Genomic DNA, 144,179 nt, shown 5'->3' with positions numbered 1-144,179 from the left:
GAGAATTGCTATAACCACATTTAGTTTATTATTATGTCTTCACAATTTATGTTCATATATATATAGGGAGTTTTAATATTTCGCTGTTTCCATTATATTTTTATTCGCAAATAATAAAAGTTATTTTTTAACATTTATACTACTAATGTATTGTGCGCCCCAAACAAGACAACTCCTTTTTCTCTTCTCCATTTTCTGAATATTGTTGCTAGTTGTCCAAAGGGCTGCACCCCTGCAGAATAACACTTATGTGTGACATAAAATCAATATATACATGAGTTGAAATCAGGGTTTTTTTTCTGGTTTTTATACCAGATTTATAAATAATATAAGTACTGGTGCAGTGGATATTTCGGTTTTTGAGTGCATAATTAGTAAAGGAGCGTCATCAACCACGTCACTTGGCTGTCTTTTAGCCTGAACTGCTCGCAGTGATTGCGGTAGGAAAATCCTACCACAACCACTGCGAGCAGTTCAGATGCCTTTCGATGTTCCCGATTAATCTAATAAATACTGGAGATGACGTGTGATGCGAACGGCAAAGGGGCGTCTTTACAAAATAGCGAGCGCATTTTTCATTCGTTCGCTCAGACGCAGAGGATTCAACAAACCGCAAAGAGCGAGCGCTCAATTTAAATAGCTGGCCCCTTTTTTGGAACGACCGTCCGCAAATAGCGGCCGGCTCTGAATCAGGTCCTCAATGCGGGAAAGGTACTCCCACACTTCCACACCCCGAAACCAAAACACACCACCCCCGGTCAACGAGAGCACAGTTCTACCGCCCATCTTCACAGGTTTCTGTGAGTGCTGGGCCTGTATATGTCTTACATATACTGCAATTCATATAATGCAGGCTATAGTTTACTAAGTGCTAATTATGCCCTCCTCATGTGCTGGCCACAATTGCTCTAAAATCAAGTATTAGGAAACCTTACTCTAAAAGTTATGTGTTTGCCCCTAATAGCATATGATAATATTCATGCATTCATTCATCCTGAAGTGCTCAAGAAACACAAAACCTATGTTGTTACCTGTATGGTATAGGCCAGGCTTTAATGACCTGTACTGTGCAGGGCTCTAAGTGCAGATTACCCCTTCTACTTGGTGACCCATTATGGTAACACTGGCACCTGCTGTCATGGCTTGGCGTGCACCTGGACCCGGAGTGGAGTCGGATGGCGAGTGAGGGTTCATTTGCTGGTACGTGAAAGCAGCCTGTCTTAGGGGGGTATGACTCATGAAGGAATGGTACACACGAAGTGGTGAGACAAAGCTGGGAGACGCTGGCGGTACTCAGAGAACAAATAGCGATTAGACGGTGTCAGGAGACATGTAGTAACAGGAGCAGAACCGCACCAAGGCTGAGATGTGAATCTGCAGGAACACACTGGAGCGATGACACTTTAAGGAGTAAGGGAGCACAGAGAACTAGCTCACAGCATAAGCTGTGAAAGACGTTGCACTGGCAAGTAAGGAGCCTCTTGACATCCCTTTAGTACCCTCAGGTAGTGCAGGATTGGCTGCTAGCCTCCCTAGCCCAGGCTGTTACCTGATTGGCCCAAATCAACATGTGACCCAAATCCAAGATGGCCGCACCCAATGGTCACCGTGCAGAAGCGCTGTCAGTCTCTTCCCCTCTCACCTGCCTCCAGATGGAAGCCCTTAGTCTGCGGAGGCTCACACTACCCAGCGCTGCTCTCCAGGACCCTGCACCCCCGCCAGAGACGCCGCGCCAGAGCGCCCGGAGCGGTAAGGACCACGATCTCGGCAGCCTGTCAGTCCTGATCGTGACACCTGCTATGCATTACAGAACAGCTGCCAAGTGTATCAGAGGTTCCTACTAGGTTATGTTACCTCATACTTACCTACTCTCCTGTAATGGTCAGGAGCCTCCTGAAAATCGGGTGGCGCTTCCCACCACTCGGAAGACTAAGCAAGTCTCCCGGAACCGCCCACCGCTGGCCCGCACCCCCCATGACCACCCACTTACTGTGCAAAAGTGGTCAGTCCTGGAGGCCGATTACGCGATTTTGCTGAATTGCGTATTCGTAGCCACGTACCTGTATTATCGGCTCTATACAGCAGGGGGCGGGGCCACAATGAGGCGATTGAGCCTCCCATACCGCCCACCTGCTGTGATGAGAGAGCCGACCTGGCTACCCCCTCCCGGAGGAGGCAGCCTAAAAGTTGTGTTACCTATGTATGTCTTTCTAATTGTAAAGCATTATAAATGACTGTATAATTCTCTGACTCCTATTGTTACAGTTCACCTAAACAAGTTTAGTAGCGCTACAACTTTAATTGTTATCCGTGTTATCTACAATTCCTGTGGTTGAAACTATTAACAGATGTCACTTCTTCCTTCCCCCTAACAGATGTTTAATCTCTCAGCTGATAGACAGAGCCAGGTTTAAGCCCTCATGTAGCAGGAGTTTAAACTATAAGTAGACATAGACATACAGTGTATTTATCTACTTTGGAAATGTGTAGTACATACGTATGGCAATGTTTATTTTATATACATGCATGAATAAAAAAAACAGCTTTTACAGTATTTTGCACTATTAAAGTTTTTTCTAAATAAATACTTCTAGAATAATGGGAAGGAAAAATGAAATCTGGCAGCAATGCGAAGGCAAGTGGTATTAACAGAGGAGGGGGTCTGTGTTCAGTCTGCCTTCGGGCTCCCCCCTCTTTACCTGGCGGCGCACATAGTAGACTCTGGTGCTGTGCCAGAGTATACTGCGCATGCTCAGGTCTCCGTGTAGCACTGTAGCTGGACTCCGGAGAGGTAAGTATTAGAGAACATGGGTGCAGGATGTGGGGCCCTCTTAAACCCAGGGGCCCATGCAAACCCTGCACCCATCATAGATAAGTCACTGGCGAAGTCCTTTTGGGACACATTGTGTCACCATCTAATAAGACCCATGTCATTTCTGGCTGGCCTAGAGTTAGAACTTTTCAAACTAATTGAATATTTAAATTTATGCAAATGTCCTGCAGAGGTCTCTTCATGGCATTATACACAAGGGTTGTTATTATTATAAGCATTTAGGGGCTGTTTCAAGGGAATCGGTATGAAATACTGACAGTCGGGATCATGGGGGTCAGAATCCCGACGCCGGGATCCCAACAGGGTTAACATACCAACACTTGTTGGTCGGTATGCTAACCCTCCCCCTCTCCCTACCCTAACCCTCCCTCTTTGGTGCCTAACCCTAACCTCCCCCTCCCCGCACCCTAAACCTAACCCTCCCCCGTAAGTGCCTAAGCCTCCCCCTAGTGCCTAACCCCTAAACCTAACCCTCCACCCCACCCCGCTACTTACCTCCGGCATCCCGGCAGTCGGGATGTTGGCACCGGGATTATGAGCGGCATCGGCATTCTGGCTCCGGTAATGTATGCATCGGCATTCTGACCGCCGGTATGCCGAACGCATACCGTTTCAAAGCTGTACGCAATTTGTCCACATTGCGTGGGTGAAAATTTATGCATATACCGTTCTGTATTCAGAGTTGGCTGCATATTTATGGCCACAATACCCCTATGCACACGCTTGTGAGAGCAGCTGACATCATTATCTGAGCACATTTGCACCAGTCCTATCCGTGGCGCAAGAAATACATGTGACATCGTGTGACATCAGCTGGCTCTCTACGTGTGCTCACCGCGTAATAGCCTACACTTCCACACCCATGGCACTCATCCTATATGCACATCCCCCGCTGCTGCCCAGGTACACCCATGTAGCCACAAGTGGAGATACGGATCAGTTCTGTGTGGCTCTGTATAGACCACAGATCCACGTATTTACACCTCGGACATATGCTCAGTGCAAAACATTACAGATGGGCTCATTTTACATGCAGCTCTGAATCAGGCCATTAATGTGTATTCTGAAAGCCCATGAAAGCACTTTGATGGCAACAGTCTACACCAATGGCTCCCAAACTTTCCTGAATCGCAGCATCCTAGAGTATCCAGTTGATGTGACCCCAGGACATGATCCCATCATCCCTGGTTCCCGGAATGATGGGCTCCCGGCCAATCAAGCCCATGAGGAAGGGGGATCAAGCTGCAGTGCAAAGGGGGACAATGCGAATATTCCCCTCAGCAGTTTCCTCACCATGCTATGCCGCACATTGCAGCGCTATTGACGGGGACATATGTCCCCCTCAGCAGCTGACCTGGCCCCCCCGCCAGATCTTTGCAACAAGCCTAGGCCCCCGTTAAACAGTACCCACACCTCCTCTCTGCGCCCCTGCACATATAACACTCTTTTATCAGGAAAAACCTTGCTTTACCATACCACAGTTATAGTGTATTAGCTAATAGTGCAGCCTGTGGTGTTTCTATAATGTATTGATGTCTTTTGCTGACCTGTTAGAAAGTTGTACAGAGCACACATAGGCCCTGATTCAGAGCCGGACGCTCTGACAGAGCGCTCGCTCTGAATCAGGCCGGTCTTTTTTTTTTAGAACGGCCTCCTGGCTGCTCGCATAGCTGTGGGTGACCACCCACAGCTATAGCGAGCGGCCATGATGATGGTCGCGATGGTCAAGACCATCGCGACCATCGGGCTTGCGACAAGACCCTTGTGGTAGGGTCTCGTGGCCGCAAGCCCCAAACAGAGCCGAAAGCTCTCTCACTGACATCACTTGTGATGTCAGTGGGGCCGCCCCCAGACGGTAGGCGTTCTCATGGGAACGCCTCCGTCTGGGCAGCCACCCCCCGGCCCGCCCACCAAAGGGGGCGTGCTGTCACTCAACATCGACAGCACGCCCCCTTTGGTACAAGACGCGGAGCAACGGATTGCCCATCGCTATCCGGGTCTCGCGCATGCGCACAATGGAGTTGGCTCTGTCATGCGCATGCGCTCTGGGCCACCATCGACCCGGGTCTGAATCAGGGCCACCATCGACCGGGCCACCATCGACTGGGTCTGAATCAGGCCCACAGATAGCTTTCAAAACTTCTGGCTTATTATGAGCTAAGGATGGCCATCGACCATTGATAGTTAAGAACCATCGATGGGTAACTACCGATGGCCGAGGGTTTTGCCATTCATGGCAGAGATCCAATGGTACACTGCCATTGATGTCTGACTGGAAACCAATGTTTTTTCTAAACCCTGCTAGCACAGAGCTTAGCCCCACCACCGGTGGCCTGCTAAGCCCCACTCTCAATGCTGATTGTATCGCAGCCCGTCGTGTCTCCCAGCAGCAGTGGCCATCGAAGGGTGCAAACTATTGATGAATCACTGTAGATGGTTTTGTGGCATCGACAGTAATAACTATTGGAACCATGGATGGTGACCATTGATGGGCAGCCCACCGATGGCCATTCCTATTATGAGCCAGAAATGTCTAGAACATTCCACTATTGCTGCTCTGCTGCTCGCAGCGCCTTCTTTTGAATCCTCCACAACTGACAACAAATCTTTAGTAATGCATTACCACATACCATTATGGTACGAGAATGCCAACAAAATAATATGTAAGCGTGGCTTTTTTTTACTATTACTTTTTAACATTCTATTTTCAAGCCGATACACCCTCTCCTGTTATTTTAAATGTCTCCAGACATTAATATCTACTGTTATGGACTACAATACTGTCATCAAAGTGTTAGTGTTCATGACTAGTTTATCTGTAGATCCATACTACATGGTCTGAAGGTGGCAAAACAAATATCACTAAAACATTGATAGCCCATTACGCTTTCTGGAATAGCATAAGGCTGGTACGGTAAGACTGTGTTTATTGATGTTTCCCATGTTGTGTACTTTGATTGTCCAAGACTTTTTCTGTCATGATTTACTTTGATGTTACAGTTCAGCAAGATAGAATTTCAGTTTGGATCTCAGGGGTCTATTACTAATACCCCTTTTACACCGGAGCTAAAACCCGGGTTTTTGAAGGGTTAACCCGGGCAGCTCCCTGGTGTAAAAGGGGAGAGAGTTGGATCGCCGGGTCGAGTGACCCGGCAATCCAACCCAGGTAACTAGCAGGGTTTAACATGGGCGTAGCCCGTGAAACCCTGCTGTGAGAACAGCGCACTCCGGGTCACGATGACCTGGAGTGCGCTGCTAGCCAGCCGATTGGTCCAGCTTCAGTGGCGCTTGGAGATGACGTCATCTCCAAGCGACCACTTTCACTCCACAAAAGCCGGGTCTATGCAGACCCGACTGCGGTGTGAGCGGCGCTGACTCGGGAATATCCTGAGTCGGTGCCGACAAAATTCCGGGTCTGATATGGATAGGAACTTTGTTCCAACTCCGGGTCAGACCCGGAATTTAGGTGGAAAAGGGGTATTAGCCTTGGATGGAGGTAAAGAGAACATAGATAAAGTACCAGCCAGCCAGCTCCTAACTGTCATTTTTCAAACACAGCCTGTGACATGGCAGGAGCTGATTGGCTGGTTCTTTATCTCTGTTCACAGTGAAAGTAGGTGCATAATATAAATGATCCCTAAATCATTTACAAATTGCCCACTTCAATGCCAGAAATTGCAGTTTATCGGAGTGTAAATTATAATTTTTATGGAGTTAAAGTTCGGGATCTGTATGGCAATTACTCATAATTTTCCCTTTTTGACTTTGATAGAGCACCGCCCTGAGCCCATCATTGCGTGCAGTGTTCTCCCCAGGCTGTTTTCTGTGGGCGCATCGCCCGGCAAAACCAGCCTACCGCCCGGTACTTCCCCCCGCCGACCCCTGCTGTGGAACACTGGCCTCTGAAGTGACCGGAGGCTAAAGAAGCCTCCGACCGCTTCACAGGCCAGTCGTTCCCAGTGATGCAGTGCGCGGGTGATGTCATGACGTCACCCGCAACTGAGTAGCCTGCCCCGCGCGCCTGCTGGATCTAGTTAGATTCAGTCAGAGTGAGACAGCAGGAGTGGGAGCGCGAGCGGCCAGCAAGTAAAGGTAAGTGCTGGGCTGGGGCCAGTCTGGGGGCACTATTTAAGCCTGGGGGCACTGCATAAGGGACCAGCCTGGGGGCACTGATATAAGGGACACTATTTAAGCCTGGGGGCACTGCATAAGGGACCAGCATGGGGGCACTAATATAAGGGACACCACTATTTAAGCCTGAGGGTACTGCATAAGGACAGTGGCGTCCCTCCCCGCGGTGACACCCGGTGCGGGGAAGGATGCCTTGAGCGCGGCGGAGCCGCGCACTTCGCCGAAAAGGGGCGTGGCCTCGATGGAGGAGGCGTGGCCTTGGGAACAGGGCGTGGCTTCGCGTCCCGAGACCGCCGGTAGTTAGTTATCAATGGGGGGTGCCGGAGGTGCGGGCAGTGCAGGCTCCTTCTCTGTGACAGGAGCCGAGTGCTGCACATGATGTTACAGTGCAGCACCCGCCTCCTGTCACCGAGGGGGAGCCTGCACCTTGGTGTCACCCCTCGGCGGGTGACACCCAGGTGCGGCACGCACCCCCCGCACCCCCCTTCTGACGCCACTGCATAAGGACACTATTTAAGCCTGGGGACACTGCATAAGGGACCAGCCTGGGGGCACTGCATAAGGGACCAGCCTGGGGCACTGCATAAGGGACACTATTTAAGCCTGGGGGCACTGCATAAGGGACCTATTTAAGCCTGGGGCACTGCATAAGGGGCCAGTCTGGGGACACTATTTAAGCCTGGAGGCACTACATAGGGGCACTACTTCAGCCTGGGGGCACTGCATAAGGGCAAAGCAAAAGTACAGGGGACGATGCATAAAGGGGAAAACTACAGGGGGCACTGTATAAAAGGGAAAACTACAGGGGGCAATGTATAAAGGGGAAATCTACAGGGGGCATTGTATAAAGGGCACAAATACAGGGGGCACTGCATATGGGGATAACTACAGGGGGCACTGCATAATGGGCACTTTGGACTGAGAGCCATTGGGGGAGCAGCCTGAGACCTATCAGTCTGGAATGGTAAGGGAGATACCCCTTTTCCCAGCGCGCGCATAATTGCGAAGGACCCCATCCGGCTACTTCTTCATGCCACCCGGCTGGAAAAAAATTCTGGGGAGAACACTGGCATGCATCTGTATGAAGCACAAATGGTTTGTTGAAATCAGTATATGCTAGTACTGGTAGTTGATTTAACATGTCTATCACTTTGGCAAACTCTGCTTTATGGTCAGCTGTCCATTTTATTGGTGTTTTGGAGGGCAATGGCCCAATATTTTTATCCTTAACTCTGTTTCTGAGAGTTTTCTTTCAAAGTTTTTCCTTTACATTCCCTTCACTTGTCTTAACCTTGGTTTGAAGGAGCTCATAGAGAGGCTTGGCAACTCTGGAAAAATCTTGTATAAAAGAGCGGTAATAGCTTAGAAAGCCTAAACTTTCCTGACCTCTCCTACAGTGCATGGTCCTTTCTCTTTTAAATGAAGTACTAATTCTAAAGGTGCCCACACACATACCGACTTTTCATCCAAGTTGGCCGATTTCGACGAATCGTGACGACAGATCATGTAAAAAATGTTCAAATCGTGGCTTTCTACTCTTGATCACGATGCTCGTCCCCGCTTGTCGTACCTCGCATCTTCAGATCTGCCATGCTGTAGGGCAGATTAGCCAATCTGGGATACAATGCACTGGCTGCAAGATAGATCTTAAGTCAGATTGGACATTTTTAACTCCAAATCGTGACCACGACTGCCAGGGAGAGTTCAGGGGAAATTGTGTACGGCTGATTGGGAGCAAGTCGGTATGTGTGTGAGCACCTTAAGTTCTCTGGATCAATCCTTATTCCCTCGCTGGAAACTAGACGACCCACATATCTGACTTCCTGCTTAAACAGTTCACATTTCCTTGGACTTAACTCTATGCCGTACTCATGCAAGAACAAGGAGTCCTTGAAGTGATGATATGGCCCCCACAGAGCCCTGATCTCAACATTATCGAGTCTCTCTGGGATTACAAGAAGAGACAGAAGGATTTGAGCAAGCCTACATCTACAGAGGATCTGTGGTTAGTTCTCCAAGATGTTTGGAACTCCTTGCTGAGTTCCTTCAAAAACTGTGTGCAAGTGTACCTAGAAGAATTGAATAATTGATGCTGTTTTGAAAGCAAATAGTGGTCACACTAAACATTGATTTGAATTAGATTTCTCTTCTGTTCATTCACTTTGCAATTTGTTAATTGATAAAAATAAACTAACACTTCTATTTTTGAAAGCATTCTTACTTTTCATCATTTTTCCACACCTGCCTAAAACTTTTGCATTACGGGCCCGCTGGTACCTGTAGTTCCACAGCACAAAAACATAATGGCATCAGGGATACTAGGTGGGTATGTGTGATAGTGAGTGTGATGTATGTTATAATAAACTTTTTCTGTCACGGTGTGTGTGTTCTGTAATTATTTTGCTGTGTAACTAAAGATACCAGCGGGCCCATAATGCCCCGCATGCTTGTACTTGTGGTTCTCCAAGTACCAGCATGCGGAGGATGCTTGCTGGGACTTGTAGTTCCACAGCTAAAGACAATATTTTCACATCTAATTTTTACAACACACTACACTATCAACCTGGCACCCACCAGTCAGGGGCGCCGGGGATAGCCCCGGGCTATCAGCCTAGGCTTGGGGTGACCTGGAGAGGGAAACGCCTTTATTTGGGGGTCCCCACCTCCCCAGGGATCCCTGGCCTGGGCTGACTAGCGGTCAAGGGTAATGCTTTGGCCAGGGAACCCGGTGAAAGGGTTTCCCTGGCTGTGGTATTACCCTCACTAGAAAGAGTCCGGTGCTGGTTAGGAAAATTCTAGGGGACCCCTACTTATTTTGTCCCCTATATTTCCACAACCAGGACCGGAGCAGAAAAGCCCTGTGCTGGTACTTATAAATACGGGGGGGGACCCCTATGCATTTTTAATACCAGGACAGACATTAAATAGCCTGGTGCTGGTTCTTAAAATAAAGGGCCCCCCTACACATTTTGGCCCCTCTATTTTAAAAACCAGCACAGGCTGTACAGAAATAAAGTATTTTCATATATACACACAGAAACATGCACGCATCTCATGGATATGTGCATGTTTCTGTGTTACTCTGACCTGCTTAGGATAAACTTGCTATCCTTAAGCTGGTCTATTGTTTCTGTGAGTTCTCAGGCAGTAATATGTGCAAGTAAAGCACTTGCACTCTATTATATTGCCTGAGTTCTAACTAGAAAAAGGAAAAACATCTGGATGCAAGATTTTTTTTGCGAGTTATAGTAAAGCCCAAAAATGACGAGTTTTACTACAGTCAGAGTTGGCTACCCTCCCGCATTTTGCGGGAGTCTCCCGAATTAAGGTGGGAGCTCCCACCACCACGCAAAGTAGGCTGATTCCCCCGCATTCCCACAGCCCTGTATAAAAATCCAGACTGCGCATACACGAGTCTGGGGGCAAAGGGGGCGGGGCCTGAGCTTCACTGTGTCAAGATACAGGAGCGTACTCACTGGGTGCAGGGAGTCAGAAGTGTGGCTGCTACTGGCCCGGAGGTCTCCTGGGCATGCCTTCCCCTGCACACAGACTGCTGGGAGAGACTGATGCTCCCAGCATTCCCTGGCCAGCCTGTGATAACAGAGAATGGAGGGGGAGGAGCCAACACCAGAGGACTGAAGACAGCGATGGAAGAGCTGCTTGAGACTGAGTGTTAGAGCTCAATGTAGCTCCTGCAAAATCTATTCACGTCAGTGCCGTGGGGGAGAAGAGGCGGTGGGAGGGAGATCTATTAATGTGTGTGTGTGTGGGTATGGGCATCTATTAATGTGTGTGTGAATCTGTGTGTGTGACTGTGTGAGCATCTATTAATGTGTGTGTGTGAATGTGTGGGCATCTATTAATGTGTGTGTGACTGTGTGGGCATCTATTAATGTGTGTGTGACTGTGTGGGCATCTATTAATGTGTGTGTGACTGTGTGGGCATCTATTAATGTGTGTGTGTGAATGTGTGGGCATCTATTAATGTGTGTGAGTGTGTGAATCTATTCATGTGATGTGTGTGTGTGGGGGAATCTATTCATGTGATGTGTGTGTGTGTGTGAATTTATTCATGTGATGTGTGTGAATCTATTCATGTGATGTGTGTGCGTGAGACTGTGTGTGTGTATCTATTAATGTGATGTGTGTGAGAATCTATTAAAGTAATGTGTGTGTGTGACTGTGTGTGGGAATCTATTCATGTGATGTGTGTGAGACTGTGTGTGTTTGTGAATCTATTAATATGATGTGTGTGGGAATCTATTCATGTGATGTGTGTGTGTGTGTGGGGGGGGGGAGAATCTATTCATGTGATGTGTGTGTGTGTGGGAATCTATTCATGTGATGTGTGTGTGGAAATCTATTCATGTGATGTGTGTGAGAGAGAATCTATTAATGTGATGTATGTGTGTGACTGTGTGTGTGGGAATCTATTCATGTGTTGTGTGTATGACTGTGTGTGTGGGAAACTATTCATGTGATGTGTGTGTGACTGTGTGTGTGAATCTATTCATGTGATGTGTGTGTTTGCGAATCTATTAATGTGATGTGTGTGGGAATCTATTCATGTATGTGTGTGTGTGTGTGTGTGTGTGTGTGTGTGTGTGTGAGACTGTGTGTGAATCTATTCATGTGATGTGGTGTGTGTGTGAATCTATTCATGTTATGTGTGTGTTTGTGAATCTATTAATGTGATGTGTGTGGGAATCTATTCATGTGATGTGTGTGTGGAAATCTATTCATGTGATGTGTGTGAGAGAGAATCTATTAATGTGATGTATGTGTGTGACTGTGTGTGTGGGAATCTATTCATGTGTTGTGTGTATGACTGTGTGTGTGGGAATCTATTCATGTGATGTGTGTGTGACTGTGTGTGTGAATCTATTCATGTGATGTGTGTGTTTGCGAATCTATTAATGTGATGTGTGTGGGAATCTATTCATGTATGTGTGTGTGTGTGTGTGAGACTGTGTGTGAATCTATTCATGTGATGTGCGTGTGTGTGTGAATCTATTCATGTTATGTGTGTGTTTGTGAATCTATTAATGTGATGTGTGTGGGAATCTATTCATGTGTGTGTGTGTGTGTGTGTGTGTGAGACTGTGTGTGAATCTATTCATGTGATGTGTGTGTGTGTGAATCTTTTCATGTGATGTGTGTGTGTGTATGTGAATCTTTTCATGTGATGTGTGTGTGGGAATCTATTCATGTGATGTGTGTGTGGCAATCTATTCATGTGATGTGTGTGAGAGAGAATCTATTAATGTGATGTATGTGTGTGACTGTGTGTGGGAATCTATTCATGTGTTGTGTGTGTGACTGTGTGTGTGGGAAACTATTCATGTGATGTGTGTGTGACTGTGTGTTTGGGAATCTATCCATGTGATGTGTGTGTGACTGTGTGTGTGAATCTATTCATGTGATGTGTGTGTGAGACTGCGTGTGTGCGAATCTATTACTGTGATGTGTGTGTGAGACTGTGTGTGTGGGAATCTATTCATGTGATGTGTGTGTGAGAATCTATTCATGTAATGTGTGTGTGTGGGAATCTATTCATGTGACGTGTGCGTGAGACTGTGTGTGGGAATCTATTCATGTAATGTGTGTGTGTGAATGTGTGTGATTCTATTCATGTGATGTGTGTGTGTGACTGTGTGGGCATCTATTCATGTGATGTGTGTGTGTAAGAATCTATTAATGTGATGTGTGAGACTGTGTGTGGGAATCTATTCATGTGATGTGTGTGTGTGTGTGTGATTCTATTCATGTGATGTGTGTGTGTGACTGTGTGGGAATCTATTCATGTGATATGTGTGTGTGTAAGAATCTATTAATGTGATGTGTGAGACTGTGTGTGGGAATCTATTCATGTGATGTGTGTGGGTGAGACTGTGTGTGTGTATCTATTAATGTGATGTGTGTGAGAATCTATTAAAGTAATGTGTGTGTGTGACTGTGTGTGGGAATCTATTCATGTGATGTGTGTGAGACTGTGTGTGTTTGTGAATCTATTAATATGATGTGTGTGGGAATCTATTCATGTGATGTGTGTGTGTGTGTGGGGGGGGGGAAGAATCTATTCATGTGATGTGTGTGTGTGTGGGAATCTATTCATGTGATGTGTGTGTGGAAATCTATTCATGTGATGTGTGTGAGAGAGAATCTATTAATGTGATGTATGTGTGTGACTGTGTGTGTGGGAATCTATTCATGTGTTGTGTGTATGACTGTGTGTGTGGGAAACTATTCATGTGATGTGTGTGTGACTGTGTGTGTGAATCTATTCATGTGATGTGTGTGTTTGCGAATCTATTAATGTGATGTGTGTGGGAATCTATTCATGTATGTGTGTGTGTGTGTGTGTGTGTGTGTGTGAGACTGTGTGTGAATCTATTCATGTGATGTGGTGTGTGTGTGAATCTATTCATGTTATGTGTGTGTTTGTGAATCTATTAATGTGATGTGTGTGGGAATCTATTCATGTGATGTGTGTGTGGAAATCTATTCATGTGATGTGTGTGAGAGAGAATCTATTAATGTGATGTATGTGTGTGACTGTGTGTGTGGGAATCTATTCATGTGTTGTGTGTATGACTGTGTGTGTGGGAGTCTATTCATGTGATGTGTGTGTGACTGTGTGTGTGAATCTATTCATGTGATGTGTGTGTTTGCGAATCTATTAATGTGATGTGTGTGGGAATCTATTCATGTATGTGTGTGTGTGTGTGTGAGACTGTGTGTGAATCTATTCATGTGATGTGCGTGTGTGTGTGAATCTATTCATGTTATGTGTGTGTTTGTGAATCTATTAATGTGATGTGTGTGGGAATCTATTCATGTGTGTGTGTGTGTGTGTGTGTGTGTGTGTGTGAGACTGTGTGTGAATCTATTCATGTGATGTGTGTGTGTGTGAATCTTTTCATGTGATGTGTGTGTGTGTATGTGAATCTTTTCATGTGATGTGTGTGTGGGAATCTATTCATGTGATGTGTGTGTGGCAATCTATTCATGTGATGTGTGTGAGAGAGAATCTATTAATGTGATGTATGTGTGTGACTGTGTGTGGGAATCTATTCATGTGTTGTGTGTGTGACTGTGTGTGTGGGAAACTATTCATGTGATGTGTGTGTGACTGTGTGTTTGGGAATCTATCCATGTGATGTGTGTGTGACTGTGTGTGTGAATCTATTCATGTGATGTGTGTGTGAGACTGCGTGTGTGCGAATCTATTACTGTGATGTGTGTGTGAGACTGTGTGTGTGGGAATCTATTCATGTGATGTGTGTGTGAGAATCTATTCATGTAATGTGTGTGTGTGGGAATCTATTCATGTGACGTGTGCGTGAGACTGTGTGTGGGAATCTATTCATGTAATGTGTGTGTGTGAATGTGTGTGATTCTATTCATGTGATGTGTGTGTGTGACTGTGTGGGCATCTATTCATGTGATGTGTGTGTGTAAGAATCTATTAATGTGATGTGTGAGACTGTGTGTGGGAATCTATTCATGTGATGTGTGTGTGTGTGTGTGATTCTATTCATGTGATGTGTGTGTGTGACTGTGGGAATCTATTCATGTGATATGTGTGTGTGTAAGAATCTATTAATGTGATGTGTGAGACTGTGTGTGGGAATGTATTCATGTGATGTGTGTGGGTGAGACTGTGTGTGTGAATCTATTAATCTGATGTGTGTGTGAATCTATTCATGGGATGTGTGTGTGTGGGAATCTATTCATGTGACGTGTGCGTGAGACTGTGTGTGTGTATCTATAAATGTGATGTGTGTGGGAATCTATTCATGTGAAGTGTGTTTGTGACTGTGAATCTATTCATGTGATGTGTGTGTGACTGTGTGTGTGCAAATCTATTCATGTGATGTGTGTGTGACTGTGTGTGCAAATCTATTTATGTGATGTGTGTGTGTGTGACTGTGTGTGTGGGAATCTATTCATGAGATGTGTGACTATGTGTGTGAATCTATTAATGTGATGTGTGACTGTGTGTGTTTGTGAATCTATTCTTGTAAATGTGTGTGTGTGTGTGTGGAGGGAATCTATTAATATGAATGTGTGTGGAAATCTATTAATGTGAATGTGTGTGTGGAGGGAATCTATTAATGTGATGTGTGACTGTGTGTGTTTGTGAATCTATTCATGTAAATGTGTGTGTGTGTGTGGAGGGAATCTATTAATGTGAATGTGTGTGTGGGGGGAGTCTATTAATGTAAATGTGTGTGTGGGGATCTATTAATGTCAGTGTGGCAGGGCAGAGATATATTAATGTAAGTGGGGGAGCTATGGTGTCAACTTATATGAATATAAATGCAAATAGGTAGAGCTAGACACGCCCTTTGGGTGGAGCAGACCACGCCCCCATAACTGCACACGATGCATTCTGCAGCCGTCTGCAATCTCCCTCAAAGTCATTTTCAAAAGTAGGCAAGTATGACTATAGTTGCACCCTATTACATTTGCGAGTGAGTAAAAAATGCGAGTTTAGCGCATAAACTCGCATTTTTTACAAATTTGCAACCTATTACATTTGTCCCACTATATGATTTGTCATGGATCACAAGATCGGCCAATATATCGTATGCTGTGTACCCAGCTTTAGGCTTACATGCAGTGTAAAAACCAACCTACAAATTTCTCAGCCACCAATAATATGATTTGGGACTGGACCACCTGCAGGACCCCTCAGACTGTGCTGCAGTTAACAATTTATGAACCACTGGTCTAACGTAATAAGTTTCTCTACCCTCTTCACACAAAGCAGTGCTGATCAGATGACCCCATCCCTGTGTTCCCAAGTCAGGGCAGTAAAGGGCCAAAGGGCTATTTATTTAACACCTATCCCTGTTTCTAAACCATTCTTTCTGTAAAGGTCGGTACATACCTGAAAGTTATATCTGCAGATCGAGTGATATATCTTTAGATGATGGTCATTCTTACACACTGAATGGCCATCATCTATCTGGCAGCTGCGGGTCCCGCTTGCAGGGAGGAGGGTCAGTGGCGGGGGCCGTCCCCTTCCTGCGGCTGCCGCTGTGTTGATCGGCCAATATATCGGCCAGTGTGTACCCAGCAATACTTTAAATCAATATTATAAGTAAGATCATTGTTCAGGCTAATTCATTTGTAAAATAGGTGAATCAAACTGGATGGGTTAAAAGGACAGAGGACTGGATTAAGGCCCTGATTCAGAGCTGGACGCAATTAGCGCTCGCTCGTCCTGAAAATAGGGGTGGCTATTCAAATGAACCGTTCGCTGTTTGCGGTCTGTTCACGCCTCTAGGTCTGAATGAGCGTACAAAACTTGCGGTAGTTTTTTGGGAAACTACGCCCCCTGGCCACTCGCATCCTACGTCATGTCCGCTATTTATTAGATTAATCGAGTACATCGACCAGGGTATGAACTGCTCGCTATTCTTGTGGTTGGTTTTTGCTACCACAATTTTGCGAGCAGTTCTGGCTTAAAAAAAACCCAGTGACGTGGTCAATGACGCTGCTGTTTTAAATATGCACACCCATAAAACGCCCATTTTGACCTTTAAGCACGCCTGCGATCGGATCTCCACTCCCCGTTTTCAAGCACCTTCCCCTGTTACCACCCACATACACCTCATTCTGTCACTCAAATTAGCAGGCATTCGCTATTTTGCGAGCACATGGATTTCGGCCGCACTGACTGGTTCGTGCATGCATATAACGATCCGTACGCATGCGCAGTTGGGCAAACATCGCTCGGAGCGAACGAGCTGCCGCTTACGAGTGGCTCTGAATCAGGCCCTAAGTCTGTGTGTATACATACCCGGGCTGGCAGGCAAATTTTAAAAGCGCACACTGCACCATAAGCAGAGGTCCATCTTTAAAATGTAGAGAATGTGGGAGTTGATTTAGTAAATGACAAAAATACTTGTTTGCTTGACAATATGGACATGTAAAACAGAAAGGACATATTTCTGCTTCAATTTATAAATTAATGGGTCTACCAGCGTTGATAACCCTCTTTTGGAGGATTCTATTTTTCAAGTATATAGGTGGTACTCCCTGTTCTGCAATGCCTTCTTTAAATGGCAACTGTGAATTAACCTTTATTGTGAAATTTAGGAAAAAGGAAGTAAATGAGGATTAAGCAGCAGGTGTCTTTAACATAAATCTCAACCTTAGCCAGCAGGTGGCATTTCACTTTAGAATTTCAAGTTTTTAAAGTTAACAGCAAGATGTTATAGATTAATGATAGCAGGGCTTTAATGGTGAATATATATTAGGGGCGTATCTATAATGGGAGCAGGGTGTGCCCTGGTTCCAGGGGGGGCCACACCGCACACTCTGCACCCATACTTCCTAATACTAACCTATCTGAAGTCCCATGTCGACTGGAGAGGCGCTGCACAGAACGCCTGACAGAGTCCGCAATGGCCACTTTCCTGTCACTTTCTTGCATGCGCAGTAGGGAAATCGCTGGGAAAATGGCTGCCGCACCATTTTCCCGCTGTCCTGCGTATGCGCAGTAGACTCCGGGCACAGACTAGTGCCTGGAGTTTACTAAACCTGTCAGTATAGCACGGCAAACGGAGAGAGAGGAGGGGGCCCGGGATGGTGAGTGAACACGGGCCCCCTTCTCTCTAAATACGCCCCTGATATATATATAGGAATCTTTGGTTCATCTTACATTCATCTGCTGATTTGATCTCCCTCAAGCCTTCCCTCTGTATTTGTATCATGTTTGTTTCCTGTTTGTTGTATTGATTCAGAAGCGATCGCAACTGTGAATATGCACACAATCGGGCGATTGTTGTGTACTATGCATGCATCGCAGTGCACGTACTCGAAGACTTCACTGCGACCGTGACTGCGATCACAGTGCAGAGTGATTGACGGGAAGTACCATTTGGGGGTGGTGATGGAGGGGTCGGTGAAATGCAGGCATATCAGTTAGAGATGTGTGCCGACCCCTGTGTTTTGGTTTTGGATCTGTATCTCCTCTTGTTTTTGATCTGGATTAATTTTGCCAAAAACGCCCTTGCGTTTTTTTTGTTTTTGGATCTGTATTTTTTTTTAAAAATCATAAAAACAGCTAAAATCACATAATTTGGGCCTGTTTTTGTTCCTACCTAAATAACATTTATTTCCACTTGTTTCCAGTCAATTTTGACCACCTCACAATATTGTTTTCATCCAGTTTAGGCCCAAAAGTTGCACCAAGCTAGCTGGCTAACTAAGCTAAGTGGCAGCAGTGGGTGGCCCAAATATGTGGCAGTTCAACTTCCAACATGACACATCAGGAAACAAATGTTTTTATTATTCAAGAGGCCTGAGGGAGTTGGAGTATGTATGTATTTGAAGGCATTGACAGGAAGGGTTGATTGGTAGTAAATTTAATTAAATTTTTTGATTCCGAAGTAAATTTATGAGGGAGAAGGGGAGGGGAAGAGGGGAGGCATTTACAAAAAATATTTTACTCATTCACATCAGTTCTTGCCCCAGAAGAATCATTGAGTGCCATGCCTGCTGCTACTGGGAGTGGATTTTCATCCCAGAAGGGGACCAGGAAGACTTTTAGTAGTGCTTTCCAAAACAATTGACTGATAAATAATCCTTTGCAAAGATTCAACTTTAAAAGCATTTGCCAACCTGTACAGGGACATTATAAAAAACATAGTTAATGTCCTCCAAACTGCCATTGTACCCACTGTCCACTTAACCAGCACAGATGGACAAGCGGAACAGAGCAAGTGCAAGATTTCAGATTTAAGGTCTTACGTTGTGTCTTTCTTGAGAATCCTGCACCTGCTTCTGCTGCTAGGAGTGGATTTTCATCCCAGAAGGGGACTAGGAAGAGTGCTTTCCAAAAGAAATGACTGTTAAATAATCCAACCTGTACAGGTACATTAAAAAAAAACATAGGGCACGATTCTATTCAACGCGAAGTGAATAGTGCTGGGAATAAGCTCCCGGAGCTATTCAATACATTTGCGCTGCTATGCCTGACTAAGGATTTCTTTTTGCATCCCTCCAGGGATGCAAGCAGAAATCCAACAAAAGTCCAGGCACGATGCTGTTTTCTGCCCTTAGCACCAGGAAAACAGCATCGCACCGGGAAGTTTAGTCGGAGAATGCCCATTCTCATGTCTAAACACCCTGTTTAAGGTGCGAGAATGAGCCTTCCCTGACCTAACTATGCGCAGCATTGAATAGCTCCGGGAGCTCATTCCCGGCGCTATTCACTTTGCGTTTAAGTGAATCGTGCCCATAGTTAGTCAGTGACCTTCAAACTGTCATTGTACCCACTGCCCACTTAACCAGCACAGATGGACAAGCGGAACAGAGCAAATGCAAGATTTTAGATTTAAGGTTTAAGTCTTATGTTGTCTTTCTTGAGAATCCTTGAGCACTATGCCTGCTGCTGTGAGTGGATTTTCATCCCAGAAGGGATGAAGACGTTGTTTCTTCTTCCCAATGGACACAGATCTGAAGAGATGTAAAGAGCTGTTGATAAGCAAATTGTCAGCTCAAGTGCGATGTGATGCAGCGATGGCTTCTTCAGTTTCTCCAGCAAGTGCATCTGCTGAGAAAAAACGAAACTTTCAAAACACTATTGCTAACTTTGTGTTATTAAATTGTAAAATTGTGAAGTTTCCACTTACAGTGTCACAAGATCTTTTTATGAATAAGAAAAGAATAACACACTGCACTACCACTTACAGTATGACAATTTTTTTTACGAATACACTGCGTCTTCCACTTACAGTGTGACAATATTTTTTATGAATACACTGCATTTTGCACTTACAGTGTGACAATATTTTTTACGAATACGCTGCGTTTTGCACTAACAGTGTGACAATATTTTTTACGAATCCGCTACATTTTGCACTTACAGTGTGACAATATTTTTTACGAATACGCTGCGTTTTGCACTTACAGTGTGACAATATTTTTTACGAATACGCTGCGTTTTGCACTAACAGTGTGACAATATTTTTTACGAATCCGCTACATTTTGCACTTACAGTGTGACAATATTTTTTACGAATACACTGCGTTTTGCACTTACAGTGTGACAATATTTTTTACGAATACGCTGCGTTTTGCACTAACAGTGTGACAATATTTTTTACGAATACGCTGCGTTTTACACTTACAGTGTGACAATATTTTTTACGAAGACACTGTGTTCTGCACTTACAGAGTGACAATATTTTTTACGAATACGCTGCGTTTTGCACTTACAGTGTGACAATATTTTTTACGAATACGCTGCGTTTTGCACTTACAGTGTGACAATATTTTTTATGAATACGCTGCGTTTTGCACTTACAGTGTGATAATATTTTTTACGAATACGCTGCGTTTTGCACTAACAGTGTGACAATATTTTTTATGAATACGCTGCATTTTGCACTTACAGTGTGACAATATTTTTTACGAATACGCTGCGTTTTGCACTTACAGTGTGACAATATTTTTTACGAATACGCTGCGTTTTGCACTTACAGTGTGACAATATTTTTTACGAATACCCTGCATTTTGCACTTACAGTGTGACAATAGTTTTTACGAATACGCTGCACTTTGCACTTACAGTGTGACAATATTTTTTACAAATACGCTGCGTTTTGCACTAACAGTGTGACAATATTTTTTACGAATACCCTGCGTTTTGCACTTACAGTGTGACAATATTTTTTACGAATATGCTGCGTTTTGCACTAACAGTGTGACAATATTTTTTACGAATACACTGCGTTTTGCACTTACAGAGTGACAATATTTTTTCCGAATACGCTACGTTTTGCACTTACAGTGTGACAATATTTTTTACGAATACGCTGCGTTTTGCACTTACAGTGTGACAATATTTTTTATGAATACACTGCGTTTTGCACTTACAGTGTGATAATATTTTTTACGAATACACTGCATTTTGCACTTACAGTGTGACAATATTTTTTACGAATACACTGCATTTTGCACTTACAGTGTGACAATATTTTTTACGAATACGCTGCGTTTTGTACTTACAGTGTGATAATATTTTTTACGAATACGCTGCGTTTTGCACTTACAGTGTGACAATATTTTTTACGAATACGCTGTATTTTGCACTTACAGTGTGATAATATTTTTTACGAATACGCTGCATTTTGCACTTACAGTGTGACAATATTTTTTACGAATACCCTGCATTTTGCACTTACAGTGTGACAATATTTTTTACTAATACGCTGCGTTTTGCACTAACAGTGTGACAATATTTTTTACGAATACACTGCGTTTTGCACTTACAGTGTGACAATATTTTTTACGAATACGCTGCGTTTTGCACTAACAGTGTGACAATATTTTTTATGAATAGTAATACTGTTACACCCCTGCAGCCCCTGCCCCTGCATCTACACAGCAGCTCCTGCCCTAGATGAACACAACAACCCCTTTATGGACACAGCAGCCCCTGCCTTAGATGAACACAACAACCCCTATATGGACACAGCAGCCCCTGGATGGAGACAGCAGCCACTGCCCCTGGATGGTTAGAGCAACCCCTTGATAATAGACACAGGTAGCACCCCTGTGCATCTACATTGCAGATATGCTTTTCTGCCCTTAGCACCAGGAAAACAGCATCTCACCGGGAAGTTTAGTCGGAGAATGCCCATTCTCATGTCTAAACACCCTTTTTAAGGTGCGAGAATGAGTCTTCCCTGACCTAACTATGCGCAGCATTGAATAGCTCCGGGAGCTCATTCCCGGCGCTATTCACTTTGCGTTTAAGTGAATCGTGCCCATAGTTAGTCAGTGACCTTCAAACCGACTTGGATCTCGGCTCTCATCACTAAGTTCAGGTGGGTACGGATCTCTGATATCCGAACCCGCTCATCTCTAATTACCACTAGGACGGTGAAGGGGTAATGCCACTGGGGATCTGTTGCCTCTGGTGGGAGTTCATGTTACAATAAGGGCCTTTAGAGAGGGAGTGGTGGATGTGGTATCACCCCCAGGCATTCTAAACTTAATTACATTAAAAAATAAATAAATTCTGAGCTGATTTTTGGGCAACAAAAATTAGCCAGTTAAGTGAATAAAGGCATTGCTAGTGCACAGGACACTCTTAAGTGAATAAAGGCATTGCTAGTGCACAGGACACTCTTAAGTGAATAAAGGCATTGCTAGTGCACAGGACACTCTTTGCTAAGGTAACCTCTCATTCTTTAACTGCAGTTTTAGTTGCTTTGATGTTCAATGCTGGGTGTACTGATAGAAAGTTGTAACTGTTGTTTTTAAGAATGACCACTAGGTGGCATTGAAATACAAGTAAAAGAGCAGCATAGTATTCAAATATATCATCACAGAGAATAAAACAAGCAAACCGTTTAACACAGTGTTTCCCAACCTCGGTCCTCAAGGCACACTAGCAATCCAGGTTTTAGTGATATCCATGCTTGAACACAGATGGGCAAATCAAAATAACTGCAGTACTAATTAAAACACTTGTGCTCAAGTATGGCTATCCTTAAAACCTGGACTGTTGGTGTGCCTTGAGGACCGTGGTTGGGAACCCCTGCTTTAACACATGCCAGACTTGAGGCACACTCAGATGTATATAACTGACAGGGACATTTTCCCAAAGCCTGCAGTTTTATGGTACTGTCTGAATAAGCCTAAATATGATACAAACCTTGTGTATAAGCTTAGTCGTGTTCAACTCTGGGCCTGATTCATTACGGATCGCAATTGCGATTACGCACACTATCAGCCAATTGTTGCGAACTGCGTATGCGTTTGTATCGCAGTGCGTGAACTAGCCACTGTGGTCGGGGCTGCACAGACCCATTGCAGAGTGATTGACAGAAAGTCTGTTGGGGGTGGGGGTTAGCAAAACGCAGGCGTGCCAGTGTGTTCGAACGCCATTTCAGGGGCGTGCATAGATTATCCACTGCGATGCCCTACGCAGCTTGTGTACTCATAGCGCGCAATGAAGTTAGCAATTTATGAGTAAGGTCAGAGCTTGTGCAAGTGTGCGTGAGGCTGCGATGGTACTCGGTATTATAGATGTGAGTAAAGGGAAGTGGGCGTCCTTATGTTTTGCTAAGACTGCATTGCGATCGCTGAGATTAGCATACCTTCGCTGTCGAACTGTGTGCGTAATCGCAGTCGCGATCGCAGTTGCAATCCGTAGTGAATCAGGCCCTCTATTCGCTAAGAAGGATGCAACTGGAATTGGTTTGGTCAGTTATAAAACAGCTGGAGAACTATGTTGTGCTTATGAGTCTATAGTAATGCTTCATTTATATATATTTTTTAATTGTGATAGTAAATAATAGAAACAATTTTCCATATGGGTAGATTTAGTAAATGAAACAAAGGGGTCAATATAATTAAGCTGGTGATGTGCGGCTATGGGTGCGAAGACAAATAAGCTATGTGTTTCTATTTGGATAACTCACATTGCATTGACGCGCAAGGTTAATACGGAGCCTCACAACCAGGGGCACCACACCGTTGTTAGGTTGGAGGGTGCAAAACATAATTTAATTTTGGTGCATCTAGATACATTTATATGTGCTGTGAAGGGAGGGCAGAGGTGACATGAAGGGGGGGGGGGACGGGGTGCCGTGGTGTCGGGGGTTCTGGGGTGCCACGTGGGGAAGTCAGGGGTGCTGCGAGTCGACTGGGGGTGCCACGAGGGGGCAGAGGTACCATGAATTGGGGGGGTTGGGTACAAGGGGAGAGAGAGAAAGTATGAAGGGGGAGCTGAGGGGGAAGAGGGGAGCAATATATGAAGTGGGAGGGGAGAAGGGTGCAGGGCTGGTCCCAGAGGAGGGGCCAGCATGCAGTTACTAGCCACTCTAGGGGTTGGAGCTAGGTAGAGGCGGGCAGAGAAGGGCTGTGGGGAGGGAGGAGGTGGAGCAGATGAAAAGGGGAATATCTCTGTGCCCGGCCCTGAAGTAACCCTGCTCTATATGACCCAGTACATATACTGGCGCCTCTCAAATATTTGGGGGGTTGGAGTCACCTCCTTGACCCCCCTTTCCGGCGCTTATGCCCACAACTAATTAAATCGTACCTAATATGTCCGCAGCAGAGGACTGGCGATGGGGAACTGGTCTGAGCGCAATGGCTGGCCTGCGCAGGCAGCGGTGTCACAGTGACACAGTCTGCCCGAGGCCATTGAGTATTTTCTAATTTGTATGCCGCTGGCGCAGCTGAACCAGGGTGCCCTCCTCTGTGTAGCACCCTACTTGGCCGCGTAACCAGCGTACAGGTAAAACCAGCCTACCCAAAATCATTCTTTATTGGTACAACACACAGTGATAAGAAATGATATTTTTTTGGAGCCCTTACTGCCTCCAATGATAAATAGGACCCGTAGTTATGTGTCTGGGGTTCATGTTATTTTTGCATATCTGAGACTTGTAACTACTGTAATAGAAGACCAGTTCTATCATAGTTCACAAGTAGGTGAGGCTTGAGGGCTGCATAATGAGGCCACATGGTGAACAGGAGAATATCCGGCCTGAGCAGCAGGGGGCACCCTTTATAGAAACTGGTGGCGGTGGGGATGTTCACTGCATTTACTAGAGAAAACAGCTGCTGGAGGGCTTGGCTCACCCCCTGTGTGGCGAGCCTTATTACGCATTTTTACATATTGGCGCCACAGTGCAAAATGGTGACATTGAAGAGGAACGTAAGCATTTTATCACCAGAACTTTGTAGGTTTATGGAACAGCCTGGTCCACTGTGGAACTCGATTTGCATGAAATCCGGACACTATTTTGCCCATCTCTAACAGCAGTATAATTTTTGTTTAGGATGACATTTGCTGCATACATGTACCACTTGGAGAGTTCCAGCCTGATAGATTCATGCACAGTCATCAAACAATGAGAGAGAGGAGGGTTTGTTGTTTATGGCTCTCTAAGGAGTATATTTACTAAAGAGAGAGTTTTTAGAAATGGAGATGTTGCCCATAGCAACCAATCAGGTTGGGTATGAGTCCCCGGCGGTCGGGATGCCACTTGTCAGAATACCCACAGCGGCTTCCTGACAGCGAAAATCCAGACAGCGGTAGGTGAGTATAGTACCACCAACTCTTACCCCTATCCTAACCCTAACTCTTCCTCCCCGGTGCCCAACCCTAAGCTCCCCCTCTAGTGCCGAAACCTAACCTTCCCCTCCCTGCAGCCTAAACCTAACCCTTCCCCCTTAGTGCCTACCCCAAACCTTAAACCTAACCCCCGATACCTTCAGGATGCCGGCGGTCGGGATACTGGAGCCGGCATTTCGACGTTGTCGGGATTCTGGCGCTGGTATTTAGACCGTTGGCATCCCACACGCCAGGATGCTGACTACACCCCCAACCAATCAGATTCTACTTAACATTTAACTAGCATCTTCTAGAAGATAATAGCTAGAATCTGATTGGCCGCTGTGGGCAATATCTCCACTTCTAAAAACTCTCACTTTAGTAAATATACCCCTAAGAGTAGTTTTTGCTTCTATATCAGTGTGCTCAGCAGTTACGTTTGTAAATGCTAATGCCCCCCTTTCTCACAAATGTTCTACCTTTGTCTTTGGATTGATGAAGAGGATCATTAAAGGCAGCTTCCTCGAGTAACATGTCTCCATGAAAAAGGTATCAATTGACTTCCTGTCCGTGTTGTAACACGTGCCTGGATTATTTATTCTACCATTCATGTTGTGTGTAGTCTAGACAACGTATGATGGGGAGTAACAGCCATGGCAGACATAAATCCAAGTGACCTGCGTATAGACAGAATTTCTGTTTCTCATATAGTAGCCTAATCCAGCAACGACAAGGATACAGAATGATATGTCAGAGCGCAGAAGACGGGGACCTCTAGGCACATACACTATAAAACAACACAAATAAAATATCTGATTTGCACTATATAAGCCTTTCCAGGCAGATCTGTGAATATTTTCAGTATTCGCCAAATAGTTCTAGTTTTAATTCTCGAATCCTTCACGACTGGTTTAAGAAAAAGTTATCTGTAAAATGTTTGGAATTTTAATTTAGCAACATTTTTTTTTAAAAATTGCCTATTAACCCCTTCATATCTGGTGGGTTTTTGTCTCCTTATGACCAGACTCTTTTATGTTCAATCTACCAGTTCACCAGCAACAAACTTATTTATTACCAGTACATTCTATACTGTTTTTTTATCATGTGATACAAATTTCTCTTTTGGTTTTATATATATACCACTTAAGACTGGGTCTTTGTGTTATTTCATGATTGCGGTGACTGAGTGCCACCCACTTCTCTGTATTATATCTTACTCTGGGATGCGCACCGGGGAAAGTTGCACACACTTTTTCTGAGTGCAGGGGCGCTGAGAGGGAGGGAGTGGGTACTAATTAACTAGGCCCAGGTTTGCTGGAGCCCCCCCTCCCCAGCAAGCAGAGCTGCAAAAACTATTTTTATTTTTTTATTACCTAAGGGGGAGTGGTAACATCTCTCACACCTCTCACAATTAGGCCATGCCCCCTTTCCCCAGACTTGGCTCTTTACGCCCCTGCATGAGTGTACATTTTCCTGCAGGATATGCTGCCTTCACACACAGTTACAGTGTACCAATGTGCCTAGACTCTAAGTCTAGGCAAGGGCAAAACAGTGTTGTAGCATGGTGCCTCTGCACCCTGAGCAGCACTCCCCTGCGTACATGGCATCATACAACAAGCAGCGGGGAAGCATTGGGTGTCTTTCAATGCAGAGATTTTCTATGCTGCAAGGCGACTTCCCAGGCATGCTGCAAGGTGGAAAAGAATGGCAGACTCCTTATCCAGGGTACCGTCAGGGCAGTGCCCATATGTACAGTTCTATGTAACTCTGCGGCCAGACCATCACTATACATATACTCGGTTTTATAGCCATCATCTTCATCATCAGCCATATGATGCAAAATAATACAGTCATCGTGCAGTATGAATACATGCACAATGCTGCACAGCCAATTGTAGATATGTCTGAGTTACATCGGCATCAACCTATACGTAGTCGCTGCTTGGCTCCGGAGTATGTGCCGTGCGAAAACACACAATATACACTCCACAAAACCAGTCATTGTCCAACGCTGTGTCAGCTCATGTTATAGTATTTTATTCACATGCCTTGAAGGTCAGTATGTTTAGTTTGGTTCTATGACTTAGTTCATGTTTGCCAACTCTCCCAGAATATCCAGGAGAGGCACAGATTTTGGGAGCTCTGCTGGACTCCTGATAGAGTAAGCCAGTCTCCTGTATGCCGCCCACTTCCTGAGTGATGACGTAATTTGTATTAAATTACATTTGCGGTGAATTACATCAACATAGCCCCATCCCCGCTAAAAAATTCCATAATTCACTGTTTTGAACACAATGATGCAATGGCAGTGACCCCCATCTCGGACATGGCTAATCAAGGAGGGGGCTTTCAAAAAGTTGACAATTATAGTTTAGTTTAATAGTTTCTCTGTACAAGAAAAGACGCTGAAACAGTTTCTTTAAAAGTGTCCATAAAACTGAGAAATGCTGTCTGTAGATCAAGTGCATGAATGAGCAAGGATCGCTATTGCGATTGCAATGGCGATTACACACGCAGTCTCACTGCGTAGACATGCTAAAGATTGCAATCACAATGCCATACACAGTCTAACATAAGGACGCCCCCCCTACCTTACACACATCCGTAATACTAAGCAAGACTGCGAAACCTTCGTGAACATTCGGAGCCTCACGCACACTTGCAAGAGGTCTGACCTTACTCAAAAATTTCTAACCTCATCGCACGCAGTGGAAGCCCAAGCTGCGTATGGCATTGCAATGGCTAATTTATGCACACCTCTGTAATGGCGTTTTAACGCACTGGCACTCCTACGTTTTGCCGACCACCCCTCTGTCACCACCCCCAAATGGTACTTCCTGTCAATCACTCTGTGATGGGTCCGCGTAGTCACTGCAATCGCAGTACCGATTGCAGTGGAGGGTTCGCGCGTGCGCATTGCATATGCATGCGCAGAACGCAACAATCGGTCGATTGTGTGCGTAATCGCAATAGCGATCCTCGCTGAATCAGGCCCCAAGACCATTAGTAATTAGGGCAGTTTCAATTAAGGCGAGGCTCCCCGATGCAAGCGGTGTTATAAATGGCAATTACGGTACAAACAGCTTTGCTTATTTCTGCTCGTTCCCCAGTGAAAAAACCCTGCTTTAAGTCATGGGTACCCTCATTGAATTGCATTCAGCACTTACAGTAATGCTGGGAACACACATGAATGATATATCGTTCGATCTTTCGACAAACAATATATTGTTTCATCATCGACAGGTGTGTATAACCAACGTCATTCACAGATATATCTGATCGGCCCTGCAGCACAGCCGATGACGACATATATAGCAGATATATAATTTCATCTGGCAGTCTGGTTGACCACCTCATATGTCGCCAGCAGACGTAATTGAATATGACATCACAAGTGGGCGTGCACATTCAAATTACTCTGCTGGCCACACACATTATTATTATCCTTTAGTGATATTGAAACACAAGGGTTCCGCAGCGCCTTACAAAGTACATAAGTGAACAAGAAACCAGTGACTTACAGTACAATACAATGTAGGACAAGGACCAGTGTTGTCTTAACAGCAGTGTGGGCCCTGGGCAAAGCAATGCACTGGGGCCCCTACCCACCCATTCACGGGAAACAAATGTAAATGGTCAATAAAATTAAACCCTCCTGCATGCACATCAGACCTGCCACACATGCAGCGACTCTGCCTGAAGCTGGCAGATGAAGTTAAACTGGGAATGGGTGGGGTGGGGGGTTGCGGGGGGGATGGCATAGCTTAGATCAGAATACAGTGCACCGGCGGCTGGCTTATAAAAATATCACATATTTACCAACTGGCTGGGCTGCAGGGGGGCAGGTTGGTGGGCCCCTACAAGCTTGGGCAACTGCCTAACAAGCCCAATGGAAGAGATGGCCCTGACAAGGATATGGTTTATATACATTGCTGTAGCGATCATAACACTCAAATAAGCAACAGGGCGTCAGCAACCAAGTAATAGGTGCCCTAGTGGGGAGTGAGGAGTAAATGAAGGTATGAGTAAGGAGAAGCACAAGAGGGTAGAAGGCCCTGCTCATGAGAGCTTACATTTCTAATGGAGAAGAACAGACAAACAGGCGTGACATAGGAGGGTACATACGGTAGGTCATGGAGTCGCGTGTGTACCCAGCTTTAATGACATAATGAAAGCAGATAATTGTGGGCTGAATCAATATTCTGATCCTGACAAACAATCTTTGAAAGAGCATGGTGTACATGGTAAGTATAAACACTTATTTCATGTATATTTTTCAGATCAGTAATGCAGAGCCTTAGCTATATTTTAAACCAAATAGTAACGTTATTCGCTCTTTCAAGTTTTTATCAAGGGTGGAGCCGGACTACTCCTGTATCGCTGCCACCTTAAGCTCCCATAACATTTTAGAAAGTCTCTTCAATCTAACTAAACTAACAACATAATTTGGAGTCCACAATTCCTAAATTGCAAAGAGGACTGAATCATTTCCAGAAATCCAGCCTGCTCAAATAGTTCTATAACAAGCTTTTACCATTTCCGGAACATGGCCCCTGAGACACTTCACAGCCAGTGGTGGCTTAAAGGCACGGGCTAGCAGGGCCGTCGCCTGGAGCGCAATTGTCTGAAGGGCGCAACCCTGCGCCCTGCCTGAACACAGGTACTCCCCACCGGCCGGCTCCGGAAAATCCTGCCCTCCACCTACCCACTGGCATTATTGGTATACGTTCAGGGGGTGGGAGCGGGGGAGGGAAGGGACGCGACAGTGCAGCATAGAGAAGCCTGGTTCTGGCCCTGTTCCTGACAGGGGTCGTGTAAATATACTTTCCCTCCCCCTTTTTCACCCTAACTCTCCCTTTTTGTAGCCTAACCCTCCCTGTTAGTGCCTAAACCTAAATCTCCCCCCTTCGTGCCTAATCCTCCACCTTAGTGCCTAATCCTCCCAGTAGTGCCTAACCCTAACCCCCCCCCCCCTCCGTGACGCCCCGTACTTACCTCATTCGGGCTGGCACCCTTCTGTATTCCGGCACGGGATTAAGATAGGCGTCAGAATTTCGACGCCTATTTAAGTCCCTTGTCGGGCTTCCTCCATCTGGATTTAGACTGGCTGCATCGCGGCCGCTGGTCTCATAAATTAATCCCATTTAAATATTGAAACCTGCATATACCAAGAACCCGTAAAGAATAAACTACAATAAGTATGTATAAAATCATTAAAACAATGGAGATGACTTCAGTAAAACTTCTAGAAATCCGTGCCCTGGTACTTGTCAGATAGCTGAACACTGATAGATGTAATAGTCACTTAAATAAAACTTTAATAAATATATTTTATTTGTTGTGAGAAAATGCCTTCTCTCATAACCTTGTTACCAATACTCCATAAAAGCATTCATCTTTCTACCTATACAGCAGCTAATCCATTAGTGTGCTCAATTTTTCCAACTATGTATTATGTTCCAAACATTAAAGTCTCATTCTGTCATTATAAAAGTTAATAGTCCCCATTTATCTTGCGTATTAATATCTTGTGTGTTTAATAAATTAAAAAATCATTTTTAACTACAGTTAACACATCTATGATGATGCATTGAAGACCGGAAACTAATGCATATTAATGAATCTTCTTTTTTTGCTCCAACTGACTCTCTGTATCGCTGTGTTAATCACTCAGACAACACACAGAGAATTAGGCTCTGTTTTACCCAAAACCTATCAACATTTCATTATTTCAGTTACCTGATTGATGGATGCAATAATATATGTGGCGTGATATGATATGTTTGCATTAAATTTTAATCAAATATTACTATATTCAGAAAACATTAAGTAAATCATGACAGATGAGGCAATATTGTCTGCCTGTCATATTGATGGCTCAGAACAGTCACAGCTAAGAGTTACAGATCGTGTACCTAACACAGTGGAAGGAAGAGGGACTGTTCTTATTTGGCTGCATCCACCATGCAGGAAATATGAGAAAAACTTTTACTATCTCCATTCCGGATAATGGTTACAAAATCAAAGTAATCAAAGTAATCAATAAATATTCATTATATATATATATATATCAGAGATGAGCCGGTTCGGATCTCAGAGATCTGAACCCAACTGAATTTTGATATCAAACCGAGGCAAAACCATAGAGACGAAGTCTCGCGGCTCGCAAGCTTTTGTCTCTATGTATATAAGGGACCCAGCGGCGGCCGCCATTTCACTCCGGCTGTGGAGACTGAACAGGGAGGGTGGGTAGTGTAGGGCTGGGAGAGGTACTACTACTTACCTGTGCTGGTAGTACGACTTACCTGTGCTGGTGCTGTGCTGTCTCCTGTGTCCTCGGCTAGTGCACTGCTGATCCATCTGGTGCTATCACTGCTGTACTGTCTGCTGTGTCCATCTGGGCTGGTGGTGTTGCTGATCCATCTGGGCTGGTGCTGTGCTGTGCTGCGTCCATCTGAGCTGGTGCTGATCCATCTGGGCTGGTGCTGTGCTGCGTCCATCTGGGCCCAAGTTCTGGACCCGAAAAAAGAAAAAAATATAGTCTTTTTATTTTTTTTCTGTGTGCGTGTTAGGCTTAGCCGCACAAGATACAGCCACGCAACCTAGTGCTGCCCGACTCCAGTCGTCATCAATCTATGCTCTGGGCCCAAGTTCTGGACCCGAAAAAAAAAAAAAACAAATAGTGTCTTTTTTTGTAATTTTTTTTTCTGTGTGTGTGCATGTTAGGCTTAGCCGAACAAGATACAGCAACGCAACCTAGTGCTGCCCGACTCCAGTCATCAGTCTGTGCTCTGGGCCCAAGTTCTGGTCCCGAAAAAAAAATAAAACAAACAGTGTATTTTTTTGTCTAAATTTATTTCTGTGTGTGTGTGTGCATGTTAGGCTTAGCCGCAGAAGATACAGCAATGCAATCTAGTGCTGCCTAACTCCAGTCGTTATAAATCTGTGCTATGGGCCCAAGTTCTGGACCCGAAAAAAAAATAAAACAAATAGTGTCTTTTTTTGTCAAATTTTTTTTTTGTGTGTGTGCATGTTAGGCTTAGCCGCACAATAACAAGATACAGCCAGCAACGCAAATTGCAACCTAGTGCTGCCCGACTCCAGTCATCATCAATCTGTGCTCCGGGCCCAAGTTCTGGACCGGAAAAAAAACAAACAAAACAAATAGTGTCTTTTGTATATATTTTTTCTGTGTGTGCACGACTGCACGTGTGTGAATTTTGTAACTGCACCTTGGCTACACTATTGGTGCTTGTGACACTGCTTCAAGACCGCAGAAAATATGGAGGGCTGTCACATGACAGGAGAGCAAGGCCAAGAACCACATGTTGTAGCTGCCGCCAGTAGTCATCATGATAATGCAAGTCCGTCAGCTTCCTTGTCCTCTATGAAGGCCCATGCCCCAGGGCTTAAGTCACGCCATGGATATGGTAAAGCTACTTTTACTGTAGTAAAGAAAAAAAAATCAAAAGGCAAGTTGCACTTAGATAAACAAAAAATTGGCAATATGCCACTCACTACACGAAGTCACAAGGAAAGGATAAAGCCTTGGCCTTTATTTATGTTGACTGCTGGTTCTGATATCCCTTCTGCTTGTAGTAGTAGTGGTGGTGGTACCATTAAATAATGTAAAGTTGTTAAGAAGAGTAAGACAGCTCCGGAAAAACCATCTGTGTGCCCTGAAAAATCAAAATCACAAATCCCCGAGGAGAGTGCAAGTGTGTCCTTGGTTGCCATGTGTGAGAAAGACTTAAATAATAGTGTACTGGAGGATCCTCCAAGTTCCAGCATTTGTGTGCCCTCTGTAAATGTGAGGAAGGGCAGTCAACATCTTGCAGACATAGTCGGTGAGGATGCTTCTGTGGAATTGCACATGGAGGAGGATATTTTGGTAGTTGAAGGCGCTAAGGATGATGAGGATGTTGATGATGAAGATGTTGGTGATGAGAATGTTGATGCAGAGGATGTCCTTTGTGTAAGTAAGGCAACAGCTGTTGCCCATGGATTGAAAAAGCCAAAGCCCATTGCTGTCATGCCGGGGCAAAAGACAAAAAAATCCACTTCTCACGTGTGGAATTATTTCCATCCCAATCCGGACAACAGTTGTCAAGCCATATGTAACCATTGTCAAGCAAGAGTGAGTAGAGGGAGGGACCTAAACCACCTAGGAACCTCCTCCTTGTTACGTCAAATATCAAAGTGTATGTAGCCAAGTTCCAAAACTCAAAACGTAACAGGTCCAGTGTCACCTACCTGCTCCCTCTCTGTGAGATCCAAGTGCCTTCGATCTCCACCACCAACACCTGCATCATCAACATCCTCATTCGTCATCGGGAGTATTCCTGCTGCATCCAATGTTGTTATTTGAAGCATGATTGACGCCTCTCCTATCTGTGATTCCTTAGAAGGATCCTTGATGACTACGCCTGTTGCTGTGAGTGGATCTTCATCCCAGAAGGGGACCAGGAGGAAGACTACTTGTAGTGTAGTGTCCAATAAACAATTAACTGTCAAACAATCGTTTGCAAGGGCAAACAAGTATGAAAGCAATCACCCAGTTGCACAGCAGAGTACTAACGCCATAACAGCTATGCTGGTATTAGATGTGCATCCAGTATCCGCCATTACTGCAGTGGGTTTTCAATAGTTAATTGAGGTCCTGTGTCCTCGCTACCAGATCCCTTCTAGATTCCACTTCGCTAGAACAGCAATTCCAAGTCTATACAAGGACATTAAAAACAACCTTATTAATGTCCTCAGAAATGCCGTTGTACCCACTGTCCACTTGACCACTAATATGTGGACAAGTGGGACAGGGCAAACTAAGGATTACATGACTGTGACAGCCCACTGGGTAGGTGTATTACCTACAACAGCAACAGCTGCAGCACCATCTACCAAAAAACAGCTGATACAGAGGCAGGCTACTCTTTGTATAACTGGTTTCACTAAGAGGCATACCGCTGAGAACCTCTTAGAAAAACTCAGGAAAATCATTGCTGGGATTTGTGATTTCGGACAATGCCACCGATATTGTGGGAGCATTACATGTGGGTGAATTCCAACACGTCCCATGTTTTGCTCACACAATTAATTTGGTGGTGCAACATTTTTTTTTAAAAATGACAGGGGCATGCAGGAGATGCTCTCCTTGGCCCGCAAAATATCCAGACATTTTAGACATTTGGCAACCGCTTGTCGAAGATTGCATGACCAGCAGGTACTGTTAAATTTGTCCTGGCACCAGCTGAAGCAAGAGGTAGTAACTGTCACGACCAGGATTTCTCGGCATGGAGGTTGGCGGGTGATACCTCTGAGGACGCTATGGCGAGGGGCATCTGGTGGTGGCGCTGGTGCCTGGCGGGGTGCATTGGCTGTGTGTGGTCCTGTGTGGGCATACTGTCACTCTGGTCTGGTTAGGCCTGGTGGTGCTTCCGTTCTGCTCTGGCATGGGCGCCGCCATCTTGCCTCCGGACATGTGACCTAGTTGCCCTATCCTGGTGTGTCACGTGCTCCTCTCTGACCAGTCATGGCTGAGCACTGGGGATTTAAGGGAGTTCAGAGCTCCCTTGCATTGCCAGTGCAACGTGTTTCTCAGTGAGAGCTAAGAGAGAGAGTTACTGTGCTTTCATCTGTCTGTTGGATTCATTGCCTAAGCCTGCTTCACCTGACCTGCTCCAACCCTGCTGGATTCCCCTGCCTCCTCCAATTACCTTCCCTATTGCCTGAGCACCTGTGTCAGCTAGAGTTACCCTGCACCCTCCATATACCTTCTTACCTGCCTGAGTACCTGAACCTGCTGTTTCCCTGCACCTTGCTTCATTTCACTTCCAGCTGGACTTCACTACCTCTGCCTGCATCAGATACAGCTCACCAAACCTGCATTCAGTTACAGCTCATCAAACCTGCATTCAGTTACAGCTCATCAAACCTGCATTCTGTTATATAAAACACATAAGGTTCACATGAAAAAATAAACAAACACATATATAGACAGGGTTACATATAGCAACATACACACATATACAGGCAGGGTTATATATAGAGACATATACACACTCATACAGACCGGGATACATATAGATAAATACACACACATATATGGGCACGGTTACATATAGAGACATACATACACATACAGCGAGGGTTACATATAGATATATACACACATATATACAAGCAGGATTACATATAGAGATGCACAGAAGGGTTACATATACAGTTATACACATATATAAAGACAGGGCTACATATAGAGACATACAGCGTGTGCCCCCACGTATGCCAATATATATCTGGGTTGGTGGGAAGAGACAATGGTCTTCAATGAACAAAATGAACTTTACACTCAACATGTCTTGATTTGGATACGCTACATAGATGATCTATTAATCCTATGGGATGGGTCAGAAGATCTCCTTACTGAATTTATAGGTATTCTTAACAACAATGACTTGAATTTGAAACTTACCTGTGAAACTAATCACACAGAGGTCACTTTTCTTGATTTAAAAATACAGAAACAATCTGATGGTCGAATCCAAACTGACCTTTATAGAAAAGTTACGGCAACTAATAGTGTATTACACAACACTAGTGCGCACTTTCCACCTGTTTTGAGAGGGATTCCTAAAGGTGAATTTTTACGCCTAAGGAGGAATTGCTCTAACCTGGATATCTTTCATGTTAGATCGGATGAATTAAAAGAAAGACTAATTAATAGAGGATATAGTAGAATAGCAATTAAAAAAGCTAAACATCATGCCCTTTCTAAAGATAGGAACTCTTTATTATATCCCAACAAGACCAATACAGAGAAGAAAGACAACACTGTTCGTCTTGTTGGAGACTTCTGTGTGGAATGGCGTGAAATCCAGGAAATTATCTGGAAACACTGGTCAGTACTAATGGTAGATCAAGATCTGGAGAAAAATCTGGGATCTAAAGTACACATTAGTTGGAGACGCTCTCCAAATCTGAAAGACAAATTGGTTCATAGCCACTTTACAAACCTAAAGAAGAAAAAAAACAGTTGCAGAGGGATCATTTAAGTGTGGCAAATGCAAGGCCTGCACTTATATGAATAAAACTACGGAATTCAGAGACAAATATCAGAAAATCCATAGGATACTACAATTCATCAACTGTGACTCAGTGGGAGTCATTTATTGTATTACATGCCCATGTAATAAGAGATATATAGGGATGACAACTAGACCCCTCAAACAAAGAGTTTTGGAGCATGTAGGGACAATAAGAAATGGTGAGGCTGATATAAAGAAGTGTAAGAAGCTTACCACTGTTGCTAAACATTTCCTTGAATCACATCAAGGAAGTCCCTCTAATTTAAAGGTTTTTGGTATTGAACAACTGAAGCTGGGCATTAGAGGTGGCAATATTACACATGAATTATTAAAGAAGGAGAGTTTTTGGACTTTTTTGATGGGAGGTCTACAACCCTCTGGCCTCAATGAGCAGATTTACTATGGAGCCTTCTTATGAACAGATAGATGAATTTGTTTCTGTTAAAATATTTTATTTTTATACATCTTTCTGCTTTAGAGGTATTTAAATTGGATAGCCAATTAAGCTATTAATAAAACATTATTGGAACCAGTTATTTATTAATTTTTCTATATTATTTCATTTTGATTGGGTTTAGGATTATTTCACAATTCATTTATACTATTAATAAATCTATTTTTATTATTTTTTATTTTAATCTTATTATTTTTTTACACCATTACATATATATTTTATTAATAAATACTATAGTGATTACTTTTACACTAATTGTTTCACGTTTTCTTATTTTATTTTAATGATCTCTTTATAAACTATATATTTTTTCACTTTGTGGTTTCTTTTCACTAATTGCACTTTTTATCAATTTGGGCACTAAATGATTTATGTTATAATAATTTTGAGATGTTATACTGTAACATTGATTTATTGTATTGATAATAACACTAATTCACATACACTATATAATATGGGGATTAATAATAAGTGAACTGATATATATATATATATATATATATTTTTTATGATTTTTAAATTTATTTATGTATTTATTGTTATGACACTGCAGAGGTTCATCAGATTAGGAGAGACACAATAATTAATTTATATTTTATTCACTTATTTATGTAATGCTTCCTGGTCAGGTTGTTTTTTTTAATATATATTGGAGTTAATTTGGTTATATGATTATTGATTGGCTACATTTGGAACAATGGAGTATGATTTACTTACCTGTAGAACATATTCTTGGACCTTTAAGTGTGATCAGTGGGAGAACTGACAGGCACTTCCGTTTTAGGTACTATAAGTGACTATTGATTCATTTCATTACATGCAAATAACAGAGCATAATTCATTTATTCATAAAGCAAATTCTTGGATTCATATGTGTGATCAGTGGGAGAACGGACAAGTACTTTTTTCTGGATATCAGGAGGTAAACACGAGACCTGACCAATGGGGAAGCTGACAGTCTGCTCCTATTTGTCTAGACAATAGTCCCGTAGCATGAAGGACAATGATTGGCTATTGTACATATCTATCAAACCGAATGGGACTCTGATTGGCCATTGAACTGAATAAAAGAACTGTCATGCCGTACAACGGGTTGATCCTATGAATAAGCAGTTGTAGTGAAACGCGTGTCAGGAGACACGCGGTGCACGCGGTCCCGCGTGCATTAGTTTTACATTTGTTCATGTGATATATGTTAATGTTTGTGTTTGTGTAACCAAAATGGAGTATAGACACTGAGTATGAAGGGTGTCTGTTAGACAGGGGGATAATAGGATTGGGAGCAGAGGACGGAGTATACATATAATGCAACATTGTATTTGACATGTTGCAATATAAGACGAAGTGAGATACGCAGAACTCTGCTATTGTAATACAAACCCACCAATTATAATAGGACTTGCCCGAAGATTATCATAGATTAAGAATATTAGTCTGATAAATGTATTTATATTTAAGAAGATCTATGAAGAACCACTCTTGGCCCATAGGACTAAACACACCTAATGTATTGCAGTACAATTGTACCAGCTGGTGTTTCTCTAATTCAGGCACCTGTGTGTGATTTTACTCCGGAATATTAGGAGTAAACCTATGGATGTTTAAATAGCGGCAGTCTTCAATTACCATATACATGATCATTCAAATGTTGAGGGATTCACGACAACCATGATTATGAAGATATATGATATTCATGGACCCATGAGACATTGTCTTATTTGTCATGATGATTAGTGAATAATGGTTATGTCCCCATAAGTCACAGACACCTAGATATATGACCATTTAGAGGCAATACAATAAGTAATAAATACGCAATACAATTTGGTTACAACACAATTTTATTTATTTTTGTGTATATAATACTTCGCGAACTACTTTTTATTTATTAATAATACAATAAAAGTTATGTTTTAATAATCATATGACAATTCCACAATTTAACTAATGTTACTTATATAGATTGATATAACTTTTGAGTCCGTGAGTGCTCCATAAAGGAATTATCTTTATATCTCTTTTTTTCTTGGTATAGCTAGTTTGTGATATATATTCCTGGGTGCACCTCCTCTTATAATAGAAGTGAATGTTGTAAAATATTACACTCACTGTATAATATGATACTTTTTAAGATAAGGAAGGATTCAAAGCAGATACGTGTATAACAATATCTGTGCGGGTAAACCCTCTTTTTTCTCTGCAGCCCTAGTGGTGGCAGGTGGGCACCAAGCCCCCTAAGACCACTGGGCACTAGGTTCCCTCCGCAGTGTGGCTCTCTATGCGACCGCAGACCCGGCATAATGGTCGAGCCGGCCCTGCCACCCACTCTCTCCATCTACCTACTACAACACTCTCTGCCCTAATGGCATCCTTATGGCATTTATTATACACAGCCCACACTTGGCACCTGATCACGAGGGAGGGATTCATATATGCAATCCAAAACATACAAAATCTGACATTTCTGGGAAAATTACGTCTAGCCTTGTTCTGAGATTTGATTATGACGGGAAGAGCCGAGCTGGGACTCGGATTCATTCAGATCCCCTATGTTTCGGCGTGTTTGTTTTTCAGAAAAACCGAACCGCTCATCTCTAGTAATTATTTTTCACATTTTCTCAATTAACTTATACAGCAGTGGCATATCTATATTTAATTTTTTTATACGGGATGCAATGCACGTGGGCCCCTGGGTCCGGGGGAGCTCACACCCATGTTCTTTAATACTTGCCTCTCTGGAGTCCTGGGTCAGTAGGGCTGCACAAATCAGCAATAGAATAATGCAGCAGATATTTTCCTGGCTAGAAAGAAGGGAGTGTGGATGGAGACTGCACACGGACCCCCTCCTGTCAACTGTTGTTTTCCATAACATCGTATTTGACAATTTAGCAGCTAAGAATAAATATTTCAAAGGGACAACATGTAATATAGAATAATTAAAGAGTAACATGTATGTCGTTCCTTTGTTTAAGATAATAAAATCTTTAGTATTTTCAGGTCACCTCTGCCAAAAAGACTCCAGTGTAGGACAGAACTGACTTTTTTTTAAAAAAAAACACAAACCCATCCCCATCACATCTTTGGTATATGGTATAATGATGGATTTACAGATGTGTCCTTTTATACTGTTACTTCAGGTGCCAAATAGCCCCTCTCAGCGCGCTAGGTCACAGCATCGGCCAAGCATCTTTTTGTACTCAAAATGGGCTTCTTATTCATATAAATAAAACAGCTGGAAGCGACAAAACTGCATTGTTACCATACAGACAGACCACTGGCCCAGGGACTTGGACATTTGTATATCTATGTGCGACTGAGTCTGAGTCTGTGTAAGAAGAGATCCAATGCAGCGGATGCGGCTTTTCCTCAGGCCAAGTTGCGTTGTGCTCCATCTGCGACTTCGTATGTGTATATACAGTGCCTTGCAAAAGTATTCACAACCCTTTGCATTATTCATGTTTTGTTGCCTCACAACCTGTAATTAAAATGGATTGTTTGAAGGTGTGCATCATTTCATTCACAGAACATGCCTACAACTGTGAAGTTGTGTTTTTTTTTATATTGTGAATCAAACAATAGGACAACATAACAGAAAACTTCAGCGTCCATAACTATTGAACCCCCTAAAGTCAGTACTTTGTCTAGCCACCTTTTGCGGCATTTACAGCTGCAAGTCGCTTTGGATAAGTCTCAATGAGCTTGCCACATCTTGCCCCTGGGATTTTTGTCCATTCTTCAAGGCAAAACTGCTCCAGCTCCTTCATGTTGGATGGTTTCTGCTTGTGAACAGCAATCTTCAAGTCTTACCACAGATTCTCAATTGGATTGAGATCTGGGCTTTGACTAGGCCATTCCACCACATTTAAATGTTTTTCCCCTTAAACCACTCAAGTGTTGCTTTAGCAGTATGCTTCAGGTCATTGTCCTGCTGGAAGGTGAACCTCCATCCCAGTCTCAAATCACAGGCAGACTGAAACAGGTTTTGCTCAAGAATATCCCTGTATTTAGCACCATCCATCTTTCCCTCGACTCAAATCAGGTTCCCAGTCACTGCTGCTGAAAAACATCCCCACAGCATGATGCTGCCACCACTATGTTTCACTGTGGGGATGGTGTTGGGTTTGCGCCAGACATACCGTTTTCCTTGGTGGCCGAAAAGTTTGATTTTAGTCTCATCTGACCAGAGCACCTTCCTCCATACATTTGGGGAGTCGCCCACATGCCTTTTGGCAAACGCAAATCGTGTCTTCTTATTTTTATCACTAAGTAATGGCTTTTTTCTGTCCACTCTTCCATAAAGCCCAACTCTATGGAGTGTACGGCTTATTGTGGTCACATGCACAGATACACCAGTCTCTGCTGTGGAACTCTGCAGCTACTTCAGGGTTACCTTTGGTCTCTCTGCTGCCTTTCTAATAAATGCCCTCCTTGCCCGGTCTGTGAGTTTTGGTGGTGGCCCTCTCTTGGCAGGTTTGTTGTGGTACCATGTTCTTTCCATTTGATGATTATGGATTTGATGGTGCTCAGGGGGATCATCAAAGATTTGGATATTTTTTTATAACCCAACCCAGAATTGTACTTCTCAACAACTTTATTTCTGACTTGTTTGGAGAGCTCCTTGGTCTTCATGGTGTGAGGCCTCTTGCTTAGTGGTGTTGCAGCCTCTGGGGCCTTTCAGAAAAGTTGTGTTTACACTGACAGATCATGTGACACTTAGATTTCACACAGGTGGACTTCATATCACTAGTCACTGTACAACAAATTAATACTTTTAATTTGTTTCCTTTCTAAAAATAGTCATACATTACTAATTTGAGGTCAAGAAAAACTAAAATGATTTCAGAATGTTTTTACTAGCTCTATTTTTTGAGCTACACTACTTGCACTATACTGTATGTACATTAGTAATATAGTCATAGTGAAAAGCTATTTTAAAATAATCTGATATTTTCTCGATAGAAAATAAATAACAGTTGTTTTAATTCAATCAATCACAAATAAGAACACAAAACGAAACAAACATACAGCATACGATACAAACATACAGCATACGAAACAAACATACAGCATACGATACAAACATACAGCATATGAAACAAACATACAGCATACGAAAGTACTATCTAATATAGTGGCCTATTCATGGGGATGCTTTCTCTTTGCTTGTCACTTGTACTCCTCTTCTGGGGCATCTCTTGTCACTGTCCAACAGTAGTGATCACCTACCCTGATATCTTTGTTCCATTGCTGAAATGTCTTGGTGGAATCGCTCACTATGCTTGTCACTCAGTGCACCACAGTTATCTTGTGCGGGTAATCCCGTGAATCGCATATATTTGAATAGGGGAGGGGACAAATAACTGATTAATTTAATTGGGTCATTAGGCCCTGCCCCATCTGCATGGAACGCAGATTGCTTATAGGATTCTCTCCATTCTACCCACTTCACTAGGAATACCCCTACATCGTCATAAATGGGCTATATCTTGGAACTCAGAGCTGAGAGTTTTAAATGTCATATTCATTCTTTGCATGCTGAAATCAATTAGAAGTAAGTATTTTCACATCGGAAACATTTTCATTGTTGTGCAGTGTTATGTGACTGCTGAAGGTCATTGGTTGCACCAGAACTTTTGAGGGGCTTCATAGCAAAGGGGGTGATTACTTGCCAATTTTCAGAATTTTATTTATAAAGATTTTCTTTGTATATATTTTTCTCATTTCACTTCACCAAATTAGACTATTTTCTGCAGATCCATCACATAAAATTCAGATAAAAAAAACAAACAAACAATTACAGGTTGTAATAATGTAACATAAAAGGTAAAAAGCCAAGGGGGGTGAATACTTTTGCAAGGCACTGTAATTTTTTCCTGTGCGGTTAAAGTCGCAGCCTAGAGCTGGTTGGCCAGCATGTTTGGCCGATGAATGACAATGACCAACGACCTGCGGTAGCGCACAGCGTTGGTCGTTCGTCGTTATCGTTCATCGTTTTAGCGTACACACTGGCCGATATGGTGAACGACTGAACAATAACGATATTGTTATTGTTCAGTCGTTTAAAATATCGGCAAGTGTGTACGCACCATAAGACTTAAAGATGCTATGTGTATGAAGTCACATCTGTAGGACTTTGTATTTTAATATATCGCTCTTGCTGAAGCTGCAGTTATGCTGATGGACTGCACATTGTTTCCCGCTGTGTAACTTCTGTTATTCATTTTTCCTAGATGCAAAAAATGAAGGTAGTCCATCTATAATAACATTACTAAGGAGGGAAATCCCATATTCTGGAACTATTCCCGTATAGAATACATGATTAATCCCAGAGAAAGCAAGGTGATGAAAGTGTTTTGCCTGGATGAGAGCATGAGAATAGAAGAAGTTATAAATATCTGCAAGAGGTTATCTCCTCACTGTTCATACAAGATATTTTAGCTGCGATGAGGAATGGTTCACTAAATTAACCAATTGTGACACTATCACTATCAAAATAATGCCCATCAAGTCTTTACAGCTATTAAAGTTGGAATGCAGGGGCTGGGCTGCACATTCTAATTTAAACATAATAAGAGGTGCCACCATGCTGAGACCTGTAGTTCTAATGCAGAAACAATGGGAAAAATACAGATGCACACTCAGATGCACACTCTGTTGCTATGGGCAGCATCTCCATTTCTAAAAGCTCTCACTTTAGTAAATTTACCCCTGAGAATACGGATTATCAACATATATATAATAAACTAACAATTAACATGTTTTTATAATAAGGTTCTTAGTACATATTTGGCCAAAGTTGTTTGCCCATCTACCACGTCACAGTGAAACTCATCAGGTGGGTCCCTAACATCCCTAATACTGACACATTGTATACATTTATCTAGGACTTACCTGTAATAGCGCCCATTACATGTGTGTATTGCAATGCACAGGAACTATACTAATTAAAATCACTTGGGGCAGGTAGGAGAAGTGCCAACCCAGGAGAAGGGGGTCTCACCTTCAAGTGTACCTTAAATACACACATACATAGGAAAAAGGAGGGGCTGGGCTACACACTCTAATTTAAACATAATAAGAGGTACTACCATGCTGGGACCTGTAGTTCTAATGCAGAAAAAAAGGGGAAAAATGCAGATGCACACTCTAAGCACTAAGGGGTATATTTACTAAGATGAGAGTTTTTAGAAGTGGAGATGTTGCCCATGGCAACCAATCAGATTCTACTTAACATTTAACTAGCACCTTCAAGAAGATAATAGCTAGAATCTGATTGGTTGCTCTAGGCATCATCTCTTCTAAAAACTCTCACTTTAGTAAATTTACCCCTAAGAATACTGATTATCAAAATATATATAATAAACTCTAAAGCTGCATACACACACAGCGATTTTGTTACCAATGATTTTATGATTTTTTTAAAGTGTAATGAACGATTTTTTTGAACTACAAACGATTTTGCATATTCCCTTAATGAAAATCGTTCAGTTGGTCAGTCAGACTGAACTACAAACTGCAAACATGAACGCACATGAATGATAATCGTTCATCATTTTAACTCAGAAAGTAAATTATTTTTTCAATGATTGAACGATAAACGATATCGTTATCGATAATCATTCAAAAAATTGTTGTGTGTGTATGCACCTCTACAATTAACATGGTTTTATAATAAGGTTCTTAGTACATGTTAGCTATTAAAGTTGGGACAATTAAAGCGTGCTTAACAATTCTGACAAGAACAAAAGTCACAGAGATCCAAGATGTGCTTTATGTATAAGAAATGGGAACAAATCTTATCACCATCAGTGGCTTAGAGCAGAGAGGCTAAAGAGTTTAATCCACTAGAGGAAAGTGCATTGTGAGAAACAGAAGAGGGACCATCATAGCTACAGGCACAAGATGTCAGCAATTGTATATCCTTGATACACAGCACTGTTACGCAATGATGACAGCTGAGCCAGTCATTAGAATTTTGGCATAGAAGATTTGGTCACATTGGGTATGACAGTGTTCAAAAGCTACAAAGAAGGATAGTCACAGGAATCTCAGTGACTAACGCAGAAAAACCCATATGCGAGAGATGTATTGTAGGGAAACAAGGTCGTCAGCCATTTCCTTGATCAACAAACAGAGCTACAAAACCACTTGAAATAGTACATTCAGATGTATGTGGTCTAATGGAAGTAAAGTCTGCCAGTGGATACAGATACTATGTGAGGTTTATAGATGACTTCACAAGGATGAGACGTGTACTTCATCCGCCGAGCGAGCTCCCCTCCTCTCTGATGCCTGTAAAGTAGAGCAGCAGCAAGCAATTCAACATGGCTGCGGCTCCTGAAGATGTCGAACTCCTGCAGACTCCCGCTGTCTCCTCCTCACATGTTGCTGAGATGGACCTCACTACTCCTGTCTATAGGTACTGCTCACCACTTCATACATGCTAACGTAGTCTTTGCAATTAAGGATACCATGGGCCCACTGCTGAACAAGTCATTACACAGGCTGAATTAAAGGAAAAGATGCACCATTCATCTTCTAGTGTATAGGCTGCAGAGCACTTGTTGGACTAAACATTTTAGGAGGCGGCTAATCCTAAAACACATACAGCTAAACTGCAAAAATCTCAATTTCAAATCTGGTGCCTATGCATCGCAATGCTCGTGCGTGAACCGACCACTGCTATCGGGAATCGATCGCAGTAAGCACGCAGTCACAATACTCAGTGATTGACAGGAAGTGACCATTTGGTGATGAAAAGGGGGGGGTGCTCAGGCGAAAGCAGGCCTGTCTGTGCATTTGAACACCGTTGCAGGGACATGCATAATTAAGCCCCTGCGATTGTATACAGTATGTAGCCAGAGATCTAGTTGGCGACAGGAAGTTCAGCAGTTTGTGTGGCAGGTCATGATCAACCATAACTGTGCGTATGGGTTCGATGTTACTCGATGTTACCGATGTTTTTGCTGACTTGCGGTTTAATGTCATGGGAAGTGGGCGGCTTTATACAGTGGTAGACGTCTTGGTATAGTGCTGCGGATTCTGTGCGATTGCATTCATTAGCATATTTTCGCAGCGAGCAGATACGTGCGAACGCAGCCTTGCGAACCAACCTGAATCAGGCTCTAAGCTTGATGATCTAGAAAATAGGTCTACATGCAATAATCTTAGAATTGTCTGAATCTCTAAAGGTCCCAAGTCTTTTTAATTTTTTACGTACTAATTATTCTGTTGGTTGAACATCGCCTCTCCTACTTCGGTCTTGGACTGTTATGCTTTTGACCTCCTGTGAGTTCCTTCATGTGAGATCCAGATTTTTTTCATACGGTTTATAGCTATTTTATAGCTATTTTCAACATTCTATGGTTTTTCACTTGTATGTGATTTATGGTCTAGTACCTTTTCTACTGTAACTTAATTTGATCCCATGGACTTAGGGCCTGATTCAGTAAGGTTCGCAATTGCAAAGGTGCACGCATGCAGCTTTGCAATTGCGATCCTTGCTATTATGCAAATGCAGCACCCCCTACTGCATTTGCGATATCAGCACTGCGACGGAGGTTGCAGGCTGGGATCACCATCGTGACCATTGGTGGTCGATGGTCACGATGGTGGACGGTGCCAGGCTTCCAGCCAGTTGAGTAAGCCTCAGCTTACTCAGGCTGGCCGGCAGGACACTGTATTGATCAACGCAGGTCCTGGGCTGGCCACTCCCGGAAAATGGGGCGGACACCCCCCTGTTCCCGGGAACACCGGTCGACCCCGCCCCTGCACCACCCTTTAAATGCCTCTGCCTGTCAATCAGGATTCTGCGATCAGGAGTGCACTTGCGTGCACTGCTGAATCAGGGCCTTAGTTTTCAGCTCCAATTTTCACATTTTTACATTTAATTGCTATAAAACATTTATTTATTTTATGTTTTTAAAGTGATAGGTTCTATATTTTATAACTTCCTCTAAAGTGGGTTTTCTGATAAATACTTTTGCTGTTTGATGGTATTTAAATTTGATATGGTATTTTGGTCTCCTATTTTAGGATTCATCTTATGAGTTTGGCTGGGCTACTGTAGGTTTGCCGAACCTCGACTATTATATAACTTTTACACCAATTTTAGGAAATCAAGTTACTTATTTAAGGGCCTATTCATCATCACTTATTTTTTACAAAAACAGGTGGAAATTGGATGGGGCCAAACGGACACCTGGGGCGGGGGGGGGCACCATCGATTACCCACGGGGGGAAGGGGGTGGCCACATGGGACATCGGAGGATGGGGGGGAGGTGAGACAAAGCGGAGGAATAGAGAGTGGGGAGGGAGAGAGAGACATGCAGCAGTGAGGAAATCCTAATGGCAGCTTTTTGGCAGTGATACTTTTGTTAGTGAGGAATGATTAATGCCTCCAAAACATCTTTTAAACACGCAGCGAGTTTAAAACACTTTTCTCTCCCTTGAACCTTTTCCACGTGGTGGTGAAAGATTACGAACAAAAGATACCTTTATAGGAGGATAACTCTGGGTCACAGAGTGAGTATGGTACGATAATTCATACCATTTTATAGAGGTGAAGGGGATCACTTAACAGCCTTTGAGACTATGGGCCTGATTCAGAGCTGCTCGCTAGCAAGCGACCGCTTGTTGCAGATGATGTTCGCTAATGTGCGCATGCGTGTAGTTCGCAGTGCGTGTGCGCATACTAGTATGAGCGACCAGAATGTGCTCGCTCGCCTTGCCAAGACAGCCCAGTGGAATGAGTGACAGGAGAGGCCGTTTGTCGGTGGTAACAGGGGCAGGGCAGTAGTAACGGGGCAGTGGAGGTGCGGGCGCAGGCGTGCCAGAGTGTTTCAACGCCGTTTCAGAGGCATGCATAATTAACAGGCAGCGCCATAGTACACGTCACCTGGTTGATTTTTACACTGAGCTGCTCGCAGTGCTTGCAGTAGGGTACAGTCAACCGCAAGCGCTGCGGTCTGATCTGATGGTTCACGATGTACCAATGGTTGAATATACTTCCTGGAGATGACGTACACTAGTGGGCGGCTAAACACAGGCTGGTGGGCGTCTGCATACACAAAGTGATTGCACGCCAAGACATAGTGGGCGTGCTTATGCCTTGCCATGCGAGCGGTTGCCTTGATGTCACTTAGCTGATTTTCCATATGCTGGGAGCGAGCGGCCGCATCTAGTGAGCGTGTCTGAATTAGGCCCTATATCTGACATATATCTGATTCAAGACATACTACACTATTGGGTCCTTCCCATATGTTTTTTTGTCACCCCTTTCTGAGGAAATTGAATTGAATGAAAAGGAACTTTTCATCAGGAGACTAATAGACTAAGAATCTGTCCTATGGAGAGACTATACCTACCTTAACTACCTAAGGGTGGTTTTATTATCCGTATTTTATTGTACTTTTATTATTGTATATTGTTTTGTATGAGTTGAACGTGATTAGGGATCATCTCTATATTCATTGTCTAGATCAGGGGTTCCCAACCACGTTCTTCAAGGCACACTAACAGTACAGGTTTTAGGGATAGCCTTACTTGAGCACAAGTGACTTAATTAGTTCCTCAGTTATTTTGATTTAATCATCTGTGCTCAATCATGGATCTAGCTAAAACCAGGACTGTTGGTGTGCCTTGAGGACCGAGGTTGGGAATCACTGGTCTAGATTCTTCATAGTGGCTGATGACCCACTAGTTGATTTTCCCTTATTGCAGCCACTAGTGTGCACAGTGATTTTTCTTGATTCCCTTTTTCTCTGTGCTGCACTAGACCAGCTCCACAACCTAAACATGTGACATGACGCCGAAATGTCAGCACTAGGAAGTAGAGCACTGTCCTTAGAATGCTTCAGTTGACTTTACAGGTTGCAGTGTGGGCAACTCTGCAGCAGTCATTCCAAGCACCCTGCAAGCCAAATGCAGGTGCCACGGGGCAACGACAATGCCGTACCCAGGTCCCTGTGCCATGGGCGCTGACCCCACTCGCCCCACCCCTAGTTACGGCCCTCAACCAATTTATTAAACAGATATCTGCACCGACTGCAGTTGTACAAAAATCACATTTTAAAAAATACTTATGTAACAACTGAACAAAATGTGTATTGGTAGAATAGGTGCATATATTGAAGAGTCTTCGCATCTACCTAGTCCATCCACTATTAGAAATAAACCACCATATTGAGTCTTGAAAGGAAAGTGTATAGCAGCAAATACCTGTCACTATGCAAATCACTGAAGTACCTCCTCTGTGAAGTGAGCATGGTTATTAATGATTGAAGCTGCTGTAGTGTAAACTGGTGTCACAGATCAAAGCGGTTCCAGAGATGGATAGTGGCCACTGTGTAGTGAGGGCTGAGCTGTCAGGACAACCTACCAATGGGTACCCTGCAGATCCCAGGCTCAGAAATGAATAGTCGTTAAATGAGTACACCCAGATTCATCAGGTGTATCGTCTGTACTGAAGCTGTCCTGGGTATGAACAAGATCGATGTACAACACTATAAAAATGGATATGATTATAGTCCAGTCATATACTGTAGCAAAAAAAATTCCTAATGCGTTTCTCTTCGACTAGTGAGGTTTCTTTTATATATAGAAAGAGATGCGAGTGGATCACCAGGTTTTGGTTAAAATTTTCATTGTATTTTGAGGTTTGGCAAAAACACCCTGAAATGTTTTGGTTTTGTTTTTCTTAAAAAAAATATTAAAATAACTAAAATCATGTAATGTTGACCTGCTTTTGTCCCTACAGTATTATTAATATAAATTTTATTTATTTATTAACAGTTTCTTATATAGCGCACCATATTCCGTTGCACTTTACAACTGGAACATTAATAGAACAAACTGGATAATAACAGACAGATATATAGGTAGGAAGGCCCTGCTCGCAAGCTTACAATATATAAATAATCTTAATTTTCAGTCCTTTCCAGTCAATTTTGACCACCTCACAGCTCACAGTATTGTTTTCACCAATATTGGCCAAAGGCTACAGCGAACTAGCTAGCTAAACTAAGCGACAGAGCAGCGGCACAAACGCATGGCAGTTTAAAAGAATACAGCACATCTATGAAACATAGTGGCACTACAGTGGCAGACAAGATGGTAGTTTAATAAACTAGACAACCCTATAGAATGTTTTCATTAATCAAGAACTAGATCAAAGGCCCGGGGGCAGCACCGGTAAATGGAGGTTGAGTATTTATGTAATGGAGGCCAGGTAAAACATTGATTGATTACTAACAGTGGGCCTGATTAATTTCTGATCGCAACTGCGATTACACATGCAGATGGCCGATTGTTGTGCACTGCGCATGCGTATGCATCGCAGTGTTCAAAGGCTCCAACTGCGATCGCACTGCACTTGCAGTGACTACACAGACCCATTGCAGAGTGACTGACAGGAAGTGAGCGTTTTGTTAGTGGTGAGGGGGGGGTTGTTGGCGGAACGCATGCGTACTAGTGCGTTTGAATGCTATTACAGGAGCGTGCATAAATAATCCACTGCGATGCCACACGCAGCTTGCATTTTCACTGTGTGTGATGAGATTAGCAATTTCTGAGTAAGGTCAGACATTGTACAAGTGTGCCTGAGGCTCCAATGGTACTCAATATTACCGATGGTTTCGCAAACTTGCAAGTATTGCGGATGTGTGTAAGGTGAAGTGGGCGTCCATATGTTAGGCTTGCGACGGCATTGCGATAGCATTAATTAGCATATTTTTGCAGTGGGACTGCATGTGTTATAGACATAAGAAATTATTAAAAAATAATTTTCCAAAATCCCAATAAAATTTTGAAAATGGAAAGGAAACTGAATCCATTCCAAACATGAAACGTGAGATCCAACATTTCCAGGAAAATTACATTTTGCCTCATTCTGAGATCCGAGCTTGTCGTGAAGACCCGAATCAAGAATAGGTTCCACTTGGAAACTAAAGTTCAGGTATACACAAGATTATATATTTAAAAATAATGGTTAAAAATTATAAAGTAAGAAATTACTATAAAATAGATCAATATGTATTATTATTATTATTATTATTAGTATAGGCAATATAATTACTTTGACGTCTTATATATAAAATATCTATAATGTTTCTATTGGAGATGCTAGGCATTATACAAGGACAATGCAGTGCTAATGTTGGCAATTTTTTGTTTTGTATCAAAAACACATAACTATGTTTTAAACACAAATCATTTACCATCATAAACCTTTAACATGCTGTTCAGCCATTATTCATGTGAATATAAAATACTGTTTGTTTCAGTTATTGAGGCAATCATTAATTAACAACTTGCAGTATTAATGAGGCTTACTTAAGAATGTTTTCATTAGTGTAATTATTAATGATAACAATTTGTTTTTAATTATATCTCAATTTTTTATTTTGGACAGTTCAATTTGATCAGCATTTGTATATTGGTAATTATTATAAAGCTGTCTCTCGTCTCTATAAATTGTCAAAATGTTGTTTATAGACAATTATTGTAGACTGGTGTCATATTTGCGATGTCCATAAATTATCTTCAATATAGTCACCCCACCCCCTACCATATTAAATTACACAGTAATGCAATTAGATTGGAAGGGAAATTGACCTTAAACAAAAGCATTGTTGGCAATAACATATACTGCACATAATTTCATGGGACAAATTTGAAAGATTTAGGGCTCTATTCATTATCAATTTCTACAAAAGCAGGTGAAAATGAACATTTAGACCTGCTTTTGTAGAAATTAAGTTTTCGGACATTCATCAAAAAGGTAATGCAGGAGATATCACCATCGGTGTAACTACCATAGGTGCAAGGGGTGCAGCTGCTATGGGGCACACAGCTTAGGGGGGCCCATCTTCCTTTTCAAGTTACATGTGTTATTATTAATTATTATCATTATTATTATTATTCTTTATTTATATGGCGCCACAAGTGTTCTGCAGCACCTTACATATTACATAAACAAATAATTTGAAAAGTGACTTACAGTACAGTATAGGACAAGGACATGGATAATATACATTGCTACCTTAGTGACCATAACACCTAGATATGCAACACAGCATAAGCAACCAAGTGTTAGGTGCCCTGGTGGGGGGTAAGAAGTAGATGAAAGTAAAGTAAGGAGAAGCACAAGAGGGTAGAGGTTATGTTATATACATTTTTCACCATTGGTTGGTACATAGGGGCCCTTACAAAGTTTTGCTATGGGGCCTTCAAATACGTAGTTACACCCCAGGATATCACAGGATATCTCCTACTTACCTTTCTCTCCCGAAATGGCCCGCTGTTCCCATACACTAGTAAGGGGACAGGAATTCATCAAGCTCCAAAGATATAATATTTTTGGAGCTTGACTGCGGAAGCATTTGCCATCTCCAGATGGTGTTTGCGCCCACAACCCGCTCCTTCCCTATGGGAAGAAGTCCCGGGTTGTGAAGAGGGATCCTTTCGGATCCCGCATCCCCTAACCAGCTCCTTCTGCCGGACGCCGGGGCTTTTGTGTGCCTGCGTGAACTCTAGGTCATGTAGGCGCACTAGTTTCACTGCTCTGAAAGGAGCAGTGAAAAGATTCGGGGAGACAGCTGATTTTCGGATCAGCTGTCTCCATGTCGGAGCAATGATGAATTGCTCTAATTCAGGTATTCTCCCTGCTTTTCAGAATTTATCAACTTCAAAATAAAATTCCTCTGTCCTCTTCGGTCTTCCTCTTTGATGCAATTCTTGACAGAATTGCATGTGACATGCTTGTATGCTTCAGCTAGGGAGCTTGTGTCCTATAAACTATTTTATTATACAGACTACTATGCAAAATTAGAGATTTTTTTACCTAGAAATAATCAGTAAAGCAATTGTGTAGCATTTTTTAAAACATTCAGTAATATCATGACTATGCTTCTAGAATCCTTAAATATTCATTTATGCCAATACAACTGTGTAACTCTGTAGACACATTTTCCTAAAAACTAAGCTCCCCATATGTTGGGAAATGAGGTGTTAGTATGGGATTGAAAGGGGAAAATTGGTTGTGGTGGGCCATAAATGAGAACACCTCATATATGGAGTGAGAGGATCGCGATGGTATCTTTCATCTGAATGGTGAGCAAGGGGCCTCATAGAATGAGAGCTAGCCTCCCCAGGTATTGTACTGTTGGGTTTATTGGAACAATTGTGGCTAATACTGGTTATATGCTCCAAGCAATGTACTGGCCAGACTGTATATTGATAACCTTCATGAGCGTGGGTAGATCAGTCTTCTTCTGGCTAGTAGCTACTAGACATGCTGAATTCAGTTATTGTCTGATGAGCTTTGCATATAAGCTTAGGCAAGTCTGAATTTGTCAGTGAAAGGGGCAAGTATAAGGGGCAGGTAAGAAGCCAGATTGCTATTATTGAATGGATAACACTATGTACTTCTCGTCAAAATCTAGATAACTTAGATATCTTCACCAAACATGGACAGGTGCCCTCAAGAATGCAGTTTCAGTCAATTGAGTCTACAGTAATCTAGTACTAACAATGAGGAAACTCTGCTATTACAGATCCCTGTGATCGGAGCAAGATTAACTTGATAAGCACAAATGTAATACCCAAAATATTTGAGGTATTATGCCTGCTGCTCTACATTGTGTTTACCTATACATGCAGAAGTAGAGATGCCCTGTGATAGGTCAGCTGGATGGCTGGAGACAGTTGAGAGAATAGGAGTGGCAGTTGGAGAGCAATTGTTAGTCAGAAGGGAGCAGCTATGAGACAGGAACTACTGGTTGGGTTGAAGAGATCACTTGCCTCTCTACTGTTCAGAAGGAAGAATAGAAAAGAGCAAATCACCTTTAATCGATATTAAAGAAAGAACACTGAGTGACTATATTCCTGTGGTTATTTCTGGTTATTACACAAAGCATATTATTTTGCCCATTCTTCACTGGGATCATCCTTATTCGCACTATTAGAGTACAAATATATTTCTAACAGTTTTGTCTGTTTGTGCTCTTATATGTCTAAGTAACTGGGCAACGGTGCTGCCCCTGTAGCCTAAAACCTTGGGTTTACAGCTGGGCACAGCATACTATGAGCTTGTATAAGTCATATTATTGTTTCTATTAACTGCTACATTATATCCACGCCGAGCCTTAGACCGCATGGGGCCCTAGGCAAGAGACAGGTTGGGGGCCCCCCTCCCTCAAACAATCTATAGCACTATATTATCCATAATACCTTATCCCAAACCCCTAAACTAACCCTTATACCCTAACCCAAACCCCTAAACTAACCCTAATACCCTATCCATAATACCCTAGCACAAACCCCTAAACTAACCCTAATACCCTTCCCTAATACCATGCCACTACAACAACCCTAATACCCTATCTCTAATAAGCTAACCCACACCCCAAAACTTACCCTGACCCCTAACCCAAACTGCTACACCATGTGATGGCAGATTGCTCCCCTTACAGTGAGGGGCTGTAGGAGATGGCTGTGGTTCTCAGCACTAGGCTCAGGGCCCAGGGGACATGGAGGCGGGAGGCCCATGTTAGTGCAGCAGCCTATGCTGTCACCTGACAGCAGCCCTCACCTCAGGCGGCCCTTGCAGAGCAGGTAGCCATCACTACTCCAGTCCAAGTCTGTGGGGCTGGCGATGCTGCAGTGCAGATGCATCACAAGGTGGGTTCGGGCCGCATGCAGGTGTTACCCATCCAAGGGGTAACACCAAAATGCTGACTCCATAATGACAGAAGCCGGGTGCTGCAATGTAACATTATCCTGCAGCATTCAGCTTCTATCACTGAGAAGGAGCCGGCAGTGCAGCCCGAGTATGCAGCCCGCACGCCCCCAGAGTGAAGTAATCAGGGGATGTCAGTGGTGCCCCCGCAAGGCCACGCCCTGTCAGGGAAGCCACATCCCTTTTCAGCTGCAGAGGGTCTCTTGGTTGCACCAGGTGTCACTGACACCGATGCCGGCCCTGCTGCAGTCTGCCAGGTATTGGTTTCCGGATTATGCTGGGGAGAGGGTTGTGATGCCGCTATGAAGGGCCCACCTTCAGCTGAGAGATGCCCAGCTGTGCTGGCTGCTGCAGGCACTGACAGCAGGAGAGTCAGGGAAAGATGACTGGTGCCAGCAGAGGGAGATCGCTGCTGAACTAGATCTCTACCCTGCAGCGCCAGAAGCACGTAACTCAGTCTCACCCTCTTCACTCACTCTCCTCTTGGCGCATCCCAGCTCCTCTCACTGCGCATGTCATAATGATGGGTCACACGCACAACACACTGAGTAGGACGTAGTTGTGCACAGGAGCTGGCACCCGGCAGCTGTCTAATCACTGACCAGCACAGCACTCAGAAATTTTCCAACACTGTCGGCGTGCCCCCTGGGACCAACTGGGCCCTAAGCAGCCGCTTGGGTTGCCGTGCAGTAAATCCGCTACTGTATCCACGGGCCACATTAATCCAGCACTAACACTGAGGAAACGCTGCTATTACAGACCCCTGTGATCAGAGCAAGATTCAACTGTCAAGCACACAGCAGATTACTATTGCCCATTTTTTTTACTGGGATTATCCCTATCCGCATTATTTGAGTACAACTATTTTTTCTAATAGTTCTGTCTGCAAGTGCTCTCGTATGTGATCCTATGGTTGCAACAGAAAACAAAAAAACATCTAGGTACATAGTATTGAGCTATACATGAGAGCACTGTGATACACGGTTACTGCTTTTTATTATTTTCTTCCACAGAAAATGCTATTTTAATTAATGCAAGAAGCCTTCTTCCCTGTATAAATTAATTACTATTGTTTTATGTCTAAGTTTGCCTCTTTGTAACAACAAGTATGTGCATATCACATCATAGGTAAATGTCAGCTTGTGCTTGTAAACACTCAACTGGTCTTCAAATATCCTGGTCCAGGTTATCTGAAGATCAGAACTTGGAATTATTATCATGCTGCCCAATCATGCTTTCATGATTCAAGATGACTAGAACTACAATGAGGGCTGCTTGACCTCCACAACTTATTAAATTGAGTGGGCTTCTTGAAAATATAAAGGCCACAAAGGTCATTCAATAACTGCATATAGACATTCCTCACTTAACGACCGAGTCCCGTTCCTACAACTAGGTCGTTAAACGAATCGGTCACTAAATGAGGTCTTAATAAAGGTAATCATTTTTATTTATTCTGAATAAAGAAAAGGTCTAAAGTAAACTCAAACTTGATATTGTAACTGCTTTACTTTGCATAACTCTTACATACTGTACAGTACAATTAAAGTTATAAAAAAAAGACATTCAGAATAATATTTTAGTCATTGTACTATGGGTTCCAGCTGGTCAAAGTGCTGGTCGTAAGTCCGAACGGTTGTTAAATGAGTAGGCTGTTAAGGGGTCTATTTACTAAGCAGTGTTAGGAGACAGAGTGAAAAGTGATAAGAAAGTGATAAGGTACCAGCCAATCAGCTCCCAACTGTCATATTTCAAACACAGCCTGTGAGATGACAGTTGGGAGCTGATTGGCTGGCACCTTATCACTTTTCACTCTGTCTCCTAAAACTGCTTAGTAAATAGACTCCTAAGTGAGGAATGTCTGTACTGCTCCCACAGTTCTACCTATGATTTTTAGAGAACTTGACATCCTTAGCTACAAGTACAGTAAATGTACAACGATGCTACATATAATGTCATTATATGGGCTGCATTTTCCTCACCAGCCAATGGGGCACATGCATAGGGCATCATTGCTCAAAATACACCATAAATAATGTAATATTCATGTTAACTAACTTACTCTTTATTTATGTTTGCTTGTTATTTAATGAAGACCTCACCTCCGAGAGTGACACCCAGGTGTGGCCCGCACCACCCTCATGATGCTACTGCTACAAGGGGTGCAAATACATACATTTTTCTGCATGCGTGGTAAATACCAGCTGCTGTTGCATGTAGTCCACAGATGCTGGATAGCTTTATTTTTACACTGCGATTTACATTTCACTCTTAAATCTAAGTCTCTCTGCGCTGTGTAAATCTGCTCCACCTGCAGTGCAATATGGTTTTGCCAAGGTGCGCAGTTACTAGCTCTTTCTCACTTTATCCCCAACTCTGAATCAGGCCCTTAGATCTGAGCATGCCATCTTCATTTCCTAATGTAATGTATTCAAACACGTAGAACACTCCAGGCTGTCAATATTCATCACTCATTGGTAAGTAGTGTTCTCCATCTCTGGTTTACTTCTGGTGTCCATATGGGCTGTGAGTACAAATGTTTCCTATGGCGCACGTGTCATCAGGACACAGCTAGCCGTGTTGGATATCTGACAGATATGGATGGACACAAATCTGCCTGATATGTTCACATGTGGGATGAGAAAGGGACAATTGTGCAGCACATCAAGACCTGGGCAATCCTTTTGTTCAATAAAATAAAAAAAGTGCTTCTTCAAAGAATCCCTGCATCCTGCTTATGTCTTTGAGGAAAGTATTGTGTGGGAGGGTATGTGGGCTCCACGTACAATGACAAAACGAAAGGGAGTCTGTGCTTGGCTGCTGCATGGCTGAAAAAATGCACAGTCCGGGCAAAAAGCACTGACACAAAGAGTCAATAAAGGAATAGTCAGTACTAAGCAGAGTGTGGGCTGACATTTTCTGTCTCCTAAGGGGGTGACAGCAGAGGAAGCTGTCTCATCATCTGAGTCTCAGTCAGCATTAGACAGGTAAATGGCTCTCCTCTCCCACTCTAACATTCCTCTCCACAGCTTTAGGTGTCTTTAGAGTCCCTTCTTTTCCCTTACATCACAGTGCAGCCAGCTACACAGAGACAATGCACTTTCTGACTTATGTGACCCTTCTTTGCATCTAGGAAAAATACTGTGCCAGATGCATTAAGAAGAAAAAGCACAATAGGTTTTAATTAACACCCACACCTTCCCTGATCCGAGAGTAAGTGGTCACAGCATAATGTGTTAAATCCCAAATTAACACTGGAAACAATCAGTATATTACATGCAGTGTCTATGTAATATATTGCTACAGTAAGCTGTACGTATACATTAAACATCAGTTGTACATGCAGTGCCTGGGTAAAGTGTTCATCGTACATGCAGGGTACATAGCAAATGTTGGGAGCGATGCATAGTGAGAATTCCAGATATTAAAGTTGGGATACGTTTAGGAAGCCGGCTTCCCGAATCCTCTATTCCGCCTAGGGATAAATGACCGGAGTCTAAAATCTAGACGCCTGTCATTTCCCCGGCGCTGGGAGACAGGTGCCCGGCATCCTGATCGAAGGGATGCTGGGCGCTGCAAGAGGACAGCCGCAGGGGGGGAGGGTTAGGTTTAGGGCACCCGGGGGGGAATTAAGGATAGGCTAGGGGGAGAGAGGGTTAGGGTTAGGCACCCTCGGGGGGGACTTAGGGTTAGGCAGCGGGGAAGGGGAGGTTAGGGTTAGGCACCCTTAAGGAGGGTTAGGGTCAGGGGGGTTGGTTAGGTTAGTAAGTACTTACCTTAGGGACGATCAGGATTTCCAGCGCTGTCGGGCTTCCGCTGCCGGGCTCTGCTGTTTTGTCGGGCTGCCGTAGCCGGGAATCGAACTGCCGGTCATGCGGCAGCCGGCTATTCACACCGAATGCAACTTCGAACATGTTTGCTGAATGGTTCGGTGGGGTAAACATGAATATTTCTGGTAAACACTGTAATAAAATGCAGATCTAGTCAGTATATAAGTACATGTAGTGATATTGGGCCTGATTCAGACCCACTCGCAAGCGGCTGTCCGCTCGCAAGTGGGTCGATGTTCTGCACTGAGCATGCGCACGACGGAGGGAGCTCCGTCGTGCGCATGCGCGAGACGCGACGAGCGAAGGACTTTCCTTCGCTCGTTGTGTCTGATCAAAGGGGGCGTGCTGTCGATGTTGATTGACAGCACGCCCCCTTTGGTGGGCGTGCCGGGGGTGTGCCTCCCTGACGGGGGCGTTCCTAAGGGAACGCCTACCGTCAGAAGCCGGCCCACTGACATCACTAGTGATGTCAGTGGGAGTGATTTTGGCTCTGATAGAGCCAAAATTACTCCGGGCCTTGCGGTTGAAAACCTCAACCGCAGGCTCCGGCTCGCAGTTTCGATGGTCGCGATGGTCAAGACCATCGCGGCCATCAAACTGCACGCTCGTATAGGCTGTGGGTGGTGACCCACAGCTATACGAGCGTCCAGGAGGACGCTCCATAGTTATGGAGGACGGCCCTCATTCAGAGCGTGCGCTCTGCTCAGAGCGTACGGCTCTGAATGAGGGCCTTTGTGTGTTATATAGGCATGGATTAATTAATAAACACAACTTTATTGATAAACTGTTTGAGTTTGTTATAAGTAAAAGCACACCACCCACTCACGCACGCACCCGAAATGGTTCCTGCTGTAGGGATGTTGTATGCAATTGCAGCACATTTATAAATTGTTAGCGTATTTGGGGTCTATGTACTAAGTCTTGGAGAGAAATAACGTGGATGGAGATAAAGTACCAACCAATCAGCTCCTGTCATTTTTCAAACACAGCTTGTAAATTGACAGTTAGGAGCTGATTGGTTGGTACTTTAGCTCCATCCACTTAATCTCTCTCCATGGCTTAGTGGAAACTGCATAGACCCCTTAGTGAGTTGGAGGGCGAGGGGGTTATTACAATAGTTGGGGGAGGGGCGGTAATTACATTCACTAGTTGCAGTAATATACATTTCTAGATAACTGTTTCCAACTTGAAAAGTACAATATGTTTTTAGGTCTTAAAATGGGGATACTGTTAGGACTACAAGCCAGTCATGTGTACGGGGGCACTGATGAGGTGAGTTGTTGTATGCAACACCCCTTCAATATTGCACTATGGACAACAAGGTGTAAGTTTACTAAAGGTAGATTTTAATCGATTAAAAATCAATCTAAATCGAACAACATTGATGTTGTGTTTTGGGGGCTAAAACACACATTTAAGATCAATATAAAAAAACTGTCTGTTAGTAAATGAGTGATTTAGCCCCTGAAACACAACATCGATGTTGATTAATTTTGATTGATTTTTCATCGATTAAAACCAACCTTTAGTAAATTATACACAGAAATAGTAAGTTATGCTCATGACTGTAGAACTAAGCTGGAAACACCTGCACAGAAGCTGGATAACAGCGGTAACATCAGTCAATGTAGACCAAATTGTGCAGAAATATCTGCAAGTTGTATTCAACCAACCAGCAACTATATATAAAGTAGTGATGTTTATATTAGGGGTGTGCACCGGCCACTTTTCGTGTTTTGTGTTTTGGTTTTGGATCTGGATCTTTCTTCGTGTTTTGGATCTGGATTGGTTTTGCCAAAACCACCCTTCCGTGTTTTGGGTTCTGGGTTTTGTGTTTTGGATCTGTATTTTTTTGAAAAAAAGCATAAAAACAGCTAAAATCACAGAATTTGTGGGTTTTTCTGCTCCTATGCTATTATTAACCTCAATAACCTTAATTTCCACTCATTTCCAGTCTATTCTGAACACCTCACACCTCACAATAGTGTTTTTATGTCCAAAAGGTTGCATCGAGATAGCTGGATGACTATGCTAAGAGATACGAGTGGGCGGCACAAACAAGTGGTCCATCTAGGAGTGGCACTGCAGTGGCAGACAGGATGGCAGTTTGAAAAACTAGGCCCCAAACTATACATAATGCAAAGAAAAAAAAGAGGTGCAAGATGGAATTGTCCTTGGGCCCTCCCACCCTTATGTTGTATAAACAGGACATGCACACTTTAACAAACCAAACATTTCAGCGCCAGGGTCTGCCACACGACTGTGACTGAAATGATTGGTTCGTTTGGGCCCCCACAAAACAAGCTGGCAATTAATCTGTCCCTGCACAAACTGGCTCTACGGAGGCAAGATGTCATCCTCATCCTCCTCATCCACCGATTCCTCACCCTCTTCAGTGTTGTGTACATCCTCATCCTCACAGAGTATTAATTCGTCCCCGCTGGAATCCACAACCACAGGTCTCTCTGTACGCTCTGGAGGCTGGTCTCCCTGGAAGAGTTGATAATTCATTTTATGAACATCATCTTCTCCACATTTTGTGGAAGCAACCTCCTACGCCTTTCGCTGACAAGGTTCCTGGCTGCACTAAACACTCTTTCGGAGTACACACTGGAGGGGGGGCAACTCAGGTAAAATAGAGCCAGTTTGTACAGGGACCTCCAAATTGCTTCTTTTTCCTGCCAGTACAGGTACGGACTGTCTGACATGCCTACTTGGATCCTGTCACCGATGTAATCCTTTAACAGACAGACGCACGCTTGTCGCTGCTGCTTTGAGGATGCAAGTGCGGCTACAGCCCACACAATTCACAAAGACAGAAAAAAGAAGAAGAATATTTTTATTGTTTGTGTAGCACACTTTGAGGGTGTCACCACCCTTTAACAGACAGACGCACGCTTGTCGCTGCTGCTTTGAGGATGCAAGTGCAGCTACAGCCCACACAATTCACAGAGACAGAAAAAAAAAGAATATTTTTATTGTTTGTGTAGCACACTTTGAGGGTGTCACCACCCTTTAACAGACAGACGCACGCTTGTCGCTGCTGCTTTGAGGATGCAAGTGCAGCTACAGCCCACACAATTCACAAAGACAGAAAAAAAAGAATATTTTTATTGTTTGTGTAGCACACTTTGAGGGTGTCACCACTCTTTAACAGACAGACGCACGCTTGTCGCTGCTGCTTTGAGGATGCAGGTGGAATCTAGACAGAATTTGGAACCGGGGACACACTACCTCCATCAATTGTCTAAATCCCACTGCACTAATGGCGGATACCGGACGCACGTCTAACACCAACATAGCAGTCAAGGCCTCAGTTATACGTTTTGCTTCAGGATGACTGCTGTCGTACTTCATCCTCATCGCTAGGGACTGTTGGAGGGTCAATTGTTTAGTAAAAGTAGTGATGTTCCTACTTCCTCTCTGGGATGATGAACAACTCCCAGCAGCAGCAACAGCACTAGGAGGAAGTGGTTCTTGATCTTTCCCTATTTTATTTTTAGCGGAGAAAGTTTGGTCCTCCATTTATGTTATATTGATATATACGTGCGGCTAAAGCGCACACAAACACAGAAAATATTTTTTAATTTTTGCTGGAGAGTAGTGCACTTTGTGGGTTACACCACCCTTTAAGAAATGAGCCAGCCGGCTCTTTACTTATGGGACACAGGCGCACGCTTGGCGCTGCTCCTTTGTTGATGCACGTGCAGCCACAGTGCACACAATTCACAAACACAGAAAATAATTTTTTTTTTGGTTTGGACTGGAGTGTACTTTGGGGGTTACAGCACCCTTTAACAGTCAAGCCAGCCGGCCCTTTACTTATGACACAGGCGCACGCTTGGCACTACTTTGTTGATGCACGTGCGGCTACTGCGCACACAATTCACAAACACAGAAAATATATATTTTTTTGGTTTGGACTGGAGTGTACTTTGGGGGTTACAGCACCCTTTAACGGTCAAGCCAGCCGGCCCTTTACTTATGACACAGGCGCATGCTTGGCACTACTTTGTTGATGCACGTGCGGCTACTGCGCACACAATTCACAAACACAGAAAATAATTTTTTTTTGGGTTTGGACTGGAGTGTACTTTGGGGGTTACAGCACCCTTTAACGGTCAAATCTGCCGGCCCTCTACTTATGACACAGGCGCACGCTTGGCACTACTTTGTTGATGCACGTGCGGCTACTGCGCACACAATTCACAAACACAGAAAATTATTATTTTTTTGGTTTGGACTGGAGTGTACTTTGGGGGTTACAGCACCCTTTAACGGTCAAGCCAGCCGGCCCTTTACTTATGACACAGGCGCACGCTTGGCACTACTTTGATGATGCACGTGCGGCTACTGCGCACACAATTCACAAACACAGAAAATATTTTTTTTTTTTTGGTTGGACTGGAGTGTACTTTGGGGGTTACAGCACCCTTTAACGGTCAAGCCTGCCGGCCCTTTACTTATGACACAGGCGCATGGTTGGCACTACTTTGTTGATGCACATGCGGCTACTGCGCACACAATTCACAAACAGAAAATAATTTTTTTTTTGGTTTGGACTGGAGTGTACTTTGGGGGTTACAGCACCCTTTAACGGTCAAGCCAGCCGGCCCTTTACTTATGACACAGGCGCACGTGCGGCTACTGCGCACACAATTCACAAACATACAAAAAATATTATTTTTTTAGCACTTGGGGGGAGCACCCCTGATGGACAGAGCACCCTCTGGACAACACTACAGCACCCCTTTAGGACTGGGACACTGCACAGGGCTTTGGAGTGGACACAGCCCCTATGGAGAACTGACTGCACAACACAGTCCAGCCAGCCCCTATGGACTTTGAAGTAGTGGACACAGCCCCTATTAACAACAGCAGCACAGCACAACACAGCCAGCCCCTATGGACTTTGAAGTAGTGGACAACAGCAGCACAGCACAGCACAACACTACTCTGCACTACACTACACTACACTACACAGGCCAGCCAGCCCTAACTCCCACCCTCCCTCTTCACTGTCCACAGGCAAGTGAGAAAATGGCGCCGACGCAGGTACCTTATATAGGATCCAAAACCCACGAGACTCGGAAGGCGGGATGATGACGTTTTGCCTCGATTCAGGCGGGAAAAGTCGAGCCTGACTCGGATCGGCCTCGGATCGGGGGGACTCGGGGGGGGTTCGGATTTCAGAAATCCGAACCCGCTCACCCCTAGTTTATATATGTACCATTGAACTATCTCCAGTTTCAGATATATATCTGATATACTAAGTGGCGTATCTCGGGTATTTGGAGCCCAGGGCAAATTTGAAAAGGGAGCCCCCCCCCTCCCCCCCGATGTGAGCGCGCCGGAAAAATAGGCGTGGTCACTTAAAAATGGGGCGTGTCAACATGACACACCCCTTTATTTTCACACTGAACATTCCTATCCATATGCACCTTAACCCCAGTAGTACTCCTTATACAGTACCACCAGTATGGAGTTGTGGTCCCTCTTATGCAGGCCCATAGTAGTGCCCCTTATACAGTATCCCCAGTAGTGGTCCCCCCAAATGCAGTGCCCCATGTAGTGTTCCCCCTTATGCAGTGCCCCCAGTAGCAGTCCCCACAATGCAATGTGCCCAGTAGCGGTATCCCCTTATGCAGTGCCCTGTATATGGTGCCCCCAGTAGTAGTTCCCCCCCTTATGCAGTGCCCTTTATATAGGCACTTTATATAGGCACTCCCAGCAGTAGTCCCCCCCCATGCAGTTTTCCCAGTAGTGGTCCCCTTATGCAGGCACCCAGTAGTGATCCCCCCTATCCAGTGCCCCCTGTAGTGGCCCTTCCTATTATTGCCCCCAGTAGTGGTCCCCCGAGTGCAGTGCCTCTACTAGTAGGCCCCTTTTATAATGCCCCCAGTGGTAGTTCCCCCCCAAGTAGTAGTCCCCTGTAGAGGTTCCCCTTCCCGATTAAGTGCTCCCAGTAGTAGCCCCCCCCCAGTAGAGGTCCTCCCAATAATGGTGCCCCCACCCCCAGTAAAGGTGCTCCCAGTAGTAGCCACCCCCCTCCCCCGTTCTGCAGATAGGTTAAAAAAATAATAATATATGTATATATATATATAAAAACATACTTACCTGAATCCACGCTGCTGCTGCTCCGGTCCACGACGCCGCTCCCGCTGCCGCCCGTCAGTCCTCCCGGGCTGGCACACTCAGCATTATGGGACAGACGTCATGACGTCAGTCCCATTACCCACTGCAGGAGCCGGATGGAAGTCCGGCTCTTGCAGTGGGTGCTGCTGCAGTCAATGAGAGTCTATCTGACTCTCATTGGCTGCTGTTTAACACATGCATCGCCGCCAGCACTGGCGGCGGTGCGTGTGTTATGCGCAGCCTGAGCTTGCCTCCTGGCGCTATTGGGCAAGCGCTCAGGGGGAGGGACCGGGCTCAGGTGTGCAGCACAGGACCGGCGCAGGGAAGCCTAGCGCCGGTCCTGTGTAAATGTGTAGCGCCGACCGCAATCATTGCGGTCTTCGCTACACTTGTGGCTGACTAGGGCGGGTCCCACGGCGCCCAGGGCACGCACCCTGCCCGACCCCCCCTAGTTACGCCACTGGATATACTATAATATAGTTGCAAACATAACAAACTTCCTGCTTTATTCAAACAGGAATTTACATTTCTGATATCAAGTACTTTTAGCTTTTACAATATGTATGACCTAGAAAAACTCTGGGCCTAATTCAGACCCACTCGTGAGCGCTGTCGATGTTGGCCCAAGCGGACCGATGTTGGCCCAGTGCGCATGTGCGCGACGGAGGCGGCTCCATCGTGCACATGCGTGAGACCCGGATAGCGACAGGCAAGCCATCGCTATGGGTCTCGCTACAAAGGGGGTCGTGTTGTCGATGGTGAGTGGCAGCACGCCCCATTTGATATGCGTGCCGGGGACGTGGCTGGCCAGACAGAGGCGCCATGGGAACGCCTACCATCTGGTGCCGGCCCCACTGACATCACAAGCGATGTCAGTGGGAGTGCTTTTGGCTCTGATAGAGCCAAAAGCACTCCAGGGCTTGCGGCAACGAGACCCTACCACAAGGATCTCGTCGCAAGCAAGATGGTCGCGATGGTCTTGACCATTGCAACCATTTTCCTGGCCGCTTGCTATAGATGTGGATGGTCACCCACAGCTATACGAGCGGCCAGGAGGCCGGTCTAAAAATTCAGAAGGATGGCCCTGATTCAGAGCGAGCGCTCTGTCAGATCGTCCGGCTCTGAATCAGGGCCTCTGTCCCCTATAGCTTCCTCATACTAATGGGCATATTTACTACAAGCTGAATTTAAAATGAGTTTGTGATGTGAAAATATCACCCCAGCTTGTAATGCGATATTGTAGATTATTGCTTTAACAATGTTGGACCGCCGGCAAAGGGCTAAAAGCAAAGTGACAGCTACCACCATCGCTTTGCTTCCGGGTTTAGACCCAGCGAGTGTCCTGTACATGCTCAGCTGTCAGACTGCGCGTACCTCAGTATGGGCCGGTGGGGAGGCTGCTATGGGCTAATGCCATCTAAAGACCACTTTACCAGCCCCCATAGAAATATAATGAGGTTGCTTTTGCGGTCAAAAATGGAAGAATTGTGCAGATATCAGAGATAACTGCTGCAGTCCCTCTTGGTAACATCCAGCAGATATTTCGCTTTTGCTGATCTCCGTTTTTTGGGCAATTTCCTACAAAATAACTTTGGTAAATAGTACACTGAATACTAATGGCGATGGATTTAGGCAGTTGCATCACTACTGGGGTGCGTAACCACATTGGGTGACACCCTCCGAGAGGTTGACACCAAAATTCCAGCTCCTTCTTATTGACCTAGAGCCGGGCGCTGCATTGTGATGTTATTGAGCAGCACCTGGCTCTGATCACTGAGGAAGAGCTGGCAGTGCAGGGAGAGTCTCTGGGGGCAGCCAGTCATCTCCGGGAGTGCTGGGGACCCTCTCAGAGTGATAGAACCGAGGGCGTGCTGTCAGGGTCGCCAAGAGGGAGGGAGCGGGTATTGCTTACCCAGGCTTGTTGGAGAGGCCCTCCGGGGGCCTGCGTCTGACGCCACCCTCCTCCCTTTAATTTGTCAGCAGCCCAACACATGCTGCTGTGTGCTGGGTTGCAGGGAGAGCTGGGAGACTGCAGCAGCAGTCTCCTCTCCCCTGCCTGTGGGGGGGAACGATCACACTAATCACGCCCCCCTCTGGATATGCGCTGGGCTGAAGCAACGCTGCAAATAGCATTTTTAATTTTTTTTCCTAAGGTGGCGTGGTCACACCTTCCGCGATTAAGCCACACCCTCAACAGTGCCAGGGCCCGTGGTGGCTCTTGGCGGGCATGCGTGCCATGAGGCTACACCCCACCCCATACCCTCCCCTTCTGACCCCAGGGATGCCACTGGATTTAGTTTTGCTCTTGTGATGTCACAGCAAAGAAAGAAAGTGGATTTTGCACTGCATCATTTGCTTATGTATGACTTCTAATACCTGCTAATAATATTACATTATGGATAATATAACTCTAAACCTTATGTTACTTTAAATCTGTATAACCAGTGTATCCAGCAGAAGACAAACGGGCAAACTATTTGCACTGCTTTACTGTATTGATGTTAATGACATTGGGTTAAACAAAATCTAGTTTCTAAATGTGACCAAGGCAACCAAGTTGTACAAGAGAAGTGTGATACTACCAGACTGAACAAATAACAAAGATCACGATTGGACAGACCTGATTGTACCATGTAGTCTGGTCAGCCATTGCTTGCACTAATATGCCACACATAATGTGTTAATGGAATTCCCCTACAATAATCACATGTATGATACGGGTTGGGTATGATATCCCAGCAGTCGGGATGCCTGCTGTCAAAATGCCGGCATCCCGATGCTTGGAGTCGCAACAGGATTTGGATAAGTATATTAATCCTCCCCATTTTTCTTCCTAACCCTAACCCTTCCTTCTTGCACCCTAACCCTCCCCACCCCGCACCCTAACCCTCCCCGTTAGTGACTAGCCCTAACCCTCCCCCATTGGTGCCTAAACCTAACCCCCCCAGTGGTGCCTAATGCTAACCCCCCCAGTGGTGCCTAACACTAACTCCCAGTCCCCCAAGGCCTAACCCTAACCCCCCCGTGGTGCCTAATGCTAACCCTCCTCCCCTGCGGCTATCAGCTAAGGGCGCCCCACTTAACTTGGATCAGGATGCCATCTATCGGGATTCCGGCATCGTTGTGTAGGCTGGCTTCAGGATTTAGCCGCCTATGTTTAGTCCTGGGTGAAGATTCCGTCTTTGGGATTTCAACATACGGTATCCCGGACGTTGGTATTTTGACTACATCCCGTATGATACATGTGACTATTGTAGAATTCCATTAATGATGGTCAACTCAGACAATAAAAACCTCATATGCAAAATAAGTTTGATAAGATGCTTTGCTAAATGTTTGATTATGTATTATTATTATTATATTAATCTCATGTGCTTTTACCCATCACTCTCTACACAAACTGTTCTGCTGTCGAGTGTGGTCTTAGAAATAAATGTTTTATTGCTGTATCTAATTAAACTAAATAAATGACTATGGACCAATGTAGCACAGACAAGTGCATATGAAAAGTATAAAATAAAAGTATTGCATTTGTAGCCCCTTATTTACAAAATACATGGGCTGTTTAGCAGCACTGCCCCCTGCTGCTCTCCTCTTGTAGCACTGATTGAAATGCTAATTGCTCACAGTTTACTACTTCTAGATTCTTGACACCTTTATGGTCTGGCACATGATGGAGCACAAAGCAAAGCTTAAATACAGGATTTAGAAAGGTGGTAACATAATTAAATAAAATTACATAATTTCAGCCATTGATGGAGCAGTGAAATGTCAGCTGTATTTTGATTTCCTGATAGCCAATTAGGATTTCATAGAACTCTTTACTGTAGTGAACTCGTTACTGTAGCTTGACATCCTGAATATACAGTAACTGCCCAAAGTCCATCTAGCTGCCTTGTTGTGTAGAGGAAATGATATATTGCCTCTTACATCAACATCTCCCTGTGTTCCGAAACAAGAAGACATTTCAACACACAGGCATTTTTATAAATAAAGAGAACATGTCAACAGGTCTTTATTTAATCATTGTATAGTGCCTTGTGAGACAGGGGAGCTCCGTGGTGAAAGCAGACTGGGTAGAAATCATAGTACAGTATAAAAGCTTGCATAGCTGGATTAAGGTTTGTGGGGGCCTGAAAGCAACCAACTTGTCCCCTACCAATAAAATGATCAAAATGATATACTGGCGATGTTATTAAAATGTATAATGGGGTCTGTTGCAGAGTTGAACACTATTCCGATGTTCATCCAATTGAGCGATTATCAGTTTTTTGCGCATGTTTTGCACTCGCGCTGCAAATGAGTTGTTAGGATTCACTCACAATTGATTGACAGGAAGAGACCGTATTGTGAGTGGTTACAGGGAGTTCCAGCCAAAACGTGGGCATGTTGGGGCAGTTTCCTGAGTGTGTACTAGCCAGCGTCTGCGATCGTGCACGCAGAGAACAAAGCTCCAGCATCTCAATTACCCCAGCCATCTTGAGTGACCATAGACTCACTTGAGGAGTCGTCATTTTGAGGATCTGCGTCCAATGCTGTGTTTGTGTATCCAGTTGCGGGCAGCTGCGAGGGCTCCGGTGGGCGTCTCCATACAGATTCCGCCGGCTGATTCATTAGCATATTTTAGCAATTGCTAAGCGGCAAAATTTCGCAAATGCGTTTGCATTAGCGTACAGCTCAGAACCAGGCCCAATGTGTAAAATACTTCCAGTGCCACAAAATGTGATGAACACACTATAGTGCCCCCAGTTCACATAATGCCACACAGAAACCTCAGGTCACACTATGCCACAGTGACCCGCATGCTGGTGACGTAGACATGTTTGGGCGTTTGGCCCTGGCCATCTTGTAAACTGAAAGCGTTCTTATTCATGCTCAATGTACACGATACTTTGCAATAATTAAGTGACACCAGGGGACAGGTTCTCTGTATGAATTGGTCATAGATTACCTTCCATGGTCATGTCACACTAACTTTATTTCTGCCAATTTATTTTTGTTCTAGCTAATGTGCTACAGGATTTTAGCTGCTGCATAACGAGGATACAGCTATTGCTCATCACTAAACCTATTTTTCTGTACAAGTAAAATAAACTTGTGTGATAATCCACCAGGACCATGGATGTATCTATAATTGGGGAAGGTCCAAACCGCACACTCTATACCACAGACTGTACTTACCTCTATGCCGACACTGCACAAGTCATTGGGAAAATGTTGAGATATGCACATGTGCAGTACATTCTGTATTAGAGCCAGAGTCTACTCAGCACATGGGCGGTCTGCACAGAGACTGCATATGGCAGGTGTGTAAACTGCCTTGATGGTAATGACTGTTGAGCCTTGTTTAACGTGACTGGATTGCTTTTTAATTACCATACATTACACAAGAGATGTTACAGCTAACTCGGCAGTCTGAAGGACCTCTTTTGTTTGGTGACTTTTTCTAGTGCATTTCTAGCGCATTTCCAATGAGTTGCAAACGCGATGGCTATTATATCTGATGGCTATTATATCTGATGGCTTTTATCTTGAACGTGAACATTAAAAAAAAAATAAGGACGAGATTCTGGCGGCTATCTGACATCTTTGAATCTACTCACATTCTATTACATACAGTGGCTGGAATCGCACCAGTTTTTTAAAATAGGAAGTAATTACATTCCACAAGTCTATTCATGTGGTAGAGACTGTGTAGCGAGCGTTCTTTATCACCATATATATCGCATCATTTCGATGTGATGATGTATTGTACTGTAGTTCTAAGTTGTAATTCATAAATACATACTGGTCTATCGAAGCTGTCAGAAGAGCAGGTCCCTCCGTGATTCTCGTCAGAGGTGCAGTACACAAAGCATAGGCATATGTACAATGTGTGCAGGGGGTCCTGCATAGTGCACCGTACACCCTGCACCCATAGTATACTAATCCTGTACTCGCATGCGGGTTCCTCCTCCTCTGCGGCACCATCTTCCAAGTGACAGCTACAGGAGGATGGCGCTGCACAGTGAAAGCAAGACTGGCACTGTGTCAGAACCTTTGCTCTTTTGTGCGCATGTGCCATCTTCCTGAATATTGCTGGGAAGATGGCGCTGTGGAGGAGGAGGAATCTAGCACAAGGTAAACTGTGGGGCTGCTCAGAGGAGGAGGCCCGTGTGCCCTGACACCAAGATATCTCCTTCTAGGCAAGTGTGTGCCGGCTGTGCATGTGTCGGCCGTGCCATGAGTGGAGCAAGAGACAGGCAGGATATTCAGCAGCCTGACCTGTGATCAATGATCCAGGCTGTGCATTGGAAGCAGCAGAGTCACCGGAGACTTCGCACCTTCCGAGCAACCAAGAAACCCTGAGTATGAGTCATCACAGGGGCAAGGGGTGCAGCAGTCGGTAGTCTGGGGTGACCCAGGTAAAATATATATATGGGCAGCACAGACGGTGTAATGGTTAGCATTATTGCCTCACAGCACTGAGGTCATGGGTTCGATTCCCATCACAGCCCTAACTGTGTGGAGTTGTATATTCTCCCTGTGCTTGCGTAGGTTTCCTCCGGGTACTCCGGTTTCCTCCCACACTCCAAAAATATACTGGTAGGTTAATTGGCTCCCCACAAAAAATTTACCATAGTGTGTATGTGCATATCATAGAGAATATAGATTGTAAGCTCCACTGGGGCAGGGACAGATGTGAATGGTAAGATATTCTCTGTAAAGTGCTGCGGAATATGTGTGCACTATATAAATAACTGGTAATAAATAAATATATTAGAGAGAGAGAGAGAGAGAGAGAGAGAAAGAGCACCTAGTAGTGTAAAATAACAATCACAAAATGCCAAACAAAGTGCATAGGAGTACGATAGGATCCAGAACTTATCTTAAAACGGGTATTCTTCAATCACATGACCATCAAGTATGTTCGGTATATGTAAGAAATGAGCATAGCAATCTCACATAGTGTGTACCATAAAGGCATGTCCAGTGGATCAAACAATATTCACATAAGGAACAAAATGTTTAAACATTAGGAACACTTAGGTCCCAAAATTAAAGAAACTCCAAAATAACTTAATACATAAGACATTTAAAAATCTGGACAACAGGCAAATAATAGGTAGCACACGTACAAGAAAAAAGATTAAAATGAGCTTATCTGTCCATAGGGGTGACAGCAATAATCCCAACGCGTTTCATCTCATGGCAGAGACTTCATCAAGGGGATGTATGCATGGGGCAAACTTAGCATATTTATAGCCAACTAATAGATTGAGATAGAAGCCACATGTGTCTAATTTCATGACATCACTTCCTGTATCCTCGTACATATATCTTAAAAAAAACAAAAAAAAAGACCCTATAATCATGTAGGAAGGAACTATAAAAAATATATAGAGGAACATTAACAACATTATGGATAGAATGAATAAAAAAGGGAAAAATGTATTTTACAAGTTTAAAAACAACTAATTGCGGTGTTGGAACGTAGGTGGAACGCACCGCGTCATATCCGCTGCAAAGTATGGTGGGTAGAGGTCATCGGATCATCTTGTAAGCCATAAGTATATATGTAAATAAAAATAGGAGGCAATATCATCAAGATAAATAAGGTTTAGAAGCTGATAATGTAATGTAATGTAAACAAGACACTATGATGGCAATATTATAAAGGAGAAGGGATGGTAAAAAGACTTGAGAAGTATCTAGCCCATTATGTACTGAATTACCTTGTGATTATATATATATACATATATATATATATATATATATATATATATTTATCTAATTCATTTTTAATCCTTCTATCAAAAGAAATAGGAAGAACAAATACATTTAGTTTTGGCTGATAAGACACCCACAAAATAGTCGCTGCATCCACTATAAAGACCTATAGAAGAGACTCTGAAAAAAATGGCCACCGCGTGTCCACTGTAAGGAATCCAAGATGCTTGCCGTCTACCCCTTTTACCTGTACATGTGTATGGAGCTGGCGTTGGGAACTCCTGTTTAACCAGTCCACATAGTGGAAGTGACGCAACTTACTCAGATCTCAATGTGACTTGGAAGATGATCTGATGACCTCTACCCACCATACATATATATATATATATATATATATATATATATATAGATTTCGGCAGCCATGTTCAGACTGCCATTCTGTGCCTCCAGAGGGCTGGTGCAATGTTCAATGGTGCGACCGATGTGAGGACGATAGTGCATCTTAATATGCACAGCGGCGGATTCGCACCACAGCTGGTGGGCATCTCCCTACGACTATTGCACTAGCATCCACCTCTGAATCAGGCTCAGGCTGGTGGAGGGCAGATGGGGGGTAATTCCTCAATTTGTCTTCCGTACTGGGGAGGAAAAGACCCTATAAGGAGTGTAATTCCACCACGGTCTGCATTACTTGTGATAAGTAAATCTATAACTATTAGATAAAGTATTCTATATCCGTTAGCCATGGCCATAAAATAACATTAATTATGGCACTGATGCCTCACTAGCATGATGTGTTTTGTGCTCTGTGTTAGTATATAGAATTATGGGCCTTCTTCTTCTGATCTGAATATACATATATCAGCTGTACCTGGAAGTCTCATGCTCCATCATGGCATAGGACAATTCATATTCATTCTACACTTTGTAGAAAACAGATGGGATGAATCAGAAGACAGATTACTATCCTGGCTTGTGGGAAGTATTACACAAGAATGTACAGGAAGGACGAGGGCGCAGGGAAAATGGGAAACACGAAAAAGTGAGTTGTAAAGAATGACATGTCAGATAAGGAATAGGCCACTGAAACTGAGATGGAGACAATGAGAAACTGATCTAAATATTCTGTAGCTATCCTAGACTGCAATACCATACAGGGTTTGCTTACACAACACTTATCAAAATATGGGGTCTATGTACTAAGGCCCTGATTCAGAGCCAGATGCTCTGACAGAGCGCTCGCTCTGAATCAGGGCCGCCCTTCTTCTTGATTTTTAGAGTGGCCTCCTGGCCGTTCGCATAGCTGTGGGTGACCACCCACAGCTATAGCGAGCGGCCAGGAAGATGGTCACGATGGTCAAGATTGTGATTGGGACTGCGATCTCAGTAGCTATGCAGAACCATCGCAGAGTGGTTGACAGGAAGTACCGTTGGGGTGTGGTGACAGGGGGGTGGTCGGCAAAACGCAGGCGTGCCAGTGCATTTGAATGCCGGTGCAAGTTAGCAATTCCTGAGTAAGGTCAGACCTTATGCAAGTGTGCGTGAGGCTGCAATGGTACTCGATGTTACCGATGGTTTCACAGTCTTGCTAAGGATTATGGTTATGTGTAAGGTAAAGTGGGCATCCTTATGTTGTGCTGTGATGGCATAGCGATCGCAATTAATTAGCATACTATCTCAGTTGAACTGCGTGCGTAATCACTATTGCATTCGCAGTTGCGATTCTTGCTGAATCAGGCCCAAAGTCCCAACCAATCAGCTCCTAACTGCCATGTCACAGGCTGTGTTTGAAAAATGACAGTTAGGAGCTGATCGGTTGGGACGTTATCTCCACTCACTTTGTCTCCATCCAAGGCTTAGTAAATAGACCCCTATGACTGGAGACTCACTAACTGCGATTACACCATTTTGTACTATTAAATCATGCTTTATCAGAGGTTTAGTGCAGTTGCTGCTGCTTATAATGCCTGATAAGAGCAAAGAATACTTTCACTTTTGACAAAGACCACAGGAAGATAATATATGAGTAATACAAGTACAGCTGGCTTCTAGTAAAATTTCCAGTTTTCCCCATGTTTTCCCATGGGAAAATTAAATTTTGCTGGCTTCTTAATTTATGAAGGCAGGCACTATGTCACATTTTATTATGGAATTCATGAAACAAATAAAAATGTATCTGTTTGCTATCAATTTTAAATCCTATTCAAGAAATGATGTTGGCAAGTCAGACTGGTACAGTGGTTATACTAGATATCTGCTGTGATATTGCAACCAGGTTTGGGCAATTGGCCAAATACAGTATATCACAGTTTGTGGCTAGAGAACCATAATGACTGATTGTAAGTGCTATGAATCACGCAATTACACTTGATATTTTCTTAGAATCTATGACTTCACCTATAACTGTCATCTTTCCCATAAAGCTTTACATGCTTACTTGCATTTAGATGCCGCTAGGATTTCCTTGTGCATAGTAAGAATTTATCCAAGGCTATGTATATTCAAGGTGGAATATAGGTAATGAGTACTTACACCTAACATCCTGCAAATATAATAAATGTTAACAATTGGAATGGTGGGCAGCTATGTGCTAATACTCCCAGTGGGAGATAAGTCAGTAAGAAGGTGGGTATACACTGGAGCGACGGGCATTCATTCCGAGACACTAGAATGAGTGAATGAAGAATGAAATGATCATTGTTCCGTCCTCCATTAGCATACCAATGATCGCTAGCATTATCGCTAGGTTTGATGTGCAGCACATCAAACCTAGTGACCGTTGCTAGCGACCATGGTAGTGCGCAATCACCCGTACACACTGAGCGCTGTAGGCGATTATTTCGTTACAAAACAGTAAATTAGCACAATATCGCTCCAGTGTGTACCCAGCTAAAGTGACATTATTATTATCCTTTATTTATATGGCGCCACAAAGGTTCCGCAGCACCTTACACAGTACATAAATGGGCACACAAGAAAAACAATTAGCTGTACAATACAATGCAGGACAAGGACATGGTTTATAAACATAGCTGCATAAAACAAGCAGCAAGGCGTCAGCAACCAAGTGTTAGGTGCCAATTGGGGAGTTAGGAGTACATGATAGTATAAGTAGGGGAACGAGAAGCAGGTGAGGGACGAGGGCCCTGCTCGTGAGAGCTTACATTCTAAAGGGGAGGGGCAGACAGACAGGGGCGACACAGATGGGGCAGATAGTGAGGAAGGAGCATGGAGCAGCGGGTTCGGATACATGCTGCGGAATGTGTTTTAAGATGACCTGATGTTATGTCAAACCTAAGTTATTCATTCATCTATCTCTATAATAAAAAACTGATTTTATTTGTGTTATTTACATGAGAACTGTACAAAATAAAGTTGTTGCACTTTAATTTTTGTCTGTTACATTATAGGACCTAAATACATCCAGCTAAAGATGCAGATATTGTGGAACTGTCCCGCCATCACACACAATAAATAGATGGAATACTCTGAAAACAAAGATACTGTATTTCATTTTTTTAAAGTGTGTTTATTAGCAAAGTCACACAGAGAATAAAAATATCACATTAAAATTGTCACAGATATCAAAATAGAAAAAACAAAAAATGTTCCAACCAGTAATAGAAAAGTGCAAATAGCTGCGTATATACAATGCATTAGAGACGTACAGAACACATGGATAATAAACAATGTGAAGAATTCATTAACAATGATAATAATAATGTAAAGGGGTATGAAATTGGGATCCACAACCAATCTGCTCAGGACCCTAAAAAGGTGGTGACCATCTAGACAATGTTTCTAAATTTGTACCAAGAGGTCAATTTGACTGTTTGTCGTGTGTATTCCCTCATAGAGGGGGGTAAAGTGTTAAAGTAGGGGAGCCAAATGGCAAAATAAATCTCCGATCTATCTTCCACATCAAGTGAGCATTATACCCAAAGCATTTGATAAAGGAATGTTAAGCTAGGACATATTAAGGAAATGGCACATCCTCCTCTTTAATCCACTGAGATAGAATTGTTTTCTATGCTGCCGCCAATGCGGGCTACAAGCATGGCAGTGACTTTGCAGTAGTGACAAGGATCAAATATCCCACAATGCCCATTCCATACTCACAGCAAGAGTTATACCTAAATCACTCGGTATGTAACTCTGTACCTTTAACCAAATGTCATGCACTTTAACAAAGGGCCGGGGGGTGGCAGCCCAAACGGAGGCGTTCCCATGGGAATGCCTACCGTTTGGGGGAGGCCCCACTGACATCACTAGTGATGTCAGTGGAGAGCTTCCGGCTCAGACAGAGCCAGAAGCTCTCCGGGGCTTACGACAAGGGAGACCCTACCCTAGGGTCTCGTCGTAAGCCCCGATGGTCGCGATGGTCTGTGACCATCGCAACCATCACCGGAGCGGTCATTAGAGCTGTGGGCGTTAACCCACAGCCTAACGACCACAACAGAGGCGGACGGTCAGGATGCAAACGGCCGCCCAGTTTCTGAGCGACCGCTTACATCCTCCGACCGCCTCTGAATGAGGCCCACAGTGCCATAAATCCGCATCTGGTTGACAGCATTTAAAGCACTTGGAGTCAGATGAGACACCTGTCAGGCATCTCAACTTTGTGGTATAGTGGGCCCTATAGAGCAGGCTGTAGTGCATTTCAGCGTATGTAGAGGATACTAGTTTCTTATTAAGTTGTACACAGGTATTAATAATAGTTTGCAAAGTTACCCCTGAAACAAAATGTTGCCATTTAGCCATTATACCCTACAAAGTAGTTACATCAGTTGAGCGCCAAGTATGAAGGTACACAAAGAGGTAGAGTATGATCCTAAAAGTCTACAGCACAGGGCGCTATGTAATGGGCATGTCTTGTCTATTGGGGTCAATCGAGGCAATTGGCGATTAATATAACGACATATCTGGATATACTCAAACAAAGGAAAAAGGAAAATTAAGATGGGGGTATTTACCCTTGAGTTGAGAGAGAGGCAAGACAGAGGAACCACCACAATCCAAAAACTGACAAACTAAATGCAACCCCTGGAGATGCCAAGCTCGTACAGCTCTACTAATGGTACCATCTGTAAATTCAGGATTGGAGTCAATTTGTAAAAAGATGGAGTGTGAGGCGGGGAGGTGTAGTCACCTCCTAATAAGACCTCATGCATGGCAGGTATTCCAGGTGAAAGTGTAATGTGCATGTGCAGACTGGCTGTCACGCATGTGTATGACACAACAGCCCATCGCTGGCAGCGATAGCAACAGCGTAGAATATGGAGGAGGGGACTTCGCTGGACCTTGCTAGAGAGGTGAGTAGTGTTAAATACCAATGGCAAATTTGTTAATATTACTGCGGTACTAAATAAAATATGCCGCTGGTAGTTTTTTTTTAAGTTAAGCATTTGTTACTTGTTTTACCCATTAAAAACCATAGGCAAATTCTGCCGTTCAGTGACAGCGGATCAGAAGTCAGAGGTCTGGTAATGCAGTGACCCTTCCTCCCACACAGAGAGAGGTAAATGGGAAGTGTGATGGTGGCAGAAGAAAGACACCCACTCAGTACCACGGACAGCTGCCAGACTGCTACACTCAGACAATGATTAACAGGACACCCTACAGCACCAGTGGACATACTGGAAGTAATAATAATAAGAGAAATAATGAGGATTACCATTTACAATCTACATCCCTATTTACTAATTATCAAAGAATAACATTTGATACACCTGTATTAGATCTGATTGCATATTGGGAAGTCAGGGGTGTATTTGCACATAGTTCTAAGTGCCCATGTTTGCATGCCTCTGTGGTACAGGAGTTGTAGTGGGCACAGATGAGTTAGGTGTAAATGGTACCTTACAGCTGAGATGGCAGCTCCTTCTTTGGCAAAGACTCCACAAGCTTTATCCATTTCAGGCTGTAGCAGAGATCATAGGGCTCGATTCAGACCCGCTCGCTAGATGCGTTCGCACGCAGCCAGCGTATGCAAATCCGGCAAGGCAGATGATTACACGGCAAGGCATTAGCACGCCCACTATGTCTTGGCCTGCGATCGCGCTGTGTATGCAGATGCCCACCAGCCTGTCTTAAGACGCCCACTTATGCACGTCATCTCCAGGAAGTGTATGCAACAATCGGTAACATCAAGTACTATTGGAAGCGAACGCAGCACTTGTGGTTGACCATACCCTACCGCAAGCACTGCGAACACTTCAGTGTAAAAATCAGCCAAGTGACGTGTACTATGATGCTGCATCTTAATTATGCACACCTCTGAAACGGCATTAAGACGGTTGGGCACACCTGCGTTTACACCACCACTCCCCCGTTTTCATCGACCAGCCCCTGTAACCACCCACAAATGGCTTCTCCTGTCACTCATTCAGCCGGGCTGTCTATGTGCAGTGAGCAAACGCTTCCCGATCGCATGGACTGGTTCTCACATGTGCACTGTGATGCGTACGCTTGTGCACAATGCAAATGTCGGCTGGCTGCGTACGAACACTTCCTAGCGAGCGGGTCTGAATCGGGCCAATAGCCCCATACACTCAGTAAAATGACATAATGTGACAGCCTTGCTAAATAGAATAATAAAGTAGATTTATTAAAGAGGGGTAGGAGGATGTCGATCTAGGGCAGGTCACTGTATGAAAATAATGATCACCATACATATAACAGGAGATTGCAGCACAAACATATAGCAATTGCAACACAGTAGCTAACAATACAGTAGTGAATAGGCAATGGGCAATAACTCTTTACAATACTTAAACTAGCTTCTTTGTCTTTGCTGCTGCAACACCTCTTTGGCTATAACTAGGAAAAGGGCAATTTCTCAGTTGTCTCAATATACTATACTTTAAACACACATTGGGTGGAATTCAATTAATTATTCCCCCCTTCGCACCCGACGGAGCTATTCTATTGTTGCTCCTGTCGGGTGCGATCAGCTGCTAGCGCTCAATTTCAGCTCGCAGCCCCAGAGGGGTGCGGGCTGAAATCGGCGAAAAGTGTCCTGTTTGGGTGCCCAAACGGCACTTTTCGCGATTGCGTCCAGCACTTTGGTCGGGGTTAGCCGTTTTACGCGGCTAAACCCGACCACTTTGGGTGCGATCAGTGTGAAACGCTGGCACAATTGAATAGCGGCCTGCGATCTCCTGTCACTTTAGACGGGAGATGCGGGCCGCGAAATCAATTGAATTCCGCCCATTGACCTTTGCAAAACATGGATATACAGGAATAGCAACACATATTTTTACTCAACAAATTTAGCAAAAACCTCAAAACTGTTCATAAAGTATTTTACTCTAAAGTGCACACAAAGGCCCTCATTCAGAGGCGGTCGCAAGAAGCGAGCACTCGTTCTGAATGAGAGCAGCCGCTTTTTTTTTTAGTACGGCCTCCTGGTCGCTAGCTAAGCTGTGGGTTACCACGCACAGCTTCAGCGACCGACCAGGGTGATGGTCACGATGGTCAAGACCATCGCGACCATCGGGGCTTGCAACGAGACCCTAAGATTGGGTCTCGGCAACCGCAAGCCCCAGGGAGCTTCCTGCTCTGATCGAGCAGGAGGCTCCCCACTGACATCACTGCTGATGTCAGTGCGGCCACCCACACAATGGCAGGCGTTCCGTCAGGAACGCCTCTGTTTGTGAACCACCCCCTTGCCCCATCTACAAAACGGGGCAAGCTGTCGATCAACATCGACAGCCGCCCCCTTTGTAGTGAGCTCTGGAGTGAGAGAATTTCTCTCTCGCTCCGGGGCTTGCGCATGCGCAGTGTGGCCGCTGCGCGTGTGCAGGGCCTTAACATTGACCCGGTTGCGAGCACTCAGCGCATGCGACTGGGTCTGAATGAGACCCAAAGTCCTGTTATTGGAGTATTCTGTTGCTGGATGATCACTGACCTATAATGTATATATTTGTAATCCACAATTATTAATAGCAAATAGACTTAGCATCTAATCCTGTTCTTTCCTGATTTCAGAGAGCAATAGCTTTGGTTTTGAAATGTCAAGGTACAATAATCACAGATCCACTTGGAATAAATCCAGGGGCTGGCTGGCAAATGTTAGCCTGGGAGGCAAGCCTACGGAAGTGATCTACGGGCAGCGGCTAGCCGTTTAAAAGTGTTTTTTTTATTGACACTTATAGCTGCAATACAAAAAAAATCCCTTCCCACCACAAAAAAATCATACTAGGGAAGCAGTTTATTAAAAAAATAAAAGTAAACAAACTTAATAAAAAATGAGAAAGAAAACTGAATATTTTTTAAAAATACTTTCGAGATTAAAAAAATTGAACAATGAATGTTTTAATCATTATTTCCATGCAGAGATGTGGTAGATTAGTAGTAGGGATGCCTACAAAAGAGAAAACCTTGTAGGAATTCTGCACTGGATAATATTTTGTATGCGTATAATAAATTGTATATACAGTCAGGTGCATAAATATTGGGACATTGACAGAATTTTCATATTTTGGCCTCTATTCACCACCACAATGGCTTTGAAATGAAACAAACAAGATTTGCTTTAACTGCAGACTTTCAGATTTAATTTGAGGGTAATTACATCCAAATCAGGTGAACGGTGTAGGAATTACAACGGTTTCTATCTGTGCCTCCCACTTTTTAAGGGGCCAAAAGTAATGGGACTATCAACTCAAAAGCTATTTCATGGACAGGTGTGGGCTATTGCCTCATTATTTCATTATCAATTAAGAAGGTAAAAGGTCTGGAGTTGATTCTAGGTGTGACATTTGCATTTGCAATCAGTTGCTGTCGGCTCTCAATATGAGATCCAAAGAGCTGTCACTATCAGTGAAGCAAGCCATCATTAGGCTGAAAAATCAAAACAAACCCATCAGAGAGATAGCAAAAACATTAGGTGTGGCCAAATCAACTGTTTGGAACATTCTTAAAAAGAAAGAACGCACCGGAGAGCTCAGCAACACCAAAAGACCCGGAAGACAACTGTGGTGGATGACAGAAGAATTATTTCCCTGGTGAAGAAAAACCCCTTCACAACAGTTGGCCAAATCAAGAACACTCTCCAGGAGGTAGGTGTATATGTGTCAAAGTCAACAATCAAGAGAAGACTTCACAAGAGTGAATATAGAGGGTTCACCACAAGATGTAAACCATTCGTGAGCCATAAAAACAGGAAGACCAGATTAGAGTTTGCCAAACAACATCTAAAAAAGCCATTACAGTTCTGGAACAACATCCTTTGGACAGATGAGACAAAGATCAACTTGTACCAGAGTGAAGGGAAAAGAAGAGTATGGTTAAGGAAAGGAACTGTTAATGATCCAAAACATACCACCTCATCAGTGAAGCATGGTGGTGGTAGTGTCATGGCGTGGGCATGTATGGCTGCCAATGGAACTGGTTCCCTTGTATTTATTGATGATGTGACTGCTGACAAAAGCAGCAGAATGAATTCTGAAGTGTTTCGGGCAATATTATATGCTCATATTCAGTCAAATGCTTCAGAACTCATTGGACGGTGCTTCACAGTGCAGATGGACAATGACCCGAAGCATACTGCAAAAGCAACCAAAGAGTTTTTTAAGGCTAAAAAGTGGAATGTTATGCAATGGCCAAGTCAATCCCCTGACCTGAATCAAATTGAGCATGCATTTCACTTGATGAAGACAAAACTGAAGGGAAAATGCCCCAAGAACAAGCAGGAACTGAAGACATTTGCAGTAGAGGCCTGGCAGAGCATCACCAGGGATGAAACCCAGCATCTGGTGATGTCTATGCATTCCAGACTTCAGGCTGTAATTGCCTGCAAAGGATTTGCAACAAAGTATTAAAAAGTGAAAGTTAGATTTAGGATTGTTTAGTTTGTCCCATTACTTTTGGCCCCTTAAAAAGTGGGAGGCACATATAGAAACTGTTGTAATTCCTACACCGTTCACCTGATTTGGATGTAATTACCCTCAAATTAAATCTGAAAGTCTGCAGTTAAAGCACATCTTGTTTGTTTCATTTCAAAGCCATTGTGGTGGTGAATAGAGGCCAAAATATGAAAATTCTGTCAATGTCCCAATATTTATGCACCTGACTGTATGTAACCTACTACAGACAAATTGGTATTATTAAATATTTACCATGTTCCCATGTGGTCATATGACCTCAGTCAATAAAGGACCTTATTACTGCTAAGTCTGTGGTACTCCCCGAAGTCAATTTATAATGTATAAACAATTAGGGAAGAAAAGAAGAAGGATTATTTTGTAGGTTTACAGGAATTGGCTAATTTAGTTTTCCGTAAAACTTAACTTTTAATATTGCTAATAAAGACATGAGCAAAATAAACACATACACATATAAATATTCAAAATTTTTTCTAATTTGGAAAAGAAAATAGAAAAAAGCTAGGCGAAATATTATCAATCAATTTGGGGTAATGGTGTATATCTACCACCAATTATAACAATCGCTGACTCATTGGCAGTCTTAGAATCATATGTTATTTGATTTTTTATCACCATAAAGAGCACATTTCAACACTGTAAGTCACATATAAATACCATTGCAATCATCTCAAATGAATATGTAAACGAAAAATTCACAGCAAATGCATACAGTATGTGCACAGTATGTTCAAGGCTAATCAACCCAGCACATATGTCATTTAGGGCTTTCTAACATTATAGTTCACATATCTGAAGCAGTTGCAATCATCCCAAATTAATATATAAGGAGTGAATTCAGAGCAAATGCATACTCTATATAGTCAATCAATTCCAGGCAAATCAACCCCAGTACACAGGTTTTTAACCATTAATCATCAGTTTCAGAATTTAGTGTATACCTGGTAACACACATATAGAGATGGGCCCAGCTAGTTTGTTGCTCATAGTGCGCCATTCAGGCCCCTTTGTCGCGCCATGGAACATTACGTGATGGCTGTATTTTGGCATACCGTGGTACTGTACAACGAAAAATAAGCCAAGGCATGTAATACACAGCTTAACCGCAAGGTGGCAAGTGCTCCAGTTTTTACTACTGAATACCATACTGTTAAATTGGATGGATATCCCTGACGAGCGGGCCAATCACATTCACGCAGTTATTTGCATATCGCATGTTCGCACAACCAATCTTTTTAATAATATCACATAAGCTTTTAGAACGGGGCGCAAATCAGTACACATACATAACTACAGTAGTGTAATTGCCGTGTTCTTATGACAGTATAACCGATACTGTACAGAAATGAGATGCGCGCACAGCTTTCAATGAGACGGGATAAATTATTCTCCAATGTTGGGGTACTGTGTACAGTATATATATGTACTAGTATAATATTTTGAAAGGAAGACGCATTTTTTTATTATTAAAAACAGCAGCGGGTGGGTGGAGAGCACATGGATTAGCCCGCTATTGACATTGTATACATTGCCTGCTGTAATTCGCAGACCTCACCACACATACACGACAGATGCGGCTCTTGATATGGCTGACGTGTGTTGGCTAGAGATTTGGGTGAGCACCTCCAATGGAAGCTTTATCAAAGAGTAAAAGCTTCCATTGGAGGGAGCAAAACCGGTCAGAGGACTTCAGAGGACTGTTCTTATTAGATCTGCTACTTTGTGGGACTTTGGACCTCATTCAGAGTCGGTCGAAGCGGTCGCACGGTCGTACGCCACCGATGTTCGCTATACTGCACATGCGTAAAGTTCGCAATGCGCGTGCGCAAACTAGCCGCTACGATCAGAAATTTCTCTCTCCTTGAACACAGCCAGGTTGGTAGTTTGAGTGACAGATTGAGGCGTTTGTGGGTGGTAACAGGGGAAGGTGCTTGAAAACGGGGGAGTGGAGATCCGAACGCAGGCGTGCCTAATTATGCGAACGGCATTTTATGGGAGTGCATACGGATTATGGGAGTGCATAATTTACAAAGTAGCGTCATGGCACATGTGACCTGGGAGGTTTTTACACTGACATGGTCGTAGAGCTTAAGAGAGGGTATGGTCAACCTTAAGCTCTACGACCAGTTCCGATGGTTCCTGATGGTCTCGATTAATCCTTATATGCCCGGAGATGACGTGCAATGCGTATGAGAAGGGGGCGTATTTTTTTGAATTCCGGCCGCTTCCTCCCCTTGGGTGGCCAGCTACTGATCCGAACTTAGGCACGCAACTTGCGAGGGAATCATTTGCATATCCGGCCCCTTTTCCAGTACGACCGTGCAGCCGCTTCGACCGACTCTGAATGAGGCCCTTTGTGCGGCCGGTCCTTGTATCTCCAGCAATCACCTTAAAGAAGAGCGAAGTCGGAGATATAGACTGGCCTAACCTACAAGCCAGGAGAGTGCTTTTTCTGCAGTGTGGTGAAGGGCTGTCACAGGCTGACAAAATTACTGCCCAGGAGAACCGCTTGCACACCTTGGTCTGACGGGGCTCCAAAAACACCTGAACCGGAGCTTATTAATGGAGGAGCAGACACTCAAACAACCTTACCTTTACTGTTTAATGTGGTGAGATCTTAAATTGACATACTTTGCTCCATTAACATTATATTGAGGAAAAGAACCAGCTATTGGACGCTCCCACCTCTACATATAATTGTAAAGATGTTTTAGCATGTTATAGCGTATAGTACACCTGAATATGTATTATGCTGTTTATGTTTTTTATGAATTAGATTATTTAATATAAATATATTTAAAACTATTCTGGCGTATTGATCTTATTTGGTTCTGCCATATTCGGTAATAGTATTGAATAGCATTATATTATATAATTTTTATATACATCAAATTAGCGCAAAACCCGTTCATTTTCTAGTGATTGGCTTTATAGGTTTTTTGTGTGAACTTGCACAAAAATATTAGGTGCATTAAATATATTGATATACATTATTTTAAGTATTAGCGCCCTGCTAATTAGTGTGTTAGTGTAACTTCTTGATGAATGGCCCGAAAACTTAATTTTTACAAAAGCAGGTGAAAATGTTCATTATCACCTGCTTTTGTAAAAATTAAGTGATGATGAACAGGCTCCTAAGAGAGATAAAGTGAAGAGTGATAACTTTTGGGTCTATGTACTAAGCGTTGGAGAGAGATAAAGTGGACGGATGTAAAGTACCAACCAATCAGCTCTTAACTGTCACTTTACAGGCTGTTTGAAAAAAGGCAAGAGCTGATTGGTTGGTACTTTACCACTCTCCACTTTATCTCTTTCCAAGGCTTAGTACATCTACCCCCAAGGGCCTGATGCAGAGATGGACTCTTTTCCGATGTTACCACAGTTGAGCAATGTTTTGCTAGGTTGCACAAGCGAAAAGTCCAGGAATCCCTTACTGCACATGTGTGAACCAAAGTGTCCTATGTCGTTTACAATTGCGTACGACATCAATAACACTTGAGAAGGGGTATGTGATCCCTGGTCGTATCGGGGTGGAGACTGGGAGGTGACCTAAAGTGGTAATAAAATAGGGCTGTTTCATGGTCTTATTATTGTAATGTTACCGTGTGTCTGGAAAGGGATGGGTACGGAATGCCAGTGCTCGGTATCCCGACGGTCAGAATCCCGATGCCGGCATCCCGACAGAGTTAGACACTGTCAGTCAGTATTCTAACCCTCCCCCTCTCCTTACCCTAACCCAAACCCTTCCTTCCTGGTGCCTGACCCTAATCCCCCCCCCTAGTGCCTAAACCTAACCTTCCCCTCCCCGCACCTTAAACCTAACCCTCCCCCTACCCTAGTGCCTAACCATAACCCTTAACCCTAATGCTAACCTTCTCCCAAACCCCGCTACTTACCTTCGGGATTCCGGCGGTCGGGATTCCGGCGGTCAGGATACCAGCACTGGGATTCTGAGTGCTGGTATTCTGAGGCTAGAATCCACGCAGTCGGGATATTGACCGCATTCTGCTGGAAGCGCTGCTGCATTCTCAAATGCAAATACAATGCTTCATAGGCCATGTTAAGTTGGATTTGAGGAGAGTAGCTAGAGTAGATACTAGACTACCTCAATTATCAATGGTGCAACTGATGTTGCGTTGATGTTGGAGTTTTTACAAACTCCATTGCAAATGCACAGATCACACAGCCTGAAAGTGGGCATCTCACTGCGCATACACTCCACTTAACCATCCCAAACAAAAGGATAGCTGACATTAGCATTTGCATATTCCTACAAACCACTATTGTGAGAGCGATTGTAAACGCGGCTGCATGACCAACCATCTCTGACTAAGGACCTTTTTTCCATTTATTGTTACCTTTTCGGCAGGTAATAGGTCTGTGCATGAGTTAATCACTAGCTGATGCAAACTGACTACAGGCAGCTTATTGAAAACATCACTGGGTGAGACAGATAGTTAGTGCTGGTCCTGGGGGCATATCTGCAAAGGACCGTGTCAGTAGGTTACTGCAACAATCATTACACAGCGGATGTGTAGCCACTGCAAGCAGCCTTACCCAACTACAACTGCATTTCAAATATAGACACTGCAAGAAAACTTTTAGGGGTAAATTTACTAAGAATAGGGATTGACCCGATTTTCAAAGTGATTCATCTCTGCATAACTCCCCTGAACTTGGGTGATTTTTCACTTTTTACCAAATTTACCAACAGGCGATTTGTTGAAAAGAGAGTTTGCTGATGGTCATATAGATCGAGATTGTCGGGTGATTTTAAAGCAAGCTTGAGTGAGTTATATCACCCGAGATTGCAGTGATTTTTCTCAGCACCACTCTCCCTAGCAAGCAGCCTACACATATCAGTGAGATATGTATAAGCTGCTTGTTTTGTGCCTGTAATAAACGGGTTAATTGTACCAAAAAAATTACATGAGGTCCCCTCCCAAAACACTAACCAGCCCCGGACTTGCCAGCCAGTCCTGCTTCTTAACATTGCAGGGAAAAAAATGTGTAGGGTTCCACTGTAATTTAAGAACCAGCACCAGGCAGCAGGGACAGAGCTGGTTTTAAATATACAGAGAACAAAATTGACGTGAGGTCTCCCGTATATTTAAAACCAGCCCTGGACCCTTTCTAACGGGCGACTGATGCCACAGCCAGGGGTGCCCTTTCACCGGGCCCCCCAGCCACAGCATCAGCCTTGACCGCAAGTCAGCCCAGGCCAGGGATCCCTGGGGAGTTGGGGACCCCCCCCAATAAAGGGGTCTCCCTCTCCAGGGCACCTCTGGCCTGGGATGATAGCCCCAGAAGACAAATTTGGGGTACATGAAAATGGGTACTAGTATATTTTGATGTCTTTAAATTGAAGATTTAAAAAAATATGAAAAAATACACCGACTTAATCCTCGTGCAATCCCAAAAACACCTGTCCCATCCATATAGCCCCCCAAAGTACCAGGCCCCCCCACTTTTTACCCATTTTCCAACAATTTTTTCATTTTCGCCTTCTCAAAATGTTATTAAAGTTTTTTGGAGTGATTAGTCATTAGGGGGGTGTCCAAAGGGTTCTGGACCAAATCCCCACATTTGCACCCTAAAATATAGATTTTGCACTTCCAATTTGCCTGCCTATACATAGAGAAAACTTTTCGGCTGTTTTTTTTCCGCTTAGGCAAAAACTCCTGCAATTGAATACGGTGATAAGATGAAAATAGGCGAAAAGTCCAAATCAGCGAAAATTTTTCTCCAAATGGCACTTTTCGCGGCTAATTGAATACGGCCCATAGTTGTAAAATCTGCAGATATAGGGGAAAATATGACACTTCAGAAGGTAGAATGCATGAAAAAATTAACAGCTAAGAAACCTAAAATTCAATTTAAAATGTTTATTTTTACTCTTTGTAAACACTATAAAAGAAACTGAACTGACCTGAAATTTGTTTTGAATGTCAAAATAAAAAAAGTTTACACCTAGTTCTTCATTGGCATAAATAATAACAAGCCTGTTATTTTATTTTCTGGTCATTTTGAAGATGGATTTCAGAAGAAGGAAGAAGAAAGTAGAGCTATTGCTGCAGTGCACTATACAGTCAATACATACTAATCTGTCCTTTATTAAAACATATTAATCTTTATTAAATCAATTAAAATATATTACCATATAGGGGTTATTACCACTGGCGAAATATATTAAAATGAACTCATCGTTCAACAGGATATCAAGAAGTGCATAAAGGTATGAAATCAAGTGTGTATTAAAAATATTCGTATATGCCGCTGGCTGTATGTAATTAAATATTTATATAATAGGATTGATGCTGTCTTCCCAATATCACTGTTTGGGTGTGATTATATGTGGGTTTATATAATTTAAACCATCTACATCCTTTATTCGTGTCAGTGATACGATTGTGGAAAAATATGTATTGGCAGCAGCTAAATTGTATCAAATTGTATAAAGGTAAACTGCAGGTGCCACTATTGAAAAGTAGCAATCTTAATTAGCTACTAAAATAACACTTCACATGAATACTGACAGTAATCTTGTTCACACAACAGTGTTGCTGTAGTGTTTAGACTAACTGACTCATATGACAGTACTCGGCTCCGTATCAAATAATATAAAGGTAAACTGCAGGTGCTACTATTGAAAAGTAGCAATCTCAATTAGCTGCTGAAATAACACTTTACATGAATACTGACAGTAATCTTGTTCACACCACAGTGTTGCTGTTGTGTTTAGACTGACTGACTCATATGACAGTACTCGGCTCCGTTCTGTAAATCACACAGTCACCTATCTATGTGGGGAGTATTGCGTACAAAGTTCTCCCTTATGCCGCTGCAGACATATACATATATAACATCAAAACATCAACATATAACAATGGAACACAGCCAGCCGGCATATGACAAGAAACGCCAACGCGCGTTTCGCCTGGCTGCTTTTTCAAGGCATCAACCCGAATGATCATTTCCTTCCTCATTTATTCCCCGGGTCAGACGCTGGTTGGTTCATTCAAATATGTTGTTGCCGCCTCAATTACCATTGGTTCTCATGTCTCCCATTCTCTTTTATTGCGGGTTTCGATTGTCGGGTCTCATTAATCGCTGGACCGCTCATACATCTCTCCATTGGTTCTCATGTCTCCCATTCTCTTCTATTGTGGGTTTCGATTGCCGGGTCTCATTAATCGCTGGACCGCTCATACATCCCTCCTATTAATATAGTGACATTATTCATGATTGAATCGAATGTATTCCAGTGCCATATTTTCTTATATCATGACCTCCTGAAACTTCAGTTAATTAATCCCATAAATATATATACATACATATGCTGGTAAGCATTAATAACTTTCAGATTCTTAGTAAATATTTCTATTAAAGGAAAATCATCATAATTCCCTATTAACCCCATCAAAATGATCTATAGTTTAACCAATTTTATTAATAGTATATGTACATGATTTTCCCAATTGTTCAACATACATTAATATTGCCCATATATATATAATGTGCTCTACCTAATATATGTTAACAAATAAATGTGACAGAAAGTATAGTGAAAAACAAAATAAATATTAAATGAAACTTAAAAAACATAATCAATTTAACCACTCAAACAAATTTATTTATTTATATAAATATATTAGATGAAGTGAAATTAGTGATTTTATTAATTAATAATAATAATATTCATTATTAATATAAACAAAAATTTTTTTGAAACAGTGAAATATTTTAATATGTGCTTACTGTATTCCAGTTATCCCATAAGTGATATAATTTGTGACATAAACAAAAAAGTGAGCATTATAAATATTATAATATGTTCTGGACATATCATGATGTCGATTTTAATTAATCGATGTTTCCTAACATGTACATATCATTATATGCCAATCATAATAGAAACAACATATCACTATCCCCAAATATCAATCTTACAAATAAAAATTTAAATTCACATCATCGTCGTGTTCTGTCTAAAGGTTTGTCCTTCTCCCCTAGTAGAAGTATGGATCGGTTTGATCTAGAAAAAGATCTAAATCTTTTTATTAGGAAAATACTGTTAAAAAAGTTTTTCAAAAAAAGTAACACAGCTATAGTGGAGAATTCAAGCATAAGAGATCCAACAACATTATCACAACTAGATGAGGATGATCAAAAAGCTTTGCAAATTCTTGAGGAACTCTCTGGAGAGGATAGTATTGTGCCCAATACATCAAACAGAGATAAAACCCTAAGGAAACAATCTACATTTTTCCCAGGCTTCCAGGATTGTCCACAAGCTAAAATCTATATGGAACTAGTATCTAGGGATCTTGATAGACTATTTATGAACAAAGGTCTTAACATAAAACATAATTTGACTCCAGAAGAACAATTAGCTCTGAAAGAAATTAAAAATTGGGAAGACATTGAAATAAAACCCTCGGACAAAGGGGGCAACATAGTCCTCTGGGGAAAAGAAGAATATATCAAAGAGGTTCTAAGACAACTTGAAGATGATAAATGTTATAAGAAATTAATATTTAACCCCACAGCCAATTTTTTAGGGGAATATAGAAAAATGATTGAATCAAATTTCACCCGAGGAATAATAACTAAAAGAGAAAGGGATTACCTGTGGGTTGAAAATCCCAAGACACCAACATTCTACGCCCTACCAAAGATACATAAAAATATGGAGAGACCACCCGGAAGACCCATCGTATCTGGTATTGGGGGACTGACGGAAAAGGCCAGCATTTTCATTGATAAGAACCTATGCAAATTTGTCTTGGAACTACCTTCGTATACCAGGGATACTTTAGATATCCTTGGGAAATTGCAAGATTTAACGATAACACCAAAGATGTGGCTATGTACATGTGACGTAGAGTCATTATACACCAGCATTGACCATGAAACAGGTGTTAAGGCAGTTGAATTCTTTTTGAATATGGGGGAAAGAAGTGAGTTCAATGATTTTATCATCCAACTTCTTAGATTTATATTAACTAAAAATTTCTTCACTTTCCATGAGAGGTACTACCTACAGACCCGAGGCACAGCTATGGGGACTACATGTGCCCCCACATATGCTAATCTGTACCTCGGGTGGTGGGAGAAAAAACATGTCTTCAGTTCAGAGTTTGATCGATATACCGAATATATAATATCCTGGTTCAGGTATATAGACGACATCCTGATTATTTGGGAAGGGGATAAAGACATGTTTCTGGAGTTTATTGGAGTACTAAATGACAACACCATGAATTTGAAATTAACGACAGAGATGAGTCAGAAAGAAGTCACATTTTTGGATCTAAAGATAGAAATCTTAGAGGACGGAAAAATAACAACAGATATGTTCCGAAAGAAAACAGCTACAAATAGTATTCTTCATGCTCAAAGTAATCATTTTCCAGCAACTATTAGAGGAGTACCGAAGGGAGAATTCCTGAGAACTCGCCGCAATTGCACAGAAACTATTATTTTTGAAAAAAGGGCGAAGGAATTGACTAAGAGATTAGAAAATAGAGGCTATAGTCATAGAATTATAAAGAGGGGATACAATGTAGCCAAAAACAAGAATAGGGACTCCCTTATCATGTCGGTTGGAAAAATTCAAAATACAAAGGAAAAAGAAGAAAAAGTTAGATTCATTGGAACATACTGCAACGAATGGAACGAAATACAAAGAACTCTACAGAGACATTGGAATGTTCTCACCTTGGACCCAGATTTAGCAGGAATTTTAGGACAAAATGTTAACATCAGTTGGCGAAAATCTGCTAATCTCAGTGACATATTGGTACATAGTCATTTCAAATATTACAAAAAGAACAGAGACAAAATCCTAGGATGCTATCCATGTAGAAGGTGCAAGGCATGTAAATATATTGACCCAATAAAGGAGACAACTGATCGATACGGTAAAAAAATCTAAATGAATGAGTACATAAATTGTAACTCGATCGGGGTTATATACTGTCTATATTGCACATGTGGACTTAGATATATAGGAATGACTAGCAGACAACTAAAACAGAGAATTCTTGAACACATCGGAAATGTAAGAAATGCGAAACGAGATGTGTCAAGATTAAAAACTCTCACTAGTGTTGCTAAACATTTTCTGAAAAATCATAATAGTGATCCTGGTCAACTGAAAGCTTTTGGCATTGAAAAAATCAGAATGGGAATTAGAGGGGGAGATATTAACAAGGAATTATTAAAAAGAGAATCAAGGATGATATTCTTGATGAACAGTATCGAACCCCATGGACTTAATGAAAGTAATCAATTTACAGTCTTTTTATAAACCATTTGATGAAAGATTTGATCATTCCAAATATACCATCTGATCCACATTTTTGATTAAAATATAGCTGCCTAAAGAAATTATGGATAATATTTTGGGAGAAAATGGATAACTATACGATAAGAATTGACGATATTATATTAATAATTGAAATATCAATAGTTATAGACATAGGATTGGTTAGTATTTAAGAATTGTGTGCTCCCGAACTATCATTCACACCTTCTCTCCCCCCTTCCTTTCCTATTGTTCTCCTTTCCTTTCCCCTCCTCCTCTCCTTTCAATTTGGATATATGAAATATCCAAAATAAAGATTATCCAGAAACATCAGTGGAGTAATATGCACTAAATCAACATATAAGAATATACAGAGAGGGATTTGTAAAGGATATAATAACTATGGGACATTGGAATCATGATAGACCTATGAAATAATCAGGATAGACATATATTTGAAGAATCTGTTACTTTCATTTTTTGAGTAAAGTATACCAAAAGTATCATTATTCTACGTGATAAAAGGACATCACCATATATATGTATATGAGAAATTCATTGACTCTATATTGAGAAAAGAGTAGAAATTATTATAAAAAAATAACAGATAAAGGTTGAATCCCTTGAAAAATAGCCATATAGGTATATATGTATGGGTGTTTAAGATATTTGGGGATAGTGATATGTTGTTTCTATTATGATTGGCATATAATGATATGTACATGTTAGGAAACATCGATTAATTAAAATCGACATCATGATATGTCCAGAACATATTATAATATTTATAATGCTCACTTTTTTGTTTATGTCACAAATTATATCACTTATGGGATAACTGGAATACAGTAAGCACATATTAAAATATTTCACTGTTTCAAAAAAATTTTTTGTTTATATTAATAATGAATATTATTATTATTATTATTATTATTATTATTATTATTAATTAATAAAATCACTAATTTCACTTAATCTAATATATTTATATAAATAAATACATTTGTTTGAGTGGTTAAATTGATTATGTTTTTTAAGTTTCATTTAATATTTATTTTGTTTTTCACTATACTTTCTGTCACATTTATTTGTTAACATATATTAGGTAGAGCACATTATATATATATATGGGCAATATTAATGTATGTTGAACAATTGGGAAAATCATGTACATATACTATTAATAAAATTGGTTAAACTATAGATCATTTTGATGGGGTAAATAGGGAATTATGATGATTTTCCTTTAATAGAAATATTTACTAAGAATCTGAAAGTTATTAATGCTTACTGGCATATGTATGTATATATATTTATGGGATTAATTAACTGAGGTTTCAGGAGGTCATGATATAAGAAAATATGGCACTGGAATACATTCGATTCAATCATGAATAATGTCACTATATTAATAGGAGGGATGTATGAGCGGTCCAGCGATTAATGAGACCCGGCAATCGAAACCCACAATAGAAGAGAAGGGGAGACATGAGAACCAATGGAGGGATGTATGAGCGGTCCAGCGATTAATGAGACCCGACAATCGAAACCCGCAATAAAAGAGAATGGGAGACATGAGAACCAATGGTAATTGAGGCGGCAACAACATATTTGAATGAACCAACCAGCGTCTGACCCGGGGAATAAATGAGGAAGGAAATGATCATTCGGGTTGATGCCTTGAAAAAGCAGCCAGGCGAAACGCGCGTTGGCGTTTCTTGTCATATGCCGGCTGGCTGTGTTCCATTGTTATATGTTGATGTTTTGATGTTATATATGTATATGTCTGCAGCGGCATAAGGGAGAACTTTGTACGCAATACTCCCCACATAGATAGGTGACTGTGTGATTTACAGAACGGAGCCGAGTACTGTCATATGAGTCAGTCAGTCTAAACACAACAGCAACACTGTGGTGTGAACAAGATTACTGTCAGTATTCATGTAAAGTGTTATTTCAGCAGCTAATTGAGATTGCTACTTTTCAATAGTAGCACCTGCAGTTTACCTTTATATTATTTGATACGGAGCCGAGTACTGTCATATGAGTCAGTTAGTCTAAACACTACAGCAACACTGTTGTGTGAACAAGATTACTGTCAGTATTCATGTGAAGTGTTATTTTAGTAGCTAATTAAGATTGCTACTTTTCAATAGTGGCACCTGCAGATTACCTTTATACAATTTGATACAATTTAGCTGCTGCCAATACATATTTTTCCACAATCGTATCACTGACACGAATAAAGGATGTAGATGGTTTAAATTATATAAACCCACATATAATCACACCCAAACAGTGATATTGGGAAAACAGCATCAATCCTATTATATAAATATTTAATTACATACAGCCAGCGGCATATACGAATATTTTTAATACACACTTGATTTCATACCTTTATGCACTTCTTGCTATCCTGTTGAACGATGAGTTCATTTTAATATATTTCGCCAGTGGTAATAACCCCTATATGGTAATATATTTTAATTGATTTAATAAAGATTAATATGTTTTAATAAAGGACAGATTAGTATGTATTGACTGTATAGTGCACTGCAGCAATAGCTCTACTTTCTTCTTCCTTCTTCTGAAATTTATGCATATAGAGCTTGCGGTAGCACATCAATAATAAGGATTAACAATCAATAAATAATTCTAGTTGACTATTACGTTTTCCTTTTATTGTGTCAACATCATACTGCAATACAAATTGTAAATACTACATAACTAGTGCGGGATCAGAAATTCCCTTTTTTTGTGTATCATTTTGAAGATGGATCACTTTGATTGCATATGATACAGCACAATGGGGTAAATTTACTAAAGTGAGAGTTTTTAGAAGTGAGTTTTAGAAGAGATGTTGCCCATAGCAACCAATCAGATTCTAGCTATTATCTTCTAGAAGGTGCTAGTTAGATGTTAAGTAGAATCTGATTGGTTGCTATGGGCAACAACATATCTTCTAAAACTCACTTAAAAAAACTCTCAAATTTACCCCGATGTGTACACAAACTGTACCTGTAACATGTACTGCACATACTTTATTGCAGTGGTCCATACACGAGATGATTATTCCATAATACTACAGGTGAAGTGACCAAATAGTGTTCTGAACATATGGTATTTGGGTAATGTTGATTACTGACACATATACAGTATAATAGCACTAAAATATAATAATAATAATAATAATAATAATAATAATAATAAATATAAATAATAATAGAAACATTTGCAAACAAGACAACATCCCCCTATAAGTACATCTGGTTTACACATTTGTTCTTCCCATTCATATAACCACTAGAACCTCCCCCTCTCAGTGGAGTAGTTGTAGAACTGATGCATGGTGGGTGGATATAGCACAAATGAATAATAAGGATAAAGAGACAGACAAAAGAGCTCTATGTAAGAACTATTGTAGAACAGAGCTAGCAGGACACGTACAGCAATAGGGGGACTTCCCGACACCCACACCTGTCAATATACATCTTCTGCGCTATGCTGTAATCATCACACTCTGAATCATCCACACTGAGTTTTCTTCATTAAGACTCATCACATGCTTAAATGTGCAATTTACCTGTCACAATATCACTGCCTACTATATAGACTGCAAATGACAATTAAGACTATAAAATTAATTGGCATAACTTTAGTTTATGTCTTAAAAATAAGTTTTTTGGTACTATATTTTTATCTTATAAAGCTACTATGTTGAGCACAAGACAAACTTTAATAATAGTAGTATTTTAAGGTTATTTTAACTTAAGGTGTTTAGTATTTGAGGCCTATTTGTTATATAGAGCCCATTTGCAGCAATTAGTAAGATTTTTTTCAGTCTTCTAGTGATAATAAAACCTCCCTTTAGTCCACAATTTAAAAAATAAATAAATAAAGTAGTCAAGTAACTGGGTGCTCTGCTGGCCTGGGGCAGTAAGGTCTAACATCACTGGGGAAGCCTGTGCAGAGGTGGGCAGGCACGAGCTGGCTTTGTGGATGGTGCATGTGCAGAGCTGAAAGGACAGATTTCCGGAAGAATTATTTAAAGTTTAAAATAAAATATTGAATTTAATTGAAAACTTAAAAATAATTCTGAATATTAATACATAAAAAGAAATGTTTAATTCAGAGAACCAAGCTTTATTTATTGCCTCTGGTCTGTTATCACCATTCTGAAATACTTTACTATGCTACCGTAAGGCAGTAAATCGTATTACCTGCAGGGCTATTGCTGTCTATAATAATGTAATTGCAGACAGTAATCCCTCTGATAAATTGAGCGAGGTGAGTACAGACGAAAACTTCCATTTTAAAGCATTTTGCCCTTTCATAAACATGTCCTTTTATCTTATGCTAATCCAGAATGTCACATCTTATATACAACCTGTAGCCATTCAGTGATGATCAAAATGTTACTATTTATATTGCACCTTTGTACAGACTGATTCTTACACCAGAAAAATCCATAACGCTAAAGTTCTTCTTTTTCAAAATGTTTCGGCTTTCTCTGTATGAAACAATTAATCTACTCACTCTCATATTAATATTAATTATACTAAGGACTGCCAATTTGGTGTGGACACAGAACATACCTGCTACTGAGACATTAAATTAATACATTCACCTCCTTCAACTATAGTAATAATTTGGAACTAGTATAAGAATTTATTTTCAGTATTTAACGTGTGTAATACATTTTTTATTGATTCCATAGAGTTTTTCTATATGTAATGTTGAATTTGTAATTTCTGTTGGCCGGTCAACAAATTAGATTATACGTGAGATAATCAATGTGTTTATATATATATAAAATGATTTTATTTATAACAGATCGTACCATTCTTCATTTTTGACATCAGCGCAAGGGTGTTTTCTAAGTGTCCTACTATGGTCTAAAGTCATCTTCAGATGGCGTTAGCTGCCGGGGCCAGGCTCCAGAATGCTTTGCATTGCAGAGCTTGGTAAATTTGGCTGCTTAGCAACCCCCACAGAAAACTATGGTAGCTACTTTTGCACTAGGAAATGAAGGGACCGCAGGATATAAATATGCCCTTTAGTGTGTCACTTGCTTTACAATATAGAAGCCGAAGGCAGCTTTTCTATATGTTTCCATAGTATATCCACTCTGCAAGCCCAGAACACCCTCCCAGACTGGGCTATTGTCATGGAAAATAAGTTTGGTCCCTATTGAGTTGTTGCAGTTGGATGTGGCTGGGTATGAAGCTTTAGAAAGGTGGGCTGAGAAATTGCTGCTGTCTCTGCCACCTCAGGCCACTGTACTCCGTTTGAAACCCAATTAGCCAGTCAGTTAGTGCTGGCTCAGCTAGCCAATGGCATAATTTAAGCATGTACCAATTTGTGATTGCATGCTTATGTCTGTTACAGACTACATTGTGCCACTTACAGAGATCACTGTATAAACAAGCATATATAATGTATAATGAATATGACTAAATTCAGACACAAATTTGCAATCAGTGCAACCTGCAAATTGTTGATCACAAGACATGCATTAATAAAAGTAGTATTTTAAAGGGATGTTTGACTTATTTTATTTAGTCTTAATGTAATCAATTATTAAATATGCTTTCATAAACAAACCTTGGCAGTGCAGGACAGGTTGTTTGGTAGGCTTAAGGCCCCCATACACCTACGCGATTTCTAGACGATTACTTGATTTTTGACTCGACTTGTAGAAATCATGCATTTTTTCATCCGATGCGTGCTCCCGTGGGTCCTTCAATCGTATCTTATTATCATATGTGCAGTACACATGTTCCATCGTATCATGTTCAGAACGTGCCATTTTTTTTGGTTCATGCGATCCATCGTGTGGTAATTCAAGTCATTTCAATGACTGTTTGTCCCTATACCCTAATGAGCGCGTGAGGCACAGGATCGATCTTACAACAGATCCTGTGCTAAGAAAAAAAAGAAATGGTGACGACGGGACTGCAGGGTAATCCGATGTGAATCATATCGGATGCTGATCACGTAGGTGTATGGGCCACAATAGTGAAGAGCCTTAGAAAAATATCAGTTTAGTCCAGTCATGCACTAGACAGGAGAAAGTAGGATAACGGGATCTGCCTGCAGGTGAATGTTCCGTGTCAGAAGAAGCCCCTGCCAGTGGATGGGAGATTAAAGGGCTGCCAGGTAAATGTGTAATATGTTGGCACTTCATAAATGCAATATGATAATATTGAGGGCCACATTTATTAACAAAGCAGAATCCATTTAGTGTTTGCTGAAGGGGGTTATGATATCCTTTCTGTATATAACAAACAGCAGTAATCTAAGATTACCACTGTTTGTCACTGCATCGTTCTCGCCATCTTTAGATGGCAAGATAGCGATGCGGTCACCATTGTTGGCACTGGGGACCTGGTGCTGCCCTTTTCGGCTTCAGCGAAGCCTTCCAGGCACTGCCGGATCCCAGTGTCATGCACATGCGCAGATGGACCATCGTGCATGCGAATTACACAGGAGCCCGTCACTGGCCGCGATAGGCTGCCAACAGCCGAGCGGAGGACCTCACCGACGAAGAGCACTTCACTGGACCTCGCCGGAGTGGTAAGTATTGATAAGTATTAGTGGCGTGTTAGTTTGTATCACGGTGATACTAAACGAAAAATGCTGCTGGTGTTTGTGTTCTTTTATGAATGGGGCCCTAAATCTGGTGAAGTAAAATATCCTGTAAAACATCTCAGAGCAAGAGACAGCGAAAGAGAGAAAGAGGCAGCGCAGAGGAGAGCGATAATGAGTGAGAGAGATAAGGTGCAGGGGAAAGTGAGAGAGAGGCAATGCAGGAGAGAATGAGAGAGGCGGCGCAGAGGAGAGCGATAATGAGTGAGAGAGATAAGGTGCAGGGGAAAGTGAGAGAGAAGCAATGCAGGAGAGAATGAGAGAGGCAGCACAGAGGAGAGCGATAATGAGTGAGAGAGATAAGGTGCAGGGCACAGTGAGAGAGAGGCAATGCAGGAGAGAATGAGAGAGGCGGCACAGAGGAGAGCGATAATGAGTGAGAGAGATAAGGTGCAGGGGACAGTGAGAGAGAGGCAATGCAGGAGAGAATGAGAGAGGCGGTGCAGAGGAGAGCGATAATGAGTGAGAGATAAGGTACAGGGGACAGTGAGAGAGAGGCCATGCAGGAGAGAATGAGAGAGGCGGCACAGAGGAGAGCGATAATGAGTGAGAGAGATAAGGTGCAGGGGACAGTGAGAGAGAGGCAATGCAGGAGAGAATGAGAGAGGCGGTGCAGAGGAGAGCGATAATGAGTGAGAGAGATAAGGTGCAGGGGAAAGTGAGAGAGAGAGGCAATGCAGGAGAGAATGAGAGAGGCGGCACAGAGGAGAGCGATAATGAGTGAGAGATAAGGTGCAGGGGACAGTGAGAGAGAGGCCACGCAGGAGAGAATGAGAGAGGCGGCACAGAGGAGAGCGATAATGAGTGAGAGAGATAAGGTGCAGGGGAAAGTGAGAGAGAGGCAATGCAGGAGAGAATGAGAGAGGCGGCACAGAGGAGAGCGATAATGAGTGAGAGAGATAAGGTGCAGGGGACAGTGAGAGAGAGGCAATGCAGGAGAGAATGAGAGAGGCGGCACAGAGGAGAGCAATAATGAGTGAGAGAGATAAGGTGCAGGGGAAAGTGAGAGAGAGGCAATGCAGGAGAGAATGAGAGAGGAAGCGCAGAGGAGAGCGATAATGAGTGAGAGAGATAAGGTGCAGGGGAAAGTGAGAGAGAGGCAATGCAGGAGAGAATGAGAGAGGAAGCGCAGAGGAGAGCGATAATGAGTGAGAGAGATAAGGTGCAGGGGAAAGTGAGAGAGAGGCAATGCAGGAGAGAATGAGAGAGGCGGCACAGAGGAGAGCGATAATGAGTGAGAGAGATAAGGTGCAGGGGAAAGTGAGAGAGAGGCAATGCAGGAGAGAATGAGAGAGGCGGCACAGAGGAGAGCGATAATGAGTGAGAGATAAGGTGCAGGGGAAAGTGAGAGAGAGGCAATGCAGGAGAGAATGAGAGAGGCGGCGCAGAGGAGAGCGATAATGAGTGAGAGATAAGGTGCAGGGGAAAGTGAGAGAGAGGCAATGCAGGAGAGAATGAGAGAGGCGGCGCAGAGGAGAGCGATAATGAGTGAGAGATAAGGTGCAGGGGAAAGTGAGAGAGAGGCAATGCAGGAGAGAATGAGAGAGGCGGCGCAGAGGAGAGCGATAATGAGTGAGAGATAAGGTGCAGGGGAAAGTGAGAGAGAGGCAATGCAGGAGAGAATGAGAGAGGCGGCACAGAGGAGAGCGATAATGAGTGAGAGAGATAAGGTGCAGGGGACAGTGAGAGAGAGGCAATGCAGGAGAGAATGAGAGAGGCGGCACAGAGGAGAGCGATATGAGTGAGAGAGATAAGGTGCAGGGGAAAGTGAGAGAGAGGCAATGCAGGAGAGAATGAGAGAGGCGGCACAAAGGAGAGCGATAATGAGTGAGAGATAAGGTGCAGGGGAAAGTGAGAGAGAGGCAATGCAGGAGAGAATGAGAGAGGCGGCGCAGAGGAGAGCGATAATGAGTGAGAGATAAGGTGCAGGGGAAAGTGAGAGAGAGGCAATGCAGGAGAGAATGAGAGAGGCGGCACAGAGGAGAGCGATAATGAGTGAGAGAGATAAGGTGCAGGGGACAGTGAGAGAGAGGCAATGCAGGAGAGAATGAGAGAGGCAGCACAGAGGAGAGCGATATGAGTGAGAGAGATAAGGTGCAGGGGAAAGTGAGAGAGAGGCAATGCAGGAGAGAATGAGAGAGGCGGCACAGAGGAGAGCGATAATGAGTGAGAGATAAGGTGCAGGGGAAAGTGAGAGAGAGGCAATGCAGGAGAGAATGAGAGAGGCGGCGCAGAGGAGAGCGATAATGAGTGAGAGATAAGGTGCAGGGGAAAGTGAGAGAGAGGCAATGCAGGAGAGAATGAGAGAGGCGGCACAGAGGAGAGCGATAATGAGTGAGAGAGATAACGTGCAGGGGACAGTGAGAGAGAGGCAATGCAGGAGAGAATGAGAGAGGCGGCACAGAGGAGAGCGATATGAGTGAGAGAGATAAGGTGCAGGGGAAAGTGAGAGAGAGGCAATGCAGGAGAGAATGAGAGAGGCGGCACAGAGGAGAGCGATAATGAGTAAGAGAGATAAGGTGCAGGGGACAGTGAGAGAGAGGCAATGCAGGAGAGAATGAGAGAGGCGGCACAGAGGAGAGCGATATGAGTGAGAGAGATAAGGTGCAGGAGAAAGTGAGAGAGAGGCAATGCAGGAGAGAATGAGAGAGGCGGCACAGAGGAGAGCGATAATGAGTGAGAGATAAGGTGCAGGGGAAAGTGAGAGAGAGGCAATGCAGGAGAGAATGAGAGAGGCGGCGCAGAGGAGAGCGATAATGAGTGAGAGATAAGGTGCAGGGGAAAGTGAGAGAGAGGCAATGCAGGAGAGAATGAGAGAGGCGGCACAGAGGAGAGCGATAATGAGTGAGAGAGATAAGGTGCAGGGGACAGTGAGAGAGAGGCAATGCAGGAGAGAATGAGAGAGGCGGCACAGAGGAGAGCGATATGAGTGAGAGAGATAAGGTGCAGGGGAAAGTGAGAGAGAGGCAATGCAGGAGAGAATGAGAGAGGCGGCACAGAGGAGAGCGATAATGAGTAAGAGAGATAAGGTGCAGGGGACAGTGAGAGAGAGGCAATGCAGGAGAGAATGAGAGAGGCGGCACAGAGGAGAGCGATATGAGTGAGAGAGATAAGGTGCAGGGGAAAGTGAGAGAGAAGCAATGCAGGAGAAAATGAGAGAGGCGGCACAGAGGAGAGCGATAATGAGTGAGAGAGATAAGGTGCAGGGGACAGTGAGAGAGAGGCCATGCAGGAGAGAATGAGAGAGGCGGCACAGAGGAGAGCGATATGAGTGAGAGAGATAAGGTGCAGGGGCCAGTGAGAGAGAGGCCATGCAGGAGAGAATGAGAGAGGCGGCACAGAGGAGAGCGATATGAGTGAGAGAGATAAGGTGCAGGGGAAAGTGAGAGAGAAGCAATGCAGGAGAAAATGAGAGAGGCGGCACAGAGGAGAGTTAGAAAGAGACAGTGAAGTGCAGGGGATAGTGAGAGAGTGTGTGTGAGAGAGATGTTGCCCAGTGGAAAGTGAGAAAGACTGGCAGAGAGAGAGGAGTAAACAAACACACCCTGGCAACGCTGGGCACAACAGCTGGTATTTTATAATATATATACATCAGTGACGCGCAGTGAGGTAAATGGCTGGGGAGGCATTGGCTAGTATCAGAGCCAGGTTTATGGATACATTCTGTATATGAACCCGAGGGTTCGTGTGGGCATTATACAAAGGTGCAGCAGTATATTGTGCTTGAAATTTAGGGCCTGATTCAGAGCCACTCGTAAGCAGCCGCTCGTTCGCTCCGAGCGATGTTTGCCCAACTGCGCATGCGTACGGATCGTTTTATGCATGCACGAACCAGTCAGTGCGGCCGAAATTCATGTGCTCGTAAAATAGCGAATGCCTGCTATTTTGAGTGACAAGGGGAAGGTGCTTGAAAACGGGGAGTGGAGATCAGATCGCAGGCGTGCTTAAAGGTCAAAACGGGCGTTTTATGGGTGTGCATAATTAAAACATCAGCGTCATTGACCACGTCACTGGGTTTTTTTTTAGCCAGAACTGCTCGCAAAATTGTGGTAGCAAAAACCAACCACAAGAATAGCGAGCAGCTCATACCCTGTTCGATGTACTCGATTAATCTAATAAATAGCGGACATGACGTAGGATGCGAGCGGCCAGGGGGCGTAGTTTCCCAAAAATCGACCGCAAGTTTTGTTCGCTCGTTCAGACCTAGAGGCAAGAACAGACCGCAAACAGCAAACGGTTCATTTGAATAGCCACCCCTATTTTCTTGACAAGCGAGCGCAAATAGCGACCGGCTCTGAATCAGGCCCTTAGTGTGTTTTGATCAGGGATGTGCGGAAAAGGTAAACAGGGGAGGCAGTGCCTCACCTGCCATACACTTTCTACTCCACAGTTTTGACTATAAAAATAATTAGAATAATACAAAGAAAATATTTATAATATTTTCTTTAAACTTTTAATTTTTATAGTAAAAACTCTAGAGTATACCTAAGTATGACAGGAAAGGCTCTGCCTGACCTCACTGCACATCACTAATATACATACACACATATATAGGGACTCTGGTGCATGGTTATCAAATTTACAAATAGTGCCAATCTATTAACCAATAAAATTAATATTGATGTGGCCATCTGGTTCAATTGCCAAAATAAATACCAGATTGATATTTTTATGCCACATTTAGATCACCTCATGGCGGGTTATTGCTTACCCCCAAAATCACATATTTTGATCTTAATGCAAATATATTTTCTATTTAGAAACTTTGCCGTAACCTGTACAATTTGCTTTGGATGCGAGCGGCCAGGGGGCGTAGTTTTCAAAAAAACAACCGCATGTTTGGTTCGCTCGTTCAGACCTAGAGGCGTGAACAGACCGCAAAGAGCGAACGGTTCATTTGAATAGCCACCCCTTTTTTCTGAACGAGCTAGCACAAATAGCGTCCGGCTCTGAATGAGGTCCTTAATCAGTACCTCAGTCAATTTGATTTAACTATCTGGACTCAAGGATGGATATCCTTAAAACCTGGACTGCAATGGCGGAGTTTGGGAAACTCTGGCTTAAAGAGTTTTAATCATGCTTTGCTCAGAGCCTCCTTATTCTATTTAGAAATGTGCGAATTATTTCCCATTTGTGTTTTATTTTATGTTCTGTGATTTGTCTGTAAGACCATTTATATTTTAGGCTTATTGGATCATAGATTTTGATGCCTATTGGTCTAGATATCTATGCCTATCCCTCTCTGATAGGTTTGAAGATGAAGCCTTCATGTATGTAATATTGATGACATACATTAATACTGATCCATATGGCTTTAATATATGCTCCCTTTGGAATGCTGCCTACAGCAGGGTATGATGTCAGAACTTTACACCTAAAAGCAATTACTTTCTTTTTTTACACATTAGGGTTCATTGAATTTTACCCATAAAGTGGAGTACAAAAGAAAACATATAAGGCCAAAGGGCCAGGGGGTACACAGAATACAGAGACAAACACCAGGAGGCAGAGAGAGAACATGGTACAAACATATACAACACATACTCGTGTCACAGACAGCAGGAAGACCTTCTTTTTTTTTTGTATGTATATTAAAGTATTAAGTATTGTTTATAGAGGAAATCCCTAATTTGTATAATTTGCTTGCAATATATATGGTGCTTTACTGCACAAACACTGGCCCGCGTGTATACTAAAAAGAGCAAGGTCATCGGGGGCAGTTAAACAGCAGATGGAACTGCAGACAACAGTATTTTATTTTGTTTCTGCTTTTTTTGTGGTTGCTGCATTTTCTAACGTTGGCTACTTTTACATTATTCTTTCCAGGACTACTAAAATAATTTCTGTTAGTCTGGATGTCCATGGATTTAAAGGCAGACCAGGGAAAATCATACACAAAACCGCAAACACTGCTGTTATTATGATAAAAGCTCAGATGGAATGTGGGATGAAGGCTAGACAGCTGCCAGAAACATGTAGGTTATGTGTAATACTGTCACTCCTCTGTTCCGAGCCACATCTATGCTAATTAATGATGGTGGCTTAATTGATTAATAGGAAACCTTTTCACTATCTAGTACAGTGGTGGAAGTACAATGGGTGCGGCCAATGATGGGCCCAGATGTGAGGGGAGAAGGAATGGGAAGGTCTGTTTTGAGCTGTGCATGTGCTAACCATGCTTGCTCATATCGGGGAGCTCTACCAAAGCATCTAAAGAGCGGAGAAATGGACAGTGGAGAGTTTCCCATAGCAACCAGTCAACATTGAGTTAGAATTTCTCAAGTACATTCTATACAATTATAGATATAAACTGATTGGTTGCTATGGGCAACTTTTCCACTTCCCCACACTTTAGAAGCTTGGTGCTTTTCCAGTGCAGAGCAGAGGGCACGGAGCTAGAGCAGCATCTCGGTTCTCCTACCTAAAGGCCCCATACATGACACGATATACATGCTGATCTGACCATGCCATGTATGGGCACGATATCGTACCTGATATCGTGCTGCGCACTCCTGCGGGGTCGTACATCGCATCCCCAGATCTTCCTGTAAAAGCATCTGATCTGGGATGCGATGTACGATCCCATTCAGATGAAGGAGGGGGAAGCCGGCATATCGTGCGGTCTGCGGGGAACGCACAATTACCGACGGATCGGCAGTCACCCTACACGATGTTCACACTACAGGCAACCCGGGTCGCACGTGTATGGGCACCTTTAAGATTTATACAACCAGAAATGAAGCCCAGGCGCTAAAGAGTTAAGCAATTCTCAAATCCTTCCAATACCAGTGTGGCTGAATGAGGTAGTCACCCTCAAAAAGAAAATACAGAGATTAATATATATATATATATATATATATATATATAAAGTGCTGAAAGTGACCCGGCACTCACCAACGGGGTAGGAAATACTTGCTAAGGTGCCTTTTCCTGAATGTTAGTCACACTCCCACATATGTTTGCAGAACGAATGGCACTCAGTAGACTTCTTAGTAATTAAAACGGTCCTTTAATCATCCGACGTTTCGGGGTAACCCCCCTTCCTCTGGGACAGCAATACACACAAAACATACACAAATACACAGACATAAATACCCTTACTAATCAAAATGTAAACGAGCTCACCTGTGTACCAGCGTGCATGATCACTCCCGGCAGAGCACCCAAATCAAACGTGGCCTTTACTAATGACGTCACCCGCCTGCTGTCAAAGCCAATAAGGTGTACCCACATGTAGCAATACATTGTGATCATATGACTCATTAGTAAAGGCCACGTTTGATTTGGGTGCTCTGCCGGGAGTGATCATGCACGCTGGTACACAGGTGAGCTCGTTTACAATTTGATTTTGAAAAAACCCCTGTGAGAGGGGAGAAACGCGTCAAGGGAAACTTAGTTAGGACTGCACCTGTTCCTGTTTGCATTTGGAGACCGCATCTTCATCTTTTTCAACCGGTTCCAGCTGGTAGCAGTCACGTTCTACTGCCTATCCATCAGCGGGAGTCAGGAGTCTGCCGGAGCAGACGGACCCCCTTCCAGCCGGTATCACCTAACACCATCCAGCGCTTCTCACTAGCGGGAGTCGGGAGCCTGCCGGAGCAGACGAACCCCCTTCAGCCGCTATCAGCTGGTCACTAGTCATCACCCATTGTATCTCACCAGTGGGAGTCAGACACCTGTCGGAGCAGACGGCTCCCCTGTGAGTATTGCGCTTACAGCCAGACATCACTGTGGTCAGCACACATTCCACAGTTTAACATCCAGTGTGTCTGTAGCATTGAAAATCAGTGTTCTGCCGGAGCAGACGGACTTTTTTAGGCTGGATCAGCTGAGGGTGAGCGGCTTGAATAATCATCATATTTAAACATATGTACCTTACTGTGTCCTTCAAACTTTACGGACACCGCGGATCCAATAACATTGGAACTTTTATCATTGGGCTATTTGTCTCCAATCTCCAATAGGAGTTCAATTAGGAATCCCTTTAGTATTTCTTGGGATCAATAGTATTAATATATTAAATCAATTGCTGATTGTCTTTTCCCATCAATTGGTGGGTTATTAATATAACATTTGTTTGTTTAATTGTTTTTACCAGTCAATTTCATATGTAATCATTTCCTTACTGCCATATTGGTAATTGTACAGATATGATCTGAGTATATGTAAAACAATTGTTGAATCCAATGCTTTTAGGAACTGCAGTTCTAATTATATGTGAAATAAATTGATACTCAATAATATTTCTAATATGTTTTTTCTGTGAACATCAGCGCAGACATATCCTTTTTGTATATTTTGATTAGTAAGGGTATTTATGTCTGTGTATTTGTGTATGTTTTGTGTGTATTGCTGTCCCAGAGGAAGGGGGGTTACCCCGAAACGTCGGATGATTAAAGGACCGTTTTATTTACTAAGAAGTCTACTGAGTGCCATTCGTTCTGCAAACATATGTGGGAGTGTGAGTAACGCTCAGGAAAAGGCACCTTAGCCAGTATTTCCTACCCCGTTGGTGAGTGCCGGGTCACTTTCAGCTTTTTATATTGGTCTCTATATCTGCTCATACAGATTATTGCATCTACCAAGGCACCTAAAGGGAGATTTATCATTATTTGCAGCACTTTATACAGCGGACTGTTACCATTGATGTGTGTGCTGAGGCAACAGATGATATTTTATGAGTGTTTATTTTTCTGATATTTAACAAGTTGTCACTCATTATATTGATTATTATGGCGGCTGGGGTGGATGCTGATCCTTTACTGGATTTTTTGACCCTTGATGTCAGAGAGATGTTAAGTTTCTCTGACGTAGAAGCTGAAGCAATTCTTAATAAACAACAGATGGATGATGATAATGTTGTGGTCACACCGGAAATATTGTTCCAACAACTATTGAAATTGAAACAGAAAGAAGGTGATTTCTTATACCACAGCATCAGTTTGTCTGATTATTATCGCAGTAAACTGATACCACGTGGTTTTCGTATCAAAAACATGCCCACTATCGGCAGGTACAATTAAAATTTTTGCCGCAAATGGATAGCGGTGTTGAACAAATGTTCAATGGACTTGTTACTTTTAGTTGTGGATGAATCCACGAGAGAGTTAAATTGTATCAAACAAAAGATTTCTGAATTTGAAACCTCACATAAATCTGTGTTAATTCAAGATACCAACAATCAATGGATTGAGAAAATTAATACACAAATGGAACAATATAAACGCAATTTGATTTTGTTTAAAAAATATGAGATATGGTAAGAACTTACCCTTGTTATCTCTATTTCTACGAAGTCCATAGGGTTCCACAGGATACCTTGGGGGTATAGGTGTGACGTCAGTCGCAGGGCACCAAAGAGTTAAGCTTTCAGCCTCCCAGGATGCACTAGGTCCCCCTCCTATACCCCGCCCCCAGGCCAAGGCACCTCAGTTAGTTACCAAGCCATAGGCCGGAGGAGGAGAAGGAAGAGAGAGAACAAAGATCTGGACACATACAAGAATCACATTCTCACCAGAGGGAGACGGAAAACCGGTGACCAGAGCAAAGCCCATCTGCAGCACAGGTGCGACAGGGCGGGAGTCCTGTGGAACCCTATGGACTTCGTAGAAATAGAGATAACAAGGGTAAGTTCTTACCATATCTCATATTTTCTACTTCAGGGTCCATAGGGTATCCACAGGATACCTTGGGGATGTCCCAAAGCAGTATCCTTTAAGGGTGGGGACGCTCCTGTGCAGAAAGGAGAATCCGCCGCCCGAAGGAAGCATCCTGAGAGGCGAAGGTGTCAAACCTGTAATACCTCACGAAGGTATGGACAGAAGACCACGTAGCAGCCTTGCAGATCTGAACTGCCGAGGCACCACGTCAAGCTGCCCACGAAGGACCCACAGACCTAGTGGAATGAGCCTTCAGAGAAGGAGGGACCGGTAGGCCTTCATGAAGATAAGCTTCAGAAATAGCCATACGGATCCAGGCTGCCAAAGTTTGCTTTGAAGCAGGCCAACCCTTTTTACAGAAGCCATAGAGGACAACAAAGCGTCCGACTTCCTAAACAAAGAAGTGCGGTCCACATAAGTCCTTAAGGCCCGCACAACATCCAAAGAGGCCTCACCCACGGAAAGACCCGGTGAGTTAAAGGCCGGAACAACTATTTCCTCGTTAACCTGAAACTGGGAAACAACTTTGGGGAGAAACTCGGGCCGAGTGCGGAGCACTGCCCTGTTCCCATGAAAAAAACCAAGAAAGGGGGTCTACAAGAAAGAGCCCCTAACTCAGAAACACGTCTGGCTGAAGCAACGGCCAGAAGGAAAACAGTCTTAGCTGTTAGCCATTTAATATCCACTGAGCCCAGTGGTTCAAACGGCGGTCCTTGGAGAGTCCTCAGGACCACAGCCAAATCCCAAGGCGCCACAGGTGGAACAAAGGGCGGCTGAATACGGAGAACACCTTGCATAAAGGTGCGCACATCCGGGATTGTAGCAATCCTACGGTGAAACCAGACAGATAGGGCCGAAACCTGTACCTTCAAAGAAGCAAGGCGAAGCCCATGATCTAGTCCCGCTTGCAGGAAGGCGAGAATCCGAGACAGACGAAACTCCCGCGGTGCATAACCTCTCGGTCGACACCACTGGAAGAACGTATGCCACACGCGATGGTATATCCTCGCGGAAGACGGTTTCCGAGCTCGTAACATGGTACACAGCATAGAGCTGGCAAACCCCCAGGACCTCAGCATGGCCGTCTCAACAGCCACGCCGCCAAAGACAGCCGAGTCAGGTCCGGGTGAAGACAAGGACCCTGAGACAGAAGGTCCGGTCGTAGCGGCAACCGCAGAGGACTGTCCACGGACAGACCCTGAAGGTCTGAGAACCAGTGCCGTCTGGGCCACGCGGGAGCTATCAACAGGAGCGTCCCTCCTTCCTGTTTGAATTTCCGGATTACCCGTGGAAGAAGGGAGACCGGAGGGAACAGGTATGCGAACCTGAACGTCCACCGGATGGACAGAGCATCCACCAGAGACGCCCCTTCGTCTCTTGTGCGAGACCCATACACCGGCAACTTGTTGTTGTGCCGGGACGCCATGAGGTCGATTTCTGGAAGACCCCACCTGTCCACCAGTAGTTGAAAAACGTCCGGGTGCAGGGACCATTCCCCTGGATGAACGTCCTGGCGACTTAGAAAGTCCGCCTCCCAATTTAGCACTCCCGGGATGAAGACCGCTGATATGGCCGGAAGATTGCGCTCCGCCCAAACCAGGATCCGAGAGACCTCTACGAGAGCCGCCCGACTGCGAGTTCCTCCTTGCCTGTTTATGTAGGCCACGGTGGTAGCATTGTCCGACTGGACCTGCACCGGGTGACCCTGGAGAAACCGCTGTGCCTGCAGGAGAGCATTGAAGACCGCACGGAGTTCCAAGATATTTATTGGAAGCTCCGCTTCTGTCGGTGTCCACCTGCCCTGGAACAAGTGTGGACCCGAAACTGCTCCCCAGCCTCGAAGACTGGCGTCCGTTGTCAACAGGACCCAATTTGGAACCCAGAACGGACGTCCCTTGTTGAGGTGGGTCATCTTTAACCACCACGCAAGGGACAGGCGAACCTCCGGGGTGAGCACAATCGTCTGGAACTTCAGAGACTGAGGCAGCCCGTTCCACTTGGACAGGATCAGGTGCTGCAGAGGTCTAGAGTGAAACTGGGCGTATTCCACCATGTCGAACACCGACACCATGGAGCCCAGTAACCTCATCGCCGAGTGTAAGGACACCCGGCGGCTGTGCAGACAACTGCGCACCCTTGACTGTAAAGCAGAGATCTTGTCCTCCGTCACGAAGATCCTTTGCTGTCCCGAGTCCAATAAGGCTCCAAGATGCAGAATCCTCCGAGACGGGATTAGAGTGGACTTCTGCCAGTTAATTAGCCAGCCGTGCCGTTGCAGCAGTGCAATGGTCAGGTCCAAGTGGTGTAACAGGAGCTCTGGAGATCCTGCCACCAATAACAGGTCGTCCAAGTACGGCAACATGCGGACTCCTTGCAGCCGCAGAGAAGCCGCCATGACCGCCATAGCGTCCTGTATGTCCAATGACACCATGTAGTCCCCAGGTTCCAGCGCCAGAATGATGGACCGTAGGGTCTCCATCCGAAACTTCGGGACCCGCAAAGACTTGTTGAGTGCTTTGAGGTTGAGAATCGGACGATATGACCCATTGGGTTTCTGTACCAAAAATAGATTTGAATAGAAACCCTGGCCCCTCTGGGAGAATGGAACAGGCACTATAACTCCAGCCTGGAGCATAGTGTGCAATACCTTCCGCAGCTCCGTAGCCTTGTTCCGGTCTGATGGTAGACCCGTGGTGAAGAATCGAGCCGGGGGTCTGTGCCGGAAGGAGAGGGCGTACCCGTGAGAGACCACCTCCAGAACCCAAGTGTCTGTCGTAGTGAACGACCAACACCGGGAGAACTGCAGCAGGCGGCCTCCCACCCTGGGATCCCCCAAGGGGAGACCCGGACCGTCAGGCCGCAGGCTTGTCATCTGGCTTGGGGGCCGGACGTCTGGTACTCCATGCCTGTTTCCGGGGCTTGCCCGATTTCTTAGGGCCAGCCTGTCGAGGAAACGACTGTGGTTTGGGCCTGCCCTGGGCCCTAGATGACCGAAAGGACGATGGTCCAGAACGAGAAGGAGCAGCGGCCGACGGGAGACAAGCAGATTTGGCTGCCGCCAGCGTGGCCACAATCTTATCCAGATCCGGACCGAAGAGAACTTCTCCGGTAAACGGCAACGCTTCCAGACCTTTCTTGGATCTGCGTCCGCCTTCCAGGATCTCAGCCACAAGGTGCGACGAGCAGCTACCGCTGCTGAAGAAATTCTAGACACCAGAGTACTAATGTCTAGAGCCGCCTCGTTGATGTAGGTGGCCGAATCACGGAGATTGCCAATCAACTCCGCTTGTTCGGCCGGACAGTCGGATTCAAAAGAAGCCTCTAATGAATCCGCCCAGCGCTCCATCGCTCTGGCAACCCAGCAAATGGCCATAGCCGGCCGTGCTGCCCCCCCTGCAAGGGAATAAGCGGACTTCAGGCAGATTTCTACCTTGCGGTCCGTAGCATCCTTAAGGGAGGACATGGATGGCATCGGCAATGTGGCACTACGGACAAGACGGGTCACGTGAGAATCCACCTGTGGAGGGGATTCACACTTAGCAAAATAATTATCCGCGAACGGATAAGCCACCGCCAGGCGTCTCTGCGGCTGGTATCTTTTGCCAGGTTGTTTCCACGCCTCCTCTAAATGGTCCACCAACTGACCCGAAAGAGGAAAGACTGTGGCATCGCCCTTCACATCTTTGAAAAAGGCATACTTAGATTTAGCCGCTGGGGGAACTTCGTCCTCAATCACCAAGGCTGTGCGGACCGCCCGAATAAGTCCAGGAATATATACTTTGGACTTAGCATCAGCGTCCTTAGTATGGAAAGGTTCCTGATCGTAAGGATCCAGAATCTCCCCATCATCAGACGTCCCTTCGTCATCCTCATAAGGAGCGGACAGAGACGCCACCGGCCTTTTATGAGGCCGCATCACAGACTCCCCTTGCAATACATCCGACAAGTGCTGTAAAGAACTCGTCAGGGAGTTAACCCACGCTGGCTCCTGAGAACCCGGGAGCGGGGAAATAGGGAGACTGTGGGGTACCACCAATTGTCGTGGGAACCCCTGCATGGGTGACGACACCACAGACTGCTGGGACAAACCCATCGGAGTAAACGCGGGCTGCGGAGCTAACTGGCCCACTAAAGCTGTTAATGCCTGAGCGAAACAAGCCCAGGGCGGCTCCTGTACTGGTGCTGTAACCGTAATAGGCCGCGCCATGGACAACACTGCCGGCAAAGGCCCTCCGCGCTACCCTCCCCCTCCGCTAACGGTACTTTGCACGTGGTACACTGTAGCCAGAGGGGAAAATCACTTTCAGACATGATGGCACCACGTATGTGACCTCTCTCACCAATTAAGTATTAAATAGGCGAGAGACCACCCTGCAGCACCGCACCGCAAGGGCTTTAGCAGAAAGAACAGGGACAGTAATAAAGCTGACAGTTTAGTGAAGAATAGTTACAGGCAGCGCTAGCACAGTCACATACAATGCAGAGAAATAACAATTCCTGCACTAACAGCGCTGATCACTCAACTACACAGACACAGGGCCTGGTAGGACACAGCGCTGCATACACAGACCTGAGCCACAGCGGAGGAGAGGTATGCGGGGGGACCCAGACCACGATGCTTCCTTCCAGACTTCCAGCAGCGTTCACCATGCGTTGCAGAGAAGATGGCCGCCGAGGAGCAGAGAGAAGCTGGCCTGGGGGAGGAGCGCTGACACAGGACCAGTCAGCACAGTGCAGAGAGGGCTGTGTGCAGCGGGGGAGGCGCCGGCTGTGAGACAGGGAAGGCGCGCTCCCCTGGCATGCATTTAACCCCTGGGACGCCGCAGCGCTACCGCTCTGCTGCGGTCCGCTGTCCCAGGGGGTAGTGGAAGCGCAGGTTGGTCGCCTGGCTCCACGCTGCAGCCAGTCCCCAGGGAGCCCCCTGCCTGGGGACTTAGGACCATGTGATCAGCAGGGACCCACCGCGGGACCCCGCTGCTTACCTCTGTCCCCCTTGAATCCAGCCATGGTCCGGAGCATCTGGGGTCACCGCTAGCTGTGACCCCAGACGCCCACCAGCATCCCCGGATCAGTACCGGCGTTCTGGTACCGGCGGGGTGTAGGGAAGACAGCATGGACGTCAGGACTGACTGTCCATGCTGTTCATCCAGTTGTGCAGCCACAGCTGCATGAAGAATAAGCTTCAGGGGCTCTTCTAGCCCCCACTCCAACAGGTGCACCCGACTCCGGCCGGGCACCAAACTAAACTGAGGTGCCTTGGCCTGGGGGCGGGGTATAGGAGGGGGACCTAGTGCATCCTGGGAGGCTGAAAGCTTAACTCTTTGGTGCCCTGCGACTGACGTCACACCTATACCCCCAAGGTATCCTGTGGATACCCTATGGACCCTGAAGTAGAAAAGAAAAATTACGCAAAGTACAGGCTGATTATGATCAAAGAAAAGTCTATGCTTGGGTCAGCAATTCGTCTACATACAGTGATCGTCAAAAACAACCTTTTAGAAATCGGAAATCTCGTCCCAGACGTAATTTTATGGATGGTTCCAGTACTTCTCAAAGTGAATCTGAACTCATTCCATCTGATACCTCAACCACTACACTCCCTTTAGGAACACAAACGCGTTCTATGATATTAACCCCTACCATAGTTGGACATATAGGGGTAGGCAAAATACGCGGCAGACCAAACAAAAAGCCACCACGGAGGTAGAGAATTTAGTGTTCAATTTAACCGATACACCTTTATCCATTTCGGAACACAGTGTATTGTCTAAAGGACTTTGCTTTATTCCTGTCACCGGCACGGATGCCTTTCAATGGAAAGTGGACACTTATCGATTAAATCGAACTTTACGTTTGAAAGATCATTTTGGCATTAGGAGATCTACGATTAATGAAAATATCGTTAATTCTGTACCACCATCATTAAGACGTATTACAGCACGAGCAAAATTTGATCCAATATCTCAAAATGCTTCTATAAAAACTTTTACTCGATTGATGGATAATGAGGGTATATATAATCCTCCAGGTCATCCTTTTCATCATAACTTAACTAGGGATGAAAATCTAGCTTTGAAATCTCTTGCTAAAAGAGTGGACATCGTAATAAGGAATGCTGATAAGGGGGGAGCAGTCGTCATTCAGGACATCGATAAATATAAGACCGAATGTTATCGTCAACTACAGGACACCTCCACTTATAAACCCTTAAGCATAGATCCCACTGTTATGTATAAACGAGAACTGGATGAAGTTATTGATCATGCTTTCTCAGAGGGATTAATTTCTATGGATCTAAAAAATGCATTAATGGTGGAGTACCCGGTTACTCCCTTGTTTTACACCTTGCCTAAGCTTCATAAAGATGCACAGAACCCCCCGGGGCGGCCGATAATTTCTGCCCGGGGTCCCTATTTCATCCTATATCGGTATATCTGGATGCGATTTTGAACCCTTGTATCCAGCAGTTGAAATCATATCTAAAATATACTAATGCTTTATTATCAATTTTGAGAGATTTGAGAGTTGATGATCAACCACTGTTATTATGTACGGCTTATGTTACCAGCCTTTACACCTGCATCCCGCATGATGCAGGTGTGGAGGCTGTTAGACAGTTGATATCTGACAATCCCAACTATGTGGGTCCTCCAGTACATTTGTTTATCAAATTACTTTGGCTAATTCTTACCAGGAATTATTTCCTATTTAATGGTCGCTATTACCTTCAGATAGACGGGTGTGCGATGGGGTCCTCTGTGGCCCCATCGTATGCGAATGCATTTATGCATTCCATTGAAAAATCTTTGTTGTTTGACCATGATTGTCTTAAACCAGAAGTAGCTTTATATTTGAGATTTATTGATGATTTATTGATTTTTTGGTCAGGGTCTGAGTTGGATCTTATTGCATTGCTGGATGGGCAGAATTCCTCCGACAGTGTAATAAAGTTGACTTATCACATTGATTCTGTTCAGGTAAATTTTTTGGATGTACATATCACCAGGAGTGGCAACTCCTTTATGACATCACTATACAGGAAACCCACTGATAGAAATACGTTGTTGAGAAATGACAGCTTTCATCCCTTACCATTGAGGAGGGGTTTACCATACTCCCAGCTACTTAGGGTTAGGCGCATAACTTCAGACGAAAGTAAGGTTGAACAAGCCTTATAAGAAGTAGTTGAAAAATTTATTTGTCGAGGTTATCCACAGAAGGAACTAGAAAATACTAAAAAGAGGGTTCTTAGTATGTCAAGAGATGATTTGTTGAAGCCAAAACTTACAAAAGTCAATGATTTGGATAATAATAAAATTCCATGGATTCATCGTTTTGGATTACATAGCCCTTCTATGGTGAAAAAAGTTAAATGTTGGTGGCCGATTGTTAGTTCTGACAGGGACTTGCCGGCCCTACATAATTCTAAATTGCTTCCTAGTTTTACTAGAAATAGAAGTATTAAACATCATATTGTACATTTAGATATTACAGGTATGGGTAAAAAAAAACAGCCACATTTTCTTAGTATTAAGATGGGATGCCATCGATGTTTGGGCTGTGTGACCTGCAGGTCTTTGTTAGTTGGTAACTCTTTCTGTCATCCCCATACAGGAAAAAGATTTAAAATTAATTACGCTTTGACTTGTTCTTCCACGTTTGTCATATATTTCCTCACATGCCCTTGTGGCTTGGCATACGTGGGGAAAACTGAACGCCAGTTTAAAGAGCGAATGGCGTTACACCGCTCGGCGATACGACAGGCCATTGAGACCGGTTGTAGCGAACAACCGGTTGCCCGTCATTTTGCGCAATTAAAACATGGAGTCGCTTCTTTAAGAACTATTATAATTGATCATGTGCCAACCTTATTGAGAGGGGGCAATAGAAATAAAATTCTTATGCAGAAGGAGTGCAAGTGGATCCATACTTTGGATACCATTTACCCAAAAGGGTTAAATGAAACCCTGGGTTTACAGTGTTTTCTCTGATGTATGGGTTTCTGTGTTTGTACTAATTGGTTTTATAGTTGGTATTACTAATTATATTATATTATCTATATATACATAATATTTCTATGATTGAGATACAACTATGTTAATGTTGGATTGGATATTATTTGTTTTTTTAATTCATTTTTTATTTTCTGTTTTTAATCGCATTGTTTAAATGGGTTGCTAGGCAACCTATTTTGCTCACAGTGTCTACCGGCGTGCGCTGATGACTTGCATGGTTGTGAGTCATATGATCACAATGTATTGCTACATGTGGGTACACCTTATTGGCTTTGACAGCAGGCGGGTGACGTCATTAGTAAAGGCCACGTTTGATTTGGGCGCTCTGCCGGGAGTGATCATGCACGCTGGTACACAGGTGAGCTCATTTACATTTTGATTAGTAAGGGTATTTATGTCTGTGTATTTGTGTATGTTTTGTGTGTATTGCCGTCCCAGAGGAAGGGGGGATACCCCGAAACGTCGGATGATTAAAGGACCATTTTAATTACTAAGAAGTCTACTGAGTGCCATTCGTTTTGCAAACATATATATATATATATCTATATATATCTATATATCTATATATATATATATATATATATATATAGCCACAGAGTATGGAGGTGACACTAATTGCACTCAGATCAAGATATAGACTTTTATATATTTATTTATTTTAAAACAATAAAACAGAAAATCAATGATATCACATAACAGGCACAAATAAAATCAATAATTATCTTAAAAAGATAAATGGATGAATAGAACATACAGCAACACTGCGTATTCCCTACATGTGGCTCAATACTGTTACTTTCTTTCCTCCGGAAGAGTTTAGAAAGTCTTGTAACAAAGTCACTGAATTAGTGAAGGGCATGCATACCCATACAGTGATGGAATAATCCTTGCAACAATAAAGTTTCCTGCAGGCTCCTATCCTGTGGTTGTGAGGAGCTTATAGTAAGGGCTGGTAAGAGATGCAGTGCTTCTAGCCCAATTGTAAATACGCTCAACCCGACCAGCGGGGAGCGTCTCTTGGCGCTGGCTGGTGTGAGAGTATCCCTGATGCCGCGTGTGTCAGCGGTAATAGTAATTATGTTCTAAGTTCGTTACAGCTCTAGCTGATTCCTTGTGAGTAAGCACAACAGCACAGATGGGAACTTTGTCTTGTGCTGGTATTGCGCTCTGCAATAAATGATAGAGTTGCTGAGTGAAGCTCACCCAGTTCCACAGTCTCGGTTCTAATTTGGGAGCCGGTAGACGATCACTGTCACACTCATAGCCTGCAGGGCTCACAGATGGTCATAAATCCTCCAACTGCAGGTAATTGGCAAGGGTAGGTAGGTCCACAGGAACGCAGTGAAGCAGATACAGCACCTACGCGTTTCAATGTCTCAAGGACATCTTTTTCAAGGTAAATGGTAGTCAGTATGTCCATGTATTAAATAGCATTCTTAATTGGCTATATCAAAAGCAGTTGTTATTCAATCAAGATAATTGGTCTGAGTGCAACCACACCCTATCTCCTTTTGAAATCTCTTAATATTATTAAATGTATTTTTGTGATATCATTGATTTTCTGTTTTATTGTTTAAAAATAAATAAATAAATGTCTATATCTTGATCTGAGTGCAATTCGTGACACCTCCAAGATTTTAAGATTTGCTTTGGAACCATGAGAGACACATTATTTCCTGAGTTGACACTTGAGACATGTCAATACATACTGTATGTAAATTAGGCAGGGGGGCAGGGGGGTAGATTGTGACACAAGTTTTATTGCTTCAATTCTGGGGAGGAATTACAAAACTATGATGTCAGGAAGATATGTACCCTGTAGCTGTGACCTGAGACAGATACTAGAGGAGATGGATAATAGACAAAAACATTGAGAGACAGACATAGAGAAGATTGAGAAATCCAAAGAGCAAAAAGAGAGCAATGGGTATATTTACTAAGAATTGTGTCTGTGGAGCCTATTCATGATGTTAATTATCAGGGTCGAAAACAGACCCCGATAATTTACATTCTAACTCCGTGCGGCTGCCGGAGCAATTCATCATTCTGGTACAGGAAAATTGGGGAAAACCCAACATGGGGTTCCTCCTGTTTTTCTATAAATAGCACTGGGCTGAACCAGCTGGGGGGCTAACACTATAGCAGGGAGACACACAGTGTGAGGTCCCCTTGCCATAATGTAAACCAGCCCCAATTGGCAAGCCCAGGGCTGGCTATCCCCGGAAAGTGGTTACCCCCCAGAAAAATAGGGTCCCCCTCCCTAGGATCAACCAGCAGAAAGCAGAGGGCTCTTCCCTGCACCCTGGTGGCGGTGAGTGCAGGGTAGTGGATTAAATCAAGTACTAATATTGCTCTTCACAGTGGGACTACCAATCCCAGCCAGCCTGCCCTGCGGCACTTGTATAAGTGGCAGAAGGCTGCTGGCACCTTTACCCCCCCTGTGAACAAAATGTAAAATGTTTTATTACACATTCACTCACTCACCTGAACTCACACTACAAATGTACCTACTTTCTGGCACTTGTCGGTCCTCTTGTCCAGTAGAACCTGGTCTTCCTAAAAAATAAAAAAACAACTTTCCTGGAGCCCATGGATGGCTATACTGTATTTACAGTATAGCATTACACGAATGACAGGAAACCCACTAGGTTTCTTACACCCTAGCTGCTCTTAGCCAATCAGCTGGTTACTATAACAATGGCCGCTGATTGCTAAGAGCATCCGGATTCTTAGCCAATCATGGCGAGGACAATGCAGTGTTAAATACTGAATGGATGACATAACCCCTTCAGCGAGTGCTAAAGGAGTCCGGTCAGCGCTACACAGCACAAACACACAGCCGCCGGAGCCGGCAGCTGTGTGTTTGCTGTAATCAGCAGCCGCTGAGAGTCTGTCAGACTCTCATCGGCTGCCGCCGCTCCCACTGCGGGAGCCATCTTCCGGCTCCTGCAGTGGGTAATGGGAGAGCCATCGTCATGACGACGTCTCTCCCATAATGCAAAGCGGCCAGAGGAGCCGGTGGAAGCGCCGGGACCAGGAGCGGGAGTTTCAGATAAGTGTTTTTTTTTTTTTTAAATTAAGTCTCTCTCTACTGGGGGGGGGGGGGCTACTGGGGGCACTACCAGGGGGGGGATTACTATGGGGGCACTACCAGGGGGGGGATTTCTATGGTGGCACTACCAGGGGGGGATTACTACTGGGGGCACTACAAGGGGGGGGGACTACTACTACTGGGGGCACTACAAGGGGGGAACTACTACTACTGGGGGAACTACAAGGGGGGACTACTACTACTATTGGGGGCACTACAAGGGGAGGGGGCTACTACTGGGGGCACTACAAGGGGAGGGGACTACTACTAGGGGCACTGCATAGGGGGGAGGGGACTACTACTAGGGGCACTACATAGGGGGAGGGGACTACCACTGGGGGCACTGCGAGGGACCACTGCTGGGGGCTCTATATAAAGGGCAATACTGGGGGTACTGCATAGGGGCAAGACTACAACTGGGGCCACTATTTAAGGGACATTGCATAAGGGTTACCACTATTGGGGGCACTGCATGGGGGCGTGGACTGCTACTGGGGGCACTGCATAGGGGGTACCACTATTGGGGGCACTATATAAGGGGCTTACTACTGGGGGCACAAGGGGCACTGAACAGGGGGGACCACTACTGGGGGCACAAGGGTCACTGCATAGGGGGGGATCACTACTGGGGGCACTACTGGAGGCCTGCATAAAGGTGTTATCTCCTGTGGCACATGGGGGCACTGCATATGGGCACTACGACGGGGCTGCCCCATATCTTTATTTTTACCTTACATTAATCCCATATGGACCCGCCTCCTCCCTGAAACACTTGAGGGGGGGCGGCGCCGTAGCACGCACGTTCTTCGGGAACCCTGGCTACATGCTACTCCTCTGCCAGGGCCGCCTGCATGCATTTGCCCCCCAGGCTAAAAGTTGCCAGCCAGCCCCTGATTACAGTAATAGGGGCCTATTCATCATACCTTAAAAATCGATGGAGGTAATTAGGTTTAGAACTCGCATGGAGTTCTACCTAATTACTGGAGGAATTCATCATTCCTCCTCTCCATCAGTATCTATTTCCGAAATGCTGTCATTTTTGCGATTACAGCTTTTCGGGAAATAGATACTTTTCCCTCTCTAACTTACCGCAGCTGTAAACAGTGCTACGCATGCGCTGTTACATTCATAAACCCAGCACATGCGCAGCACTACCTACAGCGGAGGTAAGTTTGTGTGCCCTTCAACTCCCCCTCCCTCCTCCCCCCTCCGCTCACTTCCCTCCCGTCCCGCACTTACCTGCCGCGCAGCAGCCTTCGGCTCTGTCCTGCTGGTCTGGCACGTGGTCTCCCAGCACACCACAGTACAGTTTAGAAAAAGAAAACGTTTTTTTTCTAAACTTTATTGTGTTCTGCTGGGAGAACACAGTGTGCGAGCAACCACCGAAGCCAGCGGAGGGAGCTGCAGGGGACCTGTCCAGCTGACCGCAGGTAAGTGTTACCTGCTATTCGCCACCTCACAGTGGCGGATAGTACCTCCATCAAATTCCGAACATACATAATTTTCGGAATTTGATGAATACCATAATTTCCATATCCCCATACTAATGTATGGGGAGCGTAGAAATTAACACAGAGGGACTTAGCAAGGAGATATCAGTGTTATCTCCTGTGCTAAGTGTCATCATGAATACTAAAATAACATTATTTAAGGAAAATGTACTTAAAACATTATTTTTACAATGATTTTGCTGCAGGATTTAAAACAGATATTTCTTTTTTTATGGCAAGAATGGAAGCATGGATGCATGTTGTTTATGGAAAATTCTCAACCTAATATCTGCATGTTGCTGAAATCACGATTTGTCATGCCAAGCCACATTTTCAAGTCCTCAATTGTTCAGTCCTGGTGAGCCTATGCCTGTTTTCCTTAATTACTTTAAAATTGCATGCTTGCTGTATGCTTTCATTGGCTTTACAATCTGGTACACGTTTCTACTAAAGTGATGATCACTGAATAAAATAATTGATTGCACTATGGAGCACCCTCTTTTTCTGTTTTTTTTTGTACAGATTGTGTTACCTGTAGGGAATGGGTATGATATGCCGCTGTTGGGATGCCTCCTGTCAGAATACCGACAGCAACATCCCGATGGTTGGTATCCCGACAGGGGTCAGGTAAGTATACTTACCCTCCCCCCTTCACCCCTAACCCTCCCTTCTTGTAGCCTAACCCTAACCCTCCCCACCCACACCTTTCCCTCCCTGTTAGTGCCTAAACCTAAGCCCCCCTTCACGCCTAAACCTAACCCTCCCCCCTTAGTGCCTAACCCTAACCCTCCCCCCTAACCCTCCCCCCTTAGTGCGTAACCCTAACCCCCCTAGGGGTGCCTAACCCTAACCCTCCCCCATAGGGGTGCCTAACACTAACCTCCCCCCCAAAACCTAACCCTAACTCCGCTACACTCTCTAAACCTAACCCTCCCCCCCGCGGCTAACGCTAAGGGTGCCCCGGACTTACCTCGTTTGGGCTGGCGCCCTTTAGCTATCCGGCAACGGAATTAAGATAGGCATCGGATTTCAGCGCCTATCTTAAATCCCTTGACAGGATTTCACTGTCGGTATTGAGACTGGTGGCATCGCGGCCGCCGGTATCATAACTACATCCCACCTGAAGGAAGAACAGATGTTGCATAGGGAAGTCGCAGATCCGTGTGTATTTGGTATGCACTATGGGGGAGATTTAATTAGGTGTTGGAACCTTGCACTCTAAAATTACATCGAATTTCCGTGATATTCACTTGTTTTTGCTCAAGTCCAGCGGTGCAAGCAAAAAACTAGCAAGGTTTTCCTCCCGAATTACTCAGTATGCGCAAAACTGTACCTCAAACAAAGAACCTTGTATTACACGAATATGTCCTTATATATTTTGTATCAGTTTATAACAATTCATCAGTTTGGAGTCATTTGCATATTTAGTGAAGCATTTTATTTTATATTAGCTGGGATAGCTGGTGTTGCCCGGGTTGAAGAATGGATCTTGAAGTACTTCCTCAGCCTTCATTTTTTTACATTGTCCTCACCTATGACCCCAATCTATTGATCCTGAAAAGGACCCCACTATTTGCTAATATAGTTTTAGCCCGGAAAAGGACCTATCTATCAATTTATATGTGCTTAGAGGAAATTAGTAACTGTCAGTGCAGGTGCAGTGTGACAGTTGATCCTCTGACTCACTGCTCTTCCATTGGAGCTTTGCCTGGTCCCTACTGGTACAAATCAGCCTGTGCCTTCAGATCAGTGCAGTTTTAGACATTGGAAGACATCCTGAGCGAACTTCCTTGAACTGATTGTAGGTGAAGGGAGGTGAAGGTGAAGTAGGTGAGGGAAGAGCGCTCTCTATGGCAGCAGCCTCACATGTTGTGCTGCCCATGCGCCCTCCCTCATTATGTAATAGCTACGTCACACAGCCAGGCGGCCAATCAGGAGCCAAACTGGGCAGAACGTAAAGAGTGTCAGCACATGGCTAGGGCGCCGGGTCCATGTGAGAACACAGACCACCAGCAGTGTGTGAGAACAGCAGCCGGCGGCGGTCACCCCTATCCTTCTTCCCCCGGGTCACTGTGTCGCTCTGTGTTGTGGTAGTTTTTTTGAAATTTTAAGATTAGCTATACCAAAGCATTTGTTATAATTTTTTTTTTTTTAAATCAAATTTTATACAGTTTTATTCCAAATTCTGTAATTTATTGCTGATTGAAATTCGTCGCAAAATAATCACATTAATATCTTAATTAGTCTCTGAGATAATCAAATTGAAAGAGCGTTCCGGACAAAGGGACTAAGCAAATTTTATATATATATATATATATATATATATATATATATATACAGATCCAAAGTAGTGGCACTCACAGGACTTTGTACAGCATCAAAAACATGGTGTACTGACACCTAACACACAACAGGTACCTCCGTGTGGTCAACGTTTCATTTAATACAAAATTTCATCAGAAGTTTGTATTAAATGAAACTTTGACCACATGGAGGTACCTGTTGTGTGTTAGGTGTCATTACACCACGTTTTTGATGCTGTGCAAAGTCCTGTGAGTGCCAATACTTTGGATCTGCTTGTTTATCACCTATATTGGAGGCACCCAGGCTGGATGTACTATTTAAAGCATTGAGTGCCAGCATATCTCTATTGGTTATACATATATTATAAGGGCACAGTCGTGCCCTTATATTAAGGCTGCATCTAAAAAAACGGATTTCTCCACAGAGAATTCCAAAGGGGGGGAGGGTGTTTAAGGGGCTACACCTCCAAAGCTGTAGGAGGTACCAAGTTGAAATTTGGTAGGGCGGGTAGAACTGTAGCACGGTGCTGCTTGCCAAATTTCAGGGCATAAACATAAAAAAATTAGGATTTGGGAGTAGTCTAAAGCTCCAACTGTCACATTTTTCTGACATTCTCAATTAGGACAACTTTTCTGCTGTACTCTATGGAGGCTTTTTGGGAAGGCAAAACTCAAGGTAGGTGGAGAATTTAGACTTGGGATTTGTTTTATTAGGTAGCTATTGTGCCAGGGTACGTGGTTTTGGGGTTCAGGTAAATTAGAAAGTTACAGTTTTTAAACTATTACCTCAAGAATGCGCCATTGTAGAAATAGGACTTTTCAACTTGTTGCGCAGCCTCAGTAGGAGCCTCCAGCAGGTGTAGTCATAGTGGCTTCACTTGGGTGCAGTAAGATGGCCATCGTTTGCGTGCGATAGCGGGGGCTGGGACCGGTGGGGCAGGAAGCTGGAGTTTGCTGCGGCCGGGATGCGGGGAGAGGGGGTAGGGGTTAGCGTTCATTAGCTGCGACCGGGAACCAGGGACGGTAGCGGGCGTTAGCGGCGGCAGTGCGGGCGGCGGTAGTGCAAGCATTAGGACCCGGGGGAGGCAGCAGCACACAGAATGCAGGCTCAGATCTGGTAGACCCATGATACCTGCTTCTGTGTTTAATAAAAAAAAAATGGCGTGGCCCCACCCTCCAGAAAACAACCAGCACCGGGCTTTGGAGCCCCAGTACTGGTTGTGCTAAATACAGGGGACAAACGACATAGGGGTCCCCTGTATTAAGCACAACCAGCACCAGGCTTTTCAGAACCTGTCCTGGTTGCCAAAATATGGGGGACAAATGATGTAGGGGTCCCCCACATTTAGTGCAACCAGCACAGGGCTCTGAGCCGGTCCTGGTTCTGGAAATACAGGGGGAAAAATGCATAGGGTCCCCCTGTATTTACCAGAACCAGCACCGGACTCCTTCTAGCAGGGGGGGGGGGTGATGCCACAGCCAGGGGAGCCCTTTCACCGGGTCCCCCAGCCGCTGCATCACCCCTGACCGCTAGTCAGCCCAGGCCAGGGATCCCTGGGGAGTTGGGGACCCCCCAATAAAGGAGTCCCCCTCCTCAGGGCACCCAAGGCCCAGGCTGATAGCCCGGAGCTATCCCCAGCACCCCTGGGCGGTGGGTGCCAGGTTGATTATGTAAAGTGTGGTGCATATGAAAATATAAATATTGGCTTTTGCTGTGGAACTACAGTTCCCAGCAAGCCTCCCCCACATGCTGGTGCTTGGAGAACCACAAGTATCAGCATGCGGGGCATTACGGGCTTGCTGGTACTTTTAGTTCCACAGCAAAAGCAATATTAAATAAAAACACAACACACTGTAGAAAAGTACAATTTAAATAAACATACATGCACACATACATGTACTCACACATGCACGCACTATCTCACATATTCATCTATGTATCCCTGAAGCCATTCTGTCCTCTTCTCCAGTAGATAATCCAATGGGGAGTACCTGTAATAAAAAATTCCATACTCACCTCTTCCTATGCGTTGATCAGGTCCTCTTCACACAATCCAGGGTCTTGGCAAAAAAAACCCTGAGATACCCTGACCCTCGCACAGTAGTAGTGCTCTCTAAGAACAGTACTATCCGAATTACAGCTCCGCCCGGGATTTCAGTACAGAAATCCCAATGCGGAGCACTCATTGGCTGAGAGAGGTGAGCCTTCCGCCTTTCAGGCAATGAGCTGTTCTCACCATTGACTTCAATGGTGAGAACCGAGCGTGCCCTTTTCAAAAAAATCAGTGTGTATTCCAATGAGCACACAATTCTGTGAATTAGCAGTTCCACCATTTTGTGAGTGACAGCAATCTCATTCTGTGAGAGTTCTGAATCTGCAGTGAACCACAGGGTGTGATGGCATACCATATCTGTATTGCGCAAGGAACACGTACATTAAGGCGTCAGCCTTAACTATCGTAATTTCATTGCTTTTTGAAGTTTGAGTGGCAGAAATTCAATAGGTTTTGTGAAATTTTAGATCATGCCTAAGCAGCCTTAATGTGAAACCGTAAGGTTTTTTGTCTATGGAATATATATATATATATATATATATATATATATATATATGATTATATACTAGCTGTTGCCCGCGGAATCACCCACGATAAAATTGCTTCACACAACCTATTTTTTGTTTGAGGTGTTCTAGTTGTATTTCTTTGCATAGAGGTCCTGTCGCGTGAGTGACCATGTGACCAGCGGCGCTATACAGACTGGTGACAGCAGCGCCTTCACCCACCACTCACACCAATGTCACTGTGTGCCCTGTACATAGACTGCTATGTAACCTATCCTATTCAAGTGAACGCGGACTCAAAGTACCTCTCCCCCCACCCCTTACCAACCACGCGCATGGTGTCACACCTACCTCTTGTATTGATTATGTCAATAAATTGTGTGATTGTTATTGCTCAGTTTTACCTTGATGGATCGAGATGAAATAAAGTGCAGGTTATTTCTAGGAGTTTCCACTACAAAATGATGGAGCTTTAATAAAAGTTGGGGTTCAGTTGCTTTTGCACCAACTTGGAACAAACAGACACAACGTTCTTAATATATATATATAGATTGTAAGCTTGCAAGCAGGGCCTTCCTACCTATATATCTGTCTGTTATTACCCAGTTTTGTTCTACTGATGTTTACAATTGTAAAGCGCAACAGAATCTGCTGTGCTATATAAGAAACTGTTAATAATAATAATATATATATTTTTTTTTTTTTCCTTCATATTTATATATCCTGTTCTTATGAGTCATGAGATTTATAGGACAGCTGGCAAATACAGTTTCTCCTATGTTTCCGCTCAGTACAAAGGAATATACATAGATAAAACAATAGTGATTAGACATGGTGACATCTCAGAGAAGGTTTGATGCTTGGCTGGCCCAGAGTTGTGTCATTAAGAGTGAGGATGCCCAGTGGGATAATTCAGACATGAATTCTAAATACCTGAAATTTCCAATGACAAATGGATCTTGCTGACAGACTTTCTTTCCTGTTCAGAAGCTGATACAAAGATATGTGGGAGTTGAGTAGGAACACCAAAAACCCTCTTCAATTGTTAGGAGATTGCTGCACACAGAAAGGTCTTCTCAGTCTCCGCTGTATTGAAAGTCCAACCCACACATTATCATTATTCTTTCTTTTAGCTTTAGAGGCTGGTTTGTCACAGATGCTCTCTGTTTGGGATGTGTAAGAGAGGACTGTTTATAAAAAAAATATATCACTTAATCAAAATATCTAAAACAACCATTTTAACCTAAAAACAATAACTTATTGCACACTCCTCATAGCTCATAATATCTTCTTATGTAGTTCATAGGAACAGCAGAGTATGTTATACTTGTCATCAGTGACTGATGTTTTTGCAATATATATTATATTTCTAATTATACATACAGACACTGTAAGTATGATATATCACTCAATATTTGAGCTCTGACAAACAACTCTCTAGGATTCTCAAAAATAATTGGCATATTCTTATGCTAGATCCGGTTCTGGCTGAACATCTACCTAGCCATCCTAGTATTACATACAAGAAGGCCAGAAATATGAAATCTATACAAGCAAAAAGCCAACTAAGGCCCTGATTCAGACCCACTCGCGAGCGGCTGTCCGCTCGCAAGTGGGTCGATGGTCTGCACTGCGCATGCGCACGACGGAGGGAGCTCCGTCGTGCGCATGCGCGAGACGCGACGAGCGAAGGACTTTACTTCGCTCGTAGTGTCTGATCAAAGGGGGCGTGCTGTCGATGTTGATTGACAGCACGCCCCCTTTGGTAGGCGTGCCGGGGGCGTGCCTGCCAGACGGAGGCGTTCCCAAGGGAACGCCTACCGTCAGAAGCCGGTCCCACTGACATCACTAGTGATGTCAGTGGGAGTGATTTTGGCTCTGATAGAGCCAAAATCACTCCTGGCCTTGCGGTTGAGAAACTCAACCGCAGGCTTCTGCTCGCAGTGGCGATGGTCGCGATGGTCAAGACCATCGCGACCATCATCCTGCACGCTCGTATATGCTGTGGGTGGTGACCCACAGCTATACGAGCGTCCAGGAGGACGCTCCATATTTAGTCCTTAATTACTTACCTTCTGCAGCGCTGTCTTCTGCATCCAGAGTCGGGAGACGGCTCTTCTGCAGCAGGGTGAGCGTGTCGGTGTGTGTGGTGTTTGTAAGTGTGCATGAGTGTGTGTGTGTACATGAGTGCGTGTGTGACCCCATGTATTTGTCCCCCCCCCCAGTGACAGTGTGGCCACATGAAATGGGCACTGGAAGAACTACATCTCCCAGCAGCCCTTGCACCTCCCAGCAGCCCCTGGGACTCCCAACATCCCCCTCTCCAGTAAGAAGATAGAGGGTAGACCACCGGGAGCCGCGGAGACCACGGGGCAGGTAAGTGCTTTTTTTTTTACGCGGCTCAGGGTTTTCAGCTCTGAAAATCCTGCAACCACTATTTTTTAAGTTGGATACTGCGGGTATCGGGAGCATGCATATCCGCGGTATTCCAAAATTGGGCACGAGGGACGCAAGGTTTTTTCCTCACTAAGCCTCGCGCCCAATTGAATCTGCCCCTAAGGGTTGATATCCCTACGGGAAGTGTAAAGTGTGTCCTCATGTAGAAAAAGGGACAGTTACTGATGAAGGGTCAGATAACAAACAGATAAAGACCTTTTTCTACCTCAGTGTCCACAGGGATACCTTGGGGTATAGGGCTTGGCTCCAGCCATGGGCACCACAGAGTTAAAAGATTTCTCCCAGGATGCACCGGGCCCCCTCCTATACCCCGCCCCCAGGCCAAGGCACCTCAGTTTCAGTAGGAGCCCGGCCGGGAAGCTGGGTCATCGCAGAGGGGGGCTGTATTACAGCCCCTGAAGATCTTCAAGAGCGGTAGCATAGTACTGTCCAGCGGACGTCCCTGCTACCGCTCCGTCACCCCGCGATCTGGGGAGCTCGGCGGGCTCTTGGGGGTTCCAGCTAGCGGAACCCCCGGGGGCCTTGGACTGTGGCCGGATGTACAGGGGGCCACTTAAGGTAAGCAGCGGGCGTCTGCGGTAGGCACCCGCTGAAGCACAGTCCGGCGTCTCCAGGGCTGGGGGCTCCCTGGGGACGGCAGTATAGTGGAGCCAGGCGTATGCCTGCGCTCTCCACTAGACCACCAGGGAACACGCTCCAGCATCCCGGGGGGTTAATGGCCTGCCAGGGGAGGACGCCTTCCCTGTAGCGCACAGGAGGCTCCTCCCCCATCACTGCTGTCGGCGCCTTACAGTAAGGTTATGGCGGGCTGAGGCAGTGATCCTCCCCAGGCCCGCCTCTCTTCATCCTCCGGCGGCCATCTTATGTGCAGATGCTGTGGTGCAGGGTGCGGAGCCTGGGTGCCCCTTACATACCTCTCCTCCAGTAAAGGTCACTGCCAGGCTGTAGGTCTGTGTATGTGATAGTGCACTTAGTGCCTGATTTCTGCATTGTATGTGACTTTATGCTAGCGCTGTGTGCCTGATCTTTCTCCTGTCAGCCATTTTAGCTATCCCTATTTCTTTCTCCTGACCAGCCCTCTCAGTGCCAGTACTGTCAGGGTGGGAATTTACCTCACAGTTTATGATTTATTTCTGTGAGAGGAGTGTCACATACCACTATGTCCAGTGAGGACTCTGTTAGAGGAGCACCTCTCCTAATTTCCTGCTCCAGATGTAAAGCAGGTGTTGGGGAGGGGGCGGTACTCCAGGATGGGTTATGTGCTACATGTTTGGCCATCCCTAGTACCTCTGCTGTACCCAGCACCTCTCAGGAACCACCTTGGGCTTGTTTTGCACAAGCCGTGACTGTTCTTGTAAATAGGCTTGCAGCCCCTCCTACGTTTCCACAATTGGGGTTCGCACAGCAGGCGGTAGTCCCGCCTCCTATCCTGGGAGTTCCGGGACCGATAGTAATGCAGTGCCCCCCGCAACAGGTCCTGAATCAGGCTGACCCAGGTTCGTCTGATTCTGGGGTGCGGGGCTCTCAGCAGGATCAATCTAGACCTGCTAAAAGACAGTTATTGTCATATCCATCCGCTCAGGATGATGAGGATGACGGCTCGTCTGATGAGGGCGAAATTGTAGATTTTTCGGACACTGACACTCCTCAAGCAGGGGCAGAGGCTAAGTCTAGTATTTACATTCCAGGCCTCATACGGGCAGTCCGTGCGGCCATGGTAATTACTGACGACAACTTACCTGCAGCGCCTACTCATGCTTATTCATACTCTATCTGTTAGTTGATCACATGGAGGAGGCCTGGAAATCTCCAGGAAAAAGATTTCAACCACACAAGCGTCTGGCACGTACATATCCATTTGCGGAAGATTACTTCACTAAATGGGAGTCTCCTCCTCAAGTGGATTCTCACGTGACGCGCTTAGTAAAGAGCGCAACTTTGCCTATGCCGTCTATGTCTTCTCTGACGGATACTACAGACCGTAAAGTAGAGGTGTACCTAAAGTCTATCTATTCCCTTGCTGGAGGAGCATCTAGACCAGCTATGGCTGTCTGCTGGGTGGCCCAGGCTATGGAAAGGTGGGCGGACGCTTTGGAAGCATCATTTGTTTCTGAGGGTACCAGCGAACAGGTTATGTTAGTGGGTAACCTTCGAGATTCCGCTACGTACATTAACGAAACAGCTTTGGATTTGAGCCTGCTTACTTCTAGGATTTCTGCAGCGGCTGTGGCTGCTCGACGCTCCTTGTGGTTACGTTCGTGGAGGGCGGATGCTGAATCCAAGAAAGGCTTGGAATGCTTACCCTACAATGGACAGGTCCTGTTTGGACCAGCCTTGGACAAAATAGTGGACACATTAGCGGCTGCCAAATCTGCATGTCTACCCTCGGCCCCGACTCCGTCTGGGTCTAAAAATCCATCCTTTCGGCCCTATCGCCCTCCGGGAAAACCTAGGGTTCAGGTCCCAAAAAGGCCGCTAAGACCAAGAAGCAGGTTTGGAGTACCAGATGTCCAGCTGCCAAGCCGGACGACAAGCCCTCAGCCTGACGGGTTGGGCCTCCCCTTGGGGGATCCCAGGGTGGGAGGCCGACTTCTGCAATACGCCCAGTGTTGGTTCAAAAACAACACAGACACTTGGGTAAGGGAGGTGGTATCTCAGGGATATGCCCTCTCCTTCCGCAGAAGGCCTCCTCATCAGTTCTTTGTAACAGCACGTCCTTCGGATCCAACGAAGGCTCTAGTGATCCAAGAGTCGGTGCGTTCTCTGCTTCAGATGGGAGTAATAGAACCTGTTCCATTATCCCTGAGAGGGACCGGATATTACTCCAACCTTTTTCTGGTTCAAAAACCAAATGGATAGACACTATACTCAACCTCAAGTCCCTGAACAAGTTTTTAAGGGTCCCTCGGTTCCGAATGGAGACTCTGCGTTCTATTGTTTTAGCTATGCAGCCTGGGGATTTTATGGTGTCCCTGGATATTCAGGATGCTTACCTGCATATCCCCATTGCCAGGGTTCATCAGCATTACCTCAGATTTACAGTGTCGGACCTCCATTACCAGTTTCAGGCTCTACTGTTTGGCCTTTCCACAGCTCCTCGGGTGTTCACAAAGGAAATGGCGGTCATGGCGGCACACCTGCGGTTGCAGGGAGTTCGCCTGTTACCTTACTTGGACGACCTTCTGTTGTTGGCAGTGTCGTCACAACTCCTTTGCAGCCATCTACAGCTGACAATATCTGTATTGCAGGCTCACGGCTGGATAGTGAATTGGAAGAAGTCCTCTCTAATTCCTTCTCAGAGAATGGTCCATCTCGGGGCATTGTTAGACACTCAGCAACAGAGGATCTTCTTGACGGAGGAAAAGATAGCCCTGTTGCAGTCCAAGATACGCAATGTTCTAAGCAGTCGCCGAGTGTCTCTTCTCTCGGCAATGAAGTTACTGGGATCCATGGTGTCAACGTTCGACATGGTGGAGTATGTCCAGTTCCATTCCAGGCCTCTACAAATGTTGATCCTGTCCAGATGGGACAGAAATCCCCATCGAATAAAGACGCAGTTGATCAGGCTCACTCCGGAAGTGCACCTGTCTTTGACGTGGTGGTTACAAAAGTCTCATCTCAGCAGGGGACGTCCGTTTTGGATTTCGGATTGGGTCCTTCTCAACGGATGCCTGCCTTCGGGGCTGGGGCGCTGTGACAGGCCCACACGTCTTCCAGGGCCGGTGGACGTCGGAGGAATCGGACCTGCCAATCAATATATTGGAAATTCGAGCAGTGTTCAGGGCGCTGCAAAATGCAAGACCGTTCCTGCTGGGGAAACCCGTACAGGTTCAGTCAGACAACGCCACCACGGTGGCTTACCTAAATCGTCAGGGAGGAACTCGAAGCCAAGCGGCTCTAAGGGAGGTGTCCCGCATTCTGACTTGGGCAGAAGGCAATCTTCCGGCCATTTCGGCCGTCTTCATTCCGGGTGTGCTCAACTGGGAGGCGGACTTCCTCAGCCGCCACGATGTACACCCGGGGGAATGGTCTCTTCACCAGGAGGTGTTCCAACTCCTGGAGGACAAGTGGGGTCTTCCCGAAATAGACCTAATGGCCTCCAGACACAACCGCAAGCTGTGGGCGTACGGATCTCGAACAAGAGACGCAGGAGCTCTCCTGGTGGACGCTCTGTCGGCACGATGGAACTTCCGATTCACATACCTGTTCCCTCCATTCTCCCTGCTACCTCGAGTAATTCGAAAATTCAGGCAGGAAGGAGGTAAAATCCTCCTGGTGGCCCCTGCGTGGCCCAGAAGGAGTTGGTACTCGGATCTCCAGTGTCTATCCATCGACACTCCTTGGTTGTCAGAGGCCGGACCTATTGTCTCAGGGTCCTTGTCTCTACCCGGATCTGAGTCGGCTATCTTTGATGGCGTGACTCTTGAGACTTCCCTCTTGAGGTCCAAGGGTTTCTCTAGAGCAGTGGTCAATACCATGTTACATGCTCGTAAGCCAGCTTCAGCTAGAATTTACCACCTATTTTGAGTGGTGTCGCCCTAAAGCATGCGATCCTCACGAGTTTAGAATATCGAGAGTGTTGGCTTTCCTTCAGGCAGGCTTGGATTTAGGTCTACGCCTTGCTTCACTGAGGGTACATGTTTCTGCCCTGTCGGTTTTGTTTCAACGAAGGATTGCTACGCGGCCTGATATCCGTACCTTTATGCAGGGTGTCCTTCGCATCCAGCCTCCCTATGTCCATCCGGTAGCTCCATGGGATCTGGCTGTGGTCCTGAAGGCGCTACAGGATCCTCCATTTGAATTTTGGGTTCTGTGGATCTAAAATGGCTTACGGCAAAAACAGTGTTCCTTTTGGCTATTGCTTCAGCCAGAAGAGTGTCGGATTTGGGGGCTCTTTCGTGTCGTCCCCCATTTCTAATTTTTCATTCGGATAGGGCAGTACTTCGTACCCGTCCCGATTTCCTTCCTAAAGTGGTGTCTAGTTTCCACATTAACGAGGAAATTGTGGTCCCAGCCTTTAATTCATCTGATCTCACAGCGGGTGAGGCTTCTTTGGATGTGGTACGGGCTCTGCAGATTTACGTGGACCGCACCAGTTCTTTGAGAAAATCAGACTCTTTGTTTGTCCTATATGGATTTCATAAGAGGGGTTGGCCTGCCAATAAACAGACTTTGGCACGCTGGATCTGCATGGCTATCTCTGAGGCATACATTCACGAGGGACTTCCAGTGCCACCCTCTGTGACAGCACATTCTACAAGATCTGTGGGACCTTCGTGGGCAGCTCGACATGGCGCCTCAGCTCTTCAGCTATGTAAGGCGGCCACGTGGTCCTCTGTCCATACTTTCGTCAAGCATTACGCCTTTGACACATTTGCTTCTCAGGATGCTTCCTTCAGGCGGCGGATTCTCCTCTCGGCACAGGAGCGTCCCCTCCCTTGAAGGATACTGCTTTGGGACATCCCCAAGGTATCCCTGTGGATCCCTAAGGACCCTGAGGTAGAAAACAGGAGATATGGTAAGAACTTACCTTTGTTATCTCAGTTTCTACGAAGTCCTTAGGGTCCACAGGGCGCCCACCCTGACGCCATGTGCTTCCGTAGGGTGTGGTTCTGGTCACCAGTTTCTGTCTCCCTTTTCTATGAGAATGTGAATCTTGTGTGTTCCAGACTTTCTTCTTCTTTTTTTCCTCTCTCCCGGCCTATGGGTTGATACTAAAACTGAGGTGCCTTGGCCTGGGGGCGGGGTATAGGAGGGGGCCCAGTGCATTCTGGGAGAAATCTTTTAACTCTGTGGTGCCCATGGCTGGAGCCAAGCCCTATACCCCAAGGTATCCCTGTGGACCCTAAGGACTTCGTAGAAACGAAGATAACAAAGGTAAGTTCTTACCATATCTCCTGTTATTAATTGCAATTCGATGTTTGTGATATATATTCTTATTTGTCCTTGCAGACTGCGATATTTAGGCAAAACAAAAGGAAATTGAAAATCAGCATTTTAGAACATCTTTGCAATATAAAAAAGGTGTCGCTAAGGACAGTGGGCCTGATTCAGAGCCGGACGCTCTGACAAGAGCGCTCGCTCTGAATCAGTGCCCTCCCACCTAAAATTGGAGCGGCCTCCTGGCCGCTCGCATAGCTGTGGGTGAACACCCACAGCTTATGTGAGCGGCCAAAAAGATGGTCGCGATGGTCTTGATCATCGCGACCATCATCCTGGCACTCGCTAAAGCTGTGGGTGGTCACCCACAGCTATGCGAGCGGCCAGGAGGCCGCACAAAAAAAAAAATGCCCTGATTCAGAGCGAGCTCTCTTTCAGAGCATCCGTCTCTGAATCAGGGCCAATTTCCTTAATCTATGACGTTGTGGTCCGGCAGTGATCGGCGCTGCTCAGGGCATGTATTGTTTACATCCGCGATGCCATGCCCACCGCAAGCTGATTGGCTGCCGTTTGAGGTAAATACATGTTCAAGCGTCATCTTGACGAAATGCGTTAGAATGTGACCTATTGACGCAGCTCCGACACTTCCTGCGTCCCTTCCGGTCCTGTGCCCGATCGTGGTCCCGACATGCTGTTATCTCGAGGAGAGTCTCACAGCGTGTAGTGAAGAGTCCCGGTGGCGCCTTGTGGACGGTTGGTGATTCGCTTGGAAGTTTATTTGCTAAAGCCGTGTGGTACCCAGCCCACAGTGCCTTTATCTATGGTACTAGCACACTTTATATGATTACCCACTGGATTTACTCTATGTATGTTTTACATTAAAAATGCCTTTATGCACTATTTAGCACCCCCTCCTGTTCTTTTTATTCTCTCTCTCTCTCTCTCTCTCTATATATATATCTATATATATATGGAATGGGTATGTAATGCCGGCTGACGGGATGCTTCCTGGCAGAATACCAACAGCAGCATGCCGGTGGTTGGTATCCCGACAGGGGTCAGGTAAGTATACTTCCTTAACCCTCACTTCTTGTAATCTAACCCTAACCCTTCCCACCCCGCACCCTAGCCCTTCCCGTCAGTGCCTAAACCTAGCCCCCCCTTCATGCCTAAACCTAACCCTCCCCCTTAGTGCTTAACCTTAACCCCACCCAATGGTGCCTAACCCTCCCCCCTAGGGGTGCCTAACCCTAACTTTCCTCCCCCAAAACCTAATCCTCCCCCTAGGGGTGCCTAACCCTAAACTTCCCCCCAAAACCTAACCCTCCCCCCTAGGGGTGCCTAACCCTAACCCCGCTATTCTCCCTAAACCTAACCCCCCCCCGCCGCGCCTAACGCTAAGGGCACTCTGGACTTATCTCGTTCAGTTTGGTGTACTTCAGCGTTCCGGTGTCGGGATTAAGATAGGCGTCGGTATTTCAACGCCTATCTTAAGTCCCTTGTTCGGGATTTCAGTCTAGGCATTGAGGCCGGCGGCTCCATACATATACATACACACACGCACATACATACATACACACACACACACAAATGGCTATTTTTCTGAAAAAATAGGAGAATAGGTTCAGGAACTGTGGGTGGAGCTACTGTGGGTGGAGCTATAGAAAACCAAATATATATATATATATATATATATATATATATACACACACATACACACATTATATTTATTATATACACAGATATTTATAGTATTTAGACTTTAAAATAAAACTTATCTTATGGAAAACAAATTTTGGCCCAGGACAGTAAATGAGAGGTTCGGGAACTGAGTTCCTGCTTTTTCCTGCTGAAAAATAGCAATATATATATATATATATATATATATATATACATACATACACGCACATACACACACATATATATATATATTATATATATATATATTTATTTATTTTAAAGGATTTGCAAAACTGACGTGATTTAATTACAGATCATTAAAATGCTAAACAACATTGTTTCCCTTGCTAAGGTATATATATATATATATATATATATATATATATTTATACAGTATATTAGTTTTATTAATGTTTGCTTAAATTTAAATATACATCTGTTTTACATTAAGCTTAGATAAATGTGAATTTTCTCTAGACTTGCTTTCCAGTATGAGGAACTAGGCCAGGGGTCAGGGAACTTTTTTACCTTTTACCCCAAAATATATTTAGATACGCTGACGTTACCCCCTTGATTTGAAAAAAAGGAAATCATATAGTAGTGCCCCCATATAATCCCCCGTAGTAGTGCCCCCATATAATGCCCCTGTAGTGCCGCTTGTAAGGGAAAAAAAAAACCACTTACCTTAATCCTCGCTCATGCATCCGCCGCCGTCCTGTCCGCCCGGCTGCTCCTCAGAACTATGGGAGAAACGTCATGACGTCTCTCCCATAGTGCTCATGGAGAGAGCCGGAAGCTGGAGTTCAAAAGGGAACTCCAGCCTCCGGCTAACGCGGCGATGTAGGGAAGGAGCCGGGCGTTCACTGGTAATAACATCTCAGCGGGCATCCGGCTTAGAGCCTCCCTGCGGCACAGCCGGGCATGCATATGAATCATTCTATTATAGAATGATTCATATGCATGCCCGGTTGTCCGTCCATTACCCCCAGGAATTTCATTTTTACCCCATGAGGGGTAATTTACCCCTGTTCCCTGACCACTGTACTAGGCATTAAGGTGCATACAGTAATAATACCTGCTAGTATCATAGTACGAGCTAGTACCAACTTTTCTGTGTCCAAACAGGGGGAATGGTGCAGAGATTGGCGTAGCATTGATTCCAACAGTAAAGAATAAAAATAATGATAGATAGATGATAGATAGATAGATAGATAGATAGATAGATAGATAGATAGATAGATAGATAGAAAAACAAAACCAGTTACAATGACATTTTATTAGATGAAAAACCATGTTCTGATGAAATCACAATGGCTAGGCATAACCATCATAATAAAGATTTTAAAAGCCTTCTAATGGGTTACTTTTTAATATCTCTATATTACGAAAAAGAATAAGATTACACTTTAATACTATTGACAACAAACACGTGCCCTGAAGTATATATTTCCTGTCTGATTTTATTACTGGCCTAATAATGTTGCCTCTTAGATCAGATTTCCTCTGAACTGAATTGATTTGAAATAATATCTACCCTAAAGCATATTTAATGTCATTAGGGCTGGGTGAGAGTAAATTAAGCGGTATTTAGCCACCATAGTCTTTAATTTCATTGCGTTCGAGTAGGTGTTAGACATTATGAGGTTCAATTAAAAAAGTCGCTAATGTTTTCACATCTGAGTGGGAGTAAATTAAACAAAATCACTCCTGTGCTACTAATATCATTTTAATTGAATGTCATTCTGCCTCTAAATGCTGTGCCATGCAAAGACTCAAAATAATGAGCTGATTTCTGAAAGCCTCACACCGAGGAGAGAACAAATACAACTGTGGCTATCACTAACACAGTAGTCCAAACTTATCTCTTGCCCCTTGGCATGATGTAACATATTCAATTCCTATATGGTCATATTTGGGAAATGTGCAGTGTTACTTTAATTATTTACTTTATCAATTGTTTTTTTAGCCCCGCTAATTAATGGGCGCCAATGTAGCAATTAAATTGCTTTGGTCTCCCATTAATTATCACACTTGTCGTGCCCAATTAGACCGGGTTTAGCCGTGTAAAAGTCCTGGTTAGGGCACCGACATCCAGGGCTGCCGACAGCTGCGCTGGGCCCAGGTGACAGGGGGTGTGGCCTAATCGCTGGAGGCGTGGCCATGCCCCCTTAGAAAAACAAACAAACCATTTTTGCAGTGCTGCTGCACGCTGGGGAGGTGGCGCTGTGTGCCTCTCAGCCCGGCGCACAGCCAATGTGGGGGGCGTGATCAGCGTGATCTCTCTCCTCATAGGCATAGGAGACTGCTCTGGCTGCTGCTTTAGCAGCCACGAGCAGTCTCCCAGTGCATCCCAGCACACAGCAGCGTGTGCTGGACTGCTGTGATGTAAGAGGGAGGGGGAGCGGTGCTGGACCCAGGCCTCCGCAGGGTCCCTCCAGGAAGCCCGGGCAATTAGTACCTGCCCCCCCTCTCGGCGCCCCTGCCGACATCAATGAGTTTTCGCACATTTCTGCTCGTCAGCTCAGGAGGCAGTGAGCAGAAATGCTGGCTCCAGCATCTATGCGCCCGAACGGATCAAAAATTAATTGCTCCATCAGCTGTAGAAGCTACAGACAGTGACAGATCTCCCTTGGACATGTTTTCCTTTAAAATCCTCATTATACTTAGACTTAATGAGTTTCCTTAGTTTCCTCAGAACCTCATAAATAGCTATGACAAGAGGTATTATTGAACTCTGCAGTTATTGAGACAAATGTAAAATGCGTAAACGCCCCTTTCTGTCGCATTTTGCACTACAGGCCATGGTGGAAGGCCACTGTTAACCACGACAAAAGGATTGCCGGAGGGGTAAATGTAATAGAGGTCCCATAACAGAAGTAACATTACCCGAGTTAATACTGCTAACTTAAGATTGTTTTCTCTAATGTTTAAGGTTGGCATGCATCTGGCCGACCCGCCGACCTACCTAACAATTGGTAAGTGCATACACACTTACCAATCATTCAATGTGTCTGCGCTGACAGCACAACTAGGTGGGCATTTAAATTTAATGTCAGGCACCGGCCGGTCCCTGTAGCAAGTGTTTGATCCCATACATACAGCTAGATGTGCCGATATACAGTATCTGCAAAATATATCGCCATCGGTTGTGCTGTAGGCCAGATGCAATATATCTATGAACATCGTTTACAGATATATCGTCTGTACACACCTGCCGACGTACTGCAGATGTGTCGCCAGTTCAATGGAGCAGGTCATATAATATCTGTCAGTGTGTAGCCTGAAAACGAATATGTATGGGCGCTAGCCTATACAGATGGTAATTGAGACTCAAAAAATCATCAAATATGTATAATGTTCGATATCCAAAATGGCTGATAGCAGCCTTTATATAGATGGGAAAATTGCTGGATTCCCATAAATCAAAGAACATACAGACAAAGAATATATAGGCGCTGGTCAGTATAAAAAAGATTTAATAAATATATATGAAAGAGACAATATAAAGAAAAAATACTCTAAAAATTAAATAAAAAACATATTATAACAATAACAATTAAAAACATGGATCGAATCTCAAGTAATATATATGTTACACTGATATACACAAATATATATAGTCTATCAGTTGGGACTTTATTATTGACTGGTGCTTGTTTATGAGAAAAAAGTGTCAAACCTAGAAACTGATTTACTAAATGAGAATAACCACCACTGGTCTAGATGATTAGTGTCAAAGATGATATCTGGTTAGTAAATTCAATTATATTGCCCATCTCAAGGGCTGTTTATACCAAGATGAAAGAAAGAAAAACAGGAAGGTGTCAGAACATTGTATCAAACTAAAGGTATTTAAGAAAACCACAAATTGATAATTCGAAAGTTGATACGGTGTTTAGAAAATTATTACTTCCAATTTCATTTCACAGTGTCCAGAAAAATTAATAATTCATCAGACACACGTCCTGCTAAAAACTGATATAAACCACAAAATTATTATTACAATTATGGCGTTTTGATTAAATCTTTATAATATAGTCCAGAAAGCAGGATGTGTGTCTGATTAATTATTAATTTTTCTGGATACTCTGAAGTTTTAACCAAATGCTGAAAAGATATTGGGAGAAATAATTTTCTAAACACTGTTATCAACTATCGAATTATCAATTCAATTCGATCCATGTTTTAATTGTTATTGTTATAATATATGTTTTTTATTTAATTTCTAAAGTATTTTTTCTTTATATTGTCTCTTTCATATATATTTATTAAATCTTTTTTTATACTGACCAGTGCCTATATATTCTTTGTCAGTGTGTAGCCTGCATTAGATTTACTAAGTGATGCCACCGCTTCTTTGCAGGTTTGGCCTTGAAATTTAAAGCAACACTAATATTAAGGGCCATTTTGAATTGAATATTAGTGCCATTTTAAAATTATGAGGGCATACCTGCCAATATTGTAAATTTATCAGTGTGTACCCAGCTTCACTCTGCAACCCTATTGTAGGCTCGGCCGAATGTCCGCACACACTGGCAGATGTACAGATATATCTGCTGCAGCTTAGATAAATCGCCATCGGCTGTGCAGCCGGGCCAACCAGATATGTCAGTCATATCTTCTGTACACACGGACAGATGCACTATACAATATATCGTTCGTTGGCTGATTGAACAACATATCGCATAGTGTGTAGTGTACCCAGCTAATATTGTACCACACTGCTGAGTAAGTTGGTGCTTTGTAAACAAAACTATCATCAGTAAAACTAATAAGATTAGAAATCATTTTAGATTTAATATCAGACTTTTTTCCTCCAACACTGGAATAAATTGTTTTCACTTATCAAAATTACTGTGATTTTACACCTACATTGAGAGACTCAACAGACAGAATGTGGACACTTTTATTAATGTGGGTAATAGATACAAAGACAGTAATTTAGTTTGACTTAAACACATAATCATATCCATTAATCTAAGCTGACATGATTCCATTTGCTAATGATCTTTTATTGTAAATTTATTGGATTTTTGTCTAGTCTAGTGATAAATCCATTACCTCCATCTCGATTTACTGCTGTTTACAAATATAGTTCATATCTGTCGATTTATAGCATTCTCTGCAAGGAATGACACTTTGATAGTTTAACAAATATCCATTCATAAACACTTGTTATGTCAGTTACAAATGGCAAAAGTACGTGTTATTTATGGATAAAGTGAAGCTATTAGTTATGTTGTTGTTGGGGACCAGGCTGGGAGGACTGTGAGTTTTAGTGATATCTTATTGTCCACTTACTTCCCTTCAACTTCAGCAACATCACATCCAAAGCCATTTCCATGCTATTCTTATTTTTGTTCCTAATATACTGTAAGATGCTCTTAGTCTATTCTAGACATTAAAGAAAAGCTAAACTCCTGTAATTCATCTGATTATATATGTTTCGGGACAGTAGTTTGAAATGAACAAATGAATCCTTGTATTATATAAACATTCCACAAATCATGTCACGGCCAGGGTATTTCAGCATGGCGCTAGGCGGGTGTTACCTGTGAGATCGTTGTGGCGCGGGCTGTCTGGTGGCGGAGCTGGTGTCTGGCGGGGGGCTTTGGCTGCATGCATTGTTGTGCGGGCCTGTTGTCACTCTGCGCTGGTAAGGCCTGGCGGCGTCTCCGTTCCGTTTGGTATGGGCGCCGCCATTTTGCCTTCTGGCCATGTGATGCGGCTGACCAATCCTGGTGAGTCACATGATCCCTCCGGCCAGTAACAGCACGGCATGGGGTATTTAGGAAGGTTCAGTGCCTTCCTTCTTTGCCAGTGCAACGTGTATCTCAGCCTAGCTGAGAGGGAGTTCTCTGTGCTTATCCTGTTCCTGTGAATTCGCTCTCTGCCAGTCTGCCTGTCAGCTCCTAGCCTCCGCTGGACTACCCCGCTTCCTCCACCACCCTTGCCCATACCTGAGTGCCTGGGCCTGCTGACATCCTGCTCATTTGCCTTAGTTCACTACCTGCATACCTGGCTTATTATTTCCTGCATCACTACCTGCATACCTGGTTGATTATTCCAGTCTCACTACCTGCACACCTGGACAGTTCTAATTGTTTCTACTTGGACATTAACCCATTACTCCCACCACAGAACTCTAGTGCACATTTATATATACCTGGACTTTTATTTACTGCCATATTTTATGTCTATTCAAGCACGTATTAAAAAACCTAGTTTTATATTCAAACCCGCTTCTGTGATCGCTCCTGCTACCACCCCGGGTCCACAAACAACCCAGAACATAACAGTTTGCACTGGCCCCATGGAGCCGGCCACGGATCAGGAGTCAGGAGTGGATTTGTTCCGATGCATTTCCGGTCGTTTAGAAAATCTGGAAAACATGCAGCATCAAATGGTTCAATTCTTGCAAGAGATGTCTAAGCGACAGGATAGTTTGCAAACTTCCTTTTCTACCCCTGGAGTACCAGCAACTACATCCGCATCAGCGTCTGGGAATACAGGAGGCAGATCATCTCCCCGCTTACATCTTCCTTTACCAAGTAAATTTGATGGCAACCCTAAACTCTGCCGAGGATTCCTAAATCAGTGTGACATACATTTTACCCTGCAGCCTGACAACTTTCTAACTGCAAGAACTAAAGTGGCTTATATAGTCTCTCTGTTATCCGGCCAGACCTTGGAATGGGCTTCCCCACTCTGGGAGCGCTCAGATCCGCTGCTGGATAATTACACAGGCTTTGTGTCATCCTTCAGGAGGATTTTCGATGAACCTGGGCGTACCGTATCAGCATCATCAAACATCATGACACTGAGACAAGGGGTCCGTTCTGTCAGTCAATATGCCGTGCAATTTCAAATTTTAGCATCAGAGCTCAAATGGAATGAGGAAGCCATCACCTCGGCCTTCTGGCATGGGTTGTCAGACCGACTAAAGGATGATCTAGTCACTCGAGAGCTTCCTACTAATCTGAACGACATGATTTCGTTGTGTATCAAAGTTGACCTACGCTTCAGGGAACGTCAGGCTGAAAAACACAGAACTGACCGGCTAAGGTCAATTGCCCCCTCCAGTTCTACCCGTCCCATTCCTTTTCCTACTGAAGAGGAGCCTATGCAGGTGAATCATACACACCTCTCCAAAGAAGAACGTCAGAGAAGAATGTAAAAGAACCTCTGTCTGTACTGCGGAGAGTCCGGTCACCTGCTGATCTCCTGCCCCCGTAAACTGGGAAATGCCAAATCCTAACTGATCCTGGAGACATCAAGTTAGGAGTTATGAGCCCGTCTCCAAAAATTAAAGATTTCACGATTACCCTAGCTTTGGATCTTAAACCCAAACCTGTCTTTGCTACTGCTCTACTTGACTCGGGAGCAGCCGGAAATTTCATAACGTCTAGTTTCATAGATAAATTTCAGATTCCTTGTTTGTCTCTCAACCATGCCATCTCTCTGACCTCTATAGACGGACGCCCTCTAACTAACGGGATAGTCACCAAGGAGACTCAACCAATATTGGTCCGAATTTTGGCACTTCATTCTGAGTCCTTAAAATTCCTGGTGATATAAGAGGCCTCTCAAGAAATTGATCTTGGTCTACCCTAGTTGTGTCAACATAATCCCAGGATAGATTGGAGTTCTATGCAGATTCTGTCATGGGGTATGGACTGTCAGAAATCCTGTCTTCCAAAAATATGACCTGTAAGAAAGACAGTTCCATTAGTTTCTTCTGCCATTCCCAAGGAATATCAGATGTTCGCCGACGTGTTCTCTGAGCAGCAAATATCTTACCTCCTCATAGGGAATGGGACTGTCCAATTGATTTGATACCTGATAAGATACCACCTCGTGGTCGTACCTATCCGCTGTCCTTGCCTGAGACTCAAGCCATGACCGAGTACATCCAGGACAACCTGTCAAAGGGGTTCATTCGCCCCTCTACTTCACCTGCCGGAGCTGGATTTTTCTTCGTTGGCAAGAAGGGCAGTGGTTTAAGACCATGTACCGATTATCGAGGCCTTAATGACATTACTGTAAAGAATCGATACCCTCTTCCCCTGATTACTGAGTTGTTTGATAGGGTCAAGGGCTCTGTCATTTTTTCTAAATTGGATCTGAGAGGGGCTTACAATCTCATTCGTATTCGAGCTGGTGATGAATGGAAGACCGCTTTTAATACCAGA

This window comes from Taudactylus pleione, unplaced genomic scaffold (assembly GCF_031769625.1).
Source record: "Taudactylus pleione unplaced genomic scaffold, aTauple2 ptg000518l, whole genome shotgun sequence".
Classification (NCBI taxonomy): Eukaryota; Metazoa; Chordata; class Amphibia; order Anura; family Myobatrachidae; genus Taudactylus; species Taudactylus pleione.
The sequence above is the reverse complement of the archived record's forward strand: the minus strand, read 5'-3'. Positions refer to the sequence as shown.